Genomic DNA, 137668 nt, shown 5'->3' with positions numbered 1-137668 from the left:
AGTAAAGATAAAAACTTGGTAATGTTACTTCATTTCTTTAAGTTGGGGATTCATGATCTATACAATGGTTTGTGTTTTGTTTTTTATTTTTTGGTGTTAAATTTTATGAAAACTGCATTACCTACGGATGAAGTTTATTAATTTAAAAATGACTTTCAATCTTTACCTGGTTTTTAGTCTACAAACTGTTAAACACTTTAGTTCATTTCACTTTTTTTTTTTTTTTTAAATCCAGGTGTTTCCTAAACTGTTCTATGGAACATTTGTCCTTTGCAAATGTTAATGGATGCTTTGTGGAAAAAATTTCCGGCATCAGTACTGGGGAAACACACACCTGCTGCTGTGAGGTTTTTGCAGGTACATCTGTGTAGCATTCTTGCCGAAAACACAGCCTGAATCTGTGAGGAATACCCAGATAAATTCACAATGTGATCTATTTGGACTTTTCAGTATAAGATCAAAGCACAGAAGAAATAAAAAGAAAGGACGATCTCAAGTTAGGGCAACTGAACTGGGTAGGATTCTGGATTTTTTTTTTTTTTTTAAGTTTCAGAAGACTTTTATGGACAATTGAGGAATTTTGAACATGGAAGCAAAATTAAATATATTGTTGGCTTAAATTTCTCAGGTATGATAAATTGTGTTTATTACAAGAATGCTTTTATTCTTAGGAGGTGCATGTTCAAGTCTTTAGAGGAAAGATCATGATATCTGTTTGGGAACTTCCCTCAAATAGTCCCTGCTTAAAAAAAAAAAATATGTATGTAAAGAGAAAACAGCCCTGTGTTAATTATGGTTCTAGGTGAAGTGTATATGAATGCTCTTTTCACCCTTCTATAGACTTGAAATTTTTAAAAATTGAAAGTTGGGGAATAAAGTATAGCTAGCAGATACTAGTTTTTCCTTTTTTTTTTTTTTCCTAACTAGCAATTACTTAAAAAAAATAAAATATACTGATAACATTTATTTATTAGAAAATACAGAATTCATTTATATATTAGAAATGAATATAAGAAATTTATTCATTTATATAAGAAATACTAGTTTTCTTATACTCTGACCTTGAGAAATGGCGTGCTATGTCTAAGAACTATAGGAAATTGAGAAATGACCTCACACTTTAAGGCATCATATTGAATCTACACTGAGGCCTGTTCACTAGAGTAAGGTTCGGGTACATCAGTCATCCCTGCTCTATGCTGTGTATGTTGCATTAGAATTTTAACAATATTAATGAATTCTTATAATCTGTTAATAGTTTTTAAAGTTGCTCATTTATTCCTACAAATATTTCTTTACTGCTGTGTGCCCAGGCACTGTACTAGGTTCTAGAGATAAAACTGCCATCAGTAAATGTACAGATAAAGTTCCTGCCCACACACAGTTTACATTTGGGGAACAAGAAAGAACACAGAGTAAAAGGAAATACCTATCAAATGATAAGTGCTCTGTAGAATAACAAACTAGGGTTTAGAGATTAGGGGACCCCAGTAAGGGTGGCAAATACTACATTATGTAGGGTGAACAAAGAAGACCTAACAGAGAAGGTGACATTTGAGCAGAGATCTGAAGGAAGTGAGGGAGTGGTAAAGTGCAGACTCAGAAGGGGACAGCATGCTTGGCGTGTTTCAAGAAGAGCAAGGAGACCAAAATGAATGATGATAAGTAAGAGGGAGAGTTGTAGGCGATGGGGTCAGAGAGGTAGATGAAGCCAAATTATTAATATGCTTTCAGATGAGTTTTAGCTCCTTTTTGAATAGACTTTCTGGGAAGCCCTTGCTGTAGTGCTAGCATGCGTAGAACATAGTAACTGCTAGCTGTTTTTGTATTCATTTTCTGTTTTACAAACTTAGTGATTTAAAAGAAGACAGATTTATTATCTTATAATTCTGTGAGTCTGAAGCGCAACAGGGGTCTCACTGGGGTAAAATCAAGATATCGGCTGACTGCATTCCTTTCTGGACAGAATCCTCTCTAGGGAAGGCTTTGTTGCTTTGCCTTTTCCTGCTTTTAGAGGCCACTTACTTCCTCAGCCTGTGGCCCCTTTCTATCTTCAAAGCCATTAACATTGGTTAAAGATTCTCCACTGTTAAGGATTCCTGTGATTAAATTGGGCACACCCGGATAATCCAGGTTAATCTGTCCATACCACAGTTCTTAACCTTAATCACATCTGCAGAATCCCTATATCCTTATAAGATAACATTCACAGATCTGGCAATTAGGGTGCGAACATCTATGGGAGGAGCATTCTTCTCAACACAGTCCATCCTCTGACCCCCAAAGAGTCCTGTCTGTTCACATACAAAATCTTCTCACCCCCTCCCTCAATCCCTCCAATTGTCAACATATTACAGCATTTCATCTAAATTTCAAGATTACCAGACCTCATGTAAAGTATTTTATAGGTGCATGGCTCTGACTATAATCCATCCTGGGGCAAAATCCCTTTCCATTTATAGACTTGGGAAGCAAGAATACGAAATGTCTGCTCCCAAAATGCAAGGGAAGAGGAGGCACGGAGGAGCAATTGCAGCTGTTCCCATTCAATAAGGGAGAAAAAAGAAGGGAAAAAAGTCACCAGTCCCAAACAATGTCAAAATATAATCAGGCAGTCTCCATTAAGTTTCAAGGCCAGGGAATAATCCTGTGGTTCTTGGTTCTGGTCTCTGGGCTCATGGCTCCACTCTGGGCACTGGGAATCACAGCATGGACATCTTTGTGTGGTTATTATTGTGCCCATCACAAGCATCGTTGTTAGATTTAGTATTTTATTTTATTTTTTTTTACTAATCATTAGCAGTTCCTCAGCTCTTAAGTTTCTCCATTAGCCTCAGTCAAGAGGTTAATTACCTTTACACAAATACAAAATCAGTACTTGAGGAGTTCACCCCATTTTAAGGAACTTTATTGTACATCATTTCATGATAAATGCAAATATCCCATCCAATTTCTCTTAGATGAACAAGGATTTACTCCCAATCTTATATACAGATCATATTTTCTTTATCTGCAGTTAATTTATTCTAAAACTATTGATTTCTAAAAAAAATAAAAATAAAATTATTGATTTCTTTAAGGCCCAAGGGTACCTATGTTATGCTTCATTTTATGGGATAGGCAAAGTTTTACAACTTCTAAGGCCGTCACTCTTGCCCTTTAAGGACACTGGAAACTCATTTCTGCCTCCCAGCAGGTGGCAGCAAATCAATATTCGATAAGGTGCAGTAAAATTACTATAATTTTCCTGTCCTGATAAACGTTCTGGGTATTGCAGACTGTGGCTTTTCCTAGCTAGAAGAGTAAAAAGACTGTTGTTCCCAGATTATAAGAATTTATATCGATGTATCAACTACTTGGGAGAATGTATTTAATTTATGTGACTAAATTTTATTATGTAGTTATATTAATATTCATTGTCTCTCACAGAACCCAAAGTCCATTTGTAAGCAGTTTTGTTGGAATAACAATAATGCTCATATGTTCTCTCCATAGATAACAATAACTCTCCATAGCCATTATTTGGCTAATATTCATCAACACAACACAGCATTCAAAATTGATGGGAGACAGATAAAGTGTTCTTAGAGGAAATATCAATCCCTCCAATTGTCAACATATTACGGCATGTAATAAAATAAGTAAGAGGGAGAGTTGTAGGCGATGGGGTCAAAAGAGCTCTTTTATTCCCTTTTTAAAAAAGAATAGCTATTTAATGATCTAAGTCTAGGTCAGCAAAATGATCCATGGGTCAAGTTTGGGCCAGAGTCTGCTTTTGTACACCCTATGATGAAACTCTTAACAGAGCTAATTTAAAAATAGAGACAAATTATCAGTATCTGGAATGAAAGATCACTAAAGATCCCACAGACATTAAAACACTAGTTCTTGGGGCGCCTGGGTGGCTCAGTGGGTTAAAGCCTCTGCCTTCGGCTCAGGTCATGATCCCAGGGTCCTGGGATCGAGCCCCACATCGGGCTCTCTGCTCAGCGGGGAGCCTGCTTCCTCCTCTCTCTCTGCCTGCCTCTCTGCCTACTTGTGATCTCTGTCTGTCAAATAAATAAATAAAATTTAAAAAAAAAAAAAAAACTAGTTCTCAACTGGAGGTGTTTTGCCTCCCAAGGAACATTTGACAACGTCTAGAGACATTCTTGGTTATCACACCTGGAGAGGCTGCTACCAGCGTCTGGTGTGTGGAAACCAGGGATGCTGCTTTGCACAGGAGAGTTCCCACTGCAATTTTCTAGCCCCAAATATCAATAGTACTGAGGCTGAAAAATTCCAATTAAAACCATAGAGGGAAAATACTACAAATTTAGGTTAATAAAATTTGATAACTTAGAAGAAATGAATAAATTCTTTGAAAAACAAAACTGACTGAAGAAGTAGAAAATCTTAGTAGTTCTACATCTATTACAGAATTTGAATTCATAACTAAAGAACACTTTGCAAAGAAAATTCCAGGCCCAGATGCTATTGCTGGTGAATTTTATCAACATTTAGAAAATACATGCTGTCAATCTTACCTAAACTCTTGGAGAAAACAGAGGAAGTGAGAATATTATCCCAATTTTGTAATAATAGCATAACCATGATAGAAATATATATGACAAAAACATTAAAAGAAAATACATAAAATACTAGCAGGCTGACCCTAGCAATAAAGGATAAAAGACAATAGCCAACTGAGTTTTTTCCTAGAATGCAATTTTTGCTCAACATTTAATAAATTAAACAATGTAGCTTACCATATTAACAGAGAAAAAATGTTATGATCATTTCAAGAAACTTAGAAAAAGCATTTGATACAATTTATTGCCAATTCATTTGGAAAACATCCATAAAACTAGAAATAAAAGAGAACTGGCTTCATTTTATAAAGAGCATCTATGAAAGACCAATAGCTACTATCATGCTTGGTGGTGAAATATTCAACCCTAGGGTTAGGAAAAAGTTGGAAATGTCTGCTCTCCTCACTTCTATTCAACTTTGTGTCAATGGTCTTAGATACCGCAATAGGCAAAAATAAAATTATACAAGGTGAAAAGATTGGAAAGGAAGAATAAAACTATTCACAAGGGTCTTCATAGAAAATTATTTTTCTTTATTTTTACTTTTTATTTTTTTAAGGATTTTAATTATTTGACAGAGAAAGTGCGCACAAGTAAGCAGAGTGGCAGGAAGAGACAGAGGGAGAAGCAGACACCTTGCTGGATCAGGGAGCCCAATGCAGGACTCCATCCCTGGAATCATGACCTGACCCAAAGGCAGACACTTAAACCACTGAGCCACCCAGGGGCCCAGAAATTTATTTTTAAAAACTATTAAGTACTTCTCTTTAGATTAATAACTGTCCATGTAGAAAATCTACTAGAATGAATAACTGAAATTAGTGAGCTCAGGATAACATCAGTATGCAGAAATCAGTATTTCTATATATTAGCAAGCAGCAATTAGAATATGAATTTTAAATATAACATTTAAAATGGCATTTAAATACCTAGGAATAAATGTAATGAAAGACAGGAAAGAACTGTGCTACTCTGAAACATTGCTGAAATGAAAGACCTAAATAAATGAATAGTGTGGGGATCTCTCTCTCTTTTTCTCCCCGCCCCCCCCACTGCCCCCCACACACACCTGTGCACCAGAACATATACCAAGAAAGACTATATGACTATATTCTGGGTTATAAAACCCAATAATTGATTTGTAAGGATTGAAACCATGCAAAATATGTTTCCAGACCACAATAAAATTGAAATAGATGTTAATAATAAGTTTCTGGAAAATCCTCAAATCTCAGTAATCAAAGACATAGATTTTCTAAATTGCTGGCCACAGAAGTTTGGTTGACACTGAAGACATGTTTCTTCTCTCCACAGCCAGTTGAATCACATAGCAATTGAGTGTGGACACATTAGTACCACATTCTGACCAACTGCGCTAAGCCAGCACTGCCCTGAGATTGGAATAGGTTGCGAGCAACTGTAGACGGCTGTTATATACTTAAATCTTGCACTGGAACAGAGTTACAGCATATTTAAGATTCATGAGATCATTCCCATTCCATGCTTTCTTTCCCTCACAGCCTGAAAATACTGATGAAAAATCTGGGAACAAGACTGTGGGTGTAGCTGACAAAACAGAAAAGGTGTTCCTGGACAGATTTTGATGAATTTAATAAGTGGAAAGATAATGAACATAGACTATATTTGCATAATGGCATAACAAAAATTCATTGAACGAAGCTAGCTCTCTGGGGAAACCACACTTTGGAAATTGAATGTAAGACTCTGCTCCTGGCAAGACTATCCATTCTATCTAAGGATGCACATGGTTTTCAAGGGGGGGCAGATACCCTACATGCTTTATTCTCACTGATCTTAAATATCCTTCATTCTATTTTTCTGGAAATAATTAAAATTCATTTTCCAAGAGGAAAAAAATTCAAGCATCTGGAGTCATCCAAATGTATCTCTTTCCAGGATTTATAAAAGCATACAGTTCTCTTTAATAGACCTTGACAAAGATTTGGGACTATAAGTCATGTTTAATTTTTTTTAAAGATTTTATTTATTTATTTGACAGAGAGAGACACAGAGAGAGAGGGAATATAAGCAGGGAAAGTGGGAGAGGGAGAAGCAGGCTTCCCGCCGAGGAGGGAGCCCAATATGGATGCTGGGATCATGACCTGCCTGAACGCACTGAGCCACCCAGGTGCCCCAGTCATGTTTAATTTTAAAAGGTTTTTTCCACCCTTGAAAAGAATTTTAGGTTATCTCCCCCCACTATTATTTATTTTGACTATCAATTGTGGTTAATTTAACCAGATAATTTTCAAATTTCACTTTGTAAGAATAGTTTAGAAGACTTTTCTTGCCAGAAGTTTCCTCCTTTTTCTAAAAAGGCATTATTATTTAAATATTCTTTCAATATCCACCTTTTGCAGTTTTTAACTTCATGTTACTTCTGATCATTCTAAAGATAATTATACCATTTTGGTATAATGTTATACCATTTTGGCATAATTTTCTAAAATCTCAGGAGAAGTCTTCTCTGATACTCATTCCATTCTAGATTTGAACATAAAGAAAAAACCAAATATGATGGTTTGTTAACAGTAAATCATAATTGATATTATTGAGTTATTTGATGGCCATTGTGCTATTATCATAATAGTAATTTTTCCTCTCAACGTTCCTATGAGATAGATACTACTGGTATCCCCATACGTATGAGGAAGTTGAGACTCAAGGAGAGTAAGCAAAGTGCCCAAGGCCATATCATATTGAGTAGGAAAGACAAGCTTTGAGCTCTTAAAAATGACTACAGTGTTCACGTAATCCATGATCAGTGTTTACTAGCTCTCATTTTGCTGTGCTTTAAATAAAGTAGTAGAACTACTGTTTCAGATCCCCCAACTTATTATGACTGTAATTTCAGGGCTGGCTCTCTCTAAAATGTACTGTAATGGCACCTTGTCTTCCTCTACGTAGCAGGTTTTCCAGTGTGATACTCAGTTTCACCACATGATGGTGCCAATGAAGTGAGAAGCCTCATGCTGCTACTACTATTTGACATTAGGCTCAGACCTAAATATAAATGTCAACAGAAAATAATTAAAGGTGTTAAAAAAAAAAGATTAAAAAAGATTGGCCACAAAGAATTACAGTCTAGAATATCTTTTCAAAACATAAGGAATGAAAAGATCATAGCTATAAAAAGGGTAAGAGTAACTGACTCATAAAAGTTAAAAATAAAAAGATAAAAGATGAGCCTTTGTACTCATAAAGAAGTATGTGGGACAGATGTCAGAGACTTCCCACAGGAAGGAAAACACGAAAGGAAATGAACTAAATGAGAGCAGGTGACTTACCAAAAAAAAAAAAAAAAAAAAAAAAGAGAGAGAGAGAGAGAAGAAAGAGAAGGGAAAAAAGAGACCAGCTGTATAGTGATGTAGCTCCAGGGTCAAATGGTAAGTGTTCCAGTAAGATTCCACAGTAAGTGCAAATGCGGTAGCAAAAGCAAAAGCCAGAGAGTAAGGATTTTAGAGAACCTTTTAATAGACATCACTATTTCTTTTTCCAACCAAGATATGTATTACTATTTCTTCCCTTGCAATATCAAAGATATAACTTACTATGGAAGGAAGAAGCACTGTTTTTCAGAAATTTACCAAAGCAAGTCTGGATGCATCCTGCTCATTAAAGCTATTCCAGTGACTCAAAATGTGAGCCCTGGCCAATCCGCATCCCTTCAAGTTGTTATAAATGCAAATTCTTTGGCCCCATCCCAGACTGAATCAAACTCTGGGCGTGGGGCCCTTCAGGTGCTTCCGATGCAGCTGAAAGATCCAAGTCCAACTGCATCACTTAAGAAAAACAAAAGAAGAAAAGAAATCCATCAAAACATTATTAATATAGAGATATTGAAAATTATAATATTAAAGGAGTATTAAGTAAATCATGAAATGTCGTCAGGGTATTTAAACAAGTCTGATGGATAGTTTTTAATCATGGAAAATATATATCCTTGTGGAGAATTCAGATTACAACATTGATCTCAATTATGTAAAAACAGTTCTGCAAAAAGTAGAAGGTTAACAATGGCTGCCTTGGAGTGATGGGATTATATACGCCTTTCTTTTCTGCTTCTTTAGATTGCAGTTGCTGTTTTCAAACTTTCTATAAGGAGCCATTTTACAAAAAAAAAAAAAATCTTATTAATGATTTTTTTTAAAAAGTAAAAAAAGGGGTACCTGGGTGGCTCAGTTGGTTAAGCAACTGCCTTGGGCTCAGGTCATGATCCTGGGGTCCTGGGTTCAAGTCTTCATCAGGCTCCCCCTGCTCAGCAGGGAGTCTGCTTCTCCTTCTCCCTCTGCCTGCTGCTCCTCCTATTTGTGCTCTCTCTCTCTCCTTGTCAAATAAATAAATAAAATCTTTTTTTTTTTAAAAAGTAAAAAGAGAGACTTTCTGAAGTCAAAATACTATTTACAGATTATATTCTTGCCTATTTTTTTCTCTATATGTGGTTAATTAGGAAGAAATTGACACAGTGACAGTCCAAGGCATAAGGAAGAAAGGCAGTCATGATTTTGCTTAGTGGAGAGACAAAGCACAGAAAGACCATAGAGTTGATGTATCAGTGTTGAAATTGGTACAGGAAGTAAAAATTTGAGAGGGAGAGAAAATAATCTTTTTACATACAGTAACCATGTGCTTTACTCTTTCAAGTATCATTAGTGAAAATACTAAGCGTTCTAAGGTAAAGGAAAATGTCTTCAAATTTAAAAGATAATAGGCTTAAACACATTAGCCCTGAGAAAGCTTCTTATTTTGTCCCTATGCCATTTGAATTAATGGCCTGACAAATCAAGTAGGGGAAAAAATCCCTCATATGACTACAGTTTTAAAGATTGATATCTATGTTTATGAATATCCTGAATATTGCATCCTACATATGATTCTTTTCTTGACAAATGCCTGTGAAATATGTGTTAAAACTGGTAAATAGAGTAGGCCACAAAAACTCAGTAAATTTTTTTAAAATCTGAAACTAAATAGGCCACACTCCCTAAAAATAATAAAATACAATCAAAATCAATAATAAATTAAAAAACAGGGAAAAAGGAATCGTTTGAAAACGGAAGAGGGAAATGACTCCAAATAAGTCTTAGGGTAAAAAGGAAATCAAAATTTCAGAGAAGGCACATGTGAAATAATAGAACTAATGGGATGCATCCAAAGTTGAAGTCAGAAACACATTTATTATTTAAACATTTTCATTACCTAAAAAATAAAACTTAAAGGTAAATGGAGTATTCAACTCAATAAGTTAGAAAGAATTTTTTTTTGGTTGTTAGATTTTTTTTTCAAAAGAATTTAAAAAAATAAGAAAGCAAATAAAGGTTAAATCAGTAATTAAAGAAATAAAAACTATTAGAGGCATAAATGGAGGAAAAGTACTACAGAAATGCTCTGGAAAATTCTAATTAAAACGCACACACACACACACACACACACACACACACACACACACATTAAGAATGAGGAAGCAAATAGAAACACAGGTTGAATATAGTTTTTTAAATTATAAAATAAGACTTATCTTTTCAATTATATGGCAGGCTACATTATTCAGGCCAACCCTCCCAGCTGGAGGGAAGAACAACTTAAAATAATGAATAGCACAAAAAAACAGTTCTTAAAAGTAACATAGACTTCCATAGACAGTAAGGCATTTCCAGGCCAAAATCTAAACAGAGAGGGACCCCAGAAATGTTAGCAGAGCACTTCAGTTGCTTTGCCCTAAGAACATTTGCCTACCTAGGCAAACTTTCACTTTAATGGCCTTGCAGAATGTGGATAATAGAAATCAAAGCCCAGGGTTTTCTCACGGTGAAGATCTAGATAAAGCCAAGATACTCTTGAATAAAGCCAAGATACTCAAGGGATATTCCCTTGGTCCAAGGATAAGCCAAAAGTTAACCTAGTCCACTTCTGCAAGAAAGGTTGTCTTAGCTCTGAGCAGAGCAGGGATGGAAAATAAAAACCATCCCTGAGAAGTTTTAACCAGATGAATGCATACCATAGTTACATCACCAGAGTGGTTCCAAAACCCTTATGCCATGAATTTAAGCTGTTTCTGAACTGATAGTGCCCCAGTGTACCAGGCAGAGACAAAGGATTCCCATAGGAATCCTTAAAAATAATCTTCCAAGGGAAAACAAAAAGCAGTTCACAGTCAAAAGTAACGGAGTGTCACAGGGAAATCATGAAGAACAAAACCCAGCAAAAACAACAAACTGCAGAAACAAAAAACATACAATGAATTTAGCTATTCAAATTTTTCAGGGACAGATAATACAATTACTATGCTTACTATGTTTTAAAAAATGAAAAACAAGTTAAAATATCTTCAGAGAATAGAAAACTATAAAATACAAGCTAATATATATGCAAGAGAACAAAACAGAACTTGTAGAAATAAAAAACAAAACACTCAAATGGAGATTTAATAACATATTAAGAATTAGTGCATTTGAAAAAAGAATTAGTGCATTTGTAGATAGGAAAAGAAAAAAAGAATTAGTGCATTTGAAGATAGATAAGAAATTATTCTGAATACAGAGATACAAATAGGTATTAAGTATAAACGAGAGTTTATGTAACATGGAGCTTAGAGTAATAAAGTCTATCACACATCTAGTATCAGTTCCAATTAAAGAGGAGAAAAAAAGAGATGTGGCATGGTAATGGCTGAGGATTTTCAAGAAGTACTCAAAACACTCAGAGTAAATCTCCACTGAGAAACACAGTGTCACTGCAGAAAAACTTAAAACTTAAGATTTTAAAAGAAGCCAGGAAGGGGGGTGGAGTGGAAAGGACATATTCAAAGGATCTCCAATTAGATTGACAGCAAGTGATGAAAACCAATACATAGTGAAATATCTTTAATATTTTGAAAGAAAATCACTACTGATCTAAAATCCTATATCCAGTAAACATTTTTAAACAAAAAACAGAGAGAGTTTACCACCACTGCAAAATCCCAAAAAAGAAATTGCAAAAGATATAATTTGGACTGAAGGGAAGTGATTTGAAAGGAAGAGTCAGCTAGGCAAAAGGAAATAAAGGCCAGAGGAAGGGCCAAATGGTATGAGTAAGTATGAACAAGTATTGTGTGTTTCAAACAAAAATGATAATGTTTAGTGGAATGAAAAACAACTTAGACTTAAAATCTATTAAAATAATGAAATCTTATTTGGCACAAGAAGTAAATGGACTTAAAATTGTTTTAGGTCCAGTGCCTGGGTGGCTCAGTGGGTTAAGCCCTTACCTTCGGCTCAGGTCATGATCTCAGGGTTTTGGAATCGAGTACTGCATCGGGCTCTCTGCTCAGTGGGGAGCCTGCTTCCCTCTCTCTCCTCCTGCCTCTCTGCCTACTTGTGATCTCTCTGTCAAATAAATAAATAAAAATCTTTTAAAAAATTGTTGTAGGTCCTTGTAGATAAATATATTGATTAAATTTGGGTTTCCATAAGTTAAATATTTGTATTGTAATTTTTATGTAAAACAAATGGGGGAAACTGAAGTGATAAAAATGACCTAATCAACCCAAAAGTTCCAAATGTAGAGAAAAAGAAACAAGAAATAAATTCAAAGCACAAAATAAAATGGTAGCTAATAATGAGTTACACAGATAAGCCCCTTATCTATTAGGAATTATATTTAATGTAAGTGTATTAATACTCAAAAGATAGATTGTGAAACTGGATTTTTAAAAATCAAGCCATATGCTTTTTACAAGGGGCAAATCTAAAACGTGAGGATACAAAAGTGTTGAAAGTTGGAGAGAGAGACAAGATGGCAGAGAAATAGCGGACTGAAATGATATCAGGTAGCAGGAGTTCAGCTAGATAGTTATCAAACCATTCCAAACACCTACAAACTCAACAGGAGATCGAAGAGAAAAAGAGTAGCAATTCTAGGAACAGAAAATCAACCACTTTCTGTAAGGTAGGACATGTGGAGAAGTGAATCCAAAGTGACAGGAAGATAGACCACAGGGGGTGGGGGCGGCTCCTGGCAAGTGAGAGAACAGTGGAACACAAAATCAGAACTTTTAGAATTCAGCTCCACTGAGGGACGTCGCTCCAGAGGCTAAGTGGGGGTGGAGTCCTCACAGGGACAGTGTGGTGTCAGGACCTGCAGAGTCACTGAGGGTGACTGAGTATGGCAGAACTCTCAGATATCAGAGCAGAGAAGCCAACTACAGAGACAGAGCTGAGGAGTGAGCTCGCAGCTCAGGGTTACCTTAAACCATGATCCAAGGCACAGTCAGGCCAATGCTTTTTGAGCAGGGACCCCACAAGTGGCAGATCTGGGGAGACCCACCTTCCTCCTCCAGAGGAGCAGTGTGGCAGGAATTTCCTGAGTTTGGAGACTCCAAACAAGGCTGTGTGCCAGAGACACAAATGCTTAGTCACAGGCCAGGTGAGCCCAGAGTGCGGCCGGAGACCAGGGAGATGGGAGGGACTGACTGTTTTTCTGAGAGCACACTGAGGAGTGGGGCCCTGAGCTCTCGTGTCCTCTGGGCTAGAGATTGGGAGGCTGCCATTTTCATTCCCATCCTCCAGAGCTCTATGGAAAGTGTTCAGGGAACAAAAGCTCCCAAGATTGAACCCGAGCAGATTTCTTAGGCTGGCCCCTGGCAAGGGCAGCACAATTCCACCTCAGGTAAAGATATTGAGAATTACTACAACAGGCCCCTCCCCCAGAAGATCAGCAAGAACATGCAGCCAAGACCAAGCTCCCCAGTCAAGGAGAACAGCAGAACTCCAGAGCTGGGGGAAAGCAATGCATGGAATTCATGGCTTTTTCCCCATGATCCTTTAGTCTTGCAAAGTTAATTTTTTTTTAGTTTTATTTTTTTTTTAAGATTTTATTTATTTATTTGACAGAGAGAAATCACAAGTAGATGGAGAGGCAGGCAGAGAGAGAGAGAGGGAAGCAGGCTCCCCGCTGAGCAGAGAGCCTGATGCGGGACTTGATCCCAGGACCCTGAGATCATGACCCGAGCTGAAGGCAGCGGCTTAACCCACTGAGCCACCCAGGCGCCCTTAGTTTTTTTTCTTATTTTAACTTTTCCTCTTTTGTCTTTTAACGATTTTTAACTAGTTTATCTTAACAATACCTTTCTTTAAAAAAACCTTTTTAAACCTTCATTATTATAGTCATATTTTACCCTTCATTGTATTTAACCTTTTTTTTTTTAATACATATAGGTTTTTTTTTTTTTCTAAAACATTTTGGGATACAATTTCTTCTAATAGATCAAAATATACCTTAAATCTAGCATAGGGCTTTGTTCTAGTCTCCAGCCTGAGCACATCCTCTCCTCTTTTTTTTCCCTTCTTTTTCCAACCAATTTATCTTATCAATTCCGTTTTTAGAATTTGTTTTAAATTTTCATCTTTACAGTCCTATTCCATCCCTTCTTCATGTTTACCCTTATTTTTGTATATATGTAAGTTTTTCTTTCTTTAAAATTTGAGAGGTAGTTTCTTCTAAGAAACCAAAATACACCCAAAATCAAGTGATCAAGTGGGTGGCTCTGTTCTATTCACCAGTCATATATATATATATATATATATATATATATATATATATATATATATAAAATTATATATAATATATTATAAATATTATATATCATATAAATATGATATATAAATATATATTTATAAAAATTATATATTTATATATAATAAAAGAAAATATATATATATTATATAAAAGAAATTTTATTTTTATATATAATATTTCTTTTTACCCTTTCTTCTCCCCCCAGTTTGGGCTCTCTTCTGATTTGGTTAGTGTACATTTTTCTGGGGTCTTTGCCACCCTTTTAGTATTTTATTCTCTCATTCATATATTCTTATTTGGATAAAGTGACAAGGTGTAAAAACTCACCACAAAAAAAAAAAAAAACAACAGAACAAGAGGCAGTACGGACAGCTAGGGATCTAATCAATACAGACATTGGTAATATATCAGATCTAGAGTTCAGAATGACAATTCTCAACGTGTTAGCTGGACTCAAAAAAGGCATAGAAGATATTAGAGAACCCCTGTCTGGAGAAATAGAATTCCTTTCTGGAGAAATAAAAGAACTAAAATCTAACCAAGCTGAAATCCAAAAATGTATTAATGAGGTGCAATCAAGAATGGAGGCTCTTACTGCTAGGATAAATGAGGCAGAAGAAAGAATTAGTGATATAGAAGACCAAATGATGGGCAATAAAGAAGCTGAGCAAAAGAGAGACAAACAACTACTGGGCTACAAGAAGAGAATTCAAGAGATAAGTGATACCATAAGATGAAACAATATTAGAATAATTGGAATTCAAGAAGAAGAAGAAGAGGAGGAGGAAGGTATATTGGAGCGAATTATTGTAGAGAATTTCCCTAATATGGCAAAGGGAACAAGCATCAAAATCCAGGAGGCACAGGTAATCCCCTCAAAACCAATAAAAATAGGTCCACACTCCATCATCTAATAGTAAAATTTACAAGTCTTAGTGACAAAGAGAAAATTCTGAAAGCAGCTCAGGACAAGAAGTCTGTAACATACAATGGTAGAAATATTAGACTGGCAACAGACTTATCTACAGAGACCTGGCAGGCCAGAAAGAACTGGCATGATATATTCAGAGCACTACATGAGAAAAATATGCAGCCAAGAATATATCCAGCTAGGCTATCATTGAAAATAAAAGAAAAGATAAAAAGCTTCCAGGACAAACAAAAACTGAAAGAATTTTCAAACACCAAACCAGCCCTACAGGAAATATTGAAAGGGACTCTCTAAGCAAAGAGAGAGCCTAAAAGTAGTAGACTATAAAGGAACAGAGACAATATACAGTAAGAATCACCTTACAGGCGATACAATGGCACTAAATTCATATCTTTCAATAGTTACCCTGAATATAAATAGGCTAAATGCCCCAATCAAAAGACACAGGGTATCAGAATGGATAAAAAAACAAAACCCATCAATATGCTGTCTACAAGAAACTCATTTTAGACCCAAAGACACCTCCAGCTTTAAAGTGAGGGGTGGAAAACAATTTACAATGTTAATGGACATCAAAAGAAGGCTGGGGTGGCAATCCTTAGATCAATTAGATTTTAAGCCAAAGGCTATAATAAGAGATGAGGAAGGACACTATATCACACTCAAAGGGTCTGTCAAACAAGAAGACCTAACAATTTTAAATATCTATGCCCTTAACCTGGGAGCAGCCAACTATATAAACCAATTAATAACAAAATCAAAGAAACACATTGACCATAATACAATAATAGTGGGACTTTAACACTCCCTTCACTGAAATGGACAGATCATCCATGCAAAAGATCACAAAGGAAATAAAAGCCTTAAATGACACACTGGACCAGATGGACATCACAGATATATTCAGAACATTCCATCCCAAAACAACAGAATACACATTCTTCTCTAGTGCTCATGGAACACTCTCCAGAATAGATCACATCCTGGGTCACAAATCAGGTCTCAACTGATACCAAAAGTTTGGGATTATTCCGTGCATATTTTCAGATCACAATGCTCTGAAGCTAGAACTCAATCACAAAGGGAAAGTTGGAAAGAACCCAAATACACGGAGGCTAAAGAGCAGCCATCTAAAGAATGAATGAGTCAACCAGGAAATTAAAGAAGAATTGAAAACATTCAAGGCAACAAATGATAATGAAAACACAACTGTTCAAAATCTGAGGGACACAGCAAAGGCAGTTCTGAGAGGAAAATATATAGCAATACAAGCCTTTCTCAAGAAACAAGAAAGGTCTCAAGTACACAATCTAACCCTACACCTAAAGGAGCTGGAGAAAGAACAGAAAAGAGAGCCTAAACCCAGTAGAAGAAGAGAAATCATAAAGATCAGAGCAGAAATTAATGAAATAGAAACCAAAAGAACAGTAGAACAAATTAACGAAACTAGGAGCTTGTTCTTTGAAAGAATTAATAAGACTGATAAACCCCTGGCCAGACTTCTCAAAAAGAAAAGAGAAGGACCCAAATAAATAAAATCATAAATGAAAGAGGAGAGATCACAACCAACACCAAAGAAATACAATTATAAGAACATATTATGGATAACTGTACACCAGGTAATTTGACAATCTGGAAGAAATGGATGCATTCCTAGAGATGTATAAACTACCAAAACTGAACCAGGAAGAAATAGAAAACCTGAACAGACCCATAACCAATAAGGAGATTGAAGCAGTCATCAAAAATCTCCAAACAAATAAGAGCCCAGGGTCAGACGGCTTCCCAGGGGAGTTCTACCAAGCATTTAAAGAAGAATTAATTCCGGGGTGCCTGGGTGGCTCAGTGGGTTAAAGCCTCTGCCTTCGGCTCAGGGCATGATCCCGAGGTTCTGGGATCGAGCCCCGCGTCAGGCTCTCTGCTGAACGGGGAGCCTGCTTCCTCCTCTCTCTCTCTCTGCCTGCCTCTCTGCCTACTTGTGATCTGTCTTTCAAATAAATAAATAAATAAATAATCTTTAAAAAAAAAAAAAAGAATTAATTCCTATTCTCCTGAAACTGTTCCAAAAAATAGATATGAAAGGAAAACTTCCAAACTCATTTTATGAGGCAGCATCACCTTGATCCCAAAACCAGACAAAGAACACATCAAGAGATTTACAAACCAATATCCTTGATGAACACAGATGCAAAAATTCTCACCAGAATACTAGCCAATAGGATCCAACAGTACAGTAAAAGGATTATACACCACGACCAAGTGGGATTTATTCCTGGGCTGCAAGGTTGGTTCAACATCTGCAAATCAATCAAAGTGATATAATACATTAATAAAAGAAAGAACAAGAACCATATGATACTCTCAATAGATGCAGAAAAAGCATTTGATGAAGTACAGCATCCTTTCTTTATCAAAACTCTTCAAAGTGTAAGGATAGAGGGTACATACCTCAATATCATCAAAGCCATCTATGAAAAACCCACGGTGAATGTCATTCTCAATGGGGAAAAATGGAGAGCTTTTCCGCTAAGGTCAGGAACACGGCAGGGATGTACACTGTCACCACTGCTATTCAACATAGTACTAGAAGTCCTAGCCTCAGCAATCAGACAACAAAAAGAAATTAAAGGCATCCAAATCGGCAAAGAAGAAGTCAAACTATCACTCTTTGCAGATGATATGATACTTTATGTGGCTTTTCCACATAGAGATGTATAAACTACCAAATATATATATTTGTACTTGTACAGGAATTCAGTAAGGTGTCAGGAGATAAAATCAATGCACAGAAACCAGTTGCATTTCTCTACACCAACAACAAGACAGAAGAAAGAGAAATTAAGGAGTCGATCCCATTTACAGTTGCACCCAAAACCATAAGATACCTAGGAATAAACCTAACCAAAGAGGCAATGAATCTGTACTCAGAAAACTATAAAGTACTCATGAAAGAAATTGAGGAAGACACAAAGAAATGGAAAAGCATTCCATGCTCCTGGATTAGAAGAACAAATATTGTGAAAATGTCTATGCTACCTAAAGCAATCTATGCATTTAATGCAATCCCTATCAAAATACCATCATTTTTTTAAAGAAATGGAAATAATTCTAAAATTTACATGGCACTAGAAAAGACCCCAAATAGCCAGAGTAATGTGGAAAAAGAAAGCCAAAGTTGGTGGCATCACAATTCCAGACTTCAAGCTCGATTACAAAGTTGTAATCATTAACACAATATGGTACTAGCAGAAAAACAGACACACAGATCCATGGAACAGAATAGAGATCCCAGAAATAGACCCTCAACTGTATGGTCAACTAATCTTTGACAAAGCAGGAAAGAATGTCTGTCCAATGGAAAAAAGACAGTCTCTTCAACAAATGGTATTGGGAAAATTGGACAGCCACATGCAGAAAAATGAAACTAGACCATTTCCTTACACCACACACATAAATGGACTCAAAATGGATGAAATACTTCAATGTGAGACAGGAATCCATCAAAATCCTTGAGGAGAACACGGGCAGCAAGCTCTTCCACCTCAGCCACAGCAACTTCTTCCTAGAAACATCGCCAAAGGCAAGGAAAGCAAGGGCAAAAATGAGCTACTGGGACTTCATTGAGATCAAAAGCTTTTGCACAGCAAAGGAAACACTCAACAAAATCACAGACAACTGACAGAATGAGAGAAGATATTTGAAATGACATATCAGATAAAGGGCTAGTATCCAAAATCTATAAAGAACTTCTCAAACTCAACACCCAAAGAACAAATAATCCAATCAAGAAATGGGCAGAAGACATGAACAGACATTCTGCAAAGAAGACATCCAGATAACCAACAGACACATGAAAAAATGCTCATCACTTGGCATCAGGGAAATACAAATCAAAACCACAATGAGATACCACCTCATACCAGTCAGAATGGCCAAAATTAACAAGTCAGGAAATGATAGATGTTGGAGAGGATGCAGAGAAAGGGGAACCCTCCTACACTGCTGGTGGGAGTGCAAGCTAGTGCAGCCACTCTGGAAAACAGCATGGAAGCTCCTCAAAGAGTTGAAAATAGAGCTACCCTATGAACCAGCAATCACACCACTGGGTATTTCCCCTAAAGATACAAATGTAATGATCCAAATGTAATGTACCCGAATGTTTATAGCAGCAATATCCACAATACACCAAACTATGGAAAGAACCTAGATGTCCATCAACAGATGAATGGATCAAGAAGATGAGGTGTATATATAATGGAATACTATGCAGCCATCAAAAGAAATGAAATCTCGCCATTTGCAATGACATGGTTGGAACTAGAGGGTATCATGCTGAGTGAAATAAGTCACTCAGAGAAAGACAATTATTATGATTTTCCTGATATGAGAAATTTGAGAGGCAACCTGGGGTGTTTGAGAGTAGGGAAGGAAAAAATGAAACAAGATGGGATCAGGAGGGAGACAAACCATAAGAGACTCTTAATCTCACAAAACAATCTGAGGGTTGCTGGGGCGAATGGTTAGGGAGAGGAGAGGGTATGTGATACGGTGAGTGTTGTGAAGTGTATAAGCCTGATAATTCACAGACCTGTACCCCTGGGGATAATAATACATTATATGTTAGTAAAAATAATTCTTAAAAAAAAAAGAAGAAAATAGTGTTAAAAGTTGGAAAATTGGCAAAATTCAAATAAGGTATTATATAAATATTAATTTCCTGGTTTTGTTAATAATGCTATGGTTATGTAAAATGTTCTAATTTGGGAAATCTTAGTGAATCTTATATGGGAACACTTTGAACTATTTTTGCAACTTTTTTTTTTTTTTTTTTTTTTTGGATGGGGAAGAGACTGGGGAGGAGCAGAGGGAGCAAGAGAGAATCTTAAGCAGGAGCCTGACTCAGGGCTCGTTCTCACAAACCTGTGATCATGATTTGAACTGAAATCAGGAGTTGGATGCTTAACCAACTGAGCCACCCAGGTGCCCCATTTTTGGAACTTTTCTAACAGTTTTAAAAATTACTTCAAAATGAAGTACATATGCAAGTCTTATGATGCAATAATACCACTCACAGGTATATATCACAATGAAATGTTTGCAGTCATGTCCCGAGAGACATGTATAGAAATGGTCAGGGGCATCTGGGTGGCACAGCCAGTTAAGTGTCCAACTCTTGGTTTTGGCTCAGGTCGTGATCTTGGGCTCATGAGATCGAGCCCTGCATTGGCCTCTGCTTTCTGCATAGAGTCTGCTTGAGATTCTCTCTCCCTCTCCCTTTGCCCTTTCTGCTTGTGCTCTCACTCTAAAATAAATAAATAACTCTTTTTTAAAAAAGGGTTCACAGAAGCATTATGCCCTAAAATAGAAACAAATGTCCATTAACGGTAGAATAGTGATTTTTCAAATAAATAAACGGCTACAAGAACGAACACTAATGAGTCACAACAACAAAATACTTAGGGAAAGAATCTAGACATAAAATCTTTATGCTACATGATTCCATTTGAAGTTTAAAAGTAAGCAAATTACAACATTTATGGATACATACCTGGGTGGGGAAACAGGGGAAAAAATAGAAAAGTGATTCTTTTAAAAGTCACTATTATGTCTACCTTTAGGAGTTGGAGGAGATTGGGTTTGGGGAGAAGAATGAGGAAGCTAAGAGAAGGTTCAGAAGGTCTGTGCCCCTTCCCAATATACTCTGCTCTATGCATCTCCTCATCTGGCTGCTGATTTGTATCCTTTATTCTGTCTTTTTTTTTTTTTTAAGATTTTATTTCTTTATTTGACAGAGAGACACAGTGAGAGAGGGAACACAAGCAGAAGGAGTGGGAGAGGGAAAAGCAGGCTTCCCAATGAACAGGGAGCCCAATGCGGGGCTCGCTCCCAGGACCGTGGGATCATGACCTGAGCCCAAGGCAGATGGTTAATGACTGAGCCACCCAAGTGCCCTATCCTATCTTTTAGTACACTGGCAAGCTAAGTGTTTCTTTGAGTTCTGTCACCCTAGCAAATTAAAAGACCCTAAGGAGGATCGGTCTCCAGAATCTCCAGTCTGGGGCTGGTGGGTCAGTCACCAGCACGTTTCCAGCTTGAGACTTACTTGCCACCGGCATCAGAGTGGGGAATGCTGGGACACAGTCCTGTAGAACTAAACCCTTAACCTGTGGGATCTGATGCTGTCTCCAGGGAGATAGGGTCAGAATTCAGTGTTTTGTATAGGATTCCCTCTAACCCACGCTGGAATTGGGTCTGGGCAACCCAAAAAGAACGGGTATCTTTAGAGGCAGGACACACTGAAAGGAAAACTCTGAAAGTATAGAGAGGAGATGAACTGATTTATGACGCCAGGACAGGAGAACATCTAACATGTTTAGCTAATTTTGTCATTGCTGTCAACTGACCCAGAGAAGTCTTTTCTAAAGAATCTGGTAGTAGATAAACAGCTTTGTTCTGAGGAAGTTTCAAGCAAAGGAAACTGAGGGTTACCAGATTTAGCAAATAAAGACAGGGTCTAAAGCAATATTCCAAATGCTAAAAATGTTTCTATTGTTTATCTGAAATTCAAACTTAACTAAGCATCTTATCTGGCAACCTAATGTGTTTTGGACTTATAGAAGCACTTACAGTACCACAGTTATCTTAGGGCAATGGTTCTTAACTTTGATGACAGATTATAATCAAATAGGGAGCCAGGATCTCAGAGGTGGGAACCGGGCATCAATATTTTTGCAATCAACTCTCCCCACCCTCTACCCCTCTCCAGCCAGATGGTCCTAATGTGCCAAGTGTAGAAAAACTGGATCAGTGTTTTCAAATGTTTAAATATTCTCCAGTCTACACAAAATTCATTAAATGAATACTCAAATTTCCAAAATAGTTGCCATAATCTAATTTAATGTCTTAAAAATACATTATCTTAACTTGACAGGAGTATACGCAGTGTATCTGACATAATCACATCACTTTACAGGCAGCCTGGTTTTTACGACATTTCTCTGGAAACATTCAAGCTTCCTTTCCTCTCATTTAGGAGAAAAATTGTTAAAGGTGATGGCATAAAAGCAAACAAGGGCTCTTGCCTAAACCGGGATGAAAAGCAATTCAATGTATTTTTTAAATTGTATCTGGTGATGCACTTTTATTTCAAAGTAGAAGGAAATAAATTTTTAAAAAGCAGATTATATTAAAGAATGAGAATTGCCTTGAGCATAATTCAATATTTATCAATTTGTTTGTGTATTTCTGTTGAACTTGGAAGGAGTAGCTTTGGTCTCAGTAGGCCAATATTAAACTGTCTATGATAAATATCCTTAGTCCCCTTTACACCAAATTCAAGTGTGCTTATTTTGTTTCTTTTCAGTTTCACAAGAAAGGGAGACAAGACCCAACTGAATTTTTTTTTAACCTTGTACACTATTTCAGCTTGTTAGAATAAATAAGAAATGTCCCTTTATTTAATTAAAAGAACTCCACTAGCTGTGTTAGCCTGTCTTCCTACTGATAGTGAAGGCAACTATAATTATAAAAGGAAAGGATCAAAAGTTGTGGGTTCAATTTCTCCAACATTTTCTAGTCTATTCTGACAGTTCTGAGGAGTGTCAGTTGTTTTGAAAATGGTTTCTTCTGAGCCTTGAAATAACCTTTTTCTACCTCACATTTTAAATCATTATTTCCTCCCTAGGTATACTTGATGGAATGCATCCAAAATATCTCCTGATTATTGATTAAAGCAAATTGCAGATTGGAAAGACAAGTTAATCTAAAGCCAGGAGTCTCATGGGGAAAGCCTGCTGGGCACCCTGACATGGCTACTGGGGTGTGCCACCCGTGGTTGACTGCTCTGCCCCATCCAGGACCAAACTTCAGTCCGGCAGTCATAAATCACACTTGATTTATGATCTCTCAGGTAAGGACTCATTTTAAGCACACTCATGGACACTAATGCCTGTGACCGGAATGCCAACTTATTGATTGGTTATAAAAATATAACATGTACTTGTCAATCATTCTCTCTAGAGGCCTATTTCCAGTTGAGGCCAGATTTCAATCAGAAGAGGAGCAAGGTGGTTTTAGTAGTCGGTGTCATTGATCTATATCACCTGATATACCAGCTCCGGTAGTTTTATCTCCTACATTGCTGATCACCAGTTTTGATGGATACATACATTTTTTTTTTCCTTTTTACATATATCCAAACCTTCAGCTGGATGACAGCGGAGTGTTGTTGTTGGGCAAGAGAACTTTTCTTTATCCCCATGGTGAGCTTGTGTTCTTGACGAAATGATGCTTCCTAAGTTTTTTAATGGCTTCCTCCAGAGTTTAGTCATATTTTTCTCTTTTCATATTCTGAGAAGCATCTCAACAATGAACAGAAGCTGCACGAGAACAGAACTCTTGTCTGTCTCGGTCACCAATATACTTCCAGAGTCTAGAACAGTGCCCATAACATAAACACTAATAATAATAGTAATAGAACGAAGGAATAAACACTGTCTTCAGTTATTTTTAATTACACAAATGTTATTAGAAAAAAATAACATGTCCTAACTACCCGTGGATTATTCATCTTTGAGGATTTCAAAGGAAATAGCTCACACAGTACTTGCCTTTGACCCATCAATTTAAATTAGACCTTCCCATCCTTACCCACCACTTTCTTATTCCCTCTCATCTTTTTTTTTTTTCCTTCAGCACTTACCACAGTCAGTAGCTTTTAGTTTATTTGTGCTTATTTATTTAAGATCTGAATCATAAGTTCTGGAAAGTGAAGACCGTTTGATATATATAGTCTATGTCCGTAGCCTACCTTTATGCTTTGGGCTTCATGATATTTAATAAAAATCCCTTGATTTGGGTGCCTGGGTGGCTCAGTTGGTTAAGTGTCTGCCTTTGGCTCAGGTCATGATCTCAGGGTCCTGGGATCAAGTCCTACATTGGGCTCCCTGCTCAGCAGGGAGTCTGTTCTCCCTCTGCCCACCCTCCTCCCCCTCTCACACACTCTCTCTTTCTCAAAAATAAATAAATAAAATCTTTAAAAAAAACCTACTTGATCTATCTCGAAGTCATCAGAGGAATAACAAATGACTTGGGGTTTTGGATATCAGGCTAGTTGGATGATGAGCTATTTTGGCAGGAAGTACTACTCACAGGCAAACCGTGGATCATTGGTGTTCTCCCACCTGTGTATAGAAGGAAAGAGCAAGAAAACAATTTCATGTTCATTTTGTAAATTTGAAGATTAAGATTAATTTATTATATTTTCTAGAAATTGTAGTTGCATACCTAATCATTATGTTTCTAGAAGTTGTTCATCCCAGCTATTATTCTGTTAATGGTGCCCTTTTCCTTGACCATTGAATTTTATATATTGAAGTGCTATTTACATCTGTTAATTTTACATGTGTTATTGCATGTTATGATGTCCAAATGCTTAACGGTCTAAGAGTCATATTGCAATGACAATATCAACATAACAGAGCCACTGTAAACAGTGAATAGGAGCCCAATGCAAATATCGAATGTGAAACCGTGTGTGCTAGAACAAGGGAATCTTGATGAATATGTGAAAATTGGATTTTATCAGACTAGCAATCAATTTGCCTCTAGTTTCTATTGCATTGTCTGTTACAAAACTTTGTTAAGGAATGGCAAGAAGCCACAGAAGCTTTTGCATTGCTTTCAAAGTACCGTGACCTTTCTGATAAACCGATTGAGTTTTTCCTGAACAAGCACAAAATAATGCTTTCTAATATGAAATTGATAAATTTTGTCATTTAAAGGTGAAAAGACCCAACCTAAAGAAACATTATTTGAAATTGTACACCGAAGACCAACCACCACCAACAACAACAAATAGGAAGTCACATTGTTGCTGAGAAGTTTATAAATCCAGCTGTAAGGCTAATGATAATTACCATGCCCAGGAAGAAACTTAAATTAGCTACTGGGAATTTCATAATCAAAGAGGGCCATTGTATATCATCTAATATTCATGGTATAGAACACAGAAGGGCAATGTCTATCGTTGAGTGCCTGCTAGCAGACATTTGGCTTACATTTGGGAAGAATCACAGATGTGTAGAGTATCAATCAACACTTGGCAGAAATGTGCAGAAATGTAGAGAAAGGAGGTGCTCCGGGGCTCACTGGTGAGTTTAGTACTCCACACTCATGCTGGAGGAGATCATCTCAAGCCGTTGGCAATTATTTCGTGAGCCATGGTGCAGGCTGGAAAGAGACAGCGCCAGTCCTGTTTTCAACAAGGAAGTACTTGCCTATTGGAGAAATTGTCCCTTTACTTATTGCTTCATCTCAGAACATGGTTGGTGAACATAGTTAATGTGTTCAAACTCTGGTTACTGAGTGTTTACCTTTGAAGCCTGCTTTGTGAAGAAACTGGCAGTCAGTACAGGCCTACTTTTCCACACAGAAGTAAACTGTTTATCAAGGTGAAAGTGTTTAGACGAGCTTTTGATTGGGGTTGAGATAAAAGAATTTCCTCATGACACTAGTAATGGCAATTTTTTTTTTAAAGTGGTTTTTTCAACTGGTACATTTCAATGCTATATTCTGTGTTGTTGTTGTTGTTTTTTTTTTTAAATAGCCTCAGGCTATCATGCCAGAGTGTAAATTTTCTCATTTTAAATATTGTTACTATCAGGATTTCCTAAGAAGACCAAATTATAGTTTGGTCTATTAAATGGTCTATTTACTGGTCTATTAAAACCTTTTAATCAGCAAGTTTGATTTTAACCCTTGATTTTTTTCATTCACTGGGGAAATCCAGGACAGCATGTGACATCCTTAAATGTCATCTTCTCCAAAAATAAGATAATAAAAAAAAGCAATCCAAATGTTTTTCGCAAACTAAAAGAACACTTTTTAGAGCCAAAGGAAATCAAAGTGGAGTAGGATTCCATTTACCATCATCTCCAAGGTTGAAATCAAACATTTCAAGTATTAGATACGGGCCTCCTTTTTTTTATTTTTCACATAGCATTTTGTGGGACCTGTGGTCTGGGAAGCACACTTCGGGAAAGGCCACACTACAGAATTGTGATCTTGTGATCTATAAGAAACACGTATGTGGCCTTCTTCCCCATTTCTGGCACAGAGTTCCGAAAACCCTTGGAATTTCCTAAGTGATAAGAACAATAAAACAAACCCGTTTCAACCTCACCTGAATTTATGTTAATAAGGTAACTTCCGGAAAGTATCTAAAGCTGCCTGGCTGCCAGGGGAATCAACCAGTTGATAAGAGGGTTGATAAGAGGGTTAAAACTTCCTGTTCAACCTCTCTGACCTTGGAGATGGGTGAGGAACTGGAAGTTGTTGAATCAGTTGCCAATGGCTCATGATTTAAACCAATCATGTCTATATAATGAAACCTCCATAAAAACCACCGAAAGATGGGGTTTGGAGTTTCTGGGTTGCTGAACATTTGCAGGCGCTGGGAGAAAGGCGTGTTCACAGAGGATGGAAGTTCTGCCCTTTCCCCCATACCTTGCCCTATGCATCTTTCCAGCTGGTCCTTGAGTTACATCATTTTGTAATAAATCAGTGATCTATTAAGTAAAATGGTTCTCTGAGTGCTGTGAGCTGCTCCAGCAAATTAACCAAGCCCTCTGATCTATAGCTGGTGGGTTGGAAGCCCAGGTGACAGTCTGACTTGCATCTGGCATCTGAAAGTGTGTGTGGGGGGGGCAGGGGAGGGATGTCATAGGACTGAACCATGACCCCATGGGATCTGAGGTGATCTTGTAGATAGTGTCAGAATTGAATTGAACTGAATTGTAGGACACCCAGGTAGTGTTGGAGAATTGCTTGGTAGTAGGGAAAAAACCCACACATTGAAATTGGTGTCAGAATGAAAGGACTTGTTACGGAACCTGGACTGGATCCTGGCAGAAGAACCAAGCAGCTCTCAGAGACTCTGGAAGATGGGAGGTTTATTTAACACCAGTGGGCTCGGTGGTGAGTGTTCTCTAAAGGTCTGAGTCCCAAGCACAAGCAGGGAGGGTAATTTATACCCTTCTATCCGCATACTTGGTACTTTTGGCACATGCGGGACACGGGGCAGGAAAGAAGAACCCGGAAGGGCTTTGAGACAGGGACTGGAATTCCCTTGCTGGGTTGGTCAGCCAGCTTAGAGTACAGTTTTTCCCTTATCAGAATCATTTATATTGCCATTTCTTTGCTTTTCACCCCTGTTTTATGTGATCACTGCAGATTATCTGTGGCTTAGTCACTGTCAAATGATCTTAACACTTTCTGTTATACAGTATGTTTAAATGACATTAATCTTTTTTTCTTATTAGAAAAGCAATGCAATCTTACGGAAAGTTTCTGTTATACAGTATGTTTAAATGACGTTAATCTTTTTTTCTTATTAGAAAAGCAATGCAATCTTATGGAAATCTTATCTGTATTAGAAAACACAGATCAGCAAAAGGACTAAAACACCCATGATCCCACTCTTTGGGAGTCATCTCTATTAACAATTTCTAGGTATCAGTTCAGGCCTCTTCTTATTATAAATATACACATTTATATACTATAGGAAGACCATTCTGTACACACTTAATTTAAACATCAGTTTCCAGAAGTATGTACAGAATAGTCTTACTGTCCACAGTATCATTTTTAAGTGGCTAAAAAATTCCACATTTGTAAATACGTAAATATAATATTAAAATGTAGGTCTGAACCATTGGCACAGACTTCGTAGATTCAGGAAATACATAAACACCTTCATTCATTTGATCTCTTCTGGGTTGCATTATAATGCCTTTTTTTTTTTTTAGGAATAGCTTTTTTTTTGAAAGATTTTATTCATTTATTTGACAGAGAGAGAGATCACAAGCAGGCAGAGAGGCAGAGAGAGAGGAAGAAGTAGGCTCCTCGCCAAGCAGAGAGCCCAATGTGGGGCTCGATCCCAGGACCTTAGATCATGACCCAAGCTGAAGGCAGAGGCTTTAACCCACTGAGTCACCCAGGTGCCCCTTTAATGCCATCTTTAAGGACAGAATCGGTCAGCTTTTCCTGATCCCTCCACAGCTGCATTTGACTAGTTAGGTAGAGCCACAGCTGATCAACGTGATGTGTGTCTCTAACATAATTGCCTATAACCTAGTTCTTAGATGGATCCTGAAAAGTGACCATAATGTCGAGAGACACCTGTTATCAATTCACGTATATTTATCTGTGCGTTGGTTATCCTCCCCTGCATACTCTGGACAACCAATGGTGGTTAGCAACAGAAACGTCAAGTTCAAGGGAGAAAATGGGAAAAATGCAAACCATCTTCCAGCAAAGAAATTTGACTTTTGAATTGAAATCTGTAGAAATCATCATCTTTTCCAAAGATGATGCTCCCTAAGTATTTCCATGTGCCACCCAAAACCTTATGTGTAATTATGTTCCTATTTCAAAGTCCCCTGGAGATCAAAAGAGATTGAAGACTGCCTGCTGCTGGGGGAACCACTGTTTCCAGGAAGGAAAGGCTGTGTTGGTGAAACCAGAGTCTTTTTTAAGGACTCCAGTGTGGGACCTCCCCCGCCCTTGTCATCATGTCTCCTCCTTTCTCACCACCTTAATACTCCCCACAGAAGTCTTGGTACAACATGGTACTTCTGTGAGTTTAGCTACACTGCAACTGAGTTCTCACTCTGCGAGTAGAGGGACCATTCCTCTGGTTAAATAGCAAATTCTCTTAAATTTGAGGGCCCTCTAGGTCACCAGCTTGAAGCTCCCAAAGCTAGAGGATTTACTCCAAAGTAGGAATCAAGGGGCCCTTGGGTGGCTCAGTTGGTTAAGCATTAAGCTTCTGTCTTTGGCTCAGGTAAGGATCCCAGCAGAGCCCATGGATGGAGCCCCGCATTTAGCTCCCTGCTCAGGAGCAGTCTTCTTCCCCTCTCCTCCCCGCTTGTGCTCTCCCTCGCTGTCTCTGTCACTATCTGTCTCCCTCTCTCAAATAAGTAAATAAAATCTTAACAAAAACAAACAATGATAGTAACAAAAATAAAGTAGGAATTAAAAGTAGGGAACACTATCAGGCATACTTTGAAATTAATTTCAAAGATGGAAGTGTGTATCTTTATTTTTTAAAATATATGGGCAGTTTATTCACTTAGGGATATCATTGTTTCCAAAGCATAAACATTTCTGATCAAGTATAAGAATAAGCACAAACTAATAGAGGATTAAAGATCATGCACTTCAAGAACACAGAACTTGCCTAATTCTAAAATCTCTTTTGGTTTATTGGTCACTTGGAAGTATTCTCTTTCAATTTGCCAAATCACTTGGGCCCATTTCTAAGGATGTTTCTATGGACTTAGAAAATAGATCTTGTGGGACGCCTGGGTGGCTCAGTCGGTTAAGCGGCTGCCTTCGGCTCAGGTCATGATCCCAGCATCCTGGGATCGAGTCCCACATCCTTGCTCCGCGGGGAGCCTGCATCTCCCTCTGCCTGCCACTCTGCCTGCCTGTACTCTCTATGAACAAATAAATAAAATCTTAAAAAAATTAAAAAAAAAAAAGAAAGAAAGTAGATCTTGTGTTTCTGCCAAGGAGTGCTTTTTTTGCCAATAAATAAACTCCATACAAACACACGCATGCACATAGACACAAGCTTCCATCTAGTTTCATGAATAATATTTCAAGAGTAGACGATACTATCATATGTTAATATTTTAGAAACTTTTACAACTTAAAATGAAGCCAGGAGCAAAAGTCCCAAAGGAATACTTAATTAATGCTCAAAAAATAGTTGTTGCTTAAAACTCTGTTCAGTCAACACGTCTCCAAGAAAAAAAATATGTATTTGTAGGGCGCCTGGGTGGCTCAGTGGGTTATGCCTCTGCCTTTGGCTCAGGTCATGGTCGCAGGGTCTTGGGATCGAGCCCTGCATTGGGCTGTCTGCTCAGCAGGGAGTCTGCTTCCCCCTCTCTCTCTGCCTGCCTCTCTGCCTACTTGTGATCTTTGTCTGTCAAATAAATAAATAAAATCCTTAAAAAAATAAGTATTTGTGACATAGAGATATATTTCTACTTTCACTTAAAATGGCTCATCTTACTCACATTTGCTCAGTCGTTCTCTTGTCTCTCTTTACACGCTCATGCAATTAGATAATAAGCACTTGAAAGATATTTCTTGAACAAACGATCCTTAGTATTGCAAAGTACATGTACATGACCCAACCAGAATTATTTCTTAAGTCAAGACACTTAAGGGAGACAAAACTCCTAATAAAATGTACATATTTTGAGAGACTTTTAGATCAGAAAAATGACCCAACAGATTGTTTGACCCAACCCCTTTATTTTACAGATAAAAGGACTCCTGCCCTGGGGTAGTGAAATCTAGTTGTCCAAGACCAGAGAGCCATCCATTGACAAAGTTGAAACTCAAAGACTCCGGGACTCTCAGGTCTCCTGACACTTAGGCTGAACACTTTTCACTCCTACTCTACCATTTCTCACATGGTGTGTGTTTGAGGAAATCCAAATATGCAATAATATAATATACATACATGCTTATAAAATATATACTGGTACATATTGAAAGTTATGCTACTCCTGAGTCAGTTCCTCCCAGAAACCTTCACCTATCCCTCAGTTTTGGTCAGCAAGCCTCCCGTTCACTCTTGTAGACTAATGTCCCAGTCATTCAAAGCACTATCCTGGGCATAATTTTACATTTACTTGTGTGATCACAAGAGTGTTAACTCTGTGAGGACAGGAAGCACAACTGTTTTTGCTCAGTATTATATTGAAAGCATCTAGGACAGCATCTGGCACTAAACAGATGATTTTTTTTTTAAAGATTTATTTATCTGAGAGGGAGAGAACGTGTGTGAACAGGGGGAGGGGCAGAGGGCAAAAAGAAAGAGAAAGAGAATCTCCAGCAGACTCCCCACTGAGCACAGACCCTGACTCGTGGGCTCCATCTCACAACCCTGAGATCATGAGCTGAGGCGAAATCAGGAGTTGGACACTTAACTGACTGAGCTACCCAGGCTTCCCTAAACAGATGCTCTTAATAAACCATTTATTGAATGAATGGTGGTCTCTAGTGCTAATGACTGAAAAAAATGTGAGTTAAGGTATATAAACACACACACAATTATATATCTATATTTATATGTTTATTGTAGGAATTGGCTCACATATTGTGGAGGTTGAGAAGAGAGATGCAAGAGGGAGAATAGGAAAGCCAAGGGTATAATTTGGTCTAAATCCAAAAGTCTGAGAACCAGGAGCACCCAAGTTAGGCAGGAGAAGATGGAGGTCCTAGCTCAAGCAAAACAAGCAAATTCACCTTCCTCTGCTTTTTTGTTCTATTTTGGTCCTCACTATACTGGATGGTGCCCACCCACATTGGTGAGGATGACCTTCTTTACTCAGTCTATGGACTTGAATGCTAATCTCTTCTGGAAACTTCTGCACAAACACACCCTGAAATAACATTTTACCAGCTCTCTGGGCATCCTGCAGCCTAATCAAGGTGACACATAAATCATCACATGATATCAACCTTTTGTCTATCCTGTCATTTGCAAATATCTTCTCCCATTCCGTGGGTTGCCTCTTTGTTTTCTTGACTGTTTCCTTTGCTGCGCAGAAGCTTTTGATTTTGATGAAGTCCCAAAAGTTTATTTTCGCTTTTGTTTCCTTTGCCTTTGGAGACATATCTTGAAAGAAGTTGCTGTGGCTGATATCGAAGAGGTTACTGCCTATGTTCTCCTCTAGGATTCTGATGGATTCCTGTCTCACGTTGAGGTCTTTTATCCATTTTGAGTTTATCTTTGTGTACGGTGTAAGAGAATGGTCAAGTTTCATTCTTCTACATATAGCTGCCCGGTTTTCCCAGCACCATTTATTGAAGAGACTGTCTTTTTTCCACTGTATATTTTTCCTGTTTTGTCGAAGATTATTTGCCCATAGAGATGAGGGTCCATATCTGGCTCTCTAATCTGTTCCACTGGTCTGTGTGTCTGTTTTTATGCCAGTACCATGCTGTCTTGGTGATCACAGCTTTGTAGTAAAGCTTGAAATCAGGTAGCGTGATGCCCCCAGTTTTATTTTTGTTTTTCAACATTTCCTTAGCGATTCGGGGTCTCTTCTGATTCCATACAAATTTTTGGATTATTTGCTCCAGCTCTTTGAAGAATACCAGTGGAATTTTGATCGGAATGGCATTAAAAGTATAGATTGCTCTAGGCAGTATAGACATTTTAACAATGTTTATTCTTCCGATCCAAGAGCATGGAATGGTCTTCCATCTTTTTGTGTCTTCAATTTCTTTCATGAGTGTTCTGTAGTTCCTCAAATACAGATCCTTTACCTCTTTGTTTAGGTTTATTCCCAGGTATCTTATGGTGCTTGGTGCTATAGTAAATGGAATCGATTCTCTAATTTCCCTTTCTGTATTTTCATTGTTAGTGTATAAGAAAGCCACTGATTTCTGTACATTGACTTTGTATCCTGCCACGTTGCTGAATTGCTGTATGAGTTCTAGTAATTTGGGGGTGGAGTCTTTTGGGTTTTCCATATAAAGAATCATGTCATCTGCGAAGAGAGAGACTGCGAAGAGAGATATGACTTCTTCATTGCCAATTTGGATACCTTTTATTTCTCTTAGTTGTCTGATTGCTGTTGCTAGGACTTCTAATACTATGTTGAACAAGAGTGGTGAGAGTGGGCATCCTTGTCGTGTTCCTGATCTCAACGGGAAGGCTGCAAGCTTTTTCCCATTGAGGATGATATTTGCTGTGGGTCTTTCATAGATAGATTTTATGAAGTTCAGGAATGTTCCCTCTATCTCTATACTTTGAAACATTTTAATCAGGAACGGATGCTGGATTTTGTCAAATGCTTTTTCTGCATCAATTGAGAGGACCATGTGGTTCTTCTCTCTTCTCATATTAATTTGTTCTATCGCATTGATTGATTTGCAAATGTTGTAGCGCATCCTTGTAGCCCAGGGATGAATCCCACCTGGTCATGGTGGATAATCTTTTTAATGTGCTGTTGGATCCTGTTTGCTAGAATCTTATTGAGAATCTTAGCACCCATATTCATCAGTGATATTGTTCTGAAATTCTCCTTTTTGGTAGGGTCTTTGCCTGGTTTGGGGATCAGGGTAATGCTTACTTCATAGAAAGAGTCTAGAAGTTTTCCTTCTGCTTCAATTTTTTGAAACAGCTTCAGAATAGGTGTTATTTCTTCTTTGAAAGTTTGGTAGAATTCCCCAAGAAATCCGTCAGGTCCTGGGTTCTTGTTTTTTGGGGGGTTTTTGATCACTGCTTCAATCTTGTTACTAGATATCGGTCTATTCAGGTTGTCAATTTCTTCAGACAAAAAGGTTGATATCCAGGATCTATAAAGAACTCCTCAAACTCAACACACACAAAACAGACAATCATATCAAAAAATGGGCAGAAGATATGAACAGACACTTCTCCAATGAAGACATACAAATAGCTATCAGACACATGAAAAAATGTTCATCATCACTAGCCCTCAGGGAGATTCAAATTAAAATCACATTGAGATATCACCTTAGACCAGTTAGAATGGCCAACATTAGCAAGACAGGAAACAACATGTGTTGGAGGGGATGTGGAGAAAGGGGAACCCTCTTACACTGTTGGTGGAAATGGAAGTTGGTGCAGCCTCTTTGGAGAACAGTGTGGAGATTCCTCAAGAAATTAAAAATAGAACTTCCCTATGACCCTGCCATTGCACTACTGGGTATTTACCCCAAAGATATAGATGTAGTGAAAAGAAAGGCCATCTGTACACCAATGTTTATAGCAGCAATGGCCACGGTCGCCAAACTGTGGAAAGAATCAAGATGCCCTTCCATTGAAGGAAGATGTGGTCCATATACACTATGGAGTATTATGCCTCTATCAGAAAGGATGAATACCCAACTTTTGTAGCAACATGGACGGGACTGGAGGAGATTATGCTGAGTGAAATAAGTCAAGCAGAGAGAGTCAATTATCATATGGTCTCACTTATTTGTGGAGCATAGCAGATAGCATGGAGGACATGGGGAGTTAGAAAGGAGAAGGGAGTTGGGGGAAATTGGAAGGGGGGGTGAACCATGAGAGACTATGGACTCTGAAAAACAATCTGAGGGGTTTGAAGTGGCGGGGGGGTGGGAGGTTGGGGTACCAGGTGGTGGGTATTATGGAGGGCACGGATTGCATGAAGCACTGGGTGTGGTGCAAAAATAATGAATACTGTTATGCTGAAAATAAATAAAAAATAAATTAAAAAAAATCATTACAATGATGCATGTCAACACTGGAGGTGCTTCTGACTGCCTCTGTCATTTATGGACCACTTAAAACTGTCATATATATATATATATATATATATATATATATCCTCATGTTATTTTGTTTGTGGTTGTATTTCCTGTCCTTCAAGGCACAATCAAGCCCATCTGCCTCAAGAGGGACTTTTTTGGATTTTCCTTTGACCACATTCTGGCCCACGTTTTTGCTGTTTCAGAATTCCACAGGAGACCTTATTCAAGATGGCAGACCAAAGTGCACACATAGAGCTCCATTATCCCTTTAGTATAATATTATACTTAAGTAACTTAAAGTTAAAACAAACAAAAAAACACAAATCTCAGCAATTAAAAAAACGCAAGGGATCCATCGGGCAGGTAAGAGAGCTCAACACATTTCTGGAATTTGTGAAGAGGATGGTGAGTGTTGACGGTGAGTCAGACCAGAAGCAGCATCTGACTAGAACATGAGGTGAGAGCTACAGCTGTGGGATGGGACTGGCAATGACAGACATCACAGCACAGAACACAGCACAGCACAGCACAGAGAACACAGCACAGGAACACAGCACAGCACAGAGAACAGAAAGACTAATTAGAAGCATTCTCTCACCCCCCTCTCTAGCTTTTGCTTGCAGAACTGCTCCAGCCTGGCAATTACTCCAAGACAAAGAAATTGGAGGATTCTTCCCCCAGCAAACTCTCTGGGAAGAACTAGGCAGCCACCATGGGTCTTGGACTCCAAGAATAAAACCCTGCTCCTTTGGCATTTAGGATGCCCCTAACATAATGGCCATGAAGGGACCCCTGCTGGTCAGCAAGACCCTTGCTGACACTCAAGAAGGTATTAGGCTTCTAAGGGGCCTTTTAATTGCTTGTTTCTTCAGGATGAATGGAGAATAGTAGTTCAAAGACATTTGAGAAAAGCAAGCACCATGATGTAGAAAGTCCAAGATTAAAAATCAACAACAACAACAACAAAAACCCAGAAAAATCTGTAGCAGAGGAAGAAAAAGAATTAGAAGATATTTCCAAAAATTTCAGGAAAAAAAATTAGAAAATAAAGGATATTTCAAATTCGCTTTGAGATACTCTGTCTGAAAGAAGATATATGCCTATGAAATATATACTATATTCATAAAACAAGAACTGGATCTTGTAGAAGAGAAACAATCCAGTAATAATAGGTCTTAGAAATGAAATATATATCTGAAATAAAGCAATCAGCTGAAGGGCTGGATGACAAAGATGAGTAAATCTCTTGGGTTTCATATTATTGGTTTCATATTATTGCTATAACAAATTGCCACAAATTCAGTGGCTTAAAACCACACAAATGTATTATCCTACAGGTCTGGAGGTCAGAAGTTTAAAATGGATCGTCTTGGGCTACACTGAAGGGGTGGGCAGGTCTATGTTCCATCTGGAGTTTCTAAAGGAGGATCAAGGAAGTTTCCTTGGGTTTTCCAGCTTCTTGAGGCTTGTCTGCATTCCTTAACTTGTGGCTCCTTCCCTTGCTTTGAAAGCCAGCAGCACCGTGTCTTCCATTTGACCACTCTCTCTCATGTCTCTTTCCTAGTCCCAGTTTCTTGATTCTGACTCTCCAGCTTCCCTCCCTCCCTCATAATAAGAACATCTGTGATTTCCCTTGGCCCATCTGAAGATCTTCAACTCACATCTACAACGTTCCTTTTACCATGCAAGGTAACATGTTTACAGATTCTAGGGATTAGGCTATCCCTAGCCAAACTGATGACATAATTTTAATAACAGCTAGAACTATAATTGTGACTTTTAACATGACAAAGAAGGAAGAGATCCCACAAGCTTTCCGTGGAAAAAGAGATCCTCTAAAAAAGACTGATAAGCAATCTGGTGGCATCAGCTTCTCACCAACAATCCTAGATAGCAAGGAAAAACGCTTAACAATGCCTTCAAAGCTCTTTGGGGGAAATATTTTCAGCTTGCAATTCTGTTTTCCATCAAGGGGGAGAGTGAAATGTAAGACATTTTCTCAAAGTTGGCCTTTATTTATTTATTTATTTTTAAGGAAATAACTTTTAGCTGAACTCCCAACAGAATTAGGAAGTAAGACAACAAAGAGGATGATACGGAATCCAGGAACTTTAAGTTCAACCTGGGACAACCATGAAGGGAAGTCCTGAGAAAGCAGCCATCCAGGTCTGGGCTGACTTACATAGAATGCAGGGCCAGGGAGACAGTTCCAGGAGGAAGGGCTCTGGAAAAAAGGGGAGGGCATTTGGTAGACTAAATAATATTATGAAGACTTTGGTAAAACTTGAAGATGTAACAAAGGACCAGAAATGTTCAAGGAGAAAAGAAATAGAGACAATAGAAGATTGATAGATAATAGATTAGATGTAGGGATAGTTAAATGAGAGAGGGGTCGATAGAGAGAGAGAGATTTGCTCGCACAACTGTGGGGCCCGGCTCTACAAGTCTGAAATCCATAGGCCAGATTATCAGGAAGGAAGATGACAACAGGTTGAAACCATGGTACAGGGTGAAAGCTGGTGTCCACAGGAGGAATTTCTTCTTTTTCTCTAAGGGAAACTTCAGCCTACCACTTTAATCTCCCTCACTTAGAATCAACTGATTGGGGGCTTCAACTGAATCTTCAAAATCTCTTCATGGCAACACCTAGGTTGGAGTTTGAATGACAATATCAAAAACCTATGACACGCAGGTAAAAGAAAAGAAAAAAATCAGTAACTCTAAGAAAAACAAGACAAAACAAAAAATCCCATCATTAGAAAGTTACGGTCCAGGGGCACCTGGGTGGCTCAGTTGGTTAAGCATCTGCCTGTGGCTCAGGTTATGGTCTCAGGGTTCCGGGATGGAGCCCTGCATTGGGGCTCCCTGCTCAGTGGGAAGTCTGCTTCTCCTGCTCCCTCTGTCCCTTCCGCCATTCCCTATCCCGGCTCGTGCGTACTCTCTGTCTCTCTCTCTGTCTCAAATAAATAAAATCTTAAAAAAAATGTTATGGTCCAAATAAAAAGCAAACTGCACTCAAATGTTATTTTGAGTACATGGTAGAACACAGGAAAGGAGAACCCATTTGAAGTTCCCTCCAGAAACATTTCCCTCTGAGGGATGCTGTTGTCCTGTTGTTATTAGAACCATAGAGCTTCTTGCCTCTAGCTGGATGCTACTGACATAGATATGATAATGTCAATGATGTTTACTAGCCTGGAACATTTAGAATCAACCTGTGGGCGAATCTCAGGAGACTTGACTCTGTTTAGGGAACATGGTGTAAATGTCGTCAACTCCAACTTTGTGCAAATAGAGGTTCAGGTTACAAGGCTGAGAGGAGAAGCTGAGGGCAAAGTGAAGGAAACAAGAATCATGAAACTGCTATACCGAGCGGGAGCCACGGAGGCTAGCGGAGTCGTCTGTCATGGGGAGGGGATCAATAAACAAGGTCTAGAGTCGATAAATCAAGAAACAAAAGCAGGAGTTTATTTAGAGCTTTGGAGATGGCAAGCAAAAGAAAAACAGGGACGGGGCGCCTGGGTGGCTCAGTGGGTTAAGCCTCTGCCTTCTGCTCAGGTCATGATCTCCAGATCCTGGGATCGAGCCCGGCATTGGGCGCTCTGCTCAGCAGGAGCCTGCTTCTCCGTCTCTCTCTCTCTCTCTCTCTCTGCCCGCCTCTCTGCCCACTTGTGATCTCTGTCTGTCAAATAAATAAATAAAAATCTTTAAAAAAAAAAAAAAAAGAAAAAAGAAAAACAGTAACAGATGACAGTGGTGGCCTCAGGGCAGCAAAATTAAGATAGGGGAGAGCAGAGTCTGGCACTGTCGCTTTGCAAGAGTCCCTCTGTACTGTTCCTTAATGAATCACAGGCATGCTACCTGAATGAAAAATGTGTTTACATTTTGTGTTTGTAAACAAAAATCTCAAACCCAAACAGAAGGCTCTGTGAGAGAAGGAAAAGAAGAAAGTTCGAGAACACTGTAGAAATCACCGTATTTACAGGGGAAATCCAGCATTACCATCCAATCCCGTCTTCCGTCTCTGTCCCCATCCCCAGTGAAGTCCCCCGTGATTGGTTTTTGGGAGTCAACATTCAGAACTAGGCACACAGCTGGCCTGGGGTTTGGGGAAGAATGCCACAGGCCAAATGAAGTACCACATAATAACAATGAAACATCCGACCCCTAATCAATATCACAGGGCATTTCTGCAACCGCCAGCTTCCCAGGCCATCTGCCTTTCGGCCACTCCCATGCACCGTCAGTTCTGATCAAACGGCCACTTGGGAAAGAACCCAGAGAGAGGAGACTGCTCTGCCAGTGACCCCAGTTCTACGAGAGGCTCCCTACACGCTGCAGGTGAGTAAGCCTTTTGTTGGAACAGTGCCAGGCTTGACTTCCTCATGGCCATTTCCCGGCAGCTGTGTTCCAAGGCGAGATGAAATCTTGACTCTTACCAGAAGCCGCTCTCAATAAACATTTGCTGAATAAATGCTTGCATACATGAATGAATGATTAGAAGCTAGAGGAAAAAAGCCTCCAAGACAGGCTTGGAGGGAAGCAGGGCGGCAAGCGGGCAGTGCTATCTTTGTAGGTGGGACAGCAGGGTGGGCGCGAGGAGAGATGTGGGAGACATGGGGGGAGGGCAGACTGTGGAGAGCTGGCCTTTCTGATCAATCTTCTCTTTGTGCTCTCCAGTCCGAACTCTTCCTTCTCTCCTGCCCTTTGCCGCTTGGCCCCGGGCCATGGCTCTCCTGCCTCTTCCCAGCCACCCCTCCCTTCTGCTCCGCATCTGCAATGGGCAAACCAGTTGTCCCTCCCATGCACACAATTCTAATGCTTGGCTCCTCCACATTCACAGAATGTTCCTATCCTTTCCCTCCTGGCCTGTCTTCCTCCATACCATCTAGTCTTTTCTAGACGCTCCGAGATTGGGAGGACAGGTCGCCCCACACGGACCCCTCGCCCCCCCCCCCCCCCAGGCTGACCGTCTCATGAGAGCGACATACCTCATGGAGTTGTTCTGCGATTGGGCTTGGGCGCTCTCCCCCCGTCTCTGCCCCCACGAGAGCACCTCCGGAGCGAGACTTTTTCAGCCACAGCTCCAAGCTCAAGTAGGACAACCCAGAGGCAACCGTGGCGGAACCCGGAACTGCCGCCCTTCGGTGGTGGTTCAAAGCTGGGAAAACGGCTACGCCGTCGCCGACCGACCTTGCCTCTCTCCACGGCCACTGCATCGAGGCTGTGATTCTGGAGAGGGGTGCGTTGCATGAGAGAAGAAGAACCTCATTTTTACCATTCCAGACCAAAGGGCTGTGAGGCTTCTCTTTCTAAAAGCAGAAAAATGGAGCTGGAACAAGAACGCTCAGGAGAACTTCTGTCATTCCCTATAGAGAAAACGAAGGAGCAAAATGCAGAGTCCCTTCAAAGAAGATACATCGCTTGGCCCAGGTAGGCGTAAAGCACGTCGTCATCGCGTCAGAAACGGAGAGCCTACGAACCGGCACTTTTAAGAGCTCCAGCACAGCTCGGTAATTTTATTACAGATTTTGCGTTCGGACCTGCTGTACACATTTAAGCGAAACTTCGAAGTACCTCCCCAAAGCGTGTGTGAGTGGGGGCGGGGGGTTGGGGGAAACCAACCAAAGTCCAAAGAGCGCTCCGTCCTAGTAGTACAGGGACGGAATCTGGTGTCAAGCGGAGATCAAGTGCAAGTCAGCAAGCGGGCGCCTTCGCCCCACTTTTAAAGTGGTACCCTCTGATATTATATTCAACCGGTTTAAGAAGCCTTTCCTTTTCTTTCTTTCTTTCTTTTTTTTTAAAGATCTTATTTATTTATTTGACAGACAGAGATCACAAGTAGGCAGAGAGGCAGGCAGAGAGAGAGGGGGAGGCAGGCTTCCTGCTGAGCAGAGATTCCCAATGCGGGGCTCGATCCCAGGATCCTGGGATCATGACCCGAGCTGAAGGCAGAGGCTTAACCCACTGAGCCACCCAGGCGCCCCTTAAGAAGCCTTTCTAAGAAAACTGCCGGAAGCGTCAGGCTTCCCTGACGGGAAGGCAACACGGGCGGGCGAGCGGCGGAAAGATCCCTGGAGACCGGCTCCCAGACAGCACGCTGAGGTGCGGCGTGGCTGTGGGACAGCTGCCGCAGTCCGCCGGGACGGAGCTTGCTTCCTCGAGGGAGGGAAGTCAATATGGGGCGAGATCTTAACCTTTTATCAGTCATAGATGGTTTTGAGAATTTAATGGAAGCTGGGGGCCCATTCACTTGCAGGGAAAATACATCTCAATACGAGCACAAAACATTTTACCGGCAGTTTCAGGGACTCATCATATCCCCCCCACCCCCCCCACCCCCCGCCACGTGGATATCTGAGGGCTTGTGGGCTACCAGCTCTCCCTGGTTCTTCAAGCTCTCTCCTTCTGTGACTGTCTGCTGGGCCACTTCAGCTCAGTACTGCATCAGGCTGGACCACATCCTCCACTCTTGGGAACCCCCCCGCCCCCCCAAGATAGCCTTCCAGTCACAAATGCCTTCCATGAAAGCTTGTTGACTTAAACCTTCGCAAATATTCACCTGGCTTCACGCATCTTCTGTATTTTTACTCAACACTCTTCTGAAGAAGTAGAACATGAGAATTCCAAGGAAAGGCTGCTCAGATCTCACATTCAGACTCAGGGTGAGACTTCCCCATGGAAAAAGCAAATTGTGTTCAAGGGTGAAAGGACAAAAATCATGTTTAGAAAATCAGTTTCCAGGAGATCAGTTTACTCCAGTAAAAGAATGTAAGTGTCTATAAATTCATTTTTTCACTCAGACAAGCATTCACTGAGTACCTATTGTATTCTGAACCTCGCATAACACCCCAGACCCTAAGATAGATGAGATACAGTCCTGTGTTCAAACAGCAGCTCCTTGAGTGGAGGACTACGAGGAGACAATTACACTAGGAGTGTCCGTTGCTTACAGTGGGACTATGTTGAGTGTGTTATGATAACATAATGGAGGGGCGTCCAACACTGTCCAAGACAGCTGCAGGGAGGCCCCAAATGCTTCTTGATAATGCGTTGGAATTTTCTGGGCAGAAGAAGGACCTTTCAGACAGAGGCTGTGTGAAGGCAAGTGGTCATCAAGGGTGAGGAGAGCAAATTTTCCAGAGTCACTGGGGGTTAGGTTAGGGCCTATGTGGGGACATACCAAGAGGTGGGAACAGCCAGACTGTGCTCAGCAGGAGGGTGGCCCTTCCTGGTCTCATTATTTTACATGTCATATATGGTGATAAGGACTAAACTGAAGGATTTTCAACGGAGTAGAGTGACAACACTGGTATTTTAGAAAGAGCGTGTAGAGGATGGATTGAAGATGGGGGCGCCTGAAGGCAGGCTCATTAACACTTTTTTCTTTCTTTTTTTTTTTTTGTTAACACTCTTTACACACATCTCTCTCTCTCTCTCTCTTTTTAAAGATTTTATTTATTTATTTGAGAGAGAGACAGTGAGAGAGAGCATGAGAAAGGAGAAGGTCAGAGGGAGAAGCAGACTCCACATGGAGCTGGGAGCCCGATGTGGGACTCGATCCCAGGACTCTGGAATCATGACCTGAGCTGAAGGCAGTCGTCCAACCAACTGAGCCACCCAGGCGTCCCTACACACATCTCTTTGTATGCTCTCTTAATAAAAATTTTATTCACCTAAGTACTATGCTTATATGCCAGTTTTTGACAAATATTTCTCTTTGCTTAATTGGTGCTCAAGGTTTGCTGGGAGACATTTGACCTCATATTCATCCATTGTGATTTTGTTTTTAACCCCAGTTTGAACGAGAAGTCATTTATATGATACTTTATACCCTGTATATGTGGCCGCAAATATATTTTAACTAAGAAATACCACACCTAATTGGAAAAAAGAGCTTGCAAATCGATCGTGAATGTATGTTCAGTTAGCTCTAATTTGTCATCTACAAAATGGTGAGCATGAGTGCCATTGATGCCACCATACTGTTTCAAATGTCTTCACATTTTATTTTGTATTTCAAGCATATGCAGTTTGTATGTTACAGAACTACGAATGCTATTTGTATGTTACCACCAAGATGCTTTACCTCGCCTCACATTATTCATTCTTTAATCCCACCAACATGTCCTGGGCCCCTACAATATTCCCAGGCAATGTTCTGTGTTCTTTTGTGTAAGGCAGAGAAGATCCCTGAGCAGGTGATGACCACTACTGATGTGATGGAGGGTGCCCTCGGGGCCACTACTGCCAGAGAGGTCAGCAAGGTCCGAAGGAAGTAATATTCAAGGAGGAACCATCGTCCGAACAGCAGGGAAAGAGCCTTAGAGGAAGGGGGAATTAATGGCTGGTGCAGAGGTGCTCAGGTGGGAATGAACCTCATATGTTCAAGAATTTGGACTGGGGTGGGATGAAGCCAGGTAGGAAAGGTACTTTAGAACCAGAGCACACAAGACACTAAATCTCGAACCTGAGACCCACTGCCTCTTTAAAAAGAATTGCAGTGCTGCTCCTACTGCTCAAAATAAAATTCCTATATGTGTTAATTTCACCTTCACTGTCTTAAAATTGAACCACGTATCAAGAGGACAAAAGCTATCTAATTCCTCTAGGAAAGATAAGAATGGTATTAGACCATAAATTTCTGCCCCTCTTTGTAGGTGGCCAAGAAATTGACAGACATCATCTGCAATTTTTCCCGTGAAAGGAGTAAGACGTGTCCAACATGACCCGTGTTGATTATTGTTTATTTTGTTATAAGATTGTTATGATAACCATAGTCTATGCATTGGGAAATAATTCATGCTTCACATATTATCTCATCTCTCAATGGATGAATAGAATTAGTCCAAAATTTTTGCTGATGAGCCCAAACTGGTAGCATCAATCAACCATTACTTCTTGTTAAAGGAGTAAGTTTAAAAAAGCAATTTATAATGAAGTATTTTGTATTTCAACATGTAAACGCTTAGGCATGACTCTGCTAGAAGACACATGTGAGCGCATAACAACCCAGTTGGGTGGAACTGATGTGCATGTGAAGGGAGGTTGCAATAGTGACTCCAACACAGCCAGTGGCTTCTTCAGCAGGGAGATGACTTTCTGAAATGGGGGACAGTTCGGGAGAAAATTTGGTACAAAACACAGCACATCCTTTTCTACTTTGCATTTAATAGACGGTATTGAGTCCGGACCCAGGCTCCGTTAATGATCAATAGGGAGAATGAAGGCCCACCCTGCCACTGTAGGACATCTAGCATTCCTCACCCTGCCCACTAAAGGCCAGTTGTAGCACCAGCTCTCAAACAGGGTGACAATCCCAATGCGCCCATCAAACTCTAATCCTCCCCAGCCACGAGAACCACCGAGGCAGGGCCTCACAGGCCATGGGAAGGAGTGTGGATTTGACTCTAAGCACCTATGGGAACTCAATGAAAGGTTTTGTGCTGGGAAGTAACATAAAATGATACGCATTTTTAAAGGATTTCCCTGGGTGCCATGTGGAGAATCAATCGTAGCAAGAGCAAGACTGGTGATAAGGAGATGAGCCAGAAAGTGATGGTTGGAGTCCAGGTGAGAAATGATAGTGCCTTAGGCTACGATGGAAGGAATAGAGGGGAAAGAAATGGATAGAAATGTGTTTTGAGGCTCTACTGATGGAATGGATTGGGATAAGAAAAGATTTTTGGCTTTAGCAACTGGAGGAATGATGGTGGTCTTTGCCAAGAAGGGGAAGAGCCCATAGGGTAGCGGCATGGGATCAGGAGCTCAGTTTTGGCTGTGTGAAGTCTGAGATGACACCATGTGCAGATGTCAAGCAGGCAGTTAGATGTCTGAATTCCCGGGGGATGCTCTGGCGGGAGACACACTGTGAGTCAATGGTATATAGAAGGCCACCCAAACCATGGGATTGGAGAGTAGAGGAGGTCACCTTGGGAGAGTGGGGGTATGAAGGAGAGAAAAACAGCCAGGACAGAGCCTTGGGGCCCTCCAACACCATTAAATGGGACCTCTATTAATTATTCCATTAAGAGAAACACCGAAGTTTTTACATCAGTCTTAATGGGACTATTTAATGATTAATGATACCAGCTTTGGCTTATGAACAAAAATTTTGGAACTAATTATACTCATTTATCAAAGCCCAAAGATGTACTTCTTCATGAATTTCAAATTATTTCCCAATTCGTAGAGTGTGATTATCCTAACAATCTTATGATACAAAGGTAGTAATTAATGTTTGAATCAAGGGCAGTCTACTTAAGGGAAAACTTGGGCTTGTGTTCTCATGAAAAACTATAGATGAAGCCTATTAATCAATATTTATCAGTCCCCTACAGAATAGGCACTGAGATTTTTCAGCTGAAAAATCACTTTTATATTTTCTAAGGGATTTTGATAGATTCTATTTTCTAAATTTAAAAAATCTTTCTTTGGGGCGCCTGGGTGGCTCAGAGGATTAAGCCTCTGCCTTCAGCTCAGGTCATGGTCTTAGGGTCCTAGGATTGAGCCTCACATCGGGCTTCCTGCTCAGCAGGAAGCCTGCTTCCCCCTTTCTCTCTGTCTGCCTCTCTGCCTACTTGTGATCTCTCTCTCAGTGTCAAATAAATAAATAAAATCTTAAAAATACATAAATAAATAAATAAATAAATAAATAATCTTTTTCGGAACTTTATTAAGCTATAACTTTCATACCATACAACCTTTAAAAAAAAAAAAAGATTTATTTATTTATTTTGGGGAGAGAGAGACACACACAGACTCCCTACTGACAGCAGAGGGAGTCTGATTTGGGGCTCGATCTCATCACCCTGAGATCATGACCTGAGCTGAAGGCAGATGCTTAACCAACTTAGCCGCCCCAGCGTCCCCATACCATACAACTTCGTTTTTGAAACTTGAAGGCAGTTACAGTGAACTTTCAAATAGACATATGTAAGTTAATAAATGAGTCACCCTGGAAGCCTAACCAAACACAACAGCGGCATCTCTTGTTTCCTGGGCACAACCTCAGGTAGCAGGAGGACAAGCAGACTTCACGTCACCGTCCCTCTTCTTCACAACATTGCTGATGGGTATGCCTCCCATTTTACAGAGAGAAATCCAGGCCCAGTGAGCTGGAGGACTTCACAGAGGTCACCAGAGGTCACCAGGGCCAGGGTTTGGATGCAGGTCTCTGACTCGGACTTTTTCTCTCTCCCTTACTTCCGCCCATGCGCCCAGTCTCCCGGAAGACAGAAGCTCCAGCCTGGAATATATATAGGAACCTCCACCCATTCATTCTAAGGGTAGATCAGTGTCACAACCCATTGAGACTGGCGTCTCAGTGATTCAAATTTTAAAGCGTTTTACTGTCACAGAGGGATTAACTTTAGAGACCTTTCCTAGTGGCGTTACAGTTAATGCCTTATGCTTAAGTAGAATTACATATCCTATAAAGGTTAAATTGGTTTATCTGTCTCCTTCCTCCCAAGAGGCCCTATGCTAATTCCAATTTCTAAATATATTTAGGCGAGTGAGGGGGAGGAGTGGGAAAATTGGTAGGGACGTGAGTTAATGGATTTTACTAGATGCCAGTGAGTTATGAATATGTGATGACTGGTTACCGGTAGAATCTGCTGTGTACTTAGGCAGACACCCAGGGCTCAGTGGCGGCCAATTCACCCAGTTAGGAATCGTGCACTTACAGAAGGAGAATAGAGGCCTCCATGTCCTGAGCAGAGGAGCCAGAATTACACTACCAAAATAAGTCCTTGCCTACGGAGGGATAAACAAGAATCTGGAATGTTGGAACCACACATGAAAGAGAATGGCTAAGGCTGTGGGAAAGGCATCCGCTGGATGTGAATTTCCAGTGGGGTGTCCTTTCAGCAGGCAGAGTGGACTCTGGGTAAGAACTGAAGAGTAGTTTGAATCTTTTGGGGTTAGTTGACACTCTAGGATGGGTGGGTGGGTGGGGGGAGTTACGGTTTCTGTGACCACGTTTGGCAAACATTCAAGGTAGAAACCACCGGGATGGAACCAGGAATAAAGAAACTATTCTAATATTGGAAAACACAAGGGTAAGGGTAAGAGGTGGCCTAACGAGCAGCTAGTTTATAAATCAGGGGTGGTGTCTGGAGTAATGTAAATCAGTATTTGTAAGCGCTCTGAAAACACAGTTCTTTAGTAAATAGAATAAAACTGGCAATATCGTCACATCAAGATTCTAAAGTCAAGATTCTAAAGTCAAGAATCCATAGGCGGGATTCTCGTTGGAAGTAGCAGGGAAAAATGGACAAGATTTATGTTTTATTAACATCAGCTGTGCTGTATGCTGGGCACTGCTTTTTTTTCTTTTTTTTCCCCCTCCTTTTTCCTAATGCTCATTATTGTTGTGGGGATTTCAGAAATTCTTGCTGGGTTTCAAAGCATCTACCATATCTGAAAGATACTGAGAACACTCAAGTGTTCATTAGGCCTGTATTTATGAAACCCTCTAGGCCATCATCGCCACTGCACCCAAGCCACTATTAAGTGCTTAGTGTGTGCCTGGCTCTGTGCCAAGTCCTTAGTGCACATTGCATCATCACACAACCTACGAGAGTGTGACTATCATTTTTCCACTTACGGATAATGAGACTGAAGCTCGTGCATTCACTTACTTGCCTGAGATGACACGGCTGGAAAGTGATGAAGTCAGAGTTAAAAAAAATAAGTCTATAATAGCTCAGGAGCCCAGACTCTTTAACTGTTGTATCTCCATGAGAACTGTAATTCCACAGGGTGGAAATACAGTGGCGGTGAATCTGTTTCTTAGTCTTCATCTGACCCAAGCCCAAGGGAAGAAAAAAACATTTCTCTCATGTTCTCACAAGGTACCTAGTCCTAAAGAATAGTGGAAGCTCAACTTCAGTTTGTTTTTTTTTTTTTTTAAGAGAGAGAGTTGGTGGGGAGAGGCAGAAGGAGAGGAGGAGGAACTTCCAGCGGACACCCCACTGAGTACAGAGTCCGACTTGGGGCTCCATCACAGGACCCTATGATCATGATCTGAGATGAAACCCAGAGTCAGACGCCTAATCAACAGAGCCACCCAGACGCCCCTTCCTTTCTTTTCTTTTTTCTTTTTCGAACTTACTCTGTGTTTAGGGACAAAGAAGGCTGTGTTACTTTGATTTACTTGTTTTTCAGATAATGGTGGGGGGGATTTAGAAATTATCAGCTTTTCACCAAGTTTCCCTGAAAGAAGTCATTTCCAAGCTTTTAAATACAACAGGACCCTGCCTTTTATTTATTTATTTATTTAATATCTTGCATTCCCTATGATTTTTTTTAAAAAGATTTTATTTATTTATTTGACAGAGATCACAAGCAGGCAGAGAGGCAGGCAGAGAGAGGGGAGGAAGCAGGCTCCCTGCCGAGCAGAGAGTCCGATGCAGGGCTCGATCCCTGGACCCTAAGATCCTGACCTGAGCCGAAGGCAGCGGCTCAACCCACTGAGCCACCCAGGCGCCCCAATAGGACCCTGCCTTTTAAATAGTATATTGTATCTCAGCAAGAATGTATGATGGCTTTTCAGTTGCTAGCGCTGAGCTTCCAGATCTGCTGTGAAGAGGTTTTCTGTTCCAACCTTAAATACCACTTCCTCCATAAAACCTTTATTGATCTCTACTCACCCAAGTTTGAACTATATCTTCTTTCCTTTGTGCCCCTCTGTGCTTTTCATTCTGCCTTATTTTATGGTAAGTTTACCTGTCTGCAAATTAATAAGAGCAAGGGATGGAACTCGACCATCTTTGGCTGATCCCCTCTTTGGCTTCATGGATTCTGAGTCTTTGTGGTTTAAACAATTCAGTATGTTATACTTGACTTTGTTGCTGTTGTTGTTAAGGAATTGACTCTACATTTTAAAGTCAGACCTGAATGCTAACTAGCTAGCTGACTTTGGACAAGTTACTTAGCTTCTGAGCTAGTCTCCTCATCTATAAGAAAAATGTTGGGTTGAGGCTAGAGTATCATTTCTTACGTTCATCTGAGGATACAGTGGAACCCCCTGCATGGTGCCTGGCAGGGAAGGGACTCGCAGATGGCCAGTATTCTTCCTTTGGGTTTCTCTCACCTCAGCTCCTTGAGGTCAGTCAGGATTTCCCACTGGGCTTATTATATATTATAAAGGTAAGGAGTCTTCATCCCATGTTTGTTGAACTCCCTTCTGATTAGCTTGCCAGCCAGAGTTAATTGGTCATATTAATCTCTCTAGAGAAGTTCTAAATGCTTTGCATGCACTGGCTTAATTTCCATGGTAACTCCATGAGATGGGCTTTGGAGCCTCTACTTTACAGACGATGAAGCGGGTGCAGGAAAGTTAGGAAACTTGCTGGAGCTCAAAAACCATGAAGTGATGGAGTGAGGCGGTAGCTATAGGGCCTCCACTTCTAATGACCCCCCCTCCCCCGCCTGCCACCACCACCATTAGTGGTTTCTTAGAGGCAGAAACAGGTCTAGTACGAAACAGTTTCTATTGCTTTCTTCTTGTTTGAACTAGGTTAGCGTAATCCAAACAAACAGTTGCTCTGACATTTTCATTCCTTTATTTAGAAACTTTCAGGGGACTTGTCGGGTTCCTACCGGTCATAACAATGATCTTCACCAAGATTTTACCAAAAATACAAATAACTGCACTGAGCGTGAAGGGCTGATTTATGCACCATGCTGCAAACTCCTAGGGCCTCCAATTCCAATAGGTTTCAATCTCCTGGATTATTTTGGAGTTTGGCCTGGTCAGTCTCCACACTGCCTCCCCTGTGCTACACTCAGTTAATGAGATTTGCATGACTGTACCAGCAGGGAGCTGTGGGAAGTTGGGGGAAAGCGGGCAAAGAGCTCTCCGCTAGGAGAAGGGTGAGAAATCCTGATCTGTCCTCTTTATTGTTAGATAATTTTCAGTGATACTTCATTGTTGAAGTTCAATAGCTTTTATTCATCTTCTCTTATGATATTGTGCAAATCACCATCATCAATCCAGGTCACCTGTGCAAGGAATGATTTAGCACAGAAATGGGGAAACAGAGTCCAGAGAAGGGTTTAGGTAAAGAGTGACGCCTGTTCTTACGTGGCAATTATGTTCCCAAGGTATTTTCACACTTCTTTCTTGCAACAGAGCTTCACCTGGACTTTGTGATAAGGAAACAACAACAGCATTATCTTCTTTTTACAGGTAAGGAAATAGAGATTTGTGAAAGTTAGGTAACCCAGCAGACACATATAAACATGTGTTATCATACAGGTATTCTCTCCAGGGCTCTCTCCACTTGCAAATGATGTTTTCTGGAGCCAGCAAGATGCAGTAGAAATTTCTGCATCCTCATTGTTTGGGCAATCAGTGGGGCTGGTAAACAACTGTGGGTAAGATAGGATAGAGCCCCATGTCCAGTTCCCTGCTCGTTGGGGAGTCTGCCTCCCCCTCTGCTTGTGCTCTCTCTCTTGCTGTCTCTCTCTGTCAAATAAATAAATAAAATGTTTAAAATAAGCTGAAAATACAAAGGAGAAAGGGTCGCATCATTTTGGCCGGGGAAGACTCTAAGTGTCCTCAAGTCTGTGTCCTTCCTGGGCAGACTGTTGGGACCAGGGCAGGGGATGGGAGAGGGGCTGCATCATTCCCACGGCAAGCATATGGGAAAGTGAACCCCTGTCTTGTGGTTTCAGTTCTCATTCCTTCCCAATATTACACTTGCATTCTTTTGGTTGACAGAGTGTTGTCCATCAATAATTGCTGGTGCTGGAATTCCTCACACAAAGAAGCTCACACAACTAGATCTAAAATTCCAAATTTTGCTAGTTCTTTTTTCTTAATTTCCAAAGTTCCACATGTCTTTCCTTTTCTGATTTAAAGGGACTCTGCTCTCTTCACGATTCAGTTTCTCTGTCTCTGTGTTAGTAATTTAGTTCGTTACGTTTGGCAAGGAATATTTGAGAAAAATCTCTCAGAAGAGTAGTAAATCTTACTAGTCCTAAAATCTAGTGAGTGAACTCAGGACGGAAACAACAAAGTTTTAATCAAAGTAAGCAATAATGACAGGTTTATTTAAAATTTCCAGTAGAGAAAACCCTCTAGTTTTGGAATAAAAGTACTCAATGTACGAGAGCATAAGTGAATATAAAAGATTAGCAGAAGAAAAATAAAACCAAACATAGTACAAAAAAATTTAAGAAGTTTGAAATGGATTTAAACAGGGATGTTCTTTAAATCCTCCAAATATTAAACAGTTACTAGGTTTGGCAAACAATTCACTTGAAAATTAAAGCCCATTTCTGTAAACTCCATAAAAACTGATTATTACATTCAAGCACTCCATACAATTGGTATCGAAACATACAGGCAGTCAGTTTCAGAGTAGCAGGAATTACTCATTTGCTCTCACAGTTATATGAATGAAACGGCTGCATAACTGCTTTTTGGAGAGAAAGGGATAGAAGACACGAAAAAAAAAGTAGGATAAAATCTCTAAAAAATTGAAACACAGCAAAATTCAGACATCAGTTTGTTTCTTGAAAGCAACAAACTGACTCTTTACAGTATATTCTACATTTGCAGTTGTCATTTCCCTCTCCCCCACCCCCCTCAAATACTCCTATATCCACTAGTCTAATCAATTCTTAACTTCCAAATATTCTGTACATATATATTTAGCAAAGAGCATATGCCTAACATTATTCTGACAGCAGGATGGTCAGCATACAATTTTAGAAAGATTACCATGTATATCATCAAGACTAAACTTTACTTAAAAAACAAAAACCGTTACTAAACAAATAGTTTTAAAATATTATGAAAACCCATGAAGAGAAGACTCAACATGGGTTCTAAACCTGATAAAAACACATTTCAGAGAGACTATTAATGCTAAACTTTTGCCAAACGATGACCTTAAAGTGCCAAACACAAAAGAATCTCTTAGGACCGTTTCTCCGATAGATAATTTGTCCCTGGCTTGGCCATCTCTCCTTTAACTCTACATGAAGTCCTGCTAAAAGTATGCATTTTAGTTGATTTTACCATAGAATGTTACAATGTAAACTAAACGGGTTCTTGATATCGACAGTATGTTACCAAGGTTTTTTTAATTTCTGAATCCAACAGTTGGTCACAGAGGTCAAGTATTATCAAGGCTCCTTTGTCAGTTCTTGATCGCGTCTGACTCACTCATCCATCCTTCAAGTACATGCAAGGCTCAATAGTTTTCAAGAGGCAGAAGCCTGAGGCCGTTTAAGACACAGATGAAATAGGATTGTGAGGTGAACCCATCTGAGTAAGAACTTTATCCAGCCACTGGAGGGGGCCGTGCAGGTGGATCTCAATCCAGCAGGGGGTGCTAGTAACATCCTGGCGGTGGTACTCTGCTCCCCAGCCCTAGAAGACACATTGGAGGTCATTAACCTGCTTAACACTGTGGTTAAACTTTTAAGTAAGAAGAGTTCCCATAACCAGAAATGCTGATTAAAGACACGGATGCTTTCCGTAAGGCAGACGCTTGTGTGCACAAACACCCACCCCCGACACACACACGCACACACACAATTTGGAAGGCAATTTCAGGGGATGGGTGTGTTCAAGGCTCCCTAAGTTCCCTCCACACATTCCAGGTTAAGAAGTAGTGCTCTTGGGGAATGGAAGTTTCAAAATACCTTATAAGGCTATTCTAACAAAGTAGTGCTCTTGGGGAATGGAAGTTTCAAAATACCTTATAAGGCTATTCTAACAAAGGCACTTTTTACCTTTCATATTCATTGCCCACTGTGTTACTGATAGTATTGTAACAGATGTTAAATACTCACTATCACCAAGAAAATAAGGAAAAGTTATGTTAGACAAACTGACATTCTGCTTCTTGTCCACTCAGTCACTGACGGTCCTCCTAGCAACACAAGAGCTCTTGATCTTTCAATCTCGAAGCAAGCTGGCAGAAGCACACACATATCCAAAAAGCTATTACTGACACCTAATCACTGTTTCAAATCAACAGATTCCATTACACATTTGTACAAGAAGGCAGCTTGCCTGACATCTTCAGTATTACTGAATTGGGACACTAAAGTGAAAAAGAAAAAGGTAATCTTGCAATTGTGAAGATCAAAAAAACTTACTGTTGTGGTGGGCAATGGGAAAGCTCTGATAAACCCCTTGTTTCCTGAGGGATGTCAGAGAAGGTTGGGTACCATTTATCTCTGACACCTACTTACTCCAGGACATTCAAGAAATACATATAAATATCAGAACTTTCAGGAAAAAGTTGTGATACATGAACTGCATACATATATACATCCATGCATTTCTACTTCTATCAGTACATTGCTAATCTTAATTTAAAGGTTTGTGTGCATGTTTCTTCCATTAGATAGTAAGTTCTTTGAAGGCAGGGACCAGATCTTATTTATCTTTTTTTTTTTTTTAAAGATTATTTATTTATTTATTTGACAGAGAGGGAACAGAAGCAGGGGGAGTGAGAGGAGCAGGCTTCCCACTGAGCAGGGAGCCAGATGTGGGGCTCAAACCCAGGATCCTGGGATCATGATCTGAGCTGAAAGCAGATGTTTAACAATGGAGCCACCCAGGCACCCCAGATCTTATTTATCTTTGATTGCAAACACCTAGCAAGGTGTATGGCATAAAGCAGAGCCCTAGAGATACTTGTTCAGCTGAAATGACTTGGATTTTTCAGAAATATGGGGAGTTTACTGTGCAAATAATTTATAAAACGTGTGCTTTAAAGTCCAAAATGTCAGTCTTCAAAATAACACATGATTGACTATTAATATTAGTAAAATGTTCTGTATCATTTCTCTAAGATGCTAAGTGTGACAAGGGCAAGGTATGCAATCCTTATGATAACAAAGAACAAGACCGTAGAAACAGTAGAAAAAAAATTTTTTTTTAAGATTTTATTTATTTATTTATTTATTCATTTATTTGAGAGAGAGCATGAGAGGCAAGAGGGTCAGAGGGAGAAGCAGACTCCCCATGGAGCTGGGAGCCTGATGTGGGACTTGATCCCGGGACTCCGGGACCATGACCTGAGCCGAAGGCAGTTGCTTAACCAACTGAGCCACCCAGGTGCCCCACTAGGCAATTTTTTTGTTGCAAATGTATAAGCAGCTGCCCTTTATCATGTCAGCAGGAGTTTTAAAAGAGAATTTGTTTATCCTCAACTCCAAATCCAGCTTCCCAGCTATGTTCATTATATTATTATTATATATTATATTAATATATCATATATATATTATTCTATTGTATTACCCTCCATTCCAGTATACACCACATTATTTTATAATTAAACATATAATAGGCCATTAGCATTGTGAACCAGGTGCTTTTTCATCTTTGCATTAATTCTCTGGAATAGTGCTAAAAATATTTGCTGAATGAATGAAATCTAATACATTTTAATGCATATCCTTATATCATAAACACTCTTTATTAGCGTAAAGTTTGTTCTTTCTTCTGTAAACGTAATTTGAAATGTATAAAAGTAAAACCATTAAAAAGGGGTAATCAATATGAAATGAGCTTGAGGAGAAAGCCAGCTGGAGCAGTAGAGTCATAAATTCTACATGAGTGGTCCTTCAGTAATAGTAGACTCTCAAGGAACCCCGGTAATGGTTACCACAGTTCCCAACTCCATCCACCCATTTTAAAGATGATGATCACGAGGACCAGCAAAGGATCCCTGTGCTTTAATCGCACAGTTAAAATGGCAGATAAAACTAGAGTCGGGTCTTTTGACTCTTAACAGGTACTCTTTCCTCCATACCATAAAACAACAAACAAAAAGCACTGGTGGGAGGTTACTGTCCCCATTTTAAAATTCACTTTAGCCAAAATGCAAAGTCAAAAATTATACAGTGAATGTTAGTTGTGGATGAGAAAGATCTTTGTAGTCTCATGGGTACATAGCATATTGGTTAAACTCTCTAAAGGGTAAAAAAACCCTCCTTAATACTAAAAAGGCACCAGACTCAGCTACAAAGAACTGCTGAATAATGTTTCGAGAAAATATTAAAAGAACGCTGTCAAAATCTGCTAATACGATTCAAAGAAGTAAGAAAAAAAGATAGTCAGAGAAATGTATCTTTGATCTAAAGGATGATTAACAAAGTAAAGTTCCAAAATTACCCTCTGTAACACACACATTACAGAACAGGTTTAACAACAAGTTAGGTGAGCTTCTGAAGAGAGGACATAAAAGGTGATTGCCTCACCCAAATATATAATTAGTTCTGTTTCTCAAGGTAACAGAGGATGAAAATTTATCTTTGAGAACTCAGAGACAAGTCAATCACTACAGTAAGTTACAACTCATGAAATCTAATCAGATATTTAATATTTTTTACATTTCAATGACATCTTAAAATTTTTTATTTTTCAGAAGCAGAAGCGAAGGCAGAAAAGAGATCAATTATTGTGAGCAATGTCTTTAACCTTCTCCGTCCTCGACCCTAACTATAATCTTAGAACTAAGGCATCTACTGACCTGTGGGCAAGGGTCTTATTAATTTTTGAATTATAAGAAAATGATGAGGTTTTACTGAAAACATTTTTTTAAAACCCTGACCAGTCAAAAGTAAACCCCAGTGTGATGAATATTTACAAAAAGATCACTTGTTTATTGCTGAGACAAAAGCAACAAGTGTTTACCACTATCTAAGTACTGAAACAGAAAGAAAAGGAAGGGACATGTATTTAACTCAACTGACCTCCTAAGAAAACCATGTGATTAAATTATAAGTGTTAAACACATAGCATAACATTTTCTTATGGTACTACAATAGTTAAAATCATGCCTATTTGAATAGGAAAAAGTTATTCGAGGCTCCTACACTCTTGACATTTAATACAAACACTCCTGTAATTCTAATTATATCCTCCAAATAACTGACATCCTTACTCAAGTTCAAAAACGCCTAGGTAGTAAGTGGGCTTCTATGGACACATAGCAAGAAGACCTAGATTTATACACTGTGCAGCAAGTCAAACCCTAACCAGAGCAACGGAGTTCACTTACCTTTACAAAGCTCATGCGGATAGTGCACATTTTAGTGAGCTCATAGACTGTCTCGAAGCCATGGTTCACAGACTGTGCCAATAACTGAGCGAATTCTTGGTTATTGAAGATTTTCAAACTACACCCACTAGGGATCTTGCAGACAGTAGTGGGATGAAATCCATGATGGTAGTTGCAGTTCCGACTCTGCACAAAGATGCTGCTGTCGCTGAGGCACTCGGCATACACTTCCCCTCCCACGTAGTAAAGATGTACTCCTGCAGGAAGACAACGTGTGCAATGTCTTCATCATCACTTTTCACAGCGGTAAAGCTTCTGTGTATCTTCAGTAAATGAATTTGCATGGATTTAAACTTTGGCTAATTAGAGAGATACGCTCCAAATCTTGGACAACTGATAAAATCTCATTTAACCCTATTAGTTCACACAATGTTCTTTTGTTAACACGTATGTCTAAGAGGTTTCTAGGAAATAACATAAAAGGAGAGAAAGGAGGGCCAAGACAAGTGAAAGAACTAGAAAATCCGAGGTGGAGGCAGTACTGCTGAGAGCTGTCAGATGTAAGGTCCTGGAGAAAATAATTTTAAAAATAATTCATACTGTGTGCAATCTGATCTCCCCGAACTACCATCTGCTCCAAACTTCTTCCTGTGACATCTTAGAGTGTAGGAAATTGATCCTACTCAGCCTTTAAAAAAAAGTAAAGTGTGTGTGGTGGTGGGGGGGGGCACTTTCTGACAAAGCCCTACGCCATTAAGGGACATTACTTTATTACAGGCCACGCAGCGAACAGAGTCACATCCCATGTGGCTTTAAACACTCTACCTTGCAGGGAACTCGGGAACTCTGGCAGGTCTCAGCCAATCCTTAAACTATTGTCTCCAATACAATCCAAAAAACTGAGTTTTGTGCTTACATGTACACACAATGGCCAAGACTTCTGTAACAATTAAATAGCTACTGGAACTGAAGCCCATTTTCCTGTGTGATGTAGAGAAAACAATTTAAGAGTGTGTGTGTTTACTTTTTTTGCTGATTATAAAAATGAGCAGCATTCGTTTTTGAGCATTTAGAAAGTAAAACCAAATATAAAGAAGCAGAAAGTATCACTTATTCTGTGACACAGAGGCAGTAACTGTTAATATTTGTACACACTGGATTCCAGGTTTTGAGTATTACTAAACTTTCTCTGCAAACATTTTAACATAATCTACATGATTATACGGACACAATTTACTTTAGCGATTCTCCCAACACGGGACCACAGCACTGATACTAATTTTCTGTTATAACAATGCCAGGATAAATGTCTCTGGATAATTTCTGATTAATATCCTTAGGAGAGATTCCTGGAAGTTAAATTGCCGGATCAAAGGCTCTTGATTCGCTTTGCCAAGTGACTTTCCAGAATGCTTGTATCAATTTACACCCCACCAGCAGTGTAGGAGGGCCCTTCTCATTCTGCCTGTGCCAGGATGGAGTGAGCTTAAGACAAAAACAAATAAAATAAATCACAGCCTAAAAACAGTATTGTTTTAATTTACATGTGAGACTGGATATGCTCTCGTTTGTTTATTAGCCATCTGTGTTTCTCTTATGAACTTACTGTTCATAAGAGTTCTTATTTTTTACCTATTTATTCCACTGGGGTTCTAGTATTTTTATTGTTTTTTTATGAGCTACGTGTAAGATATAAATAATTTATTTCCTATTTGTTTCCCCATCAGTCCTTTGTATTTTTCTTTAATCCACAGAAGTTTGAAAGCTTTGAGTAGTCAAATCTCTTGTGATCTTTTCTATTGCTTTTTATGCTTAGAAAATTTCTACCTCTCTGATCAAATGTATTTTCTTCTAGCTTCTTAATAGCTTGCCATTAAATAAAACTCAATTCATTAATCTATTTGCATATATGAAATGAGGTCAGGGTTTCTCTCTACAGTCTCACCTAAAAGCTAACTTTGTTACCGCAGGACCACTAGAAGACTACCGATTTGTTATGCTTCACTTAACATATATTAATTTTGAAATATAATATAGTCCGAGTTTAGTTTATTCTACCCATTTTGTCTAAACCTGATTTAACTGTAGTTTCATAATATTTAATTAACCTAACATCAAGAATTTTTTCCTTACTCTTCCATTAAAAAATTTAGCTATTTTCACTTGTTTATCCTGCCAGGCGATATCAGAACGCATTTTCCAACTTTCAAAAAAATAACACATTGTGATTCTAGCATGGATTGTTTTAAACCACAAACTGAAATTAGGAAGAACAGATGTCCCTAAAATATTCTCATAATATTAAGCCTTCTCTTTAAGGAACACCGACCGCTTATTTATATATCTAAATTTTCTTTCTCTCAATAAAATTTGGTTTTCTTTACATAATTCTCATGTATTGCTTATTCAGATTATTTCCAAAAAAACTACATTTTCTGTTGCTATTGGAAATTTCATTTCCTCCTCCACTATATTTTCTAACTGGTTATTCCCAGATTGAAGAAAACTGGCACATAGTTTCTAAAAATAAATTCTTTAGAAGTTTCTAGATAAACAACCATAACTTTTGAATACACACAGTGGCCAAAATTATTACCATGGTCAGTATTACTTATGTCAGTAATACCAATGTGGGTTAAGGAGGAAAGGCACTCACAAAACAGACTTATGGTACAAGTGGAAATTAATAAAAGCTTCCTGGAAAATAATTTGGCATAATATATCAAGACCTACTTTTGACCTAATTTCACTTCAAGAATCTACCCCGAGAATACTGTCAATTAGTTAATCATATCATCTGCAATAATGATAATTTTGGCTTATTTCCATTATTGGTAATTCTACATTTGAATACACTAGTCAAGGTATCTGGAACAATTTCAAATAACAGCATTCCCAGAATCCTTATTTTCTTCCTAAAATCTTTCTTTTTTTTCTTTAAGTAGGCTCCATGCTTTGAACTCACGACCCCAGATCAAGATCAAGAGTCAGACATTTTAACCAACTGAGCCACCCAAATGCCCCTCTTCCTCATTTTTAATAGAAATGTTTCAGAGTACAATGACTTTTTAGTACTTTCGGGTAATGGTCAACTTTAGAACTTATTGAAAAATACAGTCCTCTATCCCAAATGCATGCAAAATTGTGCTTATGCACAATTTCCAGGGCTTATAGATCATAGATATCTATATGTCATGAACCTAGGTTCTAGCATTTCTTCATCACATGTGGAGTTTATGGTTTGTTTTTTTCCCCCCTCTTAATTGTATTAAGGAACTACCTACTAATTCCTGTTTTAGGAGGTGTTTTTGTTTTTGGATCAAGTGTTGAACTTTTATCTCAAATGCCTTTTTTTTTTTTTTTTTTTTTTTAATTTATTTATTTATTTATTTTTATTTCCAGCATAACAGTATTCATTATTTTTGCACCACACCCCGTGCTCCATGCAATCCGTGCCCTCTATAATACCCACCACCTGGTACCCCAATCTCCCACCCCCCGTCCCTTCAAAACCCTCAGATTGTTTTTCAGAGTCCATAGTCTCTCATGGTTCACCTCCCCTTCCAATTCCCCCCAACTCCCTTCTCCACTCTAAGTCCCCATGTCCTCCATGCTATTTGTTATGCTCCACAAATAAGTGAAACCATATGATAGTTGACTCTCTCTGCTGGACTTATTTCACTCAGCATAATCTCTTCCAGTCCCGTCCATGTTGCTACAAAAGTTGGGTATTCATCTTATCTCAAATGCCTTTTAAACATTTATTAAATAACCACTTGATTTGGTCCACTGTTCTAAATTTTATAGTAGGTCATTTTAAAAAATGTTTACTATGAAAATAGTTTTAAATGTACAGAAATAGAACAGCCAAGAATAACGAACAAAGAGCACTCATCTAGCCACTATTGTGACAATTTATTCCGGGTGTCTGATCGTTTGCACCTCCTTCCCTCCTATTCTTTCATACATACCCTCAGATACATTCATATAACATGTCCACAGATATATACATGTATATATGCACCTGTCTGCCTATACTCTGACACAGGGTTAGTTCTGGATGGATAGATATCTTTATGTATACACGTGTGTGTTTTTCCTAAGACTAGGGGTATTCTCTTCTATAGCCACAGTACAGTTAGCAAAGCCAGTGCATGGAACATTGGTACAATAGTCAGTTGTATCTAATCTATCACTCATGTTCTAACTCTGCCTGCTGACCCCAGTAAGGTCCTCTGTGGTATTTTTCCCCCTTTCTGGGACAGATCGTGTTAAGGGTCAGCTTATTACACAGCTGTCACAGTTCTTTAATCTCTTTTAATGTGGAACATTTCCACACCTTTGCCTTCTGACGTTGATTATTTTGGAAGAATACAGTTCCTCCTCTCCCTTTTGAGTAGAATTTTCAGTTTGTGTGAACATTCCCCATTGATGAGATTAAGATTTGCATCTCAATTGGAATTCTGCATAGGTGATGCTACCTCCTACTCAGGGCATCACATCTAGTGGCATATGAAATCCATCTTCTTTCACTGGTGATGATAATTTTGATCTCCCAGGCAAGACGCTCTCCAGCGTCTCTACTGTGTAACTAGTTATTTTTTTTTTTAAGATTTTATTTATTCATTTGACAGAGAGAGATCACAAGTAGATGGAGAGGCAAGCAGAGAGAGAGAGAGAGAGAGAGAGGGAAGCAGGCTCCCTGCCGAGCAGAGAGCCCGATGCGGGACTTGATCCTAGGACCCTGAGATCATGACCCGAGCCAAAGGCAGCGGCTTAACCCACTGAGCCACCCAGGCGCCCGTAACTAGTGATTTTTATTCTCCCTTGTAACTAATAGGCAGGCTCTGAGGAGACACTGCAAGACCATGCAAATATCCTGATTCTTGCCAAAAGTTCTCTGTGTAGCATCCACTGAGGATTCCTGACTGATGGTTGCAAAATGATGACTTTCTAGCTCTAGCACTCACTCTGCATTTCCCAACCAGCCTTCCCCATTCATTCATTCCTACAGCGATTTATTATTGGCAGGGACTTACAAATTACTGTTGTCTTTCAGTGGTTTAAAATCCATAGCTGCACTTAATTATTTTGGTACTTAAACTGCCCCAGAATTGGCCAGGGGAAGCCCCTCCAAGTTGGCTCCCGTGACAGGCTCCCATCATTTTCGTGTTTCTTCACGTCTGGTATAACAAAATGTTCTGGGCTCATCGTTGTCTACCCGGAGTCAGCCCTTTCCCCGATAAGCCCCGGATCCTCGCTCAGTGGGAAATGGTGTTAGAGATGATGACCTGAGCACCAGATGTACTCCCTTTTCCTGGGTATCTTTGCCTGTTGGCCCTTCCAGCAGACGGATCAGAGATTATACACATATTTGAGCGCACCTACACATGCACACACACACATCCACGAGAACCTAACCATGCAGACACAGATATGCACACATATTATTAAATCGTCATTTCACCCTGATACCACCCCAGGGTTTATCTGTTGCCCTTCTCCACGCCGGTATGTTTCTCATTCCACAGTGAAAAGCCAGACTTTCTCTTAGCAACACTGCACTCAATCATTTGCTTCACTTTCTGTCTCAAAGTTCTGGAACTGTTTCACCCATACTGCTACCAGATAATCAAGTCTACTAAGAGAGGTTCAGGATTCGTTTGCAAGCACTCTACCCTACCTGGCCCGGAATGTAGATACATGGCCAAACACTATGTTCGTAAGTTATTCTGGATTGGTTCTTTCTTCCTTTTTCCCGTGAGTTACGGTACTCATTCGAAACACATTAGGTTTACTTGTTTTAACCTGCCTTTAGTTTGAGGTTTTAAGTCACTTTCTAACAGCTGCTTTTATTCTGCAGCAAAAGTAAGATAAAATTGTTCTCCCCAAATCACTATTTTAGCTAATTAATATCAACTCCCATGAGGTGGCAGACACAAAAACTGCAGATTGGAAATTAAGTAACGTCTTGGTAATAGAAACTGAAAAAATATTTACGAACTGGAGCCAGTGTTTACTACCTGGTGTTTGCTCTCCGAGTCTGCCCCAGGAACGACTAAGTCAGTTCTGGGGGAATGGGGACACAACAGATAAACATCTGAACGAGGTTCAAGCACACACTCACCTTTTCCAATGTGCCGCCTGGTATTTTCGATAGTGGAATTCCGGTTAACGTTGGACAGCAGCCCGAGGCAGAAACGGTTCTTATTGTTGGAAGGATCGGTGAAACCATCCACCAACACACTTGTGGAGGAGGCGTGGAACGCTTCACCCACACGGTTGTTGAGCTCATAGTAGACAATAGAGCACCAGTGTTTGGGTTCCTCATAAGCAACCGCCTGAACATCTATAAGAAAGAAGAGCTCAGAGTCAACCTCGGTTAGTGCCTCGGGCTCTCAAAACCTGAAACTGTTGTGAAACTGGCTCAGAATCATGGAATGAAGATGCGGAAAAGCAAGCACCATTATAATGTGTACAGTTTCTCTGTGACATCTAACACATCTAACTCCTTGCTAAGTGTGACATTCCCCTTTAATTGGAAAATAATCTCCAACTACTATCAGATCACTGAACGCCAGCTAAGCAAGCACACCAACGGCATTTGCTGACCACTCACAATATGGTACTTGCTCCGCCATATGCCAGAATGGAAGTCACCCCCACCGCGGACACTGGCTCCCCATCTAAAGAAATGCAAGTGGCAAGTGACAAACAAATGGGAAGAGCACAATCGAGGACAGGAAACGTGCCAAAGGTGCTGGCAGAAAAAGGGTGACTTTCAACAAAGCCTTCGTAGGCCGAGCAAATGAAAATCAGTTTCTAATTATTGATAAGAAGTTCCCTTACTTCACATTTAGCTGCCAATAACTATCACGGCCACAGCTCGGCTCCAGTCCTCAAACGCAGGAAGAAATCTTGCCAGCTGGCCATTTTTACAGAATGAATCATATCTCTCTCATCCAGATTTCATGCTAACTTCCTTATATTTGCTTTAAGTCATGCAGAGCAGGTGTGTTTTGTCTCTCCATTCCCAGAATGGGCCAACAATGGAAATTACCCAACTTTACTGACAGGATGCAGCTTGTTAAGTCAAATCTCTTAAGACTAACAAATCTCCAAACAGAACATGCTTCTAAACATTTGCAACTAAAAGGTTCTAAAGATAAGTTCCTTCTGTAGTAAAACCTCTTATGCCACTGCTTCAGAGATTCCAGGAACACAAACCATGCATGCCCAGTATGCCAATACGTAATGATCTGAGGTTTACGAGGTCCTGAGTGTACAGTCGTAAAAAGAGAAAGAACACCCACATTAGAAGCGTAAGCTCTAACTGCTCGGGAAGAAGTACTTCTGTGTTCTTAACATCAACCTCCACAGACATCACAATGCCCTTAATTTTAGAAAAACAAAGAACATGATCATTAAAAAACTCCATGCATACGTTAGCTGCTCTATACGCTTAAGCAAGGGAGCTGAATACAGGCATAGGCTCTCTTCTCTGCTGAGCAACTACCACCGGTCAGTGTGCTGTATTTCAAAGAGCAAGATCTTGAGGATTCACCTAGTGCTAAAGCTTAAAAGAAGGCTGCGACATCACTAAAGAAGGCTTTTATAAGCTATCGGGATTGTTCAAGATGTCATTCATTTAGGTCAGAGGATGACGCACTTTTTTCTGTAGAAGACCAGAAAGATTTTGTGGGCCATCTGGTCTCTACCGTAATATTCAGCTGTGCCCCAGCAGTGCTAAAGCTGCCACAGATAATATGTAATGGACGGAGCTGTGCTCCCATAAAAATTTATTTACAAAAACAGGCAGCAGGCTGAACTGGTCGTAGTGTGCGAACTCCTGCTTTAGGAAAACCACCCAAGGTAAAACACTAACAGAAAGGCCAACGTTCCTGCCTCATGAAGATATTAAATGTAAACTTATTCTAGTGGGGAAATTTCATAAAAACTATTTAAAGGAAAATTTTTATAGCAATTTAAAGGCCTGCTTCCTGAAATCAGACATTTTTGGCTTAACTGCAATAGCTGCAGGGTCCCCACGCTCCTCGCCGGCAGCGGTGCTGTGCCCATTCTCTCGTGCTGTTGTGTTCCCGGAACACAAACGCCAAAGATGTGTGAGACAGAGGAGTTTTGTTTTGTTTTGTTTTCCTAAACCAGCATTTTTATTTTTTGGTTGATAATTATGTTTGGGAGATTGTGTGAGAGAGTATGAGGAACCATAAAATACAGAGCCGATAATGAAACAGAGGTAAAAACATTTTACAGATTAAAAAAGGTGTACATTCCATTTTATTACACTGCGCATCTAAGAAATGCTCTTTGAGTTTACCATCAGATTTTAAGAACTTAAAAAATGTCAGCAACTCTGACAATGTCTGGGCTATCTCCCATTTTCATAAAAATGTAGTAAGAATGAAATGAGACATACACCTAGTAATCAGATTGCACTGTAAATTCAATTTGCATAAATGCATACATACTGAAATGGCCCATGCCATGGGCATCAGGGAAGCACTTTCTTCCATGAGAAGTTGTTTGGGAACAGTTTTCTTCGATAACATGGTCATGCCTTCCTAGGGTGCTCTGGGATCCTCCCCACACTCTCTGACGCGCGTTCTCTGCTCGGCGAGGCCCACTCCACTCGCCAGTGCAGCGCGATGGCATTCTCCCCTCAGTCACTGCCGGCGGCAGGACAGGGCTGGAAATGCACCGCCCCCCCCCACTCCCAGAAAGGGAAAGAAATGCTCCATCCTGCTCACAGGTTCTGCTTATGCTCTTCAGGTGAGAACAGGAAAAACATGTGCCTTGGCCCCTTTTCCTAACAAGGTTAGAAACAAAAAAAATACAGCAAGAAAGACACAAATGTTACTAGTTTGTTCCAGCTGCAGCTGTATATGGAGGAGAGCTGGAAAATAATGACATTTAGGAATATCTATCCTTACAACAAAAGAACCTTTGGGAAGCCTTGTTCTGTGAACTTCTAATTTTGGAAATCGCCAGTGACAACTCCACTTCGGTAATGTTATGCTCATTGTTTTTACTACTACCCCTCTGTCCCTCACTTAAAAATACTCCTTTATCACCAAAATTATTCAAAATTATTAAGTCTTGTGCTCTCAACAGACACCTGCACAATTATACTTAAGCCTTCATTAGTTAACTCGGTATGTTTGTTCCTCATATGAAAGACTTATCTGTAATCCAAAAAATTCTATCTAGCTTCTCTTACTGGGCTCTTTCTCTAATAGCTATCTTTCTACAGACTAATAAAATTTGTGAGAGAGAGTAACAATGGACAGACAAACTTTAGACATGAAAAAGGGAATAAAGAGCAATGCATTTTACCTCCTCTGTTGATTTCTGAGGGCAGGGAAGGTGCCATCATATTTGTGTCCATTGGCTGAGAGCCATCCTGGGTCATGGGGTCTTCGGGAGGCAGGTAAGCAGGCGGGGGCGTATCAGCTACAAAGCGTAAAGAAAATGATTTCTTTCTCCTTAAATAAACATACACACTTAAAACATATATCTTGTGAAATTCTTGAGATTGAACTGCCCATTTCAACCTCCCCATCGGAAAACAGCTGCTACAGACACTGAACTTTCTGAAAGTGACTAACACTTTGTGATCTGGTACAACCCTAGCAGAGGTCCAGAGGGAGGAAAAGCACTACCTGCCTGTTCCAGGAGCTGTCTGCCTACCCAGCCTCACACTCTCTGGAAACCAGAAGAGTACTTAAATACACTTTCATACAATCCACTTTGAGAGAATGTCTGCATTTCATAGTTTCACTGGTGGATGGAAAGACTACATAGGATTTCTTAAGTAGAGCTTCAGGGTCTCTTTCATTAAACCCACATTTCATTAAACCCACAGGCTCTCACGAATTTACCAACTTCGTCATTACAGCCAAGTCATTGACTTCAACTGTTCATTTCTCCTGACTTCAGCACTCCGTTAGGAGTACCTTCTTCCTGCCTGCTTTAACAGTTACTAGTTTTAAACCCCGAGTAGCAGAATAATAATCTGTTTATCACAGCTATCTTCTATTTCAGAATTTATATATGTTCTTCTAGAAAGCTCAAGGCCAGCTGACAATAAGAGGCACAGAACATGACTTTTGAAACAAAGAACACTAACAGGGGTCTTGTGTTTTCTTAAATAAAATAAGGGGTTATGGGTTGCCCACACATAATCCTTTGTGATCAAGAAGCTAGCTCCTTACTAGCTATTGGGAGCCCATCTAGCACACCTGACAGAGCAGGGAACAAAGCTCTCACTTCAGGCACCATGAATAACCTGGAGGAGGCGCCGACATCACTCAGGGCTGCTCCTGTGGAAGACAGGTGGCCAGCAGACTTGAAGAAGGATGCTCTATACAAAGACTTACTGAACATTGATTAGCATGTCAAGGGGGGGAAATGGGGGGGCAGGCCTGTTTATTAGGCCACTTGAAATGTTTTTCAGTAAATGCGAATTTGACAATAGTGCTGGTATGTCCTCAAAAACTGAAAGTGGTCCATGCTTGATGGTGGCCCACACTGCCGCTCCTTTACAGCTTGTCAGAGACTTCCAAGACGGACCTTCCAGCTGACTCTCAAGCCAGCAACAACTCCCACCGTCCAGCTGCCAACAAGCAAGGACTCACAGCACAAGGACAGCACTAAGGGGACCTTATCTGGATGCCTCTGTCACCCTTTCTCCAGCTTCTTTTAATTCAGCTTCTTCCCTGCAGCTGTAACACTGACTCTGCTTTCCTGCCAGGCAGGAATGAAGACAGAGCATCCTCTCAGACCACATGCAGTAAATTTCTGTCAATGAGCTGGTGAAAATTTCACCAATGGCGTCAGCACCACTGGGATAGACCACCAGACAGCAATGGGCGATACTCTACTAGTCCCCCGAGTTCCCACTCCCACCCCTGGCAGCTCTCTCTTGTCCACATTTCCTTCACTTGGCCTGTAGTCTTAAGCCCTCACAGTTGGAGACACAGTGTAAACTCGAGCAATAATCTTCCAGTTTCTCACCTCTGGGCCCACCCTGACTTTGCTAAGAGCTTCTGAGACTATCTCCTCACCACTTACCTATTCATCAAACCCAGCAAGTCTGGGAGACAGTGGGGTGAACAGGAAATCAACCGATGATACTTAGTTTGATTTTTAAACTCCTCTATATCCCTGCTGCCCTGCCTCATCTTGAACAGTTTTGGATTGAGAAGCAAAAAACATGCAAAATAAAAGGTTCAGGACCAAAAGAAGTAATATATATAGAACTAAAAGACAGCACTATCAAGCATGGACCACTTTCAATTTTTGAGGACATACTAGCACTATTGTCAAATTCGCATTTACTGAAAAACATTTCAAGTGGCCTAATAAACAAGCCTGCCCGCCCATTTCCCCCCCTTGACGTGCTAATCGAAGTTCAGTAAGTCTTTGTATAGAGCATCCTTCTTCAAGTCTACTGGCAAGAAATTTGGCACTAATCATTTTTTGTGAGATGCTTGCTTAATAATCTATAATTTGAAAAATATGTCCTAATTAATCACTTATTTTGATAAACATTACACCATCAGTTCAATCTAACAAAGGATAATTGTTTTTGTCTTTGCTAAGTTAAACAAGCAGATGGTTTCCACTACTTCTGCTGCATTTCCTTTGTTGCTAAAGTATATGTTTCTTGGGATAACATCACCACTTAAATGAATTTAATTAAGTAGGGAGGTGTGATCCCTCAGGAAATAGCTTTTCTAAGGTTGCACTTACAACAGGGTCCCCCCCCACCATGTACAACAAATGTGTGCAACACATTATTTTTCTCTCTCTTTTTTCAGGAGCAAAGACAATTATGCAATTATGCCCCACCCAGAAGGATGCAGCTGTTCAAAACCCTTCAAAATCCAAAATAAAACTTATTCAAGCTTCCGTGCCTGACAACTCAAAGAGGACATTTGCTTCCTTGACCATGAGGTCTCCCTCCAGCCACAGCAGCACCCTGAGTCTGAGAGCAGAGCGCCATGGAGCAGAGGGGAAAGCGCTCTCGGAGTGCAGGTGCACCCAGCTTCCCCCCGACTCTTGCACCTGACCCGAACATCAAGGAACATTCCAACCCACCTGGCATCTGGAAAGGGCTTCCTGGGTCTGAGCTGGTGGGCGAGTGCGGGTAGGTGCCACTGCTGCTTCCAGGAGAGTTGGGGTAGCTGCTACTGGGGGAGTGAGGGAACGGATGGCTGTTGGGTTGCTGGAAAGAATCCGGAAAAGTGGCGTTGAGTGGCATGTGAGGCTCATTTTGTCCTAAGTTACGGAACTGAGCTAACAGGCTGTGCTGAGGATTATATTCGCTGTGTCTTGGAACCAGCACTGGAGGAAGAACTGGAAAAAGGGAAAGAAAAGCAAGAGACAAACATGAAAATGATGAAAATCTGTAGTAACGTCACGATAAGCCCTGCCCGCCTGCCAACTTGAGCAAAGCCATTTTTCACTCAGGAATAAATGCGCTAACAGTCTCTTTAGAATGGCTAAGAGACATGCAGCACAGACAAACTGCCCAATTAAAGTCTGCAAAACACCTTTTATGTTAAAAACGTTAGGGTTCCCCCATTCTTAATGTTTTTGTTCACTAAAAACCAAAGTACAATTAAGAACATATACCATCAATGAGAGTTCCACGGTCACACCTCTGGTTGATAAGCTATTCCATTGAAAGAGTTAATACTTATTGAATAGTATGAATTATTCACCAGAAATATTGTAAACTGACATATCAACTCATTTTAAAACAAAAGGAGGCACGGTAAATAACACTAAGAGGATAAATACAGGGAGCCGCATAAAATCCAAATGCCAACGAAGGTCGTTAGTTAGACAAGATATGTTTTGTGGGACAGACTTCACGTTGTGTCCAAGTCGTCATACTTCACAAAAACATTTTTTCTCTGAGGATATTAATGCATTTAACCCACTTCTCAGTACTCCTCAGCACTACCTAACAGGCAAAGGAAGAAACAGGTTATACAATCCACACTCTGCTAATTGGATACTCAAAGTATAAAGCCCAAAAATGCACACACCATTAGAGGAGGAAAGAAAACAGCTCAAGCCATTCCTAAAAGCTCTGTATGTCAGGAAGCTAAGGAGTTAATAATTAGCATGGTCTGTAACCTCCAGAAACCTCTAGAGGCAAAGCCACTATAAATAAGATGTCAATGGAAGATAGCAAGCCCTAAATGGGTTAGAGCCTCAACTTCTCACCACAGTCTTCAGATAGCTCCTTCCTGGGAACATAGTAGGGGCTCCTTGAATCCCTACTACAACTTTCATGGCTTTGGCTAGAAAAATCACCCATTTGGAAATCTGCACAGAGGAGAGAGGATTTAAAATCTGATACTGTTGTTGGCAGGCAGAACTCAGAATATATTCTCCCAAAGAAACAATATTTAGTGGCATTAGGAATTAAGTAGATTTCTGAGGGCTTTCCAGAGACTTTATCTATAACTTACACCATTTCTGCAGGAAAATGTGTCCTGTGAACACTTAGATTATCACTTATTCATGAGCTAAAGACTGTTTTTTTCTTTTACGTAAAAATAGGTCTTTGAAGGTCTTAAATGGTCTCTGTAGAAATAAATTCCCCACTAACGGACCCCTTAAAAACAAATCTTTTTAGTATCATAAATGTGTTTCCTTTACTGCACAGTGATGGAATCTACCCAAATTAAGTCATCAAAAGCATAATTCCTCCTTCTACCTTTCAAGAGTCACCTGAAATATAAATTATTTTGCTGAAGAAAAAAATCGTCTTAAAGGCTCTCCCAATGTCAACATAAATCTATATTTCAAATAAACAAAGGCTCCAAAATAGCACAATACCTTTGAATTACCTATCCAATCAACGATTCTTTTTCTTTTGGCCGCTGCAGCATGAGTTACCACTCTCCAACTTGCCTTTCATGGTCATTTAGCGGTAGTCTCAAGTCTGATTATTAGTGCCTTTAAAAGGGGGTAAACACTGGGCTCTAAACCCTTCCCCCCAAATGCTGCACCAGACAGCTCCTTGAATCCATTCTCCTTCTTGACCCTTCAAAGGACACCCCCCGCCCCCACATAAAACATTCTACTTACTAGAGCCCCTATTTCAGCGACTCATATTGCCTATAATCTTAGAATTGGGAATTTGCTGCTTCTCCTTCCTCACACGTGACGGTGGCAGCAGGAGGCAATGTACACCTCGAGTTCATGTTTGGCACATGTGTTCCTGCAGTAACTCTGCTGTGTGCTGCGCTGGTCTGGCCCAGGGCGCAGCGCCATCCTGAGTGCACAGCGCGAATGACATCACCAGCTTCTGCAGATGACCTGGGGAGTGTGCCACTGACTATAGCAAAGCACCACCCTACAGATAAACTTGAGGAGAAAAATAACTTTTTTCTCACCTCTGATTAGTAAGATAAGATGAATTTTGGCACTGCTGACATAGGAACAAGTACCTTTTATTTTTTTAAGTAGGCTCCACACCCAACATGGGGCTTGAACTCAGGACCCTGAGTTCAAGAGTCCCACACCCTCAGGCTGAGCCAGCCAGGCACCTCAGTACAAGTAGCTTTTAATAAACTTTAAAAAAATGTACTGAGGTGTCACACATCTATAGTAAAATGCACAGGTGTTCATACAAATGGAGTAATATATACTCTTGTATCTGGGTTCTTCGGTTCAACACTATGTCTTTAGGATTCATCCAATGCTGTGTGTAGCATCTTATTTTATAGATCATGCTTTGTTTACTCAGTTCCCCCACCTAACTTCCTCAGAGGATGATCAATTTCTTTCTATCCCCTGGTTTATCCTTCCTGTATTTCTTTGTGAAAAAGTCAAACTGATGTGCTTAACTTTTGTGGTTCCTTATTTTGTCTTTACTACTAAATAGGAAAATAGCCTACTCTATATACTCTTTTGCACTTTGCTTTATTCACCTATACCCGACAATTGACCTAGTAGTTTAGAGAGCTCTTCCTCATTTGATTTTACAGGTAATTCAGCACCATAGTTTCTTTGACCAATCTCCCATGTCTGGGCAGTTGACAGTATTTCACCCCTACATGTAACGCTGAAATGAATAACCCTATGCTCATATACTGCTGTTTGTTAAAGGAGTACCTTCCGGGTAAATCCCTGCAAGTGGCCACACTGGGTGAAAATGAAGCTATAACTTCATTATCCTCAAGTGCCCCTTCACAGGGGTTGTGCCATTTCACATTGCTACCTGCCACGTATGAGACTGACTTTACCCCCACAGCCCGTAGGACAGAATATTTTGTCAAGATTTTTTTTTTTTTGAAGGAATTTCTTTCTCTCTCTTTTTTAAAAAGATTTTATTTATTTTAGAAAGAGCAGGGGGTAGGGGAGAGGGCAATGGGCAAGGGCAGAGAGAGAGAGAGTCTCCAGCAGACTTGTGCTGAGCACAGAGCCCAATGCGGACCATGACCCTGAGATCCTGACCTGAGCTGAACCAAGAGTTGGACGCTGAACTGAGTCAGCCAGGTGCCCCAAGATTTTGATTTTTTTTGGATGATCTGATAGGTAAGAAATGGTATTTTAGTGTAATTTTAATTTACATTTCTCTCACAGCAAAAGTTGATCACCTTTTCATGTATTTCAGAGGGCATTTTAATATATTCTTTTGCAAATGGCCTGCTTGTGCCTTTTGCCCATTTTTTGCTATTTTCATTTTTCATTAAAAAATATAAATATATATTAGAGACCTTAGCCTGTGCTATTTTATATGCTACAAATATTTTATTACAACCTGTCACTTGTCCTTTGACTTTATGTGAAAAAGTTTTTGATAATCAAATTTATCAACATTTTCTTTTATTGCATATGGATCTTGAGTCACAGAAAGGCTTCTTCTACACCCAGATTGTAAGGAGGAATTCACCCATCATTCTCCTAGTGCATATAAAGTTTCCTATTTTACTTAGATCTCATCCATTTGTAGCTCAGTTTTATTTATACCATGAGGAATAGGTCTAATTTTATATTTTCCCAAATGGTTGGCCAGTTGCTCCAACACCATTTATGAAAAAGCCCATCTCTGCCTCAGTGATATACCACCTTTTTCATAAGGTTCCATACATGTTAGGGTCTATGTTTAGACATTCCATTCCATTCTATTCTAGTCGGTGCCCCACAACCACTGTGTTAAGTATAGAGGCTTTATAATGTGTTTTAATAGATGGTAGGGCTAGTCCGCCCCTTCACAGTTCTTCTTATTCAACGTCCTGCTTGCATGCTTACTCCTCCAATATCAACCTTAGTTTCACCTTGTCTACCTCCAGAAAAAAAAGAGATTTTGGTCATTGAACTAGGGTCACAATATATTTATAAATTAATGTAAGAATATCTTGATGGTGTTCAGATGTCCTATTCAAAACCTAGGAAGGTTACTTCAGGTCTACTTTTGCACCTTTTAGGAATGTTCTGCAGTTCCTATCCATGTTCTTCTGCTTGGGCTGCCAAAACAGAACACCACAGATTGGGTGGCTTATACACCGGACATTTATTCAACATTCTGGTGGCTAGAAGTCTAAGCTCAAGGTGTTGGCAGGATGATTTCTCCTGAAGCCACTCTTCTTGACTTACAGATGGCTACTTTCTTCCTTTAAGTCCTCACATAGCTTATTTCCCTGGAGCCTCTCAGGGTGTCATAAAAGGACACCAGTCAGACTGGATTAGGGTCCATCCCAATGGCCTCACTTTAACTTTTTTTTTTTTAATTTAAATTCAATTAGTCAACTTACACTACATCATTAGTTTCATAGAGATCACTTTAACTTTTTAAAGGCTCTGTTTCCAAATATTTGTATTCTGAGGGGTATGATTAGGGCTTAGTCATGGAGGGGATGAATAATTCAATCTAGAACACTGCATTAGGTTTCATCAATTCCTTCTCACATTTACATTTACTCCTAAGTATTTTATCTTTTCTGTTGCTACATTAAATGTAGTTTTCTCTTCCATTTTATCTTCTGAATGGTTAATTATTTTTATACATGAAGATTATTAATATTTCCTTGCTTTTATATACTGCTACCTGGCTGAATTCTTTAGTTGTCTGTTAGTTTATCATTGATTTCTTACAGAATTCTCCAGATAAATGATCATGTCACTGACAATGGACTTAGTTTTCCTTTCCTTTCCAATTGTTTTCTCTTATCTAGGTGCACTGGCTAATAGTGCCAATAAAAGTACTGGAGACAGTGAACTTCCTTGACTTATTCTTGACCTTGGTGGGAATGCCTCTAGTATTTCCCCTTAAGATGCTGACTTTAGGCCTTTGGTATATATATTACATTAAGAAAATATCCATTCATTCCTATAGTTCAGTGTTGTTATTAGGAACAGGTGTCAAATTTTTTTTTTTAAATAAAAGATTAATTTATTTAGAGACAGCAAATGTGAGTGGGGAGAGGGAGAATCTCCAGCAAGACTCTCACTGAGCTGGGAGCCTGACTCCAGGCTTGATCTCATGACCTAAGTCAAAACCAAGAGTCAGATGCTTAACTGCCTGAGCCACTCAGGTGCCCCCAGGTGTTAAATTTTTGTCAGAGAATCTTTCAGCATTTCTGAAGATACTTATGATTTTTCTTCTTAGATCTAATTAATGTGATTAATTATTCTTGCATTCCCAGCATAAAACCTGCTTGGGTGGTGATGTAGAGTCTAGTAACTGATATTTAGGAATTTTAGACCAATATTCATACATGATACTGTTCCAATTTTCTTTGTGTGTGTGATCGTTATCAGGTTTTGATATCAATGTTGTACTTGCTTCATAAATATTTCTGTGCTCAGGAACAGTTCATGTTGCTAACTAGTCTCTAAATGTTAGGTTGACTTTCCTTGTTAAATTATCTGGGCTTGGTGCTTTCTTATGGAGTAGTTCCTTAATAATTTTCTTTATTCATTCCACAGAAATAAATTTAAACTTTCTATGATTATTGAGGCTCATTCTGGTTATTTATACTTTTTCCGGAAAATTATCCATTCTACCTAGGTTTTCAAATTTACTTGCATAAAGGTGTGCAAAGTCATCTTACAGTTAATTTTGTACCCTCTTTATCAATAACTGTTTCCCCTCTTATATCTTTGTGCTTTCTCCTCACCTGATCCTCTCTTAATTACCTGATCCTTGGTCTTTTTTTGAAACCAGAATTTGGATTTGTTAATTTGATCTTTTTTTTTTTTTTAAATTCTCTTATTATTTCATCTTCATTCTCTTTCATCTTTTTTTTTTTTTTTAAAGATTTTATTTATTTATTTGACACATAGAGAGAGTGATTACAAGTAAGCAGAGAGGCAGGCAGAGAGAGAGGAGGAAGCAGGCTCTCCGCTGAGCAGAGAGCCCAATGCGGGGCTCAATCAGGACCCTGAGATCATTACCTGAGCCGAAGGCAGAGGCTTAACCCACTGAGCCACTCAGGCACCCTCTTTTTCATCTTTATTCTCTCTTCCCTCATCCTTTCTTTAACTTACTTTGTTCTTTTCCTAGCTTTTTTGACTGAAGCTTTAAAAATAATCTATTTTTATTATTTCATTTTTCTGATAAAGATATTCAAGGCTATGAATTTTCCTCTGATCAATGGTTTAAGTGTATCCCATAGACTCTGATATGCAGGTTTTTTGGTGATCATTATTTTCCAAATACCATGTAGTTTTTGTTTATATATGTCCATTCACCTATGGGTCACTTGCCTTAAATTTCTAGGTTTATGGTATTATGGTAAGAATGCTGATTGCATTATTCCCAATTTGTGGAACTTGCTATTTTCTTTGCAACACGTTTTTGTGAGTGTTTTTGCACATTGAAAGAACATATATTTTCTGTTATCAATGTGCGGTGTTAATAGGGAACTGTAAGAGCTACCTTATTAATAATATTACTTAGGTCTCCTGTATCAGGGGTCAGCAACCTTTTACTGGAAAGGATCAGAGAGTAAGTATTTGCGGTTTGGCGGGCTATATGGCCTCTGTCACAACTATTAAACTCCCCTGTCTTAGCAAGAAAGGCATAGATAATATGTAAAAAATTGGATGTGTCTGAGTTAGGAAACTTCACTTATAGAACAGGTAAAAGAAGGGATTTGCCTGTGGGCATAATCTGCCAACCTCTTTTGACAGCTTTTATTTGAGAGCAAGAGAAGCACAAGCAGGGGGTGGGGCAGAGAGAAGCAGACTTGCCACTGAGCAGGGAGCCTGATATGGATTCAATCCCAGGATCCTGACATCATGACCTGAGCCAAAAGTAGATGCTTAACCAACTGAGCCACCCAGGTGCCATTACTTGTCTTTGCTGTCATACCCTATAGTTTCTGCTTTATACAGGAGGTTGCTGTGATATTTAGTACATCTATGTTCACTATAAAGTGTCCTTTGTGTCAATACTTTTGGTCTGAATTCTATTTTGTCTGATATCAGACCCACAACCCCTACTTCTTGTTTTTTAATTATTATTTTTAAAATTATTTTTATTAACATATGATATATTACTTGACCCAGGGGTACAGGCCTGTGATACTTCTTGTTTCTATTTGCCAGACAGACCTTTGCTAATGCCTTTACTTTTAACCTTTTTAAGTCACTTTGCTTTTTTATTTTTTTCTTGAAGGGATGGGTCTCTTGACTATAGCACTGAGTTTTGCTTTATGAACTTGAAAATCTTTTTAATTGTTGAGTTAGGCCCATTTAATTTATTGATATGAATGATGGGCTTGGTCTCAACTCCCGTCATGTTATTGTATAATTATTGTCACATATTTATCATATTTCTCTATGGGATGTGATTCTTTATTTTCTATATTTTTAAAGGAAGTTCTGAAGATAGCTTTGTATTTCTGTTGCATGATTATTTTGTATTTGTACTTTTAGCATCTTCTTTGTTCATTCCTTAACTGTATTTCCCAGTTGCTAAGTTTTAAATGGTAGCATCTGACTCTGATCTATTATCTAAACAACCAATTATCTTACTCTGCTTTCCTCTTTTTCTGTTCTTCTATTCCATTTTTAAATGTGCATTCTTTCTACTCTTGTCAGAACATCTAGGGTTTACATTTTATTTTCCACCCATATTAGCATTCTTATTTTTGCCTTATCTCTACAACTTCACCACCAAATTTTCCTCAGTCACCTCTTAAATGAATAAAGAATAAAGGTACCCCACCATATTTCTCAAGAAGAGCTCAGTGTAACAGTATTCACACATATATTTAAAACGTTCTGTAGTCTTGATACTGAAAGATAGCTTGCCTTGCCTTTGATTTCCTTAAGCTTCCTGAAACGCTTTTTCACTGTTGCCAATTTCTGTATGATGCTTTCAAAAAGTCTGATTTCAGCATGTTCTTGCCTGTACAAACTATACGTGTTCTTCTTGCCTGGAGGCCTTCAGGATCTCTGACTTCTGTCTTGCAAGTCTAATATAGCTTTACTAGGTTTGTCTCAAAGTTTATCCCTATAGGTGAATCCTCCCACGTAGTTGGTGGGTCCTTGCAATATGTAGATTTAGGCTTTCTCTAACTTCTGTTCCACGATCTCTAAGAACTTAGGAGCTCCAACTATACATATGTTAGATCTTCTTTGTTGTCCATTCCAACTGCTTTCTCTCAGACCCCTTTTTACCTCTTTCCAAGTCTCCCACTCATTTTTAGTTGTTTTTTTCTTTGCCTTCCTCAGTAAATCTTCTGACATTTTATTAAGAATCTATTCTCCCGTTGGCACACTGTAATTTATTCTTTATTTATGAAGTGGCTTCGTCTTAACATTTATTTTCTGAGTTCTATCACTCTCACTGATTTTCTTCCAATTTCTGTCCATTTCTGTACTTAGTTTCTGAATTTCTGACTTTTCTCCCAAATGCTTGAGGATATTTATTTTGAAGTGTTGTCTTACACTGACACATTCAAGCCATAGACTCAAAGAAAATACTTGCAAATCATATAGATGATAAAGGATTGTATCCTGAATAAAGAACCTCAAAACTCATTAATAAAAAACAAGCAAAACAATTAAAAATTAGGCAAAAGATGTGAGCAGACTCTACACTAAAGAAGATGGACCTTAAAATCATTGAATCATTGTATTCAGTGAAACAGGTCAGACACAAATGAACAAAGATTTTAATTCTATTTATATGAAGGACTTAGAATAGACAAATTCGTAGCTATAAAAAGTCGAACAGAGGTTAGTTATCGGGGCTGGAAGAAAGAAGAAAAAAGTAGTTATTGTTTAATGAGTACAGAATTTTTGTTGGGTGATGAGAAAGTTTCAAAATGTTGAAAATAGAACTGCCCTATGACCCAGCAATTGCACTACTGGGTATTTACCCTACTGGGTATTTACAAACGTGGTGATCCAAAGGGGCACGTGCACCCGAATGTTTATAGCAGCAATGTCCACAATAGCCAAACTATGGAAAGAACCTAGATGTCCATCAACAGATGAATGGATCAAGAAGATGTGGTATATATACACACTGGAATACTATGCAGCCATCAAAAGAAATGAAATCTTGCCATTTGCGACAACATGGATGGAACTAGAGCGTATCATGCTTAGCGAAATAAGTCAAGCGGAGAAAGACAACCATCATATGATCTCCCTGATATGAGGAAGTGGTGATGCAACATGGGGGCTTAAGTGGGTAGGAGAAGAATAAATGAAACAAGATGGGATTGGGAGGGAGACAAACCATAAGTGACTCTTAATCTCACAAAACAAACTGAGGGTTGCTGGGGGGAGGGGGGTTGGGAGAAGGGGGGTGGGGTTATGGACATTGGGGAGGGTATGTGCTTTGGTGAGTGCTGTGAAGTGTGTAAACCTGGCGATTCACAGACCTGTACCCCTGGGGATAAAAATATATGTTTATAAAAAATAAAAAATTAAAAAATAATAGTGATAATGACAGTGATAATAGTTAAACAACACTGAATTTATTTAACGCCATGGAATTGTACATTTACGAATGGTCAAAGTAATAAGTACTACGTTATATATATTTTACCACAATAAATTTTTAATTATTAGGATCGACCATACCAAGTGTTGGCAATAGGGATTCTCATATATTGCTGGCTGTAATGTAGAGTGGTACAACCACTCTGGGTAACATTTTGGCAGTTTCTTATAAAATTAAACGTATCTACCACATGTCCCAGCCATTTTCCTTTGAGGAAATGCAAATCCTCCCATGCAAAATGAAAACATATCCATATAGATGTGTGTGTCTTACCTGTGATAGCCAAAAACTGGAAACAAATATCCACTGAAAACCAAACGAGTAAATTATGGTATATCACTACAGTAAATTACTACTCAGCAATAAAAAGGTATGAAATAGTGATTCATAAAACAACATGGATGAATCTCAAAATATGCTGAGAGAAGTCAGACAGAAAAAGAGTATGGGGCACCTGGGTGGCTCAGTGGGTTGAGCATCTGTCTTTGGCTCATGTTATGATCCCAGGGTCCTGGGATTGAGCCCCATATCAGGTTCAGGGAGCCTGCTTCTCCCTCTCCCTCTGTCCTTCCCCTGGTTCATGCTTGCTCTTGCTCTCTCTCAAATAAAATCCTTAAAAAAGAAAAAGAGTGTATACTGTTAATTCCATGCATATAAAATCTAGAATATGCAAACCAATGTATGGTGACAGAACTCAGAGCAGTAGTTGCCTGGGGATGATAGTAAGGGCTGGAGAGAGAGAGTACAAAGGTGTGTGAGTAAATTTTGGAGGTGATATGTATGTTCCCTGTCTTCACTGTGGTGACACTTTCACAGGACTATGTCAAAACTAATCACACTGTACATTTTAAACACATGCAGTTTATTCTAGGTCAGTTATTCCTTAATAAAACTGTTCAAAAAGCAAATGTGAAGAGGCAATTTAAAACTGTCTTTTATCAATTTTTAAACATGCCTAAAATGTTTTATTATCGATTCCTTTTTTGAATCCCATCTTCAAAGTTTTGGAACCATTACTCTGAGCTCAATAGTATATTAATACCCAACTAAAACAGCTTTATCCTACTATATCTACTTCTGGCACTATATAATGCGTAGCTCCCCATGCAGAATCCCCAACCATGAAAGGAATTCCAGTTGGTTATCAGACATACCAGCTCCTAGGGTGAAAACCAACTGAAGATATCAGAAGTAAAGAGTTGCAAGAAAGCTCCATGTTAAAGCAGCAATAACATTTAAGATATGCAATGTTAGTAAGCAGAACTCCAAGGTAAATATTCTATGCACCTTTTTTTTTTTTTTTTCAAGCAGGCTCCATGCTCAGTGTGGAGCCCAACACGGGCCTTGAACTCATAACCCTGAGATCAGGACCTGAGTTGAGATCAAGAGTCAGAAGCTTAACTGACAGCCACCTAGGTGCCCTTCCACTTGAAAGAGGACTTTTCTAAAAAAAATAAAAAATAAAATGGCTGCCACCAGTGTTCTCACATTAGCCTCAGAATCTGAAAGATGTTTCTGTGTGTTTTTCAACATTTTTCACCATAGTAAACACCAGTGACAGAAAGTCATGTGGGATCCCAGCAGCTCCACTGGAATTGTGAAATTACACTGAAATTTTTCTTCACCTAACCAAATTCATACATATTTTATGCCCTACACCTTATTACTTATCAAACATAAAGGTGATATTTTAAATAACTTGTAATCAAGTAAAATTGATACTCCAAGGAGACATGCCAAGTTACCTACGGCTTTGAGTACCCGGAATGGCATTATGCTGGGGTGGGTGGTGGTACCCCAAAGTCTGAATGCATGGATTTCCTACTGACTCAGTGTCACAGTTCTTAACCAGTTATTAGTATCTCAGAAAACTACAGCATAAAAGTGACCAGGAACAGTAAGAAGGGAGACAAATAAATACAGAACAGACTCTAAGAGCATTTACGTAGAAGGAGACACTCATCAAGTCAATTTTAGGTGATCATCAATATTCCACAAAATTTACAGTAACACACCACAGTCACCACAGACGTTTGCTCTAAGCCCAGACCCACGCTGAGCATGTTGTATCACTTTAGAAAGAAGAGCGCTTACAGGGTGACTGACCTAAGGTCACAGAAGAAGTGTCAAGAATTAGGAAGGCATGGAGCACTCTCAACCACGATGTTCTACTGCTTCAGCGACTCTAAGTTTCTAAGAATGTTAAATTATATCCTCGACAGTTTAAGGGATGGATACGTAGAATAAATTTCAGAAGTTTTCTGGACAAAAATAAAGTTATGGCCAGCCAATTTAAAGGAAAAAACTCTGGTTCAATTTAGCAAGTTCAGTTATGCGATCCTTCTATCTCCCTGATGATACATAATACATGATTATCAAATCTGATTTGCATTGTTTGAAGACTTAGAAGTATGGTATCTGTATGTTCTGGCTTGCCTGGGACAGTCCCAATTTGTAGGTGCCGTCCGGTGGGATTATTAGTAGGTGACCCATGCTACTCTCAAAAGTGTCCTGGTGTGGACAACAAATTATATGGCATCCAAACTAGAAACAGTAACTATTTAAATTCAGAAGAGGAAAGATCTGGGTCTGGGATCTGGAACAGCTGCTAGCCCTAGAGAGAAGTGTTAGTGTGGCAGATAGACATGGGGCTTAGAGAGGCAGGGCTGCGCCTACAAGCACAGCTGCTCTAAGATGACCGGCCCAGGCCCCTCTGGCCCGTGTGGGCCCTAAAGGTGCTGCTCCCTCCCACATATCTCTTCATCTCGCCACCCCCAGACCTTGTTTCCTTCATTCAATAATATTTCAGTTAAGGAATGATTAAGAGAGCTGTTTTGTACTGGGGGAAAAGGAAAAAATGAACATCCAGATGAATAATCCAAGTTTAAATGCATCTTCTACGTACAATTCCTATTTCCTAGGTGAGAGTTGGATGAACTAGCTGAAAGAAACAGGATTTGCAAACTCTAGGCCTGACTCAGGTCAGGAACAGGAAGGCAGAGAGAATGAGAAACATCTTTCTTCTAATATTTCTTTCCACGTTTCAGGCTACTTCTACTTTATGGAGAACAGATAATGGAAGCACAGACTCTTCTGGGGAACCAAGTTTTCTTTGGTGCACTGAAAAGCTTACTCCTACTTGGCAATTTCAAACAATGACTCAAGTTTGTGGCTTCTCTTTCCAGGGCTGCTCCTGGTTAATTTGAATTGCAAGAATCTCTTTGGAAAGAGAAGCCCAATGGTAAAACACATTTCTTTATACACACAAACTTCTTTTTTATGTCAATCATTTAAAAATCAGACTGTGTTGGGTCATTCCTATATTCTAAGAGTCCCAACCCTGGTAAGAACCCTGGCTGGCTTCACACCACCTCCTGAGGTGTATTTGGGGGAAAGGGGGAGGACTCCTAGGCAATTTCACAATGCCTCCTTCCACCCACGTGAAAATCGCTAATTGCTGTGTGTCTTTGAAAGGAGGACGCTCTCTTCCCTTTTCTTCCCAATGAAGCAAGAGGAGAAAAGTCAGATGGCTGCCTCCTCCCAGAGATGGACCTCTGCTTTTCTAAGTTTTTAGACGTCTCTTTCAGTTAAAATAAATAAATAAATAAAATCCCTTTCTCAGTCTACAGGAAAACCAAACTAAGAAAGTTTCAGGAAGTGAGTTTCAGGAGAGTTTTAGTAGGTGACCCATGCTACTCTCAAAAGTGTCCTGGTGTGGACAACAAATTATATGGCATCCAAACTAGAAACAGTAACTATTTAAATTCAGAAGAGGAAAGATAAATAAAATCCCTTTCTCAGTCTACAGGAGACATTTGTAATTCTGCTATTGGACTCTGTTTTCCTGTGTTGCCAGGCACAAGGAAAAGGCATGAAGAAGAAACAGCTAAAATTGGACAGAGGAGCTGAGCTCTGGAAAGCATTCATGCACACCCCCTAGGTTTGTGAGCTTTTTCAAGATTTTGAAGCCCTGCTTGAAATTCTATCCCCAAGTCAGAGGTAGCCTAGTAATGAGACGAAGGCTGACAAATCTCTACCTAAACTGTGACCCATCAGATGCTGGTGAACAAGTTTTGTTTTGTTTTTTAAACACGCATGAGAGTTTTGGTAACAAAGAGGCCAGACCCTTGCCTACATTTGCCCACATGCACATGATGACTAACAAGCTAGATGCTACTCAGTGGTACATAAAGGCTTTTGAGTTCTGATGACTTGGAAAAGGTATTTTAAGCAATAGAACATCTGAGTTCAGCCTTGGCCAGGATAATAACTACTTTTCTGACTTTGGGCAAATCATTTAATTTTTCAGAGTCTCAACTTCTTCACTCATAAAAGCAAGGAACTTGAATTCTAAAGGACCTTCTTGCCCTACATTCCACAGGTCTTCTGACTGATGATAGAGCTGCTCTATGTGTATCTGGGGCTTCCTGTGTATAAAATTCAGCACCAGACCCCATCTCAGTTGGGTCTCAGGATGCCTCGGGGAGGTCACCTAAAGAGCAGGAAGGTGACCCAGAGCTAACCGAAGAATGGCCCAAGAAGCAGGCCAGTGCTGCCCTTCCCCCACGAAAACAAGGGACGGTGATGCTGCCGGAGCAGCTGTGCCCTGTACAGTATCTGTACTAGACAGATGTCCCTAGATACGGTGTGTGCTCAGTGGCTCGGTGACCTTCTAAACAGAAACATTTCAAGTAGAGTAGTGGCGAGGGGAAGACCATTGAAAAGTTCACAGTGTATGCATTTAATAAATGAAATTCCTCACTTCAGAAGGTGTCAGGGAAACTTCATACTGAAGATTCTCAGAACCTTTAATCAAGGTTAAATTTTAGTAAAACATATAGCCCCAAATCCCCGAGTGCTGGCATTTTCTCTCTTTGTTTGCTTAGTGGTGGTGAGGCAACAATAAGACAATAAGGTGAAACAGTATGAATGTTCACTAAGCAGTACGTACACGCCCATCAAATACCGACTATAGGCAAGGCCTTGTGCAGGGCACGGCCAGTGCGGAAGCCAGCGGGACAGCCACTATCCCTGCCTACACGGAGTTCATGAGACCACTGAATCTTCCCAACTGACAAGGAAGCGGGCTCGGCCTGGGTCAGTAATACACCCAAGGTCACCACAGCTGCTGCGGTGAGAGCCAGGCTTTGAATCAAGGCCTGCTCATCACCACCACACCGCACTGCTCAGCCTGTAAAACTGGAAGGAGATTCTGGAAGTCATCATTAAAATTCTCTTTCCGGTACTCTGTTTAGTTTTTTGGGAGAACATCGTTTTAAAAGTTAAGACAGTTTTGCCTAAAGTGAGTAACTTCACAGTACCTATTTTCTAGGAACGTATCAATTACTCTTCAGTACAAATACCTTAATACAAAACAAATATGTGAACACAGTTTGACTACAGGCAGAGAAATGAATTATCATCAGTAACAGTATCTTCAAGCTTAAAAAGAAAAAAAAAATGTTAAATTTACTTAAAAGTAGCCTATATCTAACTCAACTTTGAGAACTCAACTTCGTAGATAATTCCAAGCCAGGGCTCTTTTTGGTATACTACAGCTGATTTCCTTGAAAGACATCTTATCTGTGAGATTATGCACCCATGGTACATCTTCTGTGACTTCCTGACCCAGCTCAGATTCCCATGCCAACCTATCTTTGGGGGTAAGTGTCCTCCCGCCCTCTCTCCGCCCAGCCATTCCAGGCTTCTTGCAGTTTTTCTGCTAGTTTCATACTTCTGTACCTTTGCTCACTTGACCCTATTTCCAAGTCTCAGTTCTAAATGTTATCTGCTTTATTCTGCCTTTCTTGTTTTTTAATACTCACCCCCAGTAAAAATGAATTCCTCTTTGTGCCCCACTGTTGTCTAAAGAGACCTCCACCATAGCATCTGTTACATTTTATTGCTAATTTGACTTTACCTCACCCAAACCCTAAGCCCCTAGAGGACAGATGTGAGGTTGTTTTTTTTTTTCCTGCTGTATCATTCAGTGTATAGCATATAATAGATTTTTATTTTTTCAATTAATGTATGTGAATTATATTACTATTCCTTAACTACTTATTATAAGGCAATTAATATAGACCAATCTTTCTCAAAGTCCTCAGACTATCTGCATTTGGATTAGCAAGATACTTGTTTAAAAAGGCAGACTCTAGGGTGCCTGGGTGGCTCAGTGGGTTGAGCCTCTGCATTCGGTTCTGGTCATGATCTCAGAGTCCTGGGATCGAGCCCCGCAGGGAGCCTGCTTCCCCATCTTTCTCTGCCTGCCTCTCTGCCTACTTGTGATCTCTCAAGTAGATTAATTAAAAATCTTATAAACAGGGGCGCCTGGGTGGCTCAGTGGGTTAAGCCGCTGCCTTCGGCTCAGGTCATGATCTCAGGATCCTGGGATGGAGCCCCGCATCAGGCTCTCTGCTCAGCAGGGAGCCTGCTTCCTCCTCTCTCTCTCTCTTCCTGCCTCTCTGCCTACTTGTAATCTCTGTCTGTCAAATAAAATAAATAAAATCTTAAAAAAAAATCTTATAAACATTAAAAAGGCAGATTATTGTGCCTCATCCCAGAGACATTAAGTCAGACTGCCTGGGAGCTGGGATTCAGGGCGATGAGGAGTGGCTATGGGCATGGCAATGCAGGACTAGCTTTCTCACCCTATGTCTCTAGTGGCTGTGAAACCTGGAACTTCAATTTGATCACCTTACATCAAATTTCTACAAATCATTCGTCCAACCCCTAAAACTCTATATAGTACCAGTTCTAATTCTCAGGTACACAGACTAAAATGAGAAGGATACAGAAGAGACCAGCAGGGCCTTACACGAACCTAACAAGAAAATTTATCAAGTGTCCACACTTTGGTCAGGTGGCATGGTACCATGCGTTAGCTTTGGATCAAGACTGCCACGAGTGCCAGCTGTCTGAACTGGGCAGTGTAAGTTCTCCCCCGTTTCTGTAGGGAGAACGACCCAAGCCTCCAACAGCTCCGCGCAGCCCCACTCTCAAATGCTGCCTCCCTCCCTGACTCCTCTCTCCCTACTCAGCCCAGGTTCCTTTCCTCTGCCGAATGTTTATTTGCTTAACTACCACAGAAGGAAGGTGCTATGTTATTAGAGCTTCAGAATTTGTGAGAGGAAGAAGAACTTCAGAGTGTAAGCTAAAAATACCAGGAGGAAAAAAATCCTTCAGAAGGTGTAGATGAAACAGAACAACAATTAGAGGCCGGTTTTAGTTTTCGGCTTCTGAAATTGGAATTCCTGCTCAATTCTTTACTAGCCAATTATCAGAACCTCACTTCCTTACAAGTAAAATGGGAATAACAGCTCTTCTCCCAGATTTTCATGTTTAACATTTACACAGTGCTTCTCTATGAAAGTGCTGTACGAAGAACTCCTTTCACTGTCATTACCTCTACTTTATAAAAATAGATACTGAGGTACGGAGATTAACTTGCCTGCACGAATATAACCCGCAACCTGTGGAGACAGGATTCAAACCTAGGCATCTGGCTCCAGAATCTCGGCTCCTAACCACCGTGTGTTGCACAGGCAGGTTCCTGCGCCACGATGGCACTCTATGAGGGGCAGTTACCACTGCGCAGGCAGCGCTGGCGGCCTAGTGTGCCTAATCATCTATTAGACCCTATTGATATGTAAATGACCATCCCCAGGGTTCGCACCAGGCAATGCGGCTTAATTTGTAATTGCCGCTGAATGTAATTAGTTCTCCTTCCGAGTTCAAATTTGATCCCATTAAGTATATTCCATGAAACAGATACTTGTTATCTAATGATGATTACTGACCGAGGGGAAATAAACACAAATAAAGCCTCCATAAACACCTGAAGCCAGGAGTGGACCCACTCTACTGCTCCGGACCCTGACTTCAGGCAGCCCGCATACAGTTCAGACCACTTGCTCTGCTACGAAGAGCAGGTGATGCTCTGCTCCTTCGTCAAAAAGAGAAAGCTAATTAAAGGGTGGGGGGAAGCTACCTCTTTTGGCAAGCAGTACAATGTAGTGGTTAGCAGCATGAATTCTGGAGTTAGACTTCAATTTGAATCCCAGCTGGCCTGTTACAAGTTGTGTAAGTGCATCTCCGTGGCCCATTTGGTCCCTTTACCTCTTGCAGTTGTGGTCAGTATTAAATGAGAATACAAGGGATGTGACAAGCACAGTGCCTGGCATGCAGCAAGCATAAAAAGTAACTATTTTCATCTTCACTGTTACTATTATTAACATTGCAACTATTGTCATTAGTTTTCCAAAAATTTCTTTAGTGGAAGTTTACTTACAGTATGAATTTCATTTTACTCTGCAGCTGTATACAGAAGTTATGTTCCTTACTTCAGCCATGTTATGTTTCAAGAAGGTATATAGAGCCTTTTCACATGCATTACTTGATTCAATCCTTGCCACTACCCTGGAAAGTAGATATAATCGCACCCTGTCTCACAGGTTAGCAAACACAGATTCAAAGAGGACGAGTAAGTGGCCCAAGTTTGAAAATACCAAGTGCTCAAATTTTAGTCCAGACCTTCAGATCCAAGACTCCTCTTAACCATGTTCTAACCTGACACCTTAAAGAGATATAAATATCTGCTTTAAATTGTCTCATTTGTCCTGAATATGCTAAAGAACTCCACTCCACACTCACCACAGTCACCTACCGTGAAGAAGAGCCCTTCCCCTTTCTCTCCATTTATCTATCTTCAGGATTCCTGTTTTTAATCCCTAAATGCTTTATAATTATTTTCTGTCCATAATTATTTTGTTGATCAAATTTTCTCTAATGAAGCCACGGGCAGCCCCCTTCAGGCTGACTCCTGTGTCCTTGTGACACGCTCCCGTCAATTTTTTTTTTCTACAAAGCTCATTTTAAAATTAGCGTTTCCTTTTCCTATTTAAAAGCTATAGGTTGTATTGTTTCAAAAGCACTTACCCAAAACTGTTTCCTACCTTGACCACCATACTTAACTGTCTGGCACACTACCATGTGCTAAACTTTTTCCATACTCAAGGAAAGATATTGTCACAGAAAAAAATATTGCTATATCTGCTACAGAGCTAGCTAGACATAACTGTAAGGGAAATGACAGGGAAACATGAAGGAAAAAACACCCAAGACAATTCCACCCTGTTGTCTTACATATGTTTCCTTTTACTTTACAAAAAGCTGCCCCAAAACCACTTACAGAAATCACAGGCTCTCCTTTTGCCTTACTGTGACTGAAGATCCCATAAAGGCAAGCAGGCAGGTGGTCGGGGGAAGGTGATGTGACTCTAGAAGTCAAACCACTACTTGGATAAGAATTGCTTCCTTCGCGCAAAAAGGTTCAGAACTAAGAACAGCGGTGTATCTTGGGGAGCCGTGCTAGAACTGAGGTAGTAGTGATGGAGGATGTAAACCCAATCTTCCCTGGTAAGGTCTGCTGGAGATTCCAGAGCATAAAGCTGATGATACAAAGAACTGGAGGAAAATCTGCCCAACAGTCCTTGGTTGCCCTGAATCTTTTTATTTAAACATGGCCCATGTTTTCTAGACTCTAGATCTTTTTTCAAGGAATTTACAATTACTTCCAGTTATATAGCCCCTGTCACTCACAGCAGATTTATGAAGAGCAGACCCACAAGTGAGTATCAAGGACTTTGGTGCTAAGGGCCACAGGAATGGAGAAATCCTGTCGAGGGCACTGATAATGAGGAAAGTGGAAAGGGTAAGCAGCATGTTAAGTGTTTATCTGCCCACCTCCCACACATGGGGAAGAATCGCTGTTGACACAGTGGAAACCCAGGCCAGACTAAACTCAGGGGGAAACAGAAGTCTGCAGCCTTTCAAACCGGTCCTAACACCAATATCTAAAAATGACACTAATCCCCAGCCATGCTGGCAAATTAACAAAATCTGGTTTGTTTTTGTTTTTTTTTTTTCTTAGCTCTCCTATTTTTCAGGGACTCTGAGATTTTTAATGTAGTGCTCGTGGCACCCTACGGCTGCCCAAAGTACCTAAGCTCTGCTCTTTAAAATAAACATCCCCTCTTTCCTTCCTCATCTCTTCCCCAAAGAAATATTTTTCCAACAATCGACAGAGATCTGATCATTTGGCTAATTCAAGATTATTAGGCATAGTGCTGAGTTTTTCATAACATTTGTATTTTGAAGTAGAAAAAGACAAAGGAATGAGATATACATATTGGGGAAAGAAATCTCCAGTCTTGTTTAAGCCTTTTGATATCTAGTACCAAGGAGGCTGCACACTGAGATACTTACTCAGCCTAAGAGCATTACATAAGCCAACCTTCCCTTCTTTTTCTCTCAGTTCTGCAAGTATCCATTAAGAACACAAGGCACTTCAACATGTGGGCAATCACAGGTCACTCCCCTCCCCCAACCACATAAAACATTCCCAAACCTACAAAAAAAAAAAAAAAAAAAAAAAAAATCATTGTATGAGGATGTTCTACATGCAGGGACAATAAGTCAAAAAGCACAACTCACAGGTCTCATTATTTCATCCAACTCTAGTCTTGGAAGCCAAGTTTTTCCTTTTAATTTATTATTTTTATACAATTGCAATCATTATATACACTATTTCTTTCATTTATTATGAAGAACTTTTTTATGGTTTTTGAAACTGTTTTTCTTCATCAGCCATGGTTGTTTGTGTTTTGTTTATGACAACTGCTGGCCAGTGTTCCTTCGGCCCTAATAAATTAGCAGTGGTGGAGGGAAGAGTGTCGAATTTTGAATGAATCAGAAAGACCTGAAAATACCTTCTCTTGCCCACCTAATGTTGCAGAGGTAGGGAAAGAATGAAATGGAAGATAATGGTCAGGGAAGCAAAATGATGAAAAAAATACTTTGTATAATCTGTATATTCTTAATATTTCAAATTGGAGTATATCTACCAACAGAAAAATCCCATCCAGGAACAAATCACATAATTGTCCAGATATCTGCCTCAATTTATGTCTTTTACAACTTCTGTAAAAGCAACATATAGTAACTGTTATAACTTTTCATCATATGTTCATCAAATAATAAACAGCACAAAACCAATGCCCCAAATAATGCACTAAAAACAGTTGCTCAGGAAAAAGAAAAAAAAAATCAGAATTAACTTCACATTTGAACTTTAAGAATACGGAATCTGCTAAATGATTTGAGTATGAAATCCTACTCACAATTCTATTACTTCATCTATTTCAAGTAATATGGTAGATGACAATGATGAAATTATCAAACACAAGCCAAAGGCCAATGACAGTTGGTTGGAAAAAAAACTCAGCATCCAAACTCCATGTCCACTTGGTGTGTGTTGACCTTGTAGAGAAGGAGGATTAGTGATCAAACAGAATGGAGCCCTGGGCAGACTCTGGAAGGGCAGCGACAATGGCAGGGACATTCTTGCCCCAGCGTATCCCAGCTGCAGCTGACCTCTGGAAAGGGCCTCAAAGTTTCTCCCCACCACCCACCCTTCACAGGTTAGAAAGTACCTCTTACAGCTTTCAAAGCATTCTTCCTCCATCTAAATATTGTTCACATCTCTCTCCCTCCGGAAGAATTAGAGAACCACCCAGACTATAACAGGAACATACAGTAACTATATATAGCTGTGTATCTATCATAGTAACCCTCATGGAATGAATGCATTATGTGCTGATTTTCCTCTTAGTCTTGACCTTCCATTTCAATTTGTTTTCCCTGGTCTACTTTTTTCAGAATACTTTCTACCTTCTGTGTGTGTCCTTACAAATGGATTTAAATCCTGTGTACAATGAAATATACATATATATCCGTACCACCACATAGACTGGAACACTACGTCCAGATGTGTTAGAGTCCACTGAGCCTTTTTGTGGCCACTCTCAGGCTTTTAAGAGTCAGCTGCAACCCCTATCCAGACTTCTACTGTTGGATTTAGCGAATTGTGCTGTAATCATACACCAGTGCTTCTTGGGCAAACACGGTTCTCGAGGAGGTGTGTATGTGTCGTAAATGTTTAAATGAAGAGAAATTTAGATGCAGAAATTATGAGGTGTGATGGTTAATTTTATATGTCAACTTGCCTGGGCTACAGGATGCCCAGATAGCTGGTAAGACATCTTTTTTTTCCAGCTGTGTCTGTGAGGATGTCCCCAGAGGAGATTAGCAATTCAATCAGCAGACAGAGTAAAGATGATTACTCTCATTAAAGCAAGGTGGGCATCATCCAATCTGTTCAATACCTGAAGAACAAAGAGGTAGGGGAGGGGCAAATGTGCTTTTTTTGTTCACTTCAGCCAGGACACCCACCTGCCCTCAGAGATCAGTGCTCCCGGTTCTCCGGCCTTTGGACTAGAACCGGGACTTAGGCCACCAGCTTCTTGATTCCCCAGCTTTTAACAGCAGATCATGTGACTTTCTGGTCTCTATACTGGTGTTAGTCAATTCCTATAATAAATCTCTTCTATCTATATCTATTTAAATATATATAGATATATATATAAAAATCCAATTTGTTCTGTTTCTCTGGAGAACCCTAATACACAAGTCAAAATGCATTATTTAAATTTTTATAGTTAATATTGTTAACTAATTAATTCCAAATCTTCGGAACACTTATTAAGATGTGTTTATGTGGCTTACAACTTCAGTTATCAGACTCCTATGAATCACCACTCAGATAAACCTGGAGGAAAAGTCAGTACTTCTCCTCCATTCCTATCCTCCAAATGAGTATACTAACACAGCCTAAAAAAAAAAAACTTTACTTGGAACAAAGTTTTTGTTATCATTGGCTCAAGTGAAAACACATTTGCAGTATGAAGAAACATTTTTTAAAAAAGACTTTCATTTTTGGTTTTTTAAAATATCAATTTTATTAAATCTCAATCCCCAAGTATATGTCTTTTTAGTAACCTGTGTAGAAAATAACCCATGTGCATAGAGCACCTCTCCTGCATTCACTGAAATACAATGGTTTCCTTAAGGAAAACCTCTAGCATGATTTGAGTCATGAACTGAAGAAGGGGCTTTTGTGCAGATCCCTATTTTTTAAATTAAGGTAACTGTAGATTCGTTCACATGCAGCTATAAGAAATAACAGAGAAATCCTGTTGACCCTTTACCTAGTTTCCTCGAATGGTGACATCCTGCAAAACTATAGGACATCACAATCAGAGTATCAACATTGATAGAGTCAAGACACAAAAAATGTCCATCAACCCAAGGATCTCTCATGTTTTCGTCCTTTTATAGTGACACCCACCCCGCCTGTCCATCCCCTCCCTCAGCTTCTCAAAAGCCCTATATTTGTTCTCGATGTCTAGAACTTTAAGACTTTCTAAGGTAACATTTTGCAAGCCACGAATTTCATGGTGACTGAGGCAGCCAAAGAGTCAAAACTCTCGGCCAACAGGTGAAGAGGATTTTAGGTGTATTTGAATTTTAACAGCTGGGAGCCTTTATGCTGAAAATAAAAGCACAGGAAACTAATTCTAGGTGTTACTTTAAAGATTAAAATTGAAATCTCAGAATTTCAAGCTCAGGTTTGTTACGGCCTTTCAAGTTGATTAAGTTTACGTTTAAAGTACAGAAGATAGTTTTCAAGAGCCATGTGAAAAACATAAAAAATATATAAGGCCAGATGACAGGAAGTCTCCATAAAAGCACGTTAATATCAACAGCTAGCAACTGAATGGTCTGGGCACCACAGTTAGATGACTTACTTTACCACTGTCAGCATTTACTTTGGTAAAGAAAAAGAAAACCTATATTTAACACAACCACTAATAAGCAGCCTTGATTCTAAAGGCTACTAAAAGTCCGGGTAAACAGTAACCTGTTACATCATCAACAGGGTCACAGTCAGAAGCTGCACGAACTTTCTTTCCTGTAACTGTCCATGCATTTTTAGAAAAAGAAATCCTGAACACTTTTTACTTTCCCACAGATACATTTCCACTAATGGTCAAAGTAGCACCTCTCACCAAAAGGAAGGTAGTTCCCCTTTCACCCTCTTTACCACTGTTAATTATGATGGACGCAAGTTGCCGCAAAGTGCTTCTGCAAATTCGGGTCCCCCCACCACCATTACAATTTTCAGACTTTTTTATTTTAACAAAATAAATGACAAAGGGTAAAGAAAAACGAGAATTCTTTAAACCCATTAAAATATTTTTGGTCAAACAAACAGTATCAGATAGCCAAAGAACAATAATAAAACCTGTGCTGGGCCAAATCACAAAGCATTCCTCTCTCCCTGTCTCCGCCACCACCTTAGAGACACCTTCTGTTATTTTATCAGAGTGCTGATCTTAGGACTGTCAGAGAGAATGAAAATTCTGGAAGGAGGTCAATTTTATATCTGTAACAAAACATGCAAAGTTCAAAATGATGAGTGACTTCAAAGACAAACCCATTAGCATCTCTTTTTGATAACAGAGACAACTTCATCTAATCAATTGAACTTGATGACTTGCCTGGATACCTTAAACCAGTGGTTCTCAAAGTGTAGCCTGCATTAGAATCTCCCAAAGAGTTTGCCAAAACACCAACTGCTGGCTCCATCCCCTGAGTTCAATTCAATAGGCCTGTGGAAGGGTCCAAAATTTTGTATTTCTCAAAAGATCCCAAGTGATGCCAACGCTGCTGGTCTGAGGAGCACATATTTTGAAAACCACTACTTTAAAGCTAGAGACACCCAATTTTTGTAGAATTTTGCTTACGAGGTCTTAAAACAGAGGTCTCTGGAGAAAACACCAAGGTTGGGAGATTCAACTATCTTATGCTTCAACTGCTAAATTGCTCTTCCAAATAATTCATCTCAAATTAGTAGTTACATAATCCAAAGAAATTCATTACTGAGCTGTGTATCTGCAGCTTAGAATTCCAGACTCCTTTTTCCCTAGTTCACAGAAATTATAACCAGGTGTACTCCAAAATGCCTACTGAACTCTGGGAGAGTAAAGGGCTTAGGCTCCCTTATACTTCCAGTGGGGCTTCTCCCTGAGACGTGTAGGGGCTGCTTCATAGTGGTCTCTGGAAAAAGTACATTTGTTCTTATTCCCACATCAGCCACTTTACAACATGAAAAATCCCAATATGTTTAAATTCAACATATCCTGGCCTCAGCCTCAAAGTTTTCTAAAACTGTTCTATGTAAGCCTCACAAGATTCTTGGCTATGAGGCGTGTGCTGGTGGGGATGAATGACATTTGTGGAGTCTCAAATGTCTTATTTTATCTGGTTTTCTACCCCTCCCCCCATCAAACCACTTGCATATAAGCTATTAAGAATAACAAAATCATCTCAGTATTAACTTGTAACTTAAAAAAAAAACAACTTTCCATTGTGTGTCAAGAGACTTTAGTAGTAATGTTAGGTGTTATTTCCCCATTACCAATGAGATAAATGAATAAGGGAAGATGATGTTCAAAGGGTACAGACAGGCAAGCTGAAAACTCCTCTCTAAAAAAATGGACAAATGACCATACAGAGAAATAAAAACAAGTATTCTCATTTAATAGCAAAATTGATTGAATTGTGCTAGTTGCTGAAGTAAAAATGCTAATAATATATGTGGTCGTTGCCCTCATGGAGCTTTATTTCCAACTTACCAGGAAGACTAACAGATAATTGCAAATGTGAAGAACATTATGAAGAAATTCAGATTGCTATGGGAAACAGAGACTAGCCTACGTGGGGGGTGAGTACGGAGGTATTAAGAGAGGCTCCTCAGCAAAGCTAAATTCTACCAAGCTTAAAGCTGAAGTATAAGTAAGAGTGAGCTAGGCAAAGAGGGAGGAGAAATGAGTTGCTAATGGAAGAAAAGAACATTCAGTGTTCGCATACGACTCAAACACACAAAACATGGAAAAGTGGGAAAGGAAGCTGGTAGGGTAGGCAGGACAGAACGTGCAGAGCTCTGTGTACAAGCCATGGGAAGCAGGAAGGTAACATGTTCATAACATCCATCTTAAAAGAACTCTAATATTGGCCTGAAGAGGGTGATGGGTCAGGAGGCGTAAGAGGCAGTATTGCAAGGATGGCAATGGCAGGAGGTGGGCAGAGGAAATGCAGGGAATCCTAGCTGTCTGACACACAGGGCACTTAATTCACAGGTTACATCACTAACGAAGTAGGGTTAGAATCTTCCCTGTGTATCTCTTAAAGTTACTATGGTGATAAAAAGTCACACACCAAAATAATCTTGTTTGTACCTATTACTTATACACTACTTTTTTCTTCTCCCAAACTTCTCCATCTTGACTTCTGGCTAAAAAAATCATCTATCTCTGAGTTGAGTTTTTGCTTTTTAATTTACATCACAAAATGTATGACAGGCAGAAAAGAATGTCTCCATTAGAATAAAGAGAATTCAACAAAGTTGCTGGAAAAAAGCAAGTGCCTTCCTAGCCAAGATCAAGTCTAACAAAATGTAACTTTTTCAATAAAAACCAACTAGTTATCGAGACATAAATCTAAGAAAAGGTCTATAAGAACTTTATGGAGGAAACTTAAAGAAAAAGTCCTAAATAAATTCTGAAAAAACACAATTAAGTCAATCCTTCCCAGAAAAAAACAATAAAATTCCAAAAAAATTTCCAAAGGATATTTCACAGAATTTGACAAGGTAATCTTAAAGAATAGAAAACAGAATGTGCTACGGTGAGCACTGTGAATTGTGTAAGACTGATGAATCACAGACCTGTACCCCTGAAACAAATAATACATTATATATTCACTTAAAAAAAAAAAAATACAGAAATCACAAAAAAATAATGTTGAATGAATACAAGTGTAGAAGGATGTTCCAGTATCAATACTTCTAAACATATTATTACATGTTGTCATGGATTCATACAAGCAAGTATGTATGTATACATACAAAATAGCAGTATAAAACATGCATGGGAATGACATCAAATTCTACCCCAAAAATTCAGAATAGTTACTGAAGGGAAAAAAAACAGAACCAGAGAGGCATAAACTAGAGTTTCAGTTTTATTTGTAATCGTTTATGTCTTAAATTGACTATATACATAGATGTTTATTATATTATTCCCTCGTCTTTAAATTTTTTGTAGGTCTTAAATATTCCATAAAAAAAAAAATAAAAACAGAATGCCTTTTATTTGAGAACCACATTAGCACATGATCTGGCATAGGAGTTTCCTAACACCAGCCCAACAGCTACTAGACACCATCTGAAGTATTTGTTAAAAACACAGACCATCAGCCTGTGCCAGAATCAAAATTTCTGGGAGGGGAGCCATGTGATTCTAACGCACAGCCTCATTTGGGAACCCTTGGTAACCACAATCTATTAATAATTAATCCATCAACAAAATGGGTTCCAATCTGACAATCAGATATCTCAGTGCTTAAGATTGCCTAATCACTTTCCACTTGATGCAATGGTCTAGAATGTGGACTCTAATTTGAGGGCAGAACCATACAAATTTTAATGTACATCCTTTACTATATATGACCAAAAGGTCACAGAGGTAAAAACTATGAATATTCTATAAGGTAAAAGCATCCACTGAGTCCACAATAATAATAATATAACAATAGCATCAATGAGTCCACAGCAGAACAAAATTCCTTCATATCCTCTGCAGGGAGCAAAATTTCACCAGAGGTGATAAAAAGATGCTCCCCTTAAAAATAAAGTGGTACAAGTCATTGGCAATTGCACTAAAGATGTATTTCCCTCACGTATGTAGATGGCAGCCCCATGTTTGTTTCTTTTCTGAATTTTCTTCCATTGTAATAAAATCACAGCTAAGTTTATCTAGAGAAATGCACAGAGCCAATGAGAAACAAAAAATAAATTTAGAAAGAAAGCTGTTTATGTATAGTTAGAAATGTTAGTACTGCTACAATTTTGCCCTGCTCTTAAGAAATAAAATGAACTACAGAGAACTGAGTTATTAGAATGTACAAAACCTTCAAGGGCTGACATATTTTCCCCTGATACTTAAAAATCACAACTAAAAATACAGAAAGAGATTATTTTTTTATTTTAAACAACACAAATCTGCTAAGCACATCAATATAAAAGGGCTCCTGCATATGTGGACCATAAGCAATAGCACAGAGGACCACAGAGGAAGGGAGGGAAAACTGAATGGGAAGAAATCAGAGAGGGAGACAAACCATGAGAGACTCTGGACTCCGGGGAAACAAACTGAGGGTTACAGAGGGGAGGGGGGTGGGGGGATGGGATAACCAGGTGGTGGGTGTGAAGGAGGGCACGTGCGGTAATGCTTACTGGGTGTTACACGCAATTTATGAATCACTGAACACTACATCACAAAATAATGCTGTACTATATGTTGGCTAACTGAACATAAACAAACAAACAAAAAAACCACACTTACCAGGGCTTTCTACTCGCTTATAGTGGTAGGGATTGATGCACACCTCCTTCTGCTTGGAACCAAAAGGAAACTCACAGCATTCCAGTGGTTTTAGTTCATGGTGGCTCTGGAGATCGGGCCAGCGCCACACGCGGCAATAAATGACATGAGGCAGTCCCTTCCGGTGGGAAACTTGCAGCCTGCCATCCAGAGAGCGGGGAATGGTGACACAGTTACTTGGCTGCCCCGGGCAGCTCAAGGCCTTTTCCAGTTCCTCCATGGCACCTTTCTTTTTTTTCAGTTTTTTCACCAAAGCGTCAACAGCTTTCTCTGCCCATTTTTCTTCTTCATCACCCTGTTTCCACCCAAGGAGTCTCTTCACAGCTGGACTTGTGAAGGAAAATAAACTTGTCACATTCATAATGACTGCACTAGTTATAGACTCCTTGAGTATGGTGAAATAAAGAAGTCTTCAAATGCAAAAGGACAACAGAAGAGATTTCACTTTATTTACATAGGGATTCTCTTTAGCTTCTTGGTTCTGAGGTCCCGAAAAGTAGAAATTACCATTCCTAGTGTTTCAGAAGTAATCCAAAGTCAGCACCTAGAGAAGAAAAAAGGGGGGAAAATGTTTAAAATAATCCCTACAGCAAAACTACCATTCATTAAACAACTTCTATGCCCCATATACTATTTTAAGTAATTTTCTGTATGATGATATTCTATGGACTGAATTATGTCTACCTTAAAACTCACATTGAAGCCGTAACCGCCCATGTGACTGTATTTGGAGATGAGGTTATGCAAGTGGGGCCATAATCTGGTAAGACTGATGGTGCTATAAGAGGAAGGGCCCCCATTATGCACACATACTGAGGAAGGGCTAGGTGAGGACACAGAGAGAAGGCAGCCTACAAGCCTGGGACAGAGCTCTCACCAGAAACCAAACCAGCGGGAATACCGATCTTGGACTTCCAGCCTTCAGAACTGTGAAAAAAATTTCTGTTGTTTAAGCCACCCAGTCTGAGTTATTTTGTTGTGACAGCCCAAGCTAACATGTAGTATTTAGTTTACTTAAATAGTCTTTTTTGTGAAGTAATACAATTATTCACCTTTTACAGAAGAATAAACTGAGGCACAGTTTAAAAAGTAGTATGTTAACTGTTCTGAGATAGAAACCATAGACACCTCAGTGCACAGAAGTCCGAGTTCTCAACAGATTATTTATAGGCTCTAAAAATGTATTTCAAAACACACCTCAGTCAAAAAAAAACTGAGAACAACATGAAAAAATATATAATAGTCTTAGCATCTGTTTTTGGTTTGTTCCTCAAGTATCTCTTATGCTAAAAGAAAAGTAGTTATAGTTCTATTATGTAAACATTACAACATTTTAGGGTATTTATTCAGTAAACAAGCCTGTTCTTTGGGATAGAGGACAAGTAAGATAAGAAATTTATCGATTTTCATTAATATGAAAGGAATGAAGCACATGAACACATATTACACCAAATTCTTTAGTCCGGTTGTCTCCTTTCAACCTTCCACTTACTCCTCCCCTGACAAAAACAGGGGTGATGAGAGACCTTTAAGAGGGGATAACTGCACAAACTCCAGCTAAGTTGCAGTAGAGCATGTCTCCCATCAACCTCTTCCACAAAATCACTATAAAAGCTAATGAAATAAAAACAAACCAAAAAGCCCTACTTTAATTTTAAAGACATCAAAGAGCAACCAAGGTCCTCAGGACGGGAGAGGCAAAGATGCTGACAACAGAAAAGCAATGAAGTGAGCTGAACATTCGTTCCTGCTCCTCTTCTCAAGGCACTTACCAAAGCTTGTGCTATAAGTAGCAAAAGATTGGCAGCCAAGCTGAAGGAAGCTCAGGAAGACAGGAGAGATTCCAGTGGCCTCATGGGGTGAAGACAAAACAAACAAACTATAGTGGAGGGCCCACAAAGAAAGAGGCCCTGGTGAATACATGAGGCTTTCAGTTGGGACCCTCAAGGGGTATGCTCTAGTTTAAGGGCAAAAATGAAATGAACCAGTTTTTATATTGAAACACAGCCTGATATCCTTTTTTTTTTTTTTTTTAAACCATCTTAATACTAGACTGGATCAAGGTGATGGGAGAAGAGGAGGAAAAAAAACTGTTGCACAGGCAATATTTGTAGATACTGGTCAAGGATTTTCCAAAACTGACAACAAACATCTAGACACAGATCCAGGAAGCTCTACATATCCCAAGAAGGAAAAATACAAAGAAATCCACAAAGTTTGATGTGTCCTCTTACACTAAAGCTGCTGAAAACCTATGAGAAAAATCTTTAAAAAGACATATTATTCTCAAATAAGTACAATAAGGCTGACAGCTGACATTCCAACAGAAACAATGGAAACAAGAAGACAATCCTCAGTGTACAAAATGTAAACAAATAACTGGTAACTCAGAATTAGTGGAAAAATCATGCAAAACTGATCGTAAAATAAATGTGTTTTCTGACATATGGAATCTGAGAGAACTGATTCAGTAGGCATTTGTAAGGCTAAAAGAAAAAGATCCCAGAATGAAGCAAGGAGTGGCAGAAAAGAATGAAGAGCTCTAGAAGGGTAAATAAAGGTAAATCTAAATGAATACTGATTTTATAAAATAATAACAAAAATCTCTAATGGTTATTTTAAAAAGAAGAATTAAAATGCAGGACCAAAAAAAAAAAAAAAAGCAGAAAGAGGCAAATGAAATTAGTGTTCTAAGTTCCCTGTATTACCCAGGCTGTGATAAAGCACTGAATTATTAATAAAGTCTTACCATAATAAAAAAAAATACTGAAAGAGGGGTGCCTGGGTGGCTCAGTCAGTTAAGCTTCTGACTCTTGATTTGGCTTAGGTCATGATCTCAAGATGATGAGATCAAGCCCTGCATCAGTCAGGCTCTGAGCTCAGCAGGAAATCTGCTTCTCTCTCTCTTTCTTTCCCTCTGCCCCTCCCCCCACTCACATGTGTGCATTCTAAAATAGATAAACCTTTAAAAAAAATAATAAAAAGGCAATAGAGAAGCTAAAAAACATGGAATTATTTTTTGGAATATGATTAATCCAAAGAATGTAAGAAGAGAGAAAAAAGAGAAAATAGCTGGGACAAATAGGATACAGTAAGATTTAGATCTAATCCCAAAAGTATCATTAATTATTTAAATATAAACATTAAATATGCAAGTAAAAGATGGGTAGGGATGGATGCAGAGTACCACTTAACTGTACTGTACTTAAAAGAGACACATATTAAATACAAAAGCCAGAGAAAGTCTGAAAGAAAAAGAGATACTATGCATACTCTAACCAAAAAATCTGCCTAACTATCTAATCAAACAAAACAGACTTCAAAAGAAGTATCACTAGAGATTTAAAAAGGGATATTTTATAATTTTAAGAGGTGATCCACCATGAATACAGCATAATCCCAAATTTTCAGGTAAAAGTGTCAAAATATATAAAGCAGAAACTGACAAGTAAAATGGCAAACAGATAAACCCACAATCTTAGTGGGAGATTAAAATAGTAACTGGTACAAGTCAACAAGAATCAAGAGATATAGAAGATTAACAACATATTTTAAAGAAATTTGATCCAATTCATGTACATAGATCACTGTACCCAATGACTACAGAATACATAATACTTTCAAGTACATGCAGAAGACTTACCCAAATTGACCATATAAAGATCCATAAAGCAAATCTCTACATATATCAAAACCATACAGAATATGTCTTTTGATTACAGTATAGAAATCAATAACAAAAATATTGTCCTTGAAAATAACTGTACTTAAATATCTCACGGGTCAAAGAAGAAACTACAGTGAAAATTAAAAAACACTTTTAACTTAATGATTATAAAAATACAATACATCAAAACTTGCGGGATGTGGCTTAAGCCATGCTTAGAGGAAAAGTTATAGTCTTAAATGCATATATTAGGAAAGAAAGAAAGAGATGAAAACTAATGTTCTCTGTTTCATGAACAAACAAAGGAACGAACAAATAAACAAAAAGCCCCCAGTAAATTAAAGCTGAAGAAATGAGAGCAGAAACTGGGGGGCCCGGGTTGGGGGGGAAACATAAACAGAAAACCTACAAAATCAAATTTGCTTCTCTGAAAATACTAATAAAATTGGCTAACCCTCTAGCAAAACTGGTCAATAAGCAGAAGGCACAAATTACCAACAACAGGAATAAAAGAGGAAAATCATCACTGATCCTCAGAAGTTAAAAAGTAAAGGATTATGAATAAATGTCACAGCAAAATGTGCATCTCTGCAGTGACTCTGTGCTAAGTCCGCGTATCTGTGTTTCCCACTACAGGAAAGTGGCTGAGGAATTCCATCTTACTTCTCTTCCTATCTTTAGAGCTCAGCACTATACCTGGCCCACAGCAGATCCTCAATAAATGTTTGTATAATTTAGCTCCCTGAAGAAATCAGAAGGTCAAGGGTGGAACTTCAACTTTATTCAATAAAATATGAATAAAAAAAATTACTAAATATACATACCATTCAATGCGCTGTAAGGAGTTCATTGTTTCCTTGCTTAATGTAAAGAGTTTTACCCAAATTTACCAGTCCTTTCAAAGCTGGCATTACTTTCATTTAACAGAAAAGGAAAGAGAAAATAAATCCATGCCACTATAAAAGTCACACTTGGTCAGAGTGTACCTTTTGAAGTAATCATTTACTTTTAGGTTAACTTTGCAAAAGAACAAGACGATGACTTCTTTCTAGTCCTCTAGTAACAGATTACAAAGGGAATCCATTTCTTTGTATTATTCTATATGGCCTTTTCTTCTACTCTAATAACTACTTTTTTATATTTTAGCCAATGATTTTCAAATAGTAGGGAATGAGTGTCTATCAAAATCACCCGGGGCTCTTTCAATCTCTGTCAGAGATGGGTTAGTTGTACAAGGCAAATATGCTGAGGGGAGGGGGATGGCCGTGGGGGGAGATTAAGAACCACCATTTCAGACCCTCCTTTTCACTGTTCAAATTGACATTCACTCAACAAAGCTGTAGTGAGTGCTTGCTAAGTGCTTAGTTGCTGTACACAGGGGACAAGGGCAAAAATGTCTATATCCTGAAGGACAAGCTAAGGGAAGAGCCCGTAAGCAAACAAGTAACTCTCACTGGGGCAAGCTGGTGTTCCTGCATGCTACCGCTAAAGGCTGGGGCGGGCTGAGAAGTGTTAGGCCATCTCCAGGGCCTTGTCCAGAAGGAATGTGTGACTGTACCAAGGTCGACCACGAGCACAGGAATAGAAGAGGAGGCCCATGTACTGTGCATTTGCCCACCACGAACTAACAACAACACTGTATGATAAAAGCTCTAAAGCAAGTATAAACAATAATATATACAAGGGAGAGGAAAAGAGAACAACGAATTCCACAGATTTCAGGAAGTTTTCCCAAAAAGGTAATATTGGACAGGTTTTACAGGATGAGCAGAAATGTATGAAACAATGGACCTAACATTTTGAAGTATCACCACATGACAGACACTGCTCCAAGCGCCTTCTGTTTAACCTTTGCAACAAACTCTCTGAATAAACACTATCATTTCCCTCACTCTACAGGTCAGGAAAGTGGAATATGGAAAAGTTCAATCATCTGTCCAAAGCTGACATACACCGCCGTGTGTCAGAGTCAGGGCTGGAACCCACGTTGTCTGGCTCTAGAGCCTCCATTTTTCAACCACTTGTTTCAATTGTTAGTTCTCCCAGGCACAAGACAAAAATGCAGGGGTTCGAGGTGGCTGTGATGACACAAGGCTGCTAAGAAGGGCAGGGGCAAGACCATGAAGGGCCTGTGACGCATCTTATCCTGCAGACAAGCAGAAGGTTTAGCATAGAGCACTGCTGCGGTTAGCTCTATGATTCAGAAACAGTTATGGTGACAGCCTCAATACAGGAAACCCTCTCCAACAAGAGAACAAAAACACTAAACACTGTATGAGCCAGCTGGAGGATGCATGTCCTGATGCCACTCACAAAAATCAGTGGCGAGATCACAAACCTTTACGTATAAATGTGCGTAGATCAAACAAAATGAGGACCGATGACTAATTTCTGCCTACTTGAGTTAAGCAATTTTTTAAATATACAAGTCAAACAAGCCACCTACCTCCCCATCAGGAACTCAAATGAGTCCATGATACTATGGCCTTGGCAAGACAACTCATTTTCTGCTGCCCCTTTTTGTACTTCCTGCTTTAGTTTATGTCAAAAGCTAAGTGGCCTTATCAGTTTAAAGTGCAAAATAAAAACATGAGTCAGCAAACAGAGATTTCCTTCCCTCTTCTCCAAATACAAACATTTCACACTGACACACACACACACACACAAACAGCATTCATCTAGTAACCCTCCAGAAGCCTTAAAAATACTATCTTTTTCCAACAACTTCACTTTTATAAACTTATTCTAAGGAAAGATTCTGAACTAGAATGGTAAAAGATTTTTGCACAAAGATTTTCATCAAAGCATTATCTATTTTAGGGGGAAGAGAGAAATATCCAGTAACTGGAAAACAGGTGAGCCATGATACAATCCACTCAATAGATTTATTATGTAGCCCTTATAAAATTATGTTCATAAAAGCTATGTAATAACTTGTAAAAAACCTTAAGCACAACACAAAATGGTATACACAGCATGAACAACAATGTAAATATACCCAAATACCAAGAGTGGCTGGGTTTGGAAGGTTAGTACTGTCTATCCCCCCCCTCCCCGCCACACACACACACACACACTTTTCTAAACTTTTCAAACGTAATGGAAAAACTTTAACTTCTGAATTTTAAAAAAGCCTCTATATGCAAATATTTGCAAATTACAAAAAACAAAAATCAATTTCATGAGGTCAAGCTATATAATCTCTAATTCTAAACACTTAGAGCATGATCTGATTTTGGAAGTAATAAAAATACAGTTTAAAGCAGGGTTCTAAATTCGAAACTTTTTCCTATGGGAAAATCCTTCCCTATGGGAAGGATTTCCATTAGCATTGCCAGAGGCCAAGTGAGAAAAATACTCTTATAATATTCCATTTGACTGGGCTATTTAATTTTGCAACCTATGTGCTATTCCTTAATGTTAAAAGGAAAAAGGCAAAAAAATTTAAAATACCTTTAACTGCTGTATAACTTGCTTTATATTTAAAGGAAACGTAATTAGTCAATTGCATAACAATGGACATTTTCTTCATCCTGGCCTCATCTAGTAAAGAAACCTGTAATTATCCAACTGTGTGAATAAAAACAAAATACACTATCTGGTGTTCAATACCTTTTAGATCCCAGATTCCCACAGAGAATTTTATAAAAGAATTATTCTAATTTGTATCTGAAAATACATTTTAAAAAAGGGCAGAGAGAGGGGAGCTGCCAAGTAGTACAAACCAAGTACCTTTATAAATGTATGAAAGAGAAAGGAGACAGATCAGGACCAAATTAAATGCCCTCTGTAGCTTCAGACCAGTAAGGCTTGTAATTGTTGCACTGGCATGAAATTCAATGAAGTAGAGAAAATAAATGACTCCATTAAATATTGAGGGAATAATTAAATTATTCAATAAAATAAATATAAAATATAGGCTCCAAAAAGTGACTGGGGAAAAAAAATCAAAGACTCCTGGTACCTTAAAAAAGTAACTGACAGAAGATAAATGGTCTATTCTCAATGAAGCAAGCAAGTCGCTTTTTTTTTACTTGTTCTTTGGTTCATTACTCTGTCTTAACTCTAACAGTAAAACAGCATGGCATAAAGATCAAAAGACTTAAGGAACTAAAAGCACAGGGTATTGATTAACTTCACTTTGGAACTGTTTAACAGTTGGTTAAGTTAAGAAAAAAGACAATTCTACAAAAATTAATCTTCCCATAAAAATGTTTGAACCATTTTTTAGGAATTAAGTATTTCCAAAGTAACAAAATAAACTGTGCATATTTCCTGACATATGCCACCAGTTTTCTTCTTCAACAGATGATCTTTGTGAATAAGCAGGGAAAGTTAAGACTTGAGCTCCCAAAGGTAGAGCTATACTGGGGCTTCAAAGAAATCTTAAGCCAACTATATGATTTTTGCAGTGCAATCGTTTTTGTATCTAAAATGTTTCAACATATACCAACATATACCATGGAGATGTAAAATACCACAGGGATGTGTTGTATAAAGTAACTGGTGGCAGTACTATGTAAAGGTACCTGTCATCTATTCCATTTTAAATAGGATTCAATGCCTGGTAAGAACTCTTGCCTCCACTGAGATGCCTGGCTAAATTAAAATATCAAGAAGGGCCAAAAAGTGAATGTGACTGTGGATCTGTAATGTAACTTTGCATTACTTCATTTTTTTAGCCTACTTGATTTCATCTGGGTACCCAAGTCAACTGTATACTTTTACCAAAGGCCAAAACAGATCATGATTCTCAAGAAGAATAAAACAAAGATAACCTAAAAATTCCTGACACTCAGAGAAACCACAGAATGAAAAGAAGAGCAGACATTACAGATTAAGGTTAAAAATGCTTAAAAAGATGAAGGTTGCAAAGAAAAATATCCCAGAGATTCAATGCCAATAAATATTTTAAAACATAAAGAGCAATCCATCATTAAGCCAGGAATTACAATGAGCTTTGCTGGTTAAGCAAGATGGAGAATTCACAAAATGGCAGGAGAAAGGGGAGTAAAGGGAGGGTATCATAACCATACTCATTAGACCTAGTAAAATTAGGCTATGGGGTCAAAAGTCCTGAAGAACAGGGATCTTCTAAACTTTTGATAAAACTAAATTACTTCAGAGTGGAACAGCAGACAACCCACATACTGGCTTAGGAGCGCTGAAATACACTCATATTTCTGGATGGAACACAATCCTATGAACAGTACCTGTGAAAAACAGTAATGAACACAAGTGAAGAGAGTATTCTGGGACAAGCAAAACACAGCCCTAAGGAGTATCAACTCTAAACAGTTCCTAACAAAAGCATGAAAGACTATCAGACAGTTCCTTAAGGAAAATAATACAGCTTTATCCACTCTTAAGGCAGACAGGAAAAAAAAAATGTTTAAATTTGCCATTACAATGAGTATCAGAAGAGAGATGGGTTTTCTCTAGCAATATTGGTCTCAGACAAATACCTCAAAGTTATAATGCTCTGTGATCTGGTTTCAACAGTCTGTTCAAATGTTTCATTTCTCCAGCTTCTCCAACTAGGAACTAACTTCATTTTGAGATATTTGAACTGTAGGAGAGAACAGGTGAAGCGTCTCTGCATTTCTTTTTCCTGTTTTAAAATAGCAGTTAGCCCTCGACTTTCAACTTCAAACAGTCAAATGTAGCTAAATAAAACCACTAACCAAAACAAGGGGGGAAAAATCCTAGAAGAAGAAAATGAGGTTAACTCTCTCCAACTTCCACAGATTCAAAAGCACTTTTTAAGCCACCTCTTTCACTGCCGGGAAGTCCGGCTAAAAGGAACTCTACTGCAAATGAGTCCTCAGAAAAAGAAAATGTACCTAAATTCCTGCACAAGAAAGTGATATGAAGATCCACCGCAGATCACAGAAGAAATCTGCCGGTCTTAGATCAAAGCAGCAGCAAAGTCCCGCCATTACAAACACCCAGAAGTCAAATTTCACGTTCCTCAGCCTCCTATTATTAAGCCTTGCTTTGGTTACTTGCAAACATTTCCCGACTTTCTAAACGTGTAATTAATGACATGGACTAGTTTGCCATTTTTTCAGAGATTAGTTTCCAGATCAGGAGGAGGAGTGAAGATGGGAGGGAGGATAAGCTCTTGAAAGCCTATTTTTAGTAGTAATGCAATTATGCAGGTACTACCCCACCTTAAAAACACATGCGCTAACAGCCAGTTTCCCGGTCTCTCAGGTGTGACTTAACAGACCTGCCAGCAAGAGCTGCCATGTGGTCTCTCCACAGTGTTAACGGAGTGGAAACTCTGCAATCAAAAAGGAAGGTAGTAACACATAGACTTTGAATAGCAGCTTCCCACTTCCCACTGGTAAGTTCATTGCAAGCTGCGATTTCGGCCAGGTAATTTCAAAATTAGCATCCCCTTGATGAAAATGAAGCAAAGTATTTACAGATGTCACAATGACATGAGACTCTGAAGAGGACAGGGCTCTAGTTTACATACTCAGGTGTGCCAAGTATACTATTCAGTACATCTCCACTGTGTTAGAAAATTCTTGAAGGTAAGAATGCTCTCTGGTTCTGTTCTGCATACACAAGTCCTTCCCTCCTGACAAACCTGGGCTGCTTATAGGACAACTGGTCAATTATCCTTAGTAACAGAGACTCTCCAGAGGATAACAAGTGTTGGCTCTGTTTCGTTTCATCAGATCATTACTTGTTAAGTAGGCTGAAGGCACTTAGAAGTTTTCTGACTGTCCTCAACTTCAACAAACAAATTTGGCTTGTTTGTACCTCTTCTTGTCACTTATTTAATCCCACGGAATCCCTGTTGTCAAATTCATGCTTGTAACGGAAGACTGTTCTTCAGTTCATGGTTGTCTTTCAGGATACCCAGATCCTAATTACCCCCACCCTGATAAATTTCATCTTCATCCACTCAGCTCAAAGGCTGGACAATCACTTGGCCTGCAAGGGCTCACCCCTTAAACACAGGAGACTAAAGACCAGAAGAAAAACTCTACCATAGTCGTCTCTTGGAAAAAAGAAAAATACTCTCTTTGAGTCACTGTTAACACAGAACAGCAATTTCACGGCTTGCAAAGAATGCTAAATGTGGTAAATTCCCACAAGTGGTCAGTTATGCATGATTCATCACTAACAAATGAGCAAAATTATTCTAATTGTATTATTACCTTATGGAAGCACTATACTGAGTTTTGTTTTGTTTTTTTACAAAAATCTTGATTTCTACAGCAATCCTTTAAGCTATATAGCATTACCACAATTTTATTAATAAGCCTGAGAATCAGAAGTAACTTTCTCGACACCATATTCTAGTAAGTGGTAGATCTATATTTTAAACAGATAACTATGCAGAACAGGTGCTAGAGTCCATTAATTCAGGTTTTAAAAAAAAGTAATTCAAGTGCCAAATTCACAGATAAAAATGGAGAAGGCTAGAGAGGAAAAAAAAAAAAAACTTCCCTGTTTTTAAAAAAAAAAAAATCCTGCTGTATTTCATTTTTTGGAACATATTTCTCCTTCCCCACTGATCTCACAGGTGCTGTTTATGACAACACACACATCTGTAGGGGTGAACCGACATACACAAGTAGGACAGCCTGAACCCTCTCCCTATATTTAGATCCTTCTGCTCAGCTCTTAATTGAATAATTTAATCAGGACCCTCTAGAAGGGAAACACATCCATATTCATCACAGGCATCAAAGGAAACATCTTTACAAGTTATATCCTTTTACAAACCAACATATGGTCTCACGCCATTCTCCCAATTGTTGAACTCCTCCTCTGGGAAGAGCATGGAATTTTATTTCTTTTTATCACTTGAAAAAATCACTTCCCTCCTAATTCAGTAAAACTGGGTGGAGGCCACTTCCTCCACAGGTGAGAGAAATAAAACTTGTTGATCTGTCATTGTCAGGAATTTTAAAGTTAACTATTTATTCTATGTACTTTCAAAATAGAAACAAAAGGCAGACTAAGTCCAAAATAAGAAATCAGGGCACATGTCCCACACTTTTAAATAAAACCCCTACAATTTTTCTGTCACCGTAAGAGGTTTCTAAATGAGAAAACAAGAGCCCTTCACTTGGAGTGAATCGAGGTAGGCTGGAACGGCAGCTCGCGCTTAGAAGCCGTACTCTGAAAAAAACACCTCTCTGAGCTTCAGTGTGCTTTTCCACAAAATTCTGATTCCACCACCTATTCTGCCGGGGTGTTACAAGGCGCACATATGAACATGCAAAACTGATCTGAAAATTACAACATGCTGAAAAATGTAATATATTTTATTAATACAACAGTTTCACAAATAAGGAACTTAATTTGAATACTATGTACATACAAAAAAATCCGAAGTTTCTGCCCTAGTTTTGTCTGTTCCATCAAGTTCTAACTTTATAAGAAAGAGAGGGGGGGGAGGGTGGGAGCAGGGACAGAAAAGCACTAGGGACATGACACTGAACAAGAGAGACAAAAGGCAGATTTTTAAAAGTCTGTACCTTCATGAGACCTACATTCCAGTGGTCAGGGAAGGCCATACGAAGAGGGTGACATTTGAAGAGAGGCCTAGAAAGGCTGAGCCACAGGGACAAGTGAGGCTGCTCACTGCGCAAGGGGACGGAGGCAAGAGGCAAGTGTGAGAGCGGAAGTGGACCAGGTAACGGGAGCAGACACACGGAGAGCCCACACGGGGAGCCAACCCAGGGACGTCCCAGCCTGCACTGTGAACAGAGCTGGGGACCACAGGGGAGATGTGAGCAGAGCTTGACAGGATGACTATGGGTCGCCCCCTGAAAGAATGGAACCTGGAAGTAGCGGGAGTGGTGATAGTTGTAGTAGTGGCACCAGCCAGAACAAGGGGGACCAATTAGGAAGCTACGGCAATTGCGGTTTGAGAGGGTCAAAGATTTGGATCAGTGGGGCAGAACAGATCCTGGATATATTCTGAAGGTATGGCCATGAACAAATACACTTTATTGCTAAAGTAAACAAAGAAAACAACCATAAAATTGTAGAAATCGGTTTAATTTTTAGACATGCAAAATCCCATGTTATGGAACTCTGAGGGGAAGTGTCTGAGGTGGAATCAAAGGTCACTGGAGAAGCAGTCCAAGAACTATCACAGGAACAGCAGGGAGTGAGTAACGACTGGAAACTAAAATCTCTAGGAAATGAAGGTAGATAGATGATGGGGACCGGGGCAGTAAAGCACTGATAAGGAAGGAAAGTGAGAGGTGCAAAGTGACATGATATTCAAAGCTGGGTGTTTCTTTCTTTTTTTTTTTTTCTTTTTTTAAAGATTTTATTTATTCATTTGACACAGATCGAGGTCACAAGTAGGCAGAGCAGCAGGCAGAGACAGAGGGGGAAGCAGGCTCCTGACAAGCAGAGAGCCCAATGCGGGGCTCAATCCCAGTACCCTGAGATCATGACCCGAGCCGAAGGCAGAGGCCCAACCCACTGTGCCACCCAGGCGCCCAAAAGCTGGGTGTTTCTATGGAGGACTGAAGAAGAGTGTGGTGGTGGCAAGGAACAGGGCCCTTCCAGGCACCATGGTACGAAGGCTGGGAGAGAGAATAGCCACGCCTTGAGACAGCTGCAAGGGAAGCAACATCCTCAGATGAACATACACAAACATATTCCTGTTCTAAATAACCCAGATGTCTAACAATAATGGAATAATTAAATAAATTACGATACATCTGGCAATGATATAACTGCTAAAAAAGAAAAAAAGATAGACTTCCATGTCTAACAGTTCCAGAAAGAAAAACCATACCGTTAACTGTTCAGTTAGAAAAAAGTTAGAGACCAATATATACAGTATGGTTCCATTTCAAAAATACAAATAGAAACAAAAACTGTACAGGTATAACATGGGTATATTTTGAAAGGCTGGAAGGAAATGCACAAAACCAAGTAAGTGGTTCCCTCTAGAGCTGAGCTGGAAGGAGGGGAGTGCAGAAGATTGTTACTTAAAACGAATTATAATGTTTTCAATTTTAAAACCCCAATAATAAAAATAAATAAAAACTAAAGAGGGTAACATTATTCTACATTGCTCTGTAAGACAGTATTATGCCCAAGAGGTGGCAAGATATATCTTTTAATAAAGGAAAACATAATTGAAAGTGTTTCTGCACAGAGTGGAAATATCATTGCACTGGGATTTTTAAGAGAAATCTATTCCTGTGTACAGAGTTGGAATATATGACTTAAGTCCAGGTGAACAGGATATGGATGGGAATGCACTTTCTTATTAAGCAATTCAGCCATATGATCAAAAACTTCAATTTTACAAAATGCATATTATAACAAAAAATAATTTTTCTCCCATTCTAGTCCCTTAGTCCCCTTTCCATTAATAATTCAAATATCCTTCAAACTTTTCAATGCATGAATTTCTTAGCCCCCCCAAAAATTTTGTATTACTCAAATATCTTCAAAAGCAATTTGGTCCTGTCACTTTTCCAGTACATAAATCTATTACTTGGAAGGATGAAATAATTTATAAAAATCAAAGTTTACACAATCACTGAAACAAACATTGACATTAACCAGATTTCACTCTCCTCCACATGACAATCAATGACGGCCTGTTTTCGACCTGCCAAAAACTAGACTGGACTTAGAAAATGCTTGGTCACCTTGGAGAAAAAACTGAACAAAACAGTAGCAGCCCTCTTCCAGAATAGGACAAGCTCCCTCCTGCTAAGAGCTAAAAGAAGCAAATGCAACATCTCCCACTGCGTTAGAGGGAAAATGCTTTAGATATAAGCAAGCATAACCTACAGAAATCGATGAGCGCTGTACGATAAGTGCCGCTTTCTCTGCCTCAGTCACATGTTCAGTCCGGTCCTATCGTGAACTTTTCCACAGGGACTTAGTTACTAGTCAGAATGGAAACACCTAGTCAAGCTCTCAGAAGGCTTCAGAACCCAAATTCTCCTCCTTTAGACATTCAACTACTAAGAGAATTTTAGTTTTCACGAATTCACAACTTAATTGAATAAATTCTTTAAGTACTTACCACCAACAGAGACCTGTAGTAGAAAGAAAATGAGTATGATACATTTCCCACCACCACCAAGCTTAGAGTTAGGAAGTATGTCAGAGAGAGAAGGGAGAATCATCCTACAAGGACGACTGCGGTAAGAGTCACACAACGTTTATCTAAGGGGCAATACACATACAGGGAGAATGGCCAACAAATGTATGCTTTTTTTTTTTTTTTTGCTACGACTACATCTCGCATGCATCCTGGGCTTTGTTACCTACTATGCAATAAAAATACAAATTGAGTTCAACTGACTGTCAAGCAGTCACATCAGTAGGAACAATAAAATGGATAATCCAAAGCAGCCTTAATAGAAATTAACCTCTGTAGACATTTTTCCAAAGAAGACATACAGATGGCCAACGGGCACATGAAAAGATGCTCAACATCACTAAGCATCAAGGAAATGCAAATCTAACCACAATGAGGTATCACCTAACACCAGTTAGAATGGCTTTTATCAAATTGTCAAGACGGCAAGAAACAACAATTTTTGGTGAGGATATGGAGAAAAAGGAACGCTTGTCCACAATTGATGGGAATGTAAACTGGTGTAGCCCCTATGGAAAAGAGCATGGAGTTTCCTCAAAAAATTAAAAATAAAAATACCATGTCTTCCAGCAATTCTATTACGGAGTACCTACCTGAAGAAAATGAAGACACTAATTCAAAAAGATATATGCATCCCTACGTGCACTGAAGCATTATTTACAATAGCCGAGATATGGAAGCAACCGGTGTCCAATTACAGATGAATGGAAAGAGGATGTGGTACACACATACACACATGCACACACACATGCAAACACACACAGAAATACTACACAGCCATAAGAAAAGAATGAAATCTTGCCATTTGTGACACACAGACAGCCCTTCAGGATATTATCCCAAGTGAAATAAGCCAGCTGGAGAAAGACAAATACCACAAGATGTCACTTATGTGCAGAATTCTAAAAACAAACAAACAAACAAAACAAAACCCAGACTCACAGACATACAGAATAGACTGGTAGTTGCCAAAAGGGAGAAAGGTTGGGGGAAGGGAGCAAAATGGGTGAAAGGCTCTAAGAAGTCCAGACTTCCACTTATAAAACAAATAAATCAGTCAATAATATAGTATTAACTTTGTAAGGTGACAGATGATAACCAGGCTTATTGTGGTGATTGTTCACAATGTATACAAATGTCAAATCACTATATCGTATGCATGAAGCTAACATAATATTGTACATCAATTATATCACAATGAATTTTTTAAAAACTAACCTGTTTTTGGAATGTATGATGTTCTTTGAAAGAAAGATTTTATGTCCGTATCAGTTTGTTTACAATATTAAATACTGATATTATTTACACTAGTATTTTATACCCTGACATGCCTGTTCAAGATTCAAATACTGCTGTGGAAAGATCTCTAAGTAGTTGATACAGTCAGCTATCTAGAATGGTTTTATTATATTATAAACACAAAAGCAAACAAATTTTATCATATAAATCTCTCCTCCTCTTGAAATTCTTACTGTAAACGAAAAACAGCCTTCATTGAACATCCGAAACACACCAATTTGAAGACTCAACAAACTCTCATCACCATCACGACCAACTTCAAAGACAGGGAGTTGTCACACACGTGGTTCAATAGGTGCCATCATAGGAGCACATCTATGGTCTCCACCAATTTTCAGCAGAGCTCAGGTATTCATAAAGAATCAAAAATCATCCTCATGATATACCACCACCACCATCACCACCACCACTCGCAGTGTAACACCAACTGCTGCTCTGACACCTTATACCTATTGACTCCTGTAATCCTTACAAGAATCCTGAAAGGACTATTTCAGAGATGATGAAGCAGAGGTATAGAAAGGCTAAGGAGTTTGCCAAGGCAACCAGTCCACCACCCTGTCCCTCCTAAATAACCTCCTCCCGGGTCTCATGCATAAAGCAGAAAGACAGGTAAGCAGGGATTTGTTCATAATTTTATTTTAATCCCTCCAATCCTTCCCTTCCCAACTTATTTTTATTTTCATGTTCTTTCCTTCTTGATAACTTTCCACTTTCCTAGAATATGGGGAAAACCAAGAATTTTATCAGGGCAGCAATGACAAAATTAAGTTCATTTTAACCTAAAGAGGCCAAAATAAGGACAAGAAGTCATAAGCTATAACAAGACATAAGGAAATTGTACCATGGCTTCACACCAACAGACCATATATGTGTTCAACTCTTAATATTCTTTTCTTATAAGTCAGTGGAACATTAAAATTAAGCTCCTTTTAAGAAATGCCTTTTCTTTATATTTCCACTGATTATTCTTAGGGTTCTTCACCAAAAACATAAACAGATCAAAACAAAATTACTGGCTTATTTTTTTAAGGTAATACTTTTCCACTCAAGCAAATGTAGAGGTGGAGAATATTTTAAGTATCCGTAAAATATTAAAATATTCCTTCTAATGGTTAATACACAGCTGACAGTCACAATGTTATCTACACATAACGACAAAAAGTAATAGTCTGAACTCTGGGCTCAGTGGGTGAGGGAATGAGCAGCTGGGAGAAGATAAAGCCAACCGTGTACTGGTAGGGCAGAAACATCGGCTGGGGGTAGGTACCACGGCTTCAAATTTTACCTGCCTTTTAAACCCCCTCTTCATGCTCTTCGGCAGGGTCTCTCAGTCTTAGCATCATGGACTGTCAACGGGATCGATGCCCTCTACCTACTAGAGGCTGGTAGAATCACTCTTGTCCTGCCTCCCCTTCTTGTGACAACCCAAAATTTCTCCAGACCTTGGCAGATGAACTGCTGCTCTACTCCTCTACACTTTCCTCCCCTTTTCTCCTTGTAGACTAAGTGCTTCAGGCCTCAACCCCTCTTTTTAGCTCCACTTCTAGACACTAGGAAACAAGGAATTACTGATCTCTTCAAGGACGGGCAAGAAATGAGGTCAAGCACACATATCCTTTTTTCTTCTCTCTTCTTCTCCTCAAACAATAAAAAGCAGAAACAGGAGAGCCTGGGTGGCTCAGTTGGTGGAGTGTCTGACCCTTGATTTCAGCCTGGGTTATAATCTCAGGGTCCTGGGATTGAGCCATGGCGGTGTTCAGCAGGGAGTCTCCTTGAGATTCTCTCTCTCCCTCTGCCCGTCCCGACTTGTGCATGCACACTCTAATATAAATAAATAAATAAATCTTTAAAAAAAAAAAAAAAAGGGCAGGAACAAAACAATCAATTATCAGAACTAACCAGTATGGCTTGAGCACCTACGACAGGTATCATACATGGCCAAGTGCTGCTAGGTATAAAAGACATAGTTCATACCCACAATGAACTTTAATCAAAATGAAAAAATTCACTCATTAAGTACCTACTGTGTGTCAGGCCAGAAGTTCTTAATGCTGGTGGACATTAAACTTGCTTGTAATAACTGTATAAAAGCTCTCCACCATAACCCTTGAACAGAATCCCCTAGCGGCAGGCCCATGGATTTCTGCAGTGATTGTTCAAGGGATTTTGATAGACAGGCCAGGGAGGACAATCGTGCAATCATAAAGACACTGCCGCTTAACCCCAAATAACTCAGTCTAAAGGGGTAATAAGATAACCATAATAAAGGCTATTAAAACAAAAGCTAGACTAGACAAGCTGATTTGTACTGATCATCAAAGTTACAAGATTTTTAGTGCAAGTCTAACATTTACGGCCACTGGTTCAACCTTGTCAACTGTAGAGGACATGCCTTATGAAGTAAACACACGTCAAAACCACAGAAGGGCAGGAAGCAAGAGCTCTATCAACTGCATCAGCTTTCTTTCTCAATCCCTCGATTTTAAAGTCTATCCCAGTTATAAAAGAAACACCTTCCAACTAGGAATATATAACATTAGTAATGCTGCTTGTTATTTAACTTTTCTTACTGTGGTCTCCTTTTACTGATAAGATTGCTTCTTGGAGGCAGAAACTGAAGTATACATTTCTCTGTCCCTCCCCCAGATACAGCAGACACCCAGCAAGGTGTACAAGTCACTAGCTGAAATGATTCATTCGGGCTTAACACAAGGCAGAACCCCACAGTGAGGATGTACCTTCTTAAAGGAGCCCTTCCCAAAATCCAATCAACTCAGCCTGCCCAATTTGACAAAACTCTTCAGTGTTTAAATGCAAATAAATGCTACAAATACAGTTTGTGTGCCAATCATTTTGGATGTTAATCAAGTTAATTTTGTTCACAGTTAACAGGAAAACATTTAAAACCAATCAAACATTCCCTCAAGCTTGAACAGACTAAATGGAAATCCTGAGCACACAAACAAGAACACAAGGAAAATAAAGACAGTGTTATTAATCATGCCAGACTGCAAAGCCAGCAACGGACAAGAAGCAAAACAGGAAGCTGTAACAGATGAGATGGCAGGCCATATACAATCTGCCACCCTGGGTTCCAGCAGGGGCTAAATGCTAACGCAACATGTGCTGCCTTATTATTCCCCTTCACGAAAATCTAGTCTCTGATAAAATTAAGACCCATTTTCCAGCGGGGAGCAGTCACCTTCCCTCTCCTGTTCAGCTTTTAGAGTCTGAGGCTGACCAAGGCATATCAGCTCAGGGTTCCTACTCACACTCACTCAGAAAAATGAGGGAATGGGTACAAGGCCAAGTGGTATCTGTAAGTGACATTTCAAAAAGTTTTCCCCCACCAACTCTGAAATGTTCACAGATCACCTAAGGGGTGCCTGGCCAGCTCAGTCGTAGAGCATGAGATTCTTAATATTGGAATTGTGAGTTCGAGCCCCACACTGGGTGTAGAGATGACTTAAAAAAAAATAAAAAATCTAAAAGAAAGGAGATGGTGAAGCAGAAAATGGTGACAAATAATTTTACTCTGTCTAGCAGCTCAGTAAAAACTCCCTTAATGCCGAGGTAAGACTGAGTATGCTTCAGTCAGGTATGGACCTCAGCCACAAGCAGCAGATGCCTCCCTTATGGACAGCACATGAGAAGCCTTTTTTTACACCCATGATCACTGTTATCCTTAAGAGAAAATCTGGGAAAGTAAATGCTAATGCCTTTTTAAATTATTTTCATTTTCTAAGAATTTCTACTACACAAGAGGACTTTTCTCACTTTGACACCTTACAAACTATTCCATTTCAATAATCAAAACCATATTCCAAGACCACCACCGTGTCTATGAATAAGATAATGCCACTGTAAACAGAATCTAATGCTGCAACCCAGGCAGGAGAGAAAGAGGCCCATTTTGTCATACTCTATGAAGTACTGGTGCCTCTCGGGTTCATCAATCACTTCAGTTGACTGAGAAACTGCATATAAATGATAATCCCTAACAGGCTGGGAACACCTCACCTTCTTCCCAGACTCTGACCCCAAAATCATGTCATGGAGAGGAGCAGAGTATGATCAAGGAAATAAGATGGAGAAGCCCTGTCTCTTGTGACTCTGGCTTATATATACCATGTACCTCCCAGTAACTTCGGCTTTGCTTAGGCACAGCTGGGAAATTCTAGCTTCAGTGACAAAAACCTAGCTTAACACAATAAAGTAAAAGACATCATCCCTATTCCAGTGAGGAATCTGACCAGGACACAGGAGAACATTTTTTATTAGGAGCTAGCATTTCATGTATTTTTTAATTGTCTGTTCATGTCCTTTACCAATCTTGTTTTTCAGGGGTGCTATTTTCCTATTGATTTTAGAAGTTTCTTACATAGAAAAATAACTTGCTGCAAAGATGTTACCTAAAAGGTCGTTACTTTTAAGTCCATGTTTAGATATTTGTGTGCATTTGGCCACATAAATGCTGTCAAATCTATAAAATTTTCCTTTATGGTTTCTGCCTTCCACATTTAAAAGAGCTCTACAGCTGGCTATTAATTACCCCCTCCTGTCTCTTGATGAAATGGCACAAATCAATCTCCCCCTTTCCTTCTGACACTATGACAAGAATCCATGCCAGAATCTTTCTACACTGAGTGTGTATTACTCCACTGGAGGAAAAAAAAAAAAAGTAACACTAATGAATACTATAAAAAAAGCCACAGATAAATTTGAATACTTAACTTTAAAAGCTCTGGACAATTTAAGCAACTTCTTTAAATCATTAAAGGGCATCCTTCTTAGCTCAATTACTGTATTTTTCTCAAAAACCTTTATCTACAATTGTCAGGGAAATGCTCCATCTACAAATTCCCAAACTTGATATTTCACAATTTCATTACCAGGATTCCTATTGCTTAACTGTTCTCAATTCATTTAAGTCCATTAGACTTCTTATAACCTACGACCCTTTATCTAGATTAGATTCCATACTGCTCTCATTAACATTCTAGACTCTACAGCACATTGATTTTTATAAACAGCTAGCATTTTCTGCATGTTTACTATGCACCAAATCCTATACTGAGCATAAAATGCAATAAAATGCACCTCCCCTCTCCCGGACTTTAACACCTCTGAAACCAGGAACTTTACAATCGGTGGTAAGTCCTATCTAATTGATGTTTGTTTTTTTTGTTTGTTTGTTTGTTTTCCCCTCAAGTAGCACATGAAATAGTGCACTGAAATAATCAGCAGCATCTTAATTAGATGAAATATAAAAGTAAAACTCATTTCATCTTACTATCAGTCCTGAGGCTAATACTATTATCTCTATTTTTCAGACGAAGAAAAGCGAGATACCAAAGCCAATGGTAGCTTCCCCCAAAGTTACAAAAAGCAAGTAAGTGGTGGGGCTTAGACTTCAACCAAGCAATCTGACTCTAGAGCCTCATCTCTTAACTGATTTCTATGCCTAGGCCAGAATCATCATTACCAACAACATTTCTCTCCAATTTTACTATCAGGCCATGAAGCTATCCCAGAAAGTAACAATTACCTAATCCACAGCCACATCAAATTTCCCACCAGGCTTTGCCCTTGCTGGTTAGACTCTGAATTCTCCGTAGACTCCCTGGCACACTACCAACAATGGTTCTTTCAAAACTTCTTCACTGTTCTTAAACTTCCTACCATTTGCCGAGTCACCCACGTCACCATCCCAGTAAGGGACTCGTCTCCCACACTAATTAATGGGAAAGGCAGCACAAGCTGGCACAAGTTCTGCCATCTCCTTTCTTCTAATGGACCCCATTCTGCTTCTCTCTCGGACGACTCTCCCTCCTTTTCAAGGTTAATATTTTGTCACCTGTGCTCTAGGTCACTAACTCCATCATCTTGAATTGCTCTCTGTCCATTAACTTCTTTCCTTCAACCTTTGGAATCAAAGAGATCGCATCTACCTTTGAAATATAAGTCACTCAAGGACATGAGAATCTCCCATCCAAGTACTAACCAGGCCCGACCCTGCTTAGCTTCCGAGATCAGACGAGATCGGGCGCGTTCAGGGTGGTATGGCCGTAGACAGGACATGAGAATCTAGTTCTCATTTCTTCTTCTTCTTTTTTTTTTTAAAAGATTTTATTTATTTGACAGAGAGAGATCACAAGTAGGCAGAGGGGCAAGCAGAGAGAGAGAGAGAGAGAGGGAGGAGGAAGCAGGCTCCCTGCCGAGCAGAGAGCCCGATGCGGCACTCAATCCCAGAACCCTGAGATCATGACCTGAGCTGCAGGCAGAGGCTTAACCCACTGAGCCACCCAGGCAGCCCTCTAGTTCTCATTTCTTAATATGCTCTGTGTCTCTTCATATCTGTATTCACCTGATTATTCTCCTTCATCATCCAACATTTTCCCACTCTGAACCTACATCTACAATCTCTCTTCCCCATGATTTCTGGTTTCACTTCTCCTCTGACCCCACATTCTTCCAATTTCTTCTTCCATCCACTTTAAATATGCCTCTTCTTGGGGTGCATCAAAATTATCAAATTAATGGTGTATGTAATATCCCTCTTCCATTAAAAAGACATGTTTTCTTTCAATCTAAACAAACAGAAGATCACGCATTTACCTAACTAAACGACCTAATTATAATACTTGAAAGATAATTAGTTCCCCTTTTTTTTTCTTGTGGTGTTTGTAACTGAAAGAAAAAAAAAACCTTAAAGGTCTGAAATACTTCCACTTTGCATAAGCACACCGCAAGGAAACCACAAAAGATAGACAAGGAAAGGAAAATGAATGAACAGTTTGAGTAACCATACCCTAACTATCTGAGATTATAGCAAAAAAATATCTATAGTACAGCTACCCTAAAATTAAGGAGAAACTACAAATAAAGCATTTAAAAATTATGTATATAAGTATATTTTTGAATCAATAGCTAGACCCCTCTATCCTCCTCTTTGCAAATACGACATAGTAAATATTTATTTATATTCTGAGCTCAACAGCATCTAGATGCATAATTAACTGCCATGTGTGTATGTATTCTTTCTTTAAATTCAAGGGCATGTCTCAAGAAAATTAGTTAAGAAACCAATTCACCACACCTTAGATCTGGGTTTTTTTGTTTTTGTTTTTTTTTTAAAGATTTTATTTATTTATTTGACAGAGATCACAAGTAAGCCGAGAAGCAGGCAGAGGGAGAGGAGGGAAGCAGGCTCCCTGCTGAGCAGAGAGACCGATATGGGACTCGATCCCAGGACCTTGAGATCATGACCTGAGCTGAAGGCAGCGGCTTAACCCACTGAGCCACCCAGGCACCCAGATCTGGGCTCTTAATGAAGGAACAAGGCTCCTTATCTGAATATTAGAACTGAGCAGAGATTTGGGGGAAATGGCCAGGTATGGATTCCCTCAAACCTTCAAAAGCTGGATGTTTTATTTCCAAGAGAGAGTCTTGATTTGAGTTCTGAATGGAGCTTATAACAAAAACTACAAAGACATAAAACCACTCAAACACTGCAGTTCCTAGTATCTTCCGAAAACTCTGATGTGATCACTGGAGTTGAACTATTTATGAAAGTCTTGGATTTGTTCTGAAAAACAGCCTCTCTTACATAAATGAATGTTCTACAGAGCCTGTTCCTTTCTGCAAATTGGGCAGCAATAGTTGTAAAATGTTACTTTTTTACGTGATAGGACTTGTTGTACATTTCTAAAATTGACTCCATCTTAATAATGCATACCAAAATAAAGATTTTAACTTAGATTTTAAGTAATTACATTCATGCTACTGGCTCTGCCTTTTTTTTTTTTTTTTTTTTTTGGAAGTTATTCCAGAGTAAGTGTTAAAAATTCTTCAGGTATTTTTGCTGCCAATCAGAGGACAGATCACCACTATTTGTACTACCAGGTAATAGCAGAAAAGGAATAAAAAGAGCCGAGAGATTTCAGTTTGGAAGGAAAAGGCAATACCCTTATTTGTTATCAAAGTATCCCCTGCTAATCTTGGCACAAAGAGTAAAACCAGAGCTTCCAAGTTGTTAGAACACATCGATGTGCTAGGAGAGTGGCAAACCTGGAAAGGAAGTGGAAGCTCGGCACTCCTTCCCCTATGCACTTCTGCTTTCTGCTATTCCTGAGTTTAATCCTTTATAAGAAACCGGCAGTCTGGTATAGAAAGAGAGGAGAATAGAAAGAAAGAAAGAAAGAACAGTAAAACCACATATAGAAGTAGCATTACAGAGAGTACCTCATCAACCTCATTTTGTGACTTAATATCAAATTCCTCTACCTCTTTGTAGGTAAATTATCCTTCTTGTCCTCAGAACTTTCCAATTCTCTCCCTAATACTCCCAGCTCCTTCCTTAAATACTCTAAACTTTAGCTTTCGGTTAAGAATATGATTTGCTTTTGAGAGGAGAGAAAATCTGTATAGCAGAATTGCCTGATTTAATTTGATCTGGATACAATCTTGGATCTCCCATTCTCTACCAAGGTCCCATTGATTAAATGAGACACAGAGCTTTTTCTTTTCCATCTCTAAGATTAAAAAAAAAAAAAATCAATTTCAATCTGTAAAAAACATCTCTCTGAGGTTATCAGACTTGATTCCTATTCAGCTAAATGTTAGGTACAAAAAAGTTGATACCATGCCAAAAATTCTCCTTTCCTCCCCTCACGAAATTACACTGGATATGCTCAGAGCAAAATCTTAGGAACACAATGAACGTAGCAGGAGAGGATAAACAAATGAGAACTCAACAGCTCTAATAGTGCTCCAGGTTCTGGCTTTCCCTCTTCTAGTCACTTTGGTGGGTGGCTCTAGGCAAGTTGGCTATCTTCTCTGGGCCTCAGTCACACAGTTTGAAATGAACCAATAGGATCAGAAAATCTTCAAAACAGCTTTTAACACTAAATATCTCTATTCTCTACGAAGGAAATTACACATCTTAATGTTTATGAACGTACTTGGCAAGGCTGTCCCATGGATGTCCTTCACCTGAAATATCATGCAATCTGGGTACTTGTGTATACAAGCTCACCAGGGCATATAAACGTTTTTGGATTGGAGCATCTTTGGATTGGAGGATGGGAATGAGCTGATATTGGATCCATGGTTCCTTCAGATTCTTCAACAGCCCGACCCAATAAATAAATTAATTAATTAATGTTTAAAAAGGGGTTTAGGAGAACTGCAAGACTATACAAAAGTAGACATTAAATGTGGAAAAAATTTCCAAGATTTGCCCTGAACTATTTTCATCTCAAAGCACAGTATCTAACAACTAAGAGAAGACTAATATTGATGAGATAAACTGAACTGCTAGAACTTTGCTCTTTGCTACCACCAGCCTGTGATAGTACAAGAAAAACACAAGGTGAAAGGAGCAGGGATTGTCCAGAAAAGCAGAGAGGAAAATAATTCAGCACTGAAATGCATTATTTTTTTGTCAGATTTACTCTTCCAATCATATTCTGCTTAAATATGTATAATGTAAACATTATGTTTCTTCTAAAGCACTCAAAAGGAGACAGCACCAGAAGACAGCCCAGAAGAGCACAACAGAGGGCAAATCTGTCTAAAAGTCTAAAAAGTAAGTCATCATGTCCATACTGGAATAGTAAAACTCAGCAGAACAATGCTTATTTGAATATTCTCAACAGAAAAAGTTTATGTATAAATTAACCTACATATACATAGTTATGTATGTTTACATATATATATATATAGTTAAAAGGTGCTAGAGTCAGATTGCCTGTTCATATCCCAGCTAAGATTATAAATCATAATCACTTACTAGTTATGTAGCCTGAGGCAAGACACTGAATCACTCTGAACTCAAGTTTCTTTGCCTGTAAAATGTGGTAACAATAGTACTTAGGTAAGTTTTGGGGCATAAATAAGGTATGACTATTTAAAATAAGCATATAAGAAAAACAGAAAAATATTAACAACATTCTAAATCAAATTAGGGTCTATGATAAATATGATCCAGAGAAGAATCAATCTCATTTGATCTAGTACTTCCAATTATCACTTCCAAACTGTTCTTTATTTTATCAAGAGCAACTAGTAGGTGGGGGGAAAAAAATAACGAAACACCCCTTTCTTTTCCTGATCCCACAAAGTCATTAGAAGTGGTAAGCAGAGAAGTAGCTGAAAGAGGAGTAGAAATGAAAAGCAGAAGTAAAGGTCCTAGAGTAGCACTGCCCAGCACATCCTTCTGTGATGATGGAAATACACACTGTCCAACATGGTAGCCCCTAGCCACATGTGGCTAGTGCTACTGAGAAGATGAATGTCAGTTTCACTCACATTAAAATCCCCCTATGTAGCTATAGCTACTTTATTATTGGACAGTACCTCCCGAGATGACCCATAAACCGAATAAAGATTGCAGAAATTTCAGCAAGAAACAAGAGTCTTCTTTTCCAAAGCTGATCATATATTCAATTCAAATTTCTTTGCTTTCAGTGGAGACCTGGTAACCGTGACTTGTTAAAGAAATAAAATGCCAGCTGATCCATCAATACAGTGCAACTCAGTGCTAATGAAAGGATCAGAGATAAGAAGCATGTGGTCTTCTGATATTCTAGAAGGTCCCTAAGGCCACGTTAAATTCAAGCTCACATGCAGCCTGATTCAGTACACGGGATCAGAGCTGTAAAGGTCCTTATCAGACCCCCAATGCATCTGTCTCTCTACTGCCAAACAGATAGTTCCTTAGAAAATGCAGACTGAACATCCTTTCGTTTATCTTCAGTTTCTTCAAAAATTCAGAGTTCTGTAAGCCTTTCCCTCTTTAGAAACACTAGTGTTCCTGGGCAGCTCAGCCTTTCCACTATAAACAAAATCCATGTACCACCCATATCTGAAGTATAACGCCAGACTCCTGCTTAGCTGCCCCTGTAATATGGTTTAATTATGATGACTGAACTAATAGGCTGACATCATAGACTTTTACAGGCTGACCCCATGTCATCCTGATGTATCATTTTGCACCAGTTCAGTGCTGTAAATCAATTTAAGATCTCAAGCAGGTTGAAAAGGCTGGTAATGATGCTTTCTCTGCTGTCTCTGGAGACTCTACATTATACACAACTTACATTATTTATAAAGCCTCAATGATGCCTCCATTAGCCTTGTAAGACTACACAAATGAGATCTCTTATACACACACAACTTGGCCTTGATTATGTAGGCGACTACAGCTTAAATATAGTCATGTAATTACACCTCAGTTTCTTCTTTTTCCTATCTAACCGAGACATTAAATTTTATCTCTAACCCAGAATTACTATAAATCAAAATCACAATCTGAAATTTAGTTTTTAACATTTATTGTTAAATGATTAACTTAATGCTTTAATGAACTTAGTAGGAAAAATTACTTAAATTGGTTAAGTAAGAGGTTAACATTTTTAATTGCCTAAAAATGGTCATTTCTCTAAAATGCAAAGGTCATCAGTTCTTCAAGGGTAAAACCAATGGACGCTGCAAAAAGGAAAAATGTATTTAGTTACACACCTATGGTTGGAGGGGTCAAAACTAAATCAAGGACAAATCCCTACCCTCAGAAGAAACACGATCCTGCCTGTATTCTCCAGAGGCTCGCGCATCACCCACCTCTAGAAAATCATCTCTCATGACCCTGGTTACAGTTTCTTAAGAACTGCAGTATCACACAAATGTACACCACCTGCAGGGAAATATCAAATAACTGCAAATGGGAAAGAGGGAGGGAGAGAGGAGCACAAACTCCTTAAGCAGTCCAGTGTACTCAGGCCTGGCACCTACATCAGAATAACAATGATGCAAAATATTTCTACTACTTGAAAATGCTGGGGTCCTGGACATGGGTCCTGCCTTGATTTTTTTTTTTTTTTTTAAATAGTGGTTCCAATACAGCTCAGCTACCTCCCATAAAACGTAAAGTGGTCATTATAAACAAGATGAAAAGTCAACATGGGCAGAGAACAGTTTTCTCATTGTGTTACTGAAAGTAGGCATGCTATCCACCACAGGCTATTAGAGCAAGAAATGTTCTGAAAGGAAGGCATTCTGTGATTTAGGTGCCAAGAGTTCCAGCAACAGGATGACATACCGAAATCATGCAACTTCTGAACCACTGCACATACTTTGGAACTTGAGATGCACTGGAAAGAAGAGAACAGGAGGAGAAAAGAAAAGGCCGGCTTGCCCCAGCACTCACGAAAGCGATGCTTTCTCAAGGAGATGGTGCTGAGACGCGCTTCGGTGTCCAGAAGGGAAGCGTCTCACTATCTTGCACCGCAGACTGGAAAATCGTAAGCGCCTCGGAATAAACAAAAGCCGCGGCTACTGTAGCTGCGAGATCCGGCAGGCATTCGTTCCTCCTCCCTTCCCAAGTACATCAAGGAAACGTCCTCCCTTCCAGCCTACATGTATATTAAGCAACTAGAAAAACAAGCCCACGTTTGTCTCTCTCACACCCACTCCCCCCACCTTCCTGCGGCGGCCACCCCGAGAAGCACTAACAAAGACAGCGGAGTAAATGAACAGTTGTTCAACAGCGAACTCACAAATACACATGCAGTGAGGCAATCGAATCCGGTAAAGGGAAAGGAATGAGACGACACTTGGGAGACGCACGGGGTGTAGGCGGAAGAGAGAGAAAAAAATTAACGCGCCGCCGCCGCCAAGCCTTTGAATAAATTAGAGGGAATTTCGGTGCCGAACTTTCCTTGACCTCGACCCCCAAGGGGCTCGTGGGGGCCGAGAAAGAATCCCGTCTGGGATGCGGAGGGGCGCAGGGCACCGGGGTCCGCCTCGTGCCGGACCCGCTCCGCGAGGCGCTGACCGCGGAGAGGGCAGCGCCCGCCGCTGTCCTCCAACTCCCGCAAGGGTCGCCCGGGCCGCCGCTGGACACAATGGGCCGGCGAGCAGCGCGGACGGGCCTCGGCCCGGCTGCGGAAAGGGAAAGAGAAACGGGGAACGGGCGGAGGGGGAGGGACAGAGGGAGGGGAGGTCCCGCCGCAGCCAGGGCGGGGGGCGAGGCTCGGGGCCGAGGAGCGCGGCTTCCCCGCCGCAGACCCAACAAAGACGCAAGGGGAACCCCGGCCGAAACCTGCCGGGCCGGCTGGGCGCCAGAGCAGGAGGAGGTGGCAGGTTCGCTCCTCGGAGCGGCAGGGAGGCGCCATCATGGGGGGGGGTCCCCCGGTCCGCCCCACGCGGGGAAGAGCTCCCTCCCCACCGCGGCCCGCGTCACCGGCCCCGCACAACCGCGGCAGCCCCGCGGGCCCGCGCTTGCCCCACAAGAGGAGGCGGCAGCGCTGGGAAGCCCTAGGCGCCGAGGGAGGGCGGGGACGCGGCAAAGGAGAAAGTTGGGTTCGGGTCTGTTTCGTTTTACCGGGTTGGCGGCGCGCCCGTCCGCGCGGGCGCACGAGTGGCCGGACGAGCGGGGTCCCGCGGCCCCGGTCCGGCCGGCGGGGCGCTGCGCTCGCAGAGTGCCTCCCCGCGCCTCGGCCCGGGCTGAGCCGCTCGGCCTCTCCTTCCTCCTCCCGCCCGCCCGCTCGCTCCCGGAGCCTGGATTGATCTGGTCGCGCTGGCGTCAGGGAGTCGGAGCCGCCCAGCCTCCACTGCTCGGCTGCCAATACCCGGCGCACTCGCCCGCCCGCACGCTCACTCGCTCGCACACACGCGCACCCGCGCGCCGCCGCCGCCGCCGCCGCGCGACCAGGGATCCTCTCCAAATTCCCGGCCGGCTAGCGCGAGCGAGCGCGGGGCCCGAGCCAGCCACCTCCCCCGCCCCCCCCCCCCCGCGCCTCGGCCCCACGCCCCGTTTATTCCGGGGAGAAAAAAACAGATTTCCTCCCCTGCTTCCTTTAGTCCGGCTGGAGCGGGCTTGGTGCATTATCCTCAAATGAAGTTCGGGGTGCAGTATCTATTTTCCGAACAGCTCATCACCCGTCTACCGCGCCCTCCGAACCGGATCGTTAAACGCGGAGTGCGTTTTTGACAATTATTTTTCGAGGTTCTCCTTTCTATACCTAGTTTCCGTTGCTCTTCACTAACTTTCTGATGTTTTGCGAGCCCCAGAAGTTGCACGGACCCAGAATTGGAGAGTTTAGTACCATTGCACGTGCTTATACCAAAACCCGAATCAATATTATGTGTTTTGTGTCAGTTCAGTATCTAATGATTCAAGTAGGTAACCTAGTTGTTCCAAATAATGACAGATGCCACAACGGAACTCAATTTTTGATCCCATTTCTACAATCTTTTATATGACACCAACCCCTGAAAATAAAAACAAACTGGCTCTCATCTAAGCTAATCTGCATAGACATTGAACATATCTTTTGGTAAGAATTAATTTTTCCCTTGGCTAGCTATCTGGAAGCTGGCATGAAATCTTGGATAATTAACATAATGGTGAGTTATGTTTAGAGAGGAATAATTACTCTGAGGAATAAATTTCTCATGAACCCAAAGAATCATTACCATCCGTATAAAGAAAATATCAAACACTGAGGTAAGTTAATAGTACTCTCCAATTGTTCATGAACCTTTACATGTCCACATTCTATTTTAAATTTTTATTTCCTTTTTATTTTTAAGATTTTATATATTTGACAGAGATCACAAGTAGGCAGAGAGGCAGGCAGAGAGAGAGAGGAGGAAGCAGGCTCTCCATTGAGCAGAGAGCCAGATATGAGGCTGGATCCCAGGAGCCTGGGATCATGACCCTGAGTTCATGGCCTGAGCCGAAGGTAGAGGCTTTAACCCACTGAGCCACCCAGGTGCCCCAATTCTTATTTCTTAATATTTCTGCATTCCACGTTTAATGATTCAAAGGAAATACAAGTCCCATAAAACACAGAAAATACCATTTGTAAATTATAGACTGGAGTATTTCAGTTAGTTTCTCTGTTAAACTATTTGAGCACTTCCTGGTCAAATCCTGGACCTCATCTTATTTTCCCTAAAAGCAGCATTTGACACAGTTCGTCATTCTCTGCTCCTTGGAATAACAGCTGGAGTGAGCCTTGTGAATTGCCACTTAGATCAGGTCACTCCTCTGCTCAAAACCCTTCCCTGGTGACTAGAATGTGTTATATGCACAATGGAATTGTGAAATGCCACTTAGATCAGGTCACTCCTCTGCTCAAAACCCTTCCCTGGTAACTAGAATGTGCTATATGCACAATGGAACATTATTCAGTCATTAAAAAGAATGAAATACTGGCACAGGCTGCATGAATGAACCTTGAACAAAGACCACATATTGGATGCTTCCATTTCTACGAATTTCCAGAATAGGCCTGTCTTTAGAGCCAGAAAGTAAAATGGTGGTTATCTATGTTTGGGGGAGTAGGAAAGTTGGGGAGGAGTAGTAGCTAAGGGTTACAGAGTTGCTTTTGGGGGGTTAAAAAAATAGTGTTCTAAAATTAGTCTCTGATGGTACTTATATAACTCTGTGGATATCCTAAAAGCCATTGAATCGTATACTTTAAATGGTGAATTATATAGTCTGTGAATTTTGTTTCAATAAAGCTGTTTAAAAAGACATGACAACTAAACCCAGTGTGTGATCCTTGATTGAATCCAGGATTGCAGGGGAAGCCATAAAATGACATGATAGCCTTTACTTTTTATGCTATAAAAATTACAAAATTATTACATTTTAACCTACACATGACCTTTCTGAGTGCAATCCTAGTAGCCACAAATGATAATTATGAACACTACACATGCTTTGCAATTTTATTTTGCCCTTTGTGCAAGTTATTTCTTTAAATGGTAATAAAAACTTGGATACTTTTTGGGGCGCCTGGGTGGCTCAGTCATTAAGTGTCTGCCTTTGGCTTAGGTCATGATCTCAGGGTCCTGGGATCAAGCCCCGCATCAGGCTTCCTGCTCGGCTGAAAGCCGGCTTTTCCCTCTCCGCTTCGTCCACTTGTATTTCCTCTCTGGGCCTCTTTCTCTCTCTCTCTCTCTCTGTGTCAAATAAAATCTTTAAAAAAAAGAAAAAATCATGGCTACTTTTTTTTAAAAGGACAGTATTGGGATAATTGTCAAAGCTTGAATGTGGCATGTGTATTAATATCATTATATGAAAAAAAATCTTCCCTTGGCTCCCCATTTCATTCAAAATAAGAGTTCTTACAATGCACAAAACTCTCACTTACATGCCCTCCTGACTCTTCCTTTCCCATTCTCGCCTGGTCTCCTCCTCTCTTCCTAGCCTACTTCCTCAAGCCTTTAAACAAGTCCTGGGGCAACCTGGGCACAGTCCCACCTCAGGGCCTTCACACTAGCTGTGTCCTCCCCCTCTCCCTGATCAGGTCTTCATCCAAGTGTTCTTCTCTCAGTGAGGCCCACCCTGGCCACTCTACCTAAAATTCTTCCCACCCCTCCCAGACGAACGTATCTTGTAATGCTCTTTGCCTATCACTACCTAACTACTTACTTGGCCAGAAGAGCAGGACTTTGGTTCTGTTCTGTTCTGTTCATTGCTATTCCCTCAGAGCCTAGGGTAGTATCCAGCACTATGTGGGAGCTTATTAAACACCCGTTGAAGGAAGGAAGAAAGGAAGGAAGGACGGACTGTTCTAATTACTGGGCGGCATATAACAGCAAACTTCGCCAATAAAAAATCCCTGCTCTCATCAAAGAAGAATAAATACACAAATATGCTAGGTGGTGGGTGGTACATGGGATGGAAGAGGCCAGGTAGAAGGGACTGGGAATGGGGGAGGTTGCTATTTCTATAGGGTAAAGCTTCCTAATCAGAAGTCTTAGAGGAAGAGAGGGGCATGCCATTGATCTAGGGGGAAGGTCTCCAAACTCCCAAGCAGAGTAAAGAGCAAGTGCAAAGCCCCTGAACCTGCAACTACTTCGCGCATTCGGGGAAGAGCTAGGAGGCCAGAGCACTGATGCACAGAGAAGCTAGACACAGGAGGGAAGACAGTGTGTGGGCCCAGATGCACCTGGCTGGTGGCTGCAGGGCAGGAACATAGGGAAGTTCTCGTCCACTGCTTCTCTTCTCTTAGTGAAATAGCCACAGACCCTACTTCTTGAGAGTGGTGAGGGTGAGAGAGGCTATGGAGGTTGGGAAGGAGAGAAGCAGATATGAAAGAGTTATCTTCTGGGAGAGTTTGAGAGCAAATGAACTACGCAAATGTGGTTGGATTGCCGGGCAGTGCTACTAAGAGCCCATTTGAGGTTAGTGGTCATGAATTTAAAGCAAGACCAGTCAGCAGGGCTGTGGAGTTTTCTCCAGCCCTGTGGGACTAAGGGGATGGCGCTAGGGTTTTGCAGGTGGATGTGATGGAGGGAAAGAGGGTCAGAGAGCAGAGGGTGTGGGCAGCGGAGTAACTGTGGCGGGCTGTGGGAAGGAGGGGAGGGAGGAGGTAAAGGAGTAGAGGACAAAGGAAAGGTGTAGGATCAATGGATTGAAGGTCCTAGCGGAGTCTAATAATTGCTGGAGTTGGGACCCACTCCCAAATGCTGGGAACAGTCTGAGAATGGGATGCTTGGAATTGTGGAGCTGGGGCGGGGGCGGGGGGGGAATGCCAAAATCTAGAGGTGTGACTAGAGAAGGTGGGTGGCTAAGGCAGGGAGAAGGGCAAGCTCCTCAAAGAGGAGGAGGTGTCAAGGAACGGAAGGCAAACTAATTACGTGATTGAGCTAGCTTGCTCAAAAACAAAACATAACCACTAATGTATATTAAGGTGAGCCCTTAAAAGTGGCTGCAAATATTGAATATGCAAAATATGAACCCAGACATTTCTTTAAGAGATGGCGCTACTCAACAGAAAAATATATGTAATGTAGGATTTGTGTAGCAGCTCCTTAAGTGAATTTAAATGAATCAACTACCCTGGAATGAGCCCACTAAGGATCACTGGTGTGGTATTCTACCCATTAAACAGGAGTGTTCCAGTGATAACTAAAGTTGGGGGAAAAGAGCAAATTATGAATTTTTGATGCTGAAATGCCTCTGTTCTCTCATCGCACCTTTTCCTCCAGAGAGTCTTTGGCTGCTTGTGATCAGGAATGTGTTTAGGCATGCTGTTTTATATCTCCATGGGAAGACCCTACCGACCTTCTAAGGAATATGAGGGTGGGAGCTCTGTCTAGTTGTTTCCCTGCTGCATGCCCAACGTTTACACACACCCATCACAGGAAACCCTCAAATATTTGCTGAAGGAATAAATATCTAATTGAACTGCAGTGAAAACTCCAATCGGTGTCTTTCTTAAAGTGGGGCATACTTCACAGGAAGCATTCTTTCTCATGATTGCTTTCACTCTGAAGTCTGAATTTCTAATTTATCATTTATTAAAATGTATTTAAACTCCTAATTCAACATTTCTAATTACAAATGCTAGGAATTTGCCCAAAAAGTTGTTAGCCCCCTTTCTAAGGATTTCTTAACAGTCTGTAGCACTACAAGTTCTGTGTGAACATTTTACAGTAATTATCATCATGACAGAATTTTATAGGAATTCCCCCAGTTTCTGAAGTTTGTGGGGCACTCTATAATCTTTGCTTAGCAAAATTGTTCTCTGGGACCTCATTTCCAGGCAGGGGTCAGGCAGGAGATTGTTTAAAGCATCTAGACACAGGCCTTGGAAGGCTATTTCTTCCTGCATCTTCCTGCCACACACAACTTGAATGTTGTTATTCCCCAAAGCCTCCCAGTGAATGTTAATGCTACTGAACTCCTAAAATATAATACAGCAACAGCATTTCTGCTTATCTGTTCCTTTATTAATTTGATTATTAACAAAGACTTACCCTAGTTTTATGAATTTATTACCTGTTGTTCAAACTGTTGTTTCTAACAAATGTTCAGACCTACGTACGTGCCCCCACACTAAACTGCTGACTTGTCACATCTACTCCCTGCCAGTTAAATCATATGGGGGGAAGTTTCCATGGGTTCATTCCTTTCCTAAGATGTTCACGTCTTTCTCCAAATGCTCTCACGTCCTTCCTTTCCCATTGCCCCCAGGTGCCTGGATCACGTGCCTAGACCTCTGTGGTGGCCCTTGGGCTGTACTCCTTGTTTCCAGTGACCCTTGTATCATTCTAATTGCTGAATAATCTCCCACAAAGAGTTGTTTGTCCAAGTCATTCCCCTGACCCAAAAGTTCAATGGGTCAGCAGTGCCTCCCAATAGACTTCCAACTCTGAGGCCTGGTACCCAAGGTCCCTTGAAGTATGACCTGGACCCACATTTCCCTGCCTAGTCTCCTTCATCCTCCCACACAAACATGGGCAAATTGACAATGCATTCCAAAGCACTTAAATATGATATTTTTTGTTCATACTTCCATATGATCCCAGGGTCTCCAGTTTTCAAAATTCTACCTGTTCTTTAAGGTCCAATATCATCTCCTGCCATTAAACAAACAAACAAAAATACTTCCTAAACCTGGGATGGATGGGTTTATTGAGCTCAAAATCAAAATCCTCATTTTAACCAATGAAGGAGATGAAGTCTAATGAAGTTCTATAATTTGCCCAAGGTCAGATAACTAGTAAATGGCAGAATCAGGTCCAATTCTCAGCCTCCTAATCCAAAGTAATCTCTTCTCCTTACCAAAGCCTCATCCCTAAGGCCTCCTCTGCTCACTTCCCCGTGCTGTGCCCCAGGTTCTCTGTCGCTGTGTCACATGTCATATATCACTCATCCTTTGACTCATTAACTACGTATCATGAGGCCCCACAGGTACATTGTAGAGATAGATGAATAATGACTAGCCTTGTCTCCCACAAAGAGCTAGGTTTTTTTTCCTTCACTGACACAATATTTTGACACAAATCTCATGGAAAGGGTCACATTCCATTGCTGTTATATATCAAATTCGTAATAGCTCGAGTTTACTGGGCATTTACCTGGAACAATGTAAACTCCTGAGAGGCATCATCTTACAGTCTGAGAACCTCCCTATGAGATAGATAACACCCTCCTCATCCGCTGGTAGTCTCAGCGCCTACTGAAGACGGTGTGTCGGGCACACTAGTGACAAAGATAATAACTGATACTGGCTTTGTGTTTACAATTTTCTACAATTGTTTCGAGCACCTTACATATATGTTATTAAGTCCTTTATCCTTCAAAACAACCTGATGATATAGTTGTAGCATCGTCTCCTTTTTACAGATGAAGAAAATGAAGCACCGGGATGTGAAGCGACTTGCCTAAGGTCACACAGCATTTAATGGGCGTGGTATCTCATATATTATACCTGTTCAATTAAAGTAGTCAGTTCTCTTTTCACTGAATGTTCTTAGCCCCTACCGTGTGCTGGACACAATTTCTGCCTCTGAAGTCAAGTGTTTTAGTTAGCCTCGTACCAGCAAAATATTTAGTAGACTGGTCAGTTTTTTAGGTTTTAACGACTACCTGATGTAATAAAAAAAAAAAAAATCTAAATAACTTTGTCTCTGGTAGCAATTTTTCTTCTCTAAACCTACAACTGCTGGCAAGTTTGCCCAAGTTCAAAGACGAGTTTTGGCTGCCTTTAACACAAAAACTAAATGACAGTAGCTTAAGCAATAAAGACATTGACGTTATCTCTTCCAAAAAGGAGATCAGAAATAAGAATTCCGGGGGTGGTGAGGAACACAAAGATGTCAGGGCTGAGATCGCTGTGATTTCCTTGTCCCCACCCTCGTTGTTGATTATTAAGCGGCTCTGTAGCTCTAGTCATCGTGTCTGCATTCCAGGCTGGGGAAAAAAAAAAAAAAGGACAAGGACAAAAGGGGTAAACTGAGTCTGGAGCCTGTTTAAGGAATGCGTGCTACCACCACCACCTGGGGTAAGCTGTCACTACTACCGTGACATCTGCCTACTTCTCATTAGTAAATATTGTCATACGACCTCCTCTACTTGCAAAGATGACTGGGAAATGTCATTTTTTGTTTAATCCTAGAAAACTGCCACAACAGATGGTATTTCTGCTAGTGATGAAGAAGGAGAAGGATGAATGCAGTGATGTGCTCCACATGGTTCATACTGGCTTATGAGAGCCAGTGGTTAAATTTTCAGATTTTTTTACAACCAGTTGTTAAACACCTCAGTAGCCTGAAATTGGTCACAGTGGGAGTCTTTACACCACAAAAATTGGTGAACACCACAAATTAAAGCCTTCAAAAAAAAAATAAATAAAAAAGCCAGTTGTCAAACATTTACCAGCATGCCACTAAATATTGGATAGGTGATTAGGAGTCCCAGAAAGTTTTTTATTTTGCCTTATTATATTTGTCATTTACTTCTGACTAGAAGGGCTAAGACTCATGTACACTAAGGCAGGCAATCTTTTGAAGTTCTTGGTATATTAATAATCGCCCACTCTTTATTCCATAGAAATGTTAGGCATAGGCACTGACATTGTGTCTTAGTATTTCCTCAGAGAACATACAAGTTATTCTTTGGTAGTCAGTCAGGGATGTCATGAAAATATTGTAAATGTCTATTCAGGAACTTGAAAAGGTTTTGTGTTAAAAATAGTCTGTTCTTGGGGCACCTGGGTGGCTCAGTTGTTAAGCATCTGCCTTTGGCTCAGGTCATGATCCCAGCATCTTGGGATCGAGCTCCACATCGGGCTCCCTGCTCTGCTTGAAAGCCTGTTTCTCCCACTTCCCCTGCTTGTGTTCCCTTCTTGCTGTCTCTCTCTATATCAAATAAATAAATAAAAATCTTGAAAAAAAAAATAGCATGTTCTGGTAACTAAAACAGCCTCTCTGTATTTGAAGCAATTTTTCTATTAGGGCCTGCCTAAGACAGAGCAGCTTTGCTAAGCTAAGGTATAACTTCACCGAGGTATAAAAAAATCCTTTAAAATAATTTCTTCTTCTACAATGTGTTCCTGAGGAAAGAGTAAAGTGGAACATTTTCTCCTGCTGGTTATGAGGAGGAATCGGTAGTTTCTCACTCTTAAGGAGGAAACTCCCCAGGTAGGTCTTTTTTGCTTTTCTTTTGAACACACACAGGCACTTAAAAACACAGCACTGATAAGAACAAAGACTGCCTTCCCTTCGGTTTGAAGGAGGCAATAAGAAGAATGGTTTCCGGAGTGGAGCCAAAAAGGAGCGGAGAATCTCAAGGGCTTGTGAACATGACCTTGCCCTAGGGGTCTTGCCTCTAAAATAGAATTTAGGTTATTTAGAAATAAGCACGAGTAACAAAGTCACATACGAATTAGAGTTGCAAAAGGTACATTAGATTTTTCTTTTTCTATTACTGTGATAAATGGACGAGAAGAAGCCTTTGAGATTTTGCACTGAAGTTTCCCTTAAATTTTGATTTCTTTGGATACTATATTTTAGGCCAAAAATTTTTAACGTTGTTTCGTCACCTTTAAAGTCTGTTATATAATTGAAGGTAGTAAGGGGGGTTTTGTTGTTGTTGTTGTTTAAAAGGTTTTTCCTCAAAAATCTTGCTTTGTAGGATTTGTTATAGCTAACGTTATCCAACTGCCGCAGTTGCGAGGAAGATCCTTATTGGAAAAAAGAAACACTGATCAATAATGATCAATCTAGAAGGCTCGGGTAGCCAACTGAACCAACCACATTTGAGCTCCGTCCAGGATTTTTTGGAGGTCGCTCAATAAATAACACCTGCTTCCTGTCCTGAGTATGGAGACAAACCAGAACCAAACCCAGAAGTCAGACAGATGGAACTCGAAATATGATCTTTATTAATTATAAAGTGTATTGCAACATTTAGCCAGGGATCTGTAGCCAAATTGGCTTGCTAATATTCTACCTCCAAATTGGAAAGCCTCAGGCATTCGCAGAGTGGAACAGCCCACGGGCTGCAATTTACTTGCACAGCTGTGGATCAGAAAGGTCATTCCCTCACAGAATGCTCTTCTTCTAGACTCTTAGAGGATTCTTTATACCCAGATAGCTCATCCTTCAAAGAAAGCCAAATGTTGCCCTTTTCCACCTGAGACAAGGTGATCAGGATTTTTTTTTTCCTATTTCTTTGTTTTCTTTTTCTTTTTCTTTTTTTTTTCCAGTTAACAGAAACGCTCCACTCTGCAGAAACAAAGTCCCCTGAAGTGTGCATTTTATTTTTAAGGAGTTCGAACTCAGATTTTATTCATTTTAAAGTTTTCGCAGTTGGATGGACCTCCAAAGCTATAACTGCTGAGTTAAAATGCCTTGTGCACAACCTAGGGAGAGAAAAATAATAGGTAAAACATGGGAAGAGGACTCTAGAGGGTCCTGGCCAAAGCCAAAGAATGCTACTAATTCAGTTGGGCAATGTTTATTCAGTACAGTTTCAGACATTAGAGTTCCTCTGGAGAACAGCAGCTTTTATTCTTGTTTGGCACATATTTTAATTGGGGAGACACATGATGAACAGGGAAGACTAGATAAATTAAGATGTGGTCATTTAAGCTGTGAGGACCTAAAACAGGGCAACATGACAGTGGCTTCGCGGAGTGGGCAGGGTTCTACCTTTTTTTTTAATTTTAAGATTTTATTTATTTATTGTCAGAGAGAGAGAACAAAAGCACGGGGAGCGGCAGGCAGAGGGAGAAGCAGGCTCCCTGCTGAGCAAGGACCCTGTTTCGGGACAAGATTCCAGGACTTTGGGATCATGACCTGAGACAAAGGCAGATGCTTAACTGACTGAGCCACCCAGGCGTCCCAGGGTTCTACTTTAGATGGGGTGGCCAGAGAGGGCCTACCTGAGGGGAGAACTTTGAGCTGAGGCGTGGACAACAAGAAGGAAGCTGAAGAAGTTATAGGTTCTTTGGAGCCCCTCATAAGGGGCTCACTGGGTTTTATACCAAGTGCAACGGGAAGTTGTTGAATAGTTTTAAGCAGGAAAGACACAGGATTTGGGTTACATTTTCCTGACTTCTCTGAAGAAAAGTGCAAACAACAGAAAAATCAAAAGTGAAATCAGGTAGACCAGGAAGGAAGCTACTGCCGTGGTCACAAGAGAAAGTGGTAGGTTGTGATGGACCAAAGAGGGGAGAATGCTGTAAGTGAAGATAAACACTTCTTTTACTATAAACTTCAAGAGACCAAAGATTGGGGCAAGGAGAGTTATCCTTTCGTGATGACTTGAGTTCCTGTAAGTTTCAGGATATATAGCTAGCTAGCTGCTAGCTAGAAATACATAGATATAAATTATAGATATAGATAGATATGGTTATTGCTTGTCACACGTTTTTATTTATTTTATTTTTTATTTTATTTTATTTTATTTTATTTTATTTATTTTATTTTCCAACCATACTCTAAACAACCTCACGTCTTCTTGTCAAAAATAAAGAATTATAGAATTTCTCCACCAGCAACTTCTTTTTATTCCCCTTTTGTGTTAACTTTTCCTCTTTATGGCTCCTTCCCCCAAACAATAAATGTACTCTCATATCTTCCCTCCTAGAAACGCTATATATCTATACAAACATTCACAAACATACAAAAAAGAGCCACTAAAATAAAACCCCTCTTATCCCCAAATATTTTTATAATTTATTTCTCTATGTATTCTGTGTCTCTTCTCATCCAAACTTTCTGAGAGAGCGGTTTATACTTCCTGCCATTTCTGTTTTTTTAGATTCCGTTCACCCTTTGACCCGCTATAATCTGATTTCAGGTTGTACCAGGGCATTGAAACTATTCTTGCTAAGCTAGAGCCACTGCATACTGCTGGTAAGTTGTGTATACACAACCTAGCCCTGGTTAAGAGTTCCTTGACCTTCATACTGCCAAATCCAATGAATGTTCATCTGTCTTCTGCTGGATGCTTCAGATTCACTGGACACTATTCATCATTTGTTCCCGCTCAAAAGCTCTGGCTTTGTGAAAGCTGGTCACCATGCTGATATCCATTCCTAGAAAACTAGTTGAATTAACATTCTGGAGTACTTTGGAACTATAATAAGGAATTAGGGTTATTTTCTATATGCTCCATGAATGTATCTACAGGGTATATTTTAAGTGACCAAAGTAAGGGGGAGTAAAGTATGTATCGCTTTCATCTATGTGGTATGTTATCATCTGTTTTAAGAAAATGGAGGAGTAATGGACATTGGGTTATGGACATTAGGGAGGGTATGTGCTATGGTGAGTGCTGTGAAGTGTGTAAACCTGGTGATTCACAGACCTGTACCCTTTGGGCTAATAATACATTATATGTTAATTTTTTTAAAGTAAAAAAAGAAAATGGAGGGATATGAATGTATATCTCTATATGTTTGCTAATAACAAAACAAAAATGAAAAGACAAACCAAAACTTCAAAAAAAAGTTATACATTGGGGAGAGAGAATAAAGTGAAGAAAATGAGGAGAAACTAGATTTCACTGAATATACCATGTTTTTAGATTTGACTTTGGAACCATGGAAGTGTTTTGCCTAATTATAAAGCAAAGATCATTTTTAAAAAGAAACAGTAAAAAAAAACCTAAACTCCAAATGAACAAATGAGCCTAACTGTGAATCAAGCCAGTGGCATAAAGAGAAGGAATATTTCAAATGACAACAAATACAGTAATCTGGTATAAATACTTAGTGAGATATAATCTAAAGACAAAAAGAACTAAAGAAAAAAAAAACAGAACTATTTTCAGAAGTCATAATTGTTAGTGATGATATTTGGCATTTTTATTTTGAAATTATAATAAATATATATAATAAAAATAATTATTTTAACACTGTTGCAAACCAAGACTTTCAGCATAAGGCAAAATCAATACAAATACATATTCAA

The 137668-nt window shown here is 39.7% G+C and overlaps 1 protein-coding gene across 4 annotated transcripts; it reads right to left on the bottom strand.

The window, feature by feature from the left end:
• Window positions 1–50442: 50442 nt before the first annotated feature.
• Window positions 50443–125413, bottom strand: SMAD1 (SMAD family member 1). Of its 4 annotated transcripts, XM_032332408.1 has the most exons (8): window positions 124041–124487; window positions 121734–121788; window positions 95820–96402; window positions 67566–67823; window positions 64800–64916; window positions 61573–61794; window positions 55446–55702; window positions 50443–51796 (listed from the first exon to the last, which is right to left on the bottom strand). In XM_032332408.1, the coding sequence occupies exons 3-8, from the start codon at window positions 96217–96219 to the stop codon at window positions 51653–51655; spliced, it is 1398 nt and encodes a 465-aa protein (XP_032188299.1). In that variant the 5' UTR covers window positions 96220–96402; window positions 121734–121788; window positions 124041–124487; the 3' UTR covers window positions 50443–51652. The 4 variants fall into 4 exon arrangements, with proteins under 4 accessions (XP_032188299.1, XP_032188298.1, XP_032188301.1 ...); XM_032332407.1 differs by lacking the exons at window positions 121734–121788; window positions 124041–124487 and adding an exon at window positions 125325–125413; XM_032332410.1 differs by lacking the exons at window positions 121734–121788; window positions 124041–124487 and adding an exon at window positions 124498–124939.
• Between the last annotated feature and the right edge of the window lie 12255 nt (window positions 125414–137668).

The sequence above is a fragment of the Mustela erminea genome, chromosome 2 (genome assembly GCF_009829155.1).
Source record: "Mustela erminea isolate mMusErm1 chromosome 2, mMusErm1.Pri, whole genome shotgun sequence".
NCBI classification, from domain to species: domain Eukaryota; kingdom Metazoa; phylum Chordata; class Mammalia; order Carnivora; family Mustelidae; genus Mustela; species Mustela erminea.
Note: the sequence above shows the minus strand (reverse complement) of the source record. Positions and strands in the feature narration are given on the sequence as shown.

Excerpts from the sequence above, each read along its gene's own strand:
- SMAD1 (XM_032332407.1), bottom strand. The coding sequence starts at position 96,219 with ATGAATGTGACAAGTTTATTTTCCTTCACAAGTCCAGCTGTGAAGAGA. Across the intron at positions 55,703-61,572 it reads CAGGCGGCACATTGGAAAAG|GAGTACATCTTTACTACGTG; the intron begins GTGAGTGTGTGC and ends GTCTTCCTGCAG. Across the intron at positions 51,797-55,445 it reads TCCGCATGAGCTTTGTAAAG|GGCTGGGGAGCAGAGTACCA; the intron begins GTAAGTGAACTC and ends TGTGTCTTCTAG.